The sequence below is a fragment of the Molossus molossus genome, unplaced genomic scaffold (assembly GCF_014108415.1).
Source record: "Molossus molossus isolate mMolMol1 unplaced genomic scaffold, mMolMol1.p scaffold_m16_p_11, whole genome shotgun sequence".
Lineage (NCBI taxonomy): Eukaryota > Metazoa > Chordata > Mammalia > Chiroptera > Molossidae > Molossus > Molossus molossus.
Genome location: NW_023425346.1, coordinates 75,295,641 through 75,439,819, shown reverse-complemented (window position 1 = coordinate 75,439,819; position 144,179 = coordinate 75,295,641). Strand labels below are relative to the sequence as shown.

At 40.8% G+C, this 144,179-nt stretch overlaps 1 protein-coding gene across 1 annotated transcript; it reads right to left on the bottom strand.

The window, feature by feature from the left end:
• Positions 1–75,363: 75,363 nt before the first annotated feature.
• Positions 75,364–134,400, bottom strand: SP3 (Sp3 transcription factor). The gene is made up of 7 exons (XM_036254724.1): positions 133,868–134,400; positions 133,121–133,266; positions 132,506–132,631; positions 121,784–123,140; positions 85,523–85,715; positions 80,106–80,302; positions 75,364–77,102 (listed from the first exon to the last, which is right to left on the bottom strand). The coding sequence occupies exons 1-7, from the start codon at positions 133,872–133,874 to the stop codon at positions 76,786–76,788; spliced, it is 2,343 nt and encodes a 780-aa protein (XP_036110617.1). The 5' UTR covers positions 133,875–134,400; the 3' UTR covers positions 75,364–76,785.
• Between the last annotated feature and the right edge of the window lie 9,779 nt (positions 134,401–144,179).

Genomic DNA, 144,179 nt, shown 5'->3' with positions numbered 1-144,179 from the left:
AAATAAAACTCTTCTGCTTAAAAAACAAACAGTTCCAGGAAGAAGGGAAGGGGAGCCGGAGGGAGGGGAGCGGGGAAAGAGGAGACTGCTTCAGAAATGGGAACGCCTGGAATTAAAATTTCTAAAGACGTTTGCACTTCTTCGATGTAAACCTGCAAATTCTTAGGCCTTCTGCAACGTCTGCTATGTACCCAAAAATGTTTTGTGGGAGTGAGTTTTAGTGGAAATCTAAGTAGAGGGGCTGGAGCGGCACTTCGGGGTTGAGTGGAACCCGGAGGAACACATGCAGAGGACAGGGAGGTGACTCAGACTCGCCGATGTGGGGGCGCAGGCCCCTAGGGACAAGGAAACAAACCTCCCTCCAGGATGCCCAGAGGGGCCTTCCGGGCAGAGGTGACCACTGCATCTGAATGTCGGCTGTCACCTAGATTACAAAGTACTTTGGTATTTTCAGGAAAGATAGGGTCTAAAGCACCTTTAGATTGTTATTTGAGGGAGGTTTTCAGTTTGGAGTTTTATTGGCTGGAGGTGGGGATAAGAAAATAATCAAATACCTCCTGGCTACACTTCCAAAGACCCTTCAAAGCCCTGGGACTTCCTTGCAGGAGAAAGATTAGGCAGATGGCTCTCATGAGCAAGCTAATTCTGGGCACTGCTAGGTGGACAACTGCCCAGAAAACTGGGGACAAATATGTTTGCAAATGCCCATAAGGTTGGAGCCAAAAGACCACTTGTTTCCAAACTTCCTTTAGCAACAGGTCCCTTTGCTCAAACACAATCTTACAAAGACCAGACAGGAAAAATGAGCCTGGAGATATGAAGTCCCTTACCAAACCTGGGAAACACTCCTTAAAACCAATACATTTGAGGGGAAAAACAAATCAATCTTTCTGGAGAAAGCAAATGTTATTTTAATTTTCTGTTACAGCAGACACGATAAATCCTCAAAAAACTGTTTTGATTAATCTATGGTGGAAAAACATGAGACTGGGGTTGGGGGTATTGGTGGCGATTTTCTATATCTATTCCCATAGCTTGGGTTGTTATATAGTAATTTTCTATATCTTAATGGGAGGCTGAGTCACATTTGTCAAATGCAGCAAATGTGTACTTCAGATTTTTATATTTCCTTGATGTGAATGTTATATTCAATGGGTTAAAAAACTATAAACAGATATTAAACTCTAGCTAATGATATGCATGTTGAAGCATTTAAAAGGAAGAGTACAGATGTCTGCAAGTTATTTTGAAATGCATCAAAAACAAAACAAGATGGCTTGATGGACGGAGAGAGCAATAGATGGATGGGTAGATATGTGACAAAGTGAGACGGTAACAGAATCTAGGCAGCTGAACATACAGTTTCAACTTTGCGGGATACTTGAAGTTTTTTCTAACAAAATGTTGGAGAAAAAGAGACCTTATCTTTTAATGAATATATTGAAAACCTTATGGATAAAAGTATGCAATGTCTGATTTGCTTCAAAATCGTATGAAGGAACAAGTAGGAGGAAGAATAGAGGAAGTAAGATTGGCCAAGAGACCTTAACTGCTGTAACTGGAAATGGGTGCACAGCAGTTCAAGCTGCTATAACAGGATACCACAGAGCGGGTGGCCTAAACAACAAACCCTTATTTTTCACAGGTCTGGAGGCTGGAAGTTCAAGGCCAAGGTGCTGGCAGATTGAACGACTAGGGAGAGCCCTCTTCCTGGTTTGCGTGCTCGTCTTATCATTGTGTCCTCACACGGCAGAGAGAAAGAGAGAGCAAGTCTCTTCTCCTCAGGGTGCTAATCCAGTCATGGGCTCCACCTCACGACCTAATCACCTCCCAAAGGCCCCACCTCCAAGTAAGTACCATTGCTGGGGATTGAAGTTTGGGGGTGAAGGACACACAAAAAAACTTCAATCCATAGCAGGAGTTCGTGCTACTATTCTATTTTTGTGCTTATGTTTGACATTTCTATAACAAAACACTTTTAGAAATGAACAAAATAAACCTGCATTACATAATCCTTTTTCTAAAGCTTTCTAATTTTCATTTTGTAAATATGATAAAATATTTTAAAAGCTTTTAAAAAAAAATAAAAAATAAATACACTTTACCCCTGATGTCTGCTATAGTCATGGGTCCCCATCTAAGCGATCAAAGTAGCCATTGTGTTCTCCCATCAAATTCATTTCACTCAAGTTATGCCCAAAATGGAGAGAGCCCAGTTCCCACTCTGAAAGGCTCTCAGAAAGCTTCAGTAAGGAATTCCAGGCTATTTCATTGCACCCGACTCTGGTTCTTGACATAGGTGTTCCTGAAAGAAGATGGTCAGGAGGCTGCTACTTAGGGTTTGGTCGCGGTGCCAGTCTCTGGGGCACATGCCTGGCCTGGGGGTTCCAGGACTTGCCCCCACAGGAACTCAGGTTTCCTGCCTCCAGAATCACTGTTCCTACTTGTTTCCATACTGCCTTTCTAGCAAAATGCTAGAATTCACAAACAAAGCAAAAAAAAATTTTTTTAATCACACTTTAAAATTCATCAAAATGGAATTTCTCCTATATGTTCCCTGCACTACAAAGCTGGATTCAAAGAAATGCCCCCACATTCTGACATTTAGCCAAACCACCTCAGGCTGTCCAATGGGGCCAGAAATACGACAAGGCCTGTTAGGTTCCGAGGTCTTCCATCCTTCCTGCTTGTCATCCGAAGAAAGGATCCCCCTCCCCCACGCCTTCCTCGCGGCCCTCTCTCCAGCGCGGACTTTCTTGTGGTCTTTCAGAACGCTTCCTGTGAACCTGGATAGAAACCGAACGATCAAGGCTATGGAAAACCGGAACGTTGTTTCCTGGACGATTTGAAACCTAACAATAAATGAGTACCTGTGTGTTCTGCTTGAGTTTTGGATGAGAGCCCCAAACGACTGTCTTTTGCACCTGAACTGGTTTGCCCATACCTGTCCAAGGGAACTGCCCTTCCCTTGTTGAAATAGAATCAGTTATTGTTCTATGTGTTTTCAGCATCTTGGTTTTATTAAAGAGCATTCCCCTGAGGGCAAGAGATGTATCTGGATGACGGATCACGGGAACAAAGGAAGTGTGTGGAGGGAGTGATCAGCCAGAAGCGACTGGATGGTTCAGTGGGCACCGGATGTCTAGTGGGCTCTGTCATTAGGGTGAGCTGAACACCAGCCACCCGAGAGCCTGACCAGCATGGTGGTAAAAGAACGTGCAAAAAAGCTGAGGCTGTGTGGGGGCTACCACAGGGGGCTAACGTAGGTCAGGCTCTGGGAGATGATGGCGCTCACTATCGTGGCTACGGGAGAGGGCTCCGGAGCCAGCCCTCCGTGGGTCTGGAACTCAGCTCCTTCACTTCCCAGCTGGGTGACCTTGAGTCAGTAACCTGAATTCTGCAGGTCTCGGGTTCTCCACCTCTAAAGTGGGGATAATCACAGCCAACATTAACCAAGCACCTTCCACAAACCAGGTACTAGTCTGAGAATCTGATATTTAATCTTCTCAAAAATCATACGTGTTGCGATGTTACCTTCCCCACATTAAGGAGCTAATTTTATTTCTAAAAGTGGTGGAGCCCGGTCACAAGCCAGGCAATTGAACTCCAGAGCCTACTGGTTTAACCATTAAGCTCCTTGATCTCTGTTTTGGGGTCACTTTGCAACAGTGATTGTTCGTAAGCCTCTCTGGGCTCCTCCAGGAAATGTTATGAAGCAGTAGCTGAGGGAGCGGGCCGTCTTCACCTGAGATCAGAAAGGCACGAACAACGGGCCAAACGAGAACAGAAGAGGGCCGGGCCAGGAGAGGATGTCCAGAAGCTGGTGCCACAGGGACAGGAGACACCAGCGGAGTCCAGGGAAGATGGCCTGAGGGAGCCAGCAGGAAGAGTCCTCTGCTTGAGCCCTGTTATTGTTAGGAAGTGTCACTGGCAGTCCCAGAAGTGACACCAACCTAAAAGCACCTAAAATCTACGAAGTTCGGTTCAGCACCATCCTGGGGAAGGCTGGACAGAACAGTCACCACAGTAAGCCCAGAGGGTCACCGCATGCTGCCCGGGAGGGTCCAATGGTATCTCAGGGCAAACCTCAAAGCAATATTCAACCTTTCTTCCTTCCATCTGTGTCCCTCTCTGAGTATGTGTTAACTTGTCATCTCCCCAGAAAGACTAACAGTAAAATGCCCTTTAAAAATGAAAAATATTGTGCACGTATTTTAGCGAGAGCATGGAAGTAGGATTGATGGAAAAGATGTAGCTTGCTTTGAAGACAGCTCCAGGTGAAGGGAAATTTGGTAATGAGAGAGAGGCGGGTCATATCCCAAGGGCTGATGGAATAAAAGAAAGACACATGTGGGAGGCTGTTGAGGCTGCAGAGACGGACGCAGGGTAGCTGGGGGGCTTGTGTTCTTGGCTCATTTTGTAACCCCTCGGTAACCTTGCAAAGGCCTGGGAGGGTCAGCAGATAGAGCCCAGCACCAGAAAAAAAAAAAAACAGGAACAGAGGGCTACTGGCTGACCACAGCCCGCAGTGCCCAGGGAAGGGTCTAAATTCACGTTTTATTTTTCCCACCAAATCACTGTGCCATCTACACAGAGTCAACCCCCCATGAGTCTCTACCCTTCCTCTGTCTCTACCCTTCTGAGGGAGACATGCAGGGAGCGGGTGGATCTCTGGGCTCTTCAAGGCTAAGAGGAGAGCAGAACTGGAGCTAAATAGAAGGGGATGGCCTGGGAGCCCGGGGCTGATCCCGGGAAAGCTGCCCATGAAGACCCCACAGATGGGTCACCACGACCACCCTCCAGGCCAGGCCAGAACCTCCCTCTCTGACACACGAGCCCACAGCAGCTCATGCCCCTTTGACACCCAGTGAGCATGCACTTGGCCAGCATCAACCCTCCACTCTGATCCTTCATGAGGAGAGACTCAGAGCCCATCTTCGTGCAGACCCATTGGCCTCCTCCACGCAGACAGGTACCCCGAGTAGCTGTAGGTTAAAGAAAAGGTGGAGAGAAGGACATCTCCACTGAGGGTAGATGAGACGAACCAGTTCAAGACTAGAGGTTGTAGTTAGAAAGCCCGTCTCTACCTGCAGCCTTCGGTAGAAGCAGGCCTAGGACTGTCCTGATCTTCAGAGGGGGACTTCTCTGCTAATGTCAACCACCTCTCCCAGCATGGCGGCAGTGCTGGTAATTAAAAGGCTTTGTTCCCAGCAGGTGAGAAGGATCCTAGTGTAGTGGAGAGGAGGGTGAAGTGGGCATGGGAAGAGGGGAGGGGAGCAGGAGGGGAGGAGGAGGGGAGGGGAGGGGAGGGGAGGGGAGGGGAGGGGAGGGGGAGGGGAGGGGAGGGGGAGGGGAGGAGAGAAAAATTTGTCCTACTGCATCTAAACAATACATCACAGTTAGCCTTTTTTGCCTCGTTTACTTAGCAAATATCAAAAAACATTTTACAGAGAATGACAATTATACCAAAGTTGTACATTCTAATTTCTGAAATGAGGTGTAAAGAAAAAGACTAAATGAAATAAAACAAACAGTGGGCTGTGTCTTGTTTAGCATCTAAAGTGACAGTTTTGGTGTAACAGACACCATTTTTGTTTGTAGATGACTTTATGTGAATTCAGACTTCTAAATGCCCAAGTGCAATAGAAACATTAAAAACCACTGCCTGTTTCTCTCTCCTAACCATGACGTGCTTGCGACCGGTCCCCTGATTAAATATTGGAACCATCTGAAGAAGTGCAGATTTCAATGAGAGGTGGATAAGCCCTCTCAGAACCAACCCAAGATGCGTCTGTAAGACCAAGTGTGCAAACGCCGAGACTCACAAACAGGCAAAGCATAACAGCAAATCGACGAACACGGAGGGTTTACTTCGGGCCAAGCAGAGAGCACCGCTGCCCTGCTGGGGAGAAAGGAAACATGTTCTGTGCTCTCTCCAGAAATGTTCTGTAATGATAAATTGAGTTTTATGTAACTGTCCATATTAATAGTGTAGCTCCAATCGGAGAAATTTTTACACGTTCTATAGGAAATAAATTTTGAGGTTGACTGTATTTCTCCCCTCAGCCACAAGCAAAGCTTACCCTGCCTAGGGGTGGGGGAAGCTTATTGTCTTTCTATGTAAGAACATAGGATATGAGGCTAAGTGGAAAGCAAATGAGGCTCTACTTTAACAGAAGGAGATTTAGCATAAAATCCAAGGGTCTGGTGGTTGGAGTCAGGAAACTGCGGTGGCGCCAGCCCTGCACCCTGGACGGCAGGGTGGACTCGCGTCCCTTCCGCCTCGATGCCTCACCCGTGGAGGGACTGCCGCAGAGAACCTGTGCGGGTCAGCCCTGCACCCTGGACGGCAGGGTGGACTCGCGTCCCTTCCGCCTCGATGCCTCACCCGTGGAGGGACTGCCGCAGAGAACCTGTGTGGGTCAGCCCTGCACCCTGGACGGCCGGCCTGAGGCTCGCGTCCCTTTCCGCCTCGATGCCTCACCCGTGGAGGGACTGCCGCAGAGAACCTGTGTGGGTCAGCCCTGCACCCTGGACGGCAGGCCTGGGGCACGTGTCCCTTTCCGCCTCGATGCCTCACCCGTGGAGGGACTGCCGCAGAGAACCTGTGTGGGTCAGCCCTGCGCCCTGGACGGCAGGCCTGGGGCACGTGTCCCTTTCCGCCTCGATGCCTCACCCGTGGAGGGACTGCCGCAGAGAACCTGTGTGGGTCAGCCCTGCACCCTGGACGGCAGGCCTGGGGCACGTGTCCCTTTCCGCCTCGATGCCTCACCCGTGGAGGGACAGCCGCAGAGAACCTGTGCGGGTCAGCCCTGCGCCCTGGACGGCCGGCCTGGGGCACGCGTCCCCTTCCGCCTCGATGCCTCACCCGTGGAGGGACAGCCGCAGAGAACCTGTGTGGGGAGTGAGATTCCTGGAGCTCACTCTCAGAGAGTCTCAGCGAGATTCTCAGGTGGAACCTACGCATTTATCTCATTTCTTTTCTGAAAGAAATGAAATAGATATAAACTAGTGAGGACAAGGAGTACGAGCAAAGAGACACTAATGGACAGACAAGGTCAACTGATTGGAGGGAGATAGAAGGAGGAGGGGTACGACTGACTCAGCAGAGCCCTTCAGAGCGGGATAACGATGAGAAGCACACTGAACCCCAGAAAGACTTAGCGCTGAGGCCCCAGGGTCCTAGGAAGGTGTGGGTGAGGCATGAGGGGAAACACGGGAGCTGAGTGGAGGGTAGGTGGACCCCTAGATTCCCTCCTGACCCCAAGCGGCAGCCAACTACCATATCCCCATCTCCAGGGGCTATTAAAGCTCTATTTCCTGGAGAAGTTAAGGCAGAGAGACCTGAAGGATGATGGGAGTAAGATATAGGACTCCATGAAAGTCCACCTGATCAATGATGAGACCCCTGGCTCATTCCCCTGGGATGTCAGCTCCCAGATGCTGACATCCAGGCCCATACTTCTCTACCATCCTTCTTCCAAGCCCAATCTCACCTCAACAAAAGATTGAAAGGCTCGTTTTTAAAAAATATATGTTTTTATTGATTTGCCCTGGCCAGTGTGGCTCAGCAGTTAGAGTGTCAGCCCGCGGACCAGAGAGTCCTGGGTTCGGTTCCCGCTAAGGGCATGTACCTCGGTTGCAGTTCGTCCCCAGCCCAGTTGGGGTCGTGTGGGTAGCAATCACTCGATGTGTCTCTCTCATATCGATGTTTCTCTCTCTCTATTCCTCCCTCTCTCCCTCCTGCTCTGTCTGAAGATAATGCAAAAAAAATGTCCTCGGGTGAGGATAAATATATATATGTTTTTATTGATTTGTTAGGGAGAGAGAAACATCAATGTCAGAGAGACACATTTATCAGCTGCCTCCTGCGCACTCCGTATTGGGGATTGAGCCCGCAACCTGGGCATGTGCCCTGACCAGGAATCAAACCAGCACCTCTCAGTCTATAGGACAACGCTCAATCCACTGAGCCACAGCAGCTGGACTGAAAGTATCATTTTTAAGGGAAACTGAACAACTTCAAAAAATAATTCCACATAAGAGTCCCCCAAAAGAAAAGCCAGCTAACCACCCAATCACTCCGCAGCTGTAAAACAATCAAACAAACAAAACCAAATACACTGTCAGGCTGTGGATTCGCTCAGAGTCCCCAGTGCCCTGCGTTTCAGTGGAGAGGCAAGATCACCAGAAACCCAGGAATCTGCAACCTCCAGCAGGAACACGGAGGGAAAAAACGAATGGGGAGAAGGAACTGGAGGGAGAAACAAACCAGGAACCAAAAGATTTTTTTTAAGCCTCAGAAAGATAGAAGATACTGTAGCCCTGGCCGATTTGGCTCAGTGATTGGAGCGTTGGCCTGTGGACCAGTGAGTCCTGGGCTTGGTTCCCGCTAGGGGTGTGTATAAATAAATACATACATACATAAATAAATACATAAATACATAAATTGTAGTAGAATCCATGTGACATCAAGTTTTAAAATAAATTTTAAAAAGATATTGTAGCCATGAAATAATAACAGGGTATTTTTATTTAAAAGAAAACATTAAATCAACAAAAGGAAGACAAAGAACCCAATTAAAAAATGGGCAGAGGACCTAAATAGACACCTCTCCAAACATGACATACAAATGGCCAAGAGACATATGAAAAAATGCTCAACATACTAATCATCAGAGAAATGCAAATTAAAACAACTATGAGGTATCACCTCACACCTGTCAGAATGGCTGCCATCAACAAATCATCAATCAACAAGTGTTGGCAAGGGTGTGGAGAAAAGGGGACTCTAGTACACTGCTGGTGGGAATGCAGACTGGTGCAGCCACTGTGGAAAACAATATAGTGTTACCTCAAAAAGTTAAAAATTGAACTGCCATTTGACCCAGTGATCCCACTTCTAGGAATATACCCTAAGAAGCCTAAAACACCAATCAGAAAGAATATATGTACCTCTATGTTCATAGCAGCACTATTTACAATAGCTAAGATCTGGAAACAGCCCCAGTGTCCATCAATAAATGAGTGGATAAAAAAGCTGTGGTACATGTACACAATGGAGTACTATGCAGCTGTAAGAAAGAAAGATCTCTTATCCTTTGAGATGAGATGACATGGAGGGACCTAGAGAGTAGTAGGCTAAGCAAAACAAGCCAAGCAGAGAAAGACAAATATCACATGATTTCACTTTGTGGAATATAATGAACTAAACAAACTGAAGAACAAAACTGACCCAGAGACACAGAGGCACGATACAGACTGACAAACCTCAGAAGAAGGGGTGTTAGGGGGGAAGAGATAAACCACAGAACTTATATGCATGTATGCATAACCAATGGACATAGACAACAAAGCTGGGGATGGGGTGAGGGGGGGATGGGGAGGAGGGGGTCAATGGGGGAAAAAGAGAAAGATCTGTAACAAAAACAAATTAATAAAAATAATTTTTAAAATAAAATAAATAAATAAATAAGTAGACTAGCCCAGCCAATGTGGCTTGGTGGTTGAGCGTCGACCAAGAGGTCACCTGTTCAATTCCCAGTCAGGGCACATGCCCAGGTTGTGGACCAAATCCCCAGTGCGGGGCATGCAGGAGGCGGCCAATCGAAGTCCTCTCTCATTGATGTTTCTATCTCTCTCTCTCTCTCTCTCCCTTCCTCTCTCTAAAATCAATAGAGGAAAAAAAATTTTTTAAGAAAACATTAGAGAATAAAATAAATGTTCTATCATTGTTATCATTGTTTTTATTACCCGTCGGGCTGCCCCTTATAAAGACACCTTTCTTAAGTCCACTGCCCAGCGACTCCTTCACTCCTTCCCCTGTCTGACCCACTGACTGTGGCTCAAGGAGCAAGTTAGCTTCCAGTCCTTCCTGTTTGCTGTCCCCCTGCCTCAACTACGCATGCTGCCTCCAGTTCATTATCAGATCTAGCCAGAGGCCTTCCCTAACCTCTAGCAGAAACAGCACCTCCTACTGCCATCTCCCGTCACCCTTTCACCCCACTTCCCTTTCCCCAGCATGTGCTCCCGTGGTAGAAATTACGTGATATCTTGGTTGCTGTGTCTCCTCCAGCTCCAAGAAGAATGGCCCCTAGCACTTAACACAGCGGCTTCACCTAGCAGGTTCTCCACAAATATATATTTTTAAATTTAATATGTCCTTAATAAAAAATTAAATGCATTTTAATAATACAATTGATAGATTTGACCCGTAACGGGTCAAAGAGCCAAAGACAGTGAGATTTCAACTTAGGTTGCTGCTTAAAATGTAAATTATAGTTTATATTTCCTTTCATCTGCATTTTGGTGGAATAAAATGGAAGAGCTAGCATGATTTACCATTATGACAACTGGAGACACCAGGGGTAGATATATCTGTAAAATGTGAAAATTGTTTTCTACACTTTTTTAGAAAACCTGATTTTAGGAGAGATGCATATACCCAACAGGTAGTATTCACCTGGGCAAAAACTCGAATTCAGAACCTTCCAATTTTCAAGTTTTTCAGAGGGACAGGCTCACTGGGAACGTCTTGGTGGAGCTTAAGGGAGTGAATCCTCTACTGCGTTTCCTTTGACCCCAGCCACAGGCATAAACCAGCAGTGGAGATGGGGGTTGGACGCCTTCTGGGTGGAGCCAACAGGAATAACTGAAGGAGTAGATGTGGAGGGGAGAGAAAGAGAAGAATCAGTGCTGACCCCCAGGTGTGGATGGTGCGTCATGCCTGCGGGAGAACAGACCTGTCCAGATGGGTTCAGTGTGCGGTGTTTGTTAGCCATGGAGTAATCGTTGAATTTACTTCCACATGCTCATCCCATGCCCCTCTCCCTCCCTCCCTCCCTCACCACACCCAGCCACCCTGGGTTCCTCCGACATGCAAAACTCGTTCCTGCCTCGGCCCTGGCACATGCTGTTCCCTCTACGAGAGCTCACACTTTGCACGACTTCTCTTTCACCGCCTGAATGTCCTCCCTTCAGGAAGGCCCTTGCTAACTGTCATCTAAATTAGGACCCTCCCTATTGGCTGTCACTCTGTTCCCTTCAAGGGGCTTATCATAATTGATACTCATCCATCACTTTACTGTTATCATCTATCTTTTCTCCTGGAATGTAAGGGTTACAGACCCAGCACCGAGCACCATGCAAGGCACATCATCAATGCTCATTGAAAATGTGGTTAAAAGAATGGAGGGAAACACAAAAGATAGAACTTGAGTTGGCAAAAATAAGGGCTTTTCAGGAAGAAGCAGTGTAGGCATGAAAGTGGGCCCGTGAGTGTGTGGAAGTCCGGGCCATTGAGCTCAAACCCTGAACCTTCACTTCTATGTACAACACATGCTGCTCATGCACGAGAGTCTCAGGGATAAAGAAGGTTTGAGGCTTCCTTTCCTGGGCCACTGGCTTCCCTGAGGGCTACCTTCTCCACAGACCTTTCGAAAGGCCACCCAGACAGCCTATGCTATGGCTCAAGGTTAAGAACAAGACTAGAGTTACAATAAACAATATCACGGTGGGTGACATTCCCTGCCCACATTGGACATCTGAAATTCATACTTGAAATATCTTGTTAACTGCCTGGTTGGTGTGACTCAGTGGTTGAGCCCACGCACCAAAAGGTCGCCAGTTCAATTCCCGGTCAGGACACATGCCCAGGTTGTGGGCCCGGTCCCCAGTCGGGGGTGTGCAGGAGGCGGCCAATCGATGTTCTCTCTCATCAATGTTTCTATCTCTCTCCCCTTCTCCCTTCTTCTCTCTCTCTAAAATGCAGTAAAGGAAAAAAAAATTTTTTTAAAGCAAGAAATACCTTGCTAATAAAATACAAGCTGTTTTTTAAAATAAACTACTATTTATATATAACAGTTTCAGATTTAGAGAAAATTGATGAGTACAGTGAGTTTTCATATACCCCGTACCTACTTTTCCCTGTTATTAACCTCTAACATTAATATCATACATTTGCTACAATTAATGAACCAGTATTAATATGTTATTATTCACAAAAGTCCATATTTTACTCCGATTTTCTTATTTTTACCCTGATGGCCTCTTTCTGTTCCAGAATCGCATCCAGGACACATTACATTCAGTCATCATGTCTCCTGAGGCTCCTGTAGGCTCTGCCCGCCTCTTATGTTTTCATTGTGTTCGGTGACTTGCACAGTTTTGAGTTCTGGGCTGTTATTTGTAGAATGCCCTTCTACTGAGATTGTTCTGGTTTGGGGCGAAGCACAGACGTAGAGTATTATTTTCGTCCCATGATATTAAGAGTGCATATTATCTACGGAATATAATGAACATAACAGTCTGAGGAATACAGTAGACCCAGAAACATGGAAGTAGGGCACAGACTGACATCCCTCAGAAGAGGGGATGGGGGATGGGGGGGTGGGAAGAGATAAACCACAGAACTTATATGCATGTATGCATGACCAATGGACATGGACATCTACGCCGGGGACGGGGTGGAGGTGGGGTGGGGTGGGGGGTGCCAATGGGGTAAAAAGGTAAAATATCTGTAACAAAAAAATAAATAAAAATTCATTAAAAAAAAAAGAGTGCATATTATCAACACGACTCATTACTATGGATGCAGACCTTCATTATCTGGCTGAGGTAGTATTTATCAGATTTCTCTACTATAAAGCTACTCTCCCCACCCCCACCCTCCACTTTCCACATTGTGCTCTTTGAAAAGTCACTACGCACTGCCCACATTCAAGGAGTGAAGAGTTCCATAAATTATTTAGAATTCTTCTGAACAAGACATTTGTCTCTTCTCCCCCATTTATGTATTTACGCAATCATTTATTTATGTCACTATAACTCTTGAATATCTATTTCATACTTTGGATTGTAATCCTAAAGGACTTTATTTTGTGGCTCAAATTATTTCAGCGTTTACTGTTGGGAGCTCTTTCCACTGACTCCTGTCTCCCTTTGACATACCCCCAATCAATGCATGGTTTGGTTTGGTTTGGTTTTGCTTCAAGCTCATTCCTACTTTCTGGCACTGTTTCTTAACAATACCCTTAGCAGACCCTGATTTATGGCAGCCCCCGGAGTGGGTAATTAAAAGGATGCCTTTGCCATTTATCCAAGGAAAGGTATATTTCTGGGCTGTTTAGCTCCCTGGTACTCACTTTTATGAAGTGTTTACTTGCTTTGCCTCGTAAACATAGGTCATTTGTCCTTTGTCAAGTGTCAAAGGGCACAGGAAGCCAGGACAGGAGAAGTGCTGAACTGTAGTAGGAGGGGCCCCAAAAACACAGTCAGAAAGACTGGACTTTGCAGTGTTCTCCACACTGGCTGACTTACCTTAGAGCAGGTCACCCCACATCTCTGGTTTCCTCGTGTATTCCTTGCAACTCTTTGAAGAGGAAAGGTAATGCACGTGGAAATCTAGCACAGTGCCAGGCCCTAAACCGCTGCTTAAAAAAAAAGTAGTGAGCCTCCTAGGAGAAAGAAGGAGAGAGAGTCCATTCTGCAGGACCTCAGGGTTGGAAGGGAGCACAGTTGGCTGGCTCCAGCCTCTCCAGCCCGCCAGGCTCCATCAGTTCAAAACCAAATAAATGACTCATGAATTCTAATCCATTCTCCTAGGCTCAGCTTCCCTTCTTCATGCTGGGAGGCCAAATTACAGTATTTTATTATTTTGCTTCTTTACTGTGTATTTTATTTATCTCAGTTGTGCTGCCTAGTTTGGGGCATTTTTTTTTTCCAAAAACCCTACTGGTTCCTCCCTGCTATTTGTATTTGTGATAAAACCACCAATCGCTAGAATGTGCCTCTCCCAACCTTCGGGAAGATTTCTATGTTGTATTCTGGCCACACTGCTAGCTTCATTAACCTGGAACTGAATGCTGAAATACTGACTTTTTGTCTGTGTGTTTATCTGTTCTATTGGTATGTTTGCCATTTTCCACAATCAGAGATCCTGCTCCTGGACCAGTGGCTGCTCATGGTGGCCCCCACCACCAACCACCAACTGAAGAATAGACTAGCTCTCGATAGAATGAGGGCGGGCAGTATCAGACTTCTAAATCAACCTGGCACCAGGAAGGACAACAGCGGTACAGCCAGTGGCCCTCTGTGTGAAGCCCCAGCACGCAGTGTAAGTGTGTCTGGCTTTCCTTCGCTCGGTGCCAAGCGGTCAGGACCACCTGTGTCCTGGTGACTGCTGCATTCCCGCCCTGTAGCACGGTGCCTGACTCACTGTGAGTGCTCAGTATTTATTGAATGAACAAATGAATGGGTTTTCCCAAAAAGTAAGCCCATCAACTTTTCTTTCATTTCCTGGTAGATGCAAAAGAGGTGCTTTCCTCTTAGTTCAAAGGTCAGCCATCTTCTGGGGCCCACCATGATGACAGTCTGCTAAGTGGGCATCTGAGTTAGCGATTGGGAGACAGTGCTTCCCATTCGGGCCATGGAAGGGAAAAGAAAGAAGATAAATTTGAATAAAAATGTTGCTATAGACTGACTGTGTCTCCTCAAAATTCGTATGTTGAAACCTATTCCCCACTGTGTTGGTATTAGGAGGTGAGGCCAGTGGGAAGTGATTGGGTCATGAGGGTGCAGCCCTCGGGAACGGAATTAGTGCCCTATAAAGAGGCCCCAGGGAGCTCCTGACCCCTTCCACCTTGTGAGGACGCAGTGAAAGGACAGTGTCTGTGAGCCAGGAAGCCGGCCCTCACCAGACCTCAAAGCTGCCAGCACCTTGACCTTGGACCTTGCAGCTTTCGGCACCGCGAGAAATAAATGTCTGTTCATGCCCCGTCCATAGTATTCTGTTATAGCAGTCCAAATTCACGGAGACAAATGTCCTCTCACCTTCTTCTCCATGAATTTCCCATCATTCATACCATACATCTCCTTCCAGGTCTGGCCCCGCCCAGCACCAAGAGGCATCTCTTCCATGAAGCCTTCTCAGGCCCACTGATTTCATCTTCCTTTAAACCTAGAGCATCAGTGACCCATGGGGTTCATCCACATGACAGGAAAACTCTTTGAAGATACCTCTTGTACTGTAATCTTCTCTCTTGTAATCTAATTCTTTATGATAATTTCACTTTTCATGTGTTCATATCTTATCTTCCCAACTACATTATAAATTCCTTGAGCAGAGATTGTGTCTCATATTTATTTATAGCTCTCTCTGTCCTGATACTTCCTCTGGCACATGAAAAGTTCTTTCTAAAGTCCTCCACCTTCAAAGCACTAGCCTTAATCACTTGATCATTTCATAAAAAAAAGAAAGTTAGATAAAGGAGGATGAGGCAATAAGGTCAGGAAAAAAGAGAGAGAGGATGGAGTGGGGCAAGGCAAGGGACATGAGATAATCAAAATAAAAAGAATTGAGCCAAGACAAGCCTGGGTAATAGGTTAAATTACATTTCACTGAAATGTTGAGTGGATAAAAAGCCCAGTGCTGCTTAAAAGAGAAAGGGTGAACTGTTGTGCACCAGTTTAACCAGCCCCCTCACTGCCTTTCTTGTGTACATTTTACCACTAAGTAGTGGAAGCACCTCTACACATTCTCCCACAACCTGCCTCCTGCTGCATTGTGTTGAACTAAGTAGGCACATAACCACCTGGAAATCACAGAACCGTCAGTTTTCCAAGCTGGAAACGATATGAGACCAGTCGAGGTGACAATTCTCAACCTAAAATTTCCTTTCAAACTATAGATGACCCTCCGGAAATGGTATGATAAATCTAGTATAAGCCCATGTAAACTTTTTCTGGGAAGAAGATTTACAAATTTCATCAGATTCTCAAAAGGGGTCAGGCTGCAAAAAAGTTACAGATCACTGCACTAGGCTAAGTCCTTGATGTTACAGAAAGTTCTGACCGAGAAAGGTTAGCAAATGTACCCAAGGATGCAGAGCCCGGATGCAGAATTCTGACCCAGTTCTCCTGACGTCTAGCTGCACCTTTTTCTCCTGTGTTTACACTGCTCCCTTTTTTGTTGTAAAGAGATTCTCTTTGTGACACTATTTGCTCTAACAGGATTTGACCTGGGGTGTTCTGGGTGTTTTGCTCCGTTACATTCTAAGCGTCTTCCATTTGCCTGCTTTCCTTCGCCCTAATAGTGCCACAGGGATGTAATTTTCTCACTTCTCTTTTTCTATTATCACCTTCTCTGGCCTTTGCCCACTCTCTTTTCTGCTACACAAGGCATGTCTCTGGGTGCCCTTTTGTCCTCCCATCCTGATTTTATGAGCAGTATTTATTTCCATGTTTTCTGTATTTGCCTGGATGTATTCTAACGGTGCTGATGGGAAAGCTCTTCTGTCTCAGCGGGAAACGATTGCTCACGGCAATTATGCCTGCTGTCTTCCTTTTCATTTTCCCTCGGCTCTTGATGAAACCGTGTTTCCAGAAACCCTGTGAATTCTTTCTCAGACTCTTACGTAACTCGGTGTATTCAGCCACGGCTCTGCAATCCATGCTTGTGTTTGTTTGGTCGGCCATTTGGCTCCTTTTCTCTCCAAATAATCTGCTGGCTGTCTTCTCTCCAGGCTCACACTGTAGGTGATGCCCTGTGTCCGACGCCTGGCTCAGGATTCGCCGCCTTTGGTTGGCATGTCCGGCATTAGCTGCAGGATGAGTCTGTGAACCTGCTGATCGCTGGTTTTTTTGTGAGTTTGTTTTGCTAATTTGTTGTTTTGAGGGGACTATTTATTTACCTTTTGGGGGAAGGGATGTTAATTTTGGGTCCTGTCTTAGGGCTAAAGTTTAAAATGTTTTTCTTTGCCCCAATTTATATTCTTTATACCATGAAAGAACTTGCCCCTTAGGCAAAATTCTGTGTGGGTGTGGGTGTGGGTGTGTGTGTGTGTGTGGGTGTGAGTGTGTGTGTGTGTGTGTGTGTGAGTGTGTGTGTGTGTGTTTTCTGGGAACAATTCCAGAGAATATTTCACTGGGGCTGAAATATGGGTTTCAACATCTTCTCCATAAATAAATCAACACTTGAGGATAAATTCTCAATTCTTCACACCCTCCCCCCCCACAACTCCATCCTATTGCCCTGACTGACCTCCAGGTCAAGATTCTAGCCTTACAGAGTAATGCCAGCAGAATTGAGGTAGAAATCCAGGCCTTACATACCACCTGGGGTTCTGAGGAGGCCAATAGACTCATGGAAAGATTGGGGATGAGGTGGGCAAGGTGTGAGGGAGAAGAGGGTCCAAAAGCAACTCAGACACCTAGGAGTCCTTTCTTTGGGCCATAGTGTTGACTGATAGTGAATGTGCCTTAAGAACAATTGAGACACTGATTGATTGTATCTGAGCCACTGGATCTGGGGACAGCAAGGAGCAAATTAATTCTAAATTCCACTGAATAGGCAGGGTGGGGGGGAGGAGTAGTATTGAACCTTGACTGTGTTTCTTGATTGGTTCAGCAGAGAGGGCAGGACAGATTCCACAAGGAGTTCCCCGTGACCCCTCAGAAATGAGTTGGGGAGGCAGAGGCAGTGAGGCAGGGCTGACGCCCTAGAGCAACGACTTGCATCCCTCTCCCTCCTCTGTGTGCATGGTACCCAGATGAACCTGAGTCCTGCCAGGGGTGCCACCAGAGTCTGACCAACATGCAAATGGTATTCTTGCTGTAATCAAGAGTGCATACTGGCAATGTCTTCAGATAAACTCTTGAGTGGCACGGGTTGCATAATGCAGCCTGCAGACTGGTACAAGTCCGGCCAGCACAGTGTCATGTCTCGCCGGCCTGGAAGAGAGAGCCCACCTTCAACGTAGCTCACTAGATCTCTGACTTTGTGAATTGACAGGACAGTGTCACCCTGCCAGAGTCAGCGAATAATGTGATGACTGTGAAAAACTTTTTCTCAACTTTTAGATATTTTTCCTCTGAAAGTATGTTTGCCAAAATAATTCAAGTATTCAAAAGGTTGCCATGAATACAGAAAGAATCAGTGGAACAGGTGATATGATTTTTGAAACTTAGAAATTAAAAAATCAAAATAATAATTAGACATTCTCTCCCTCTCTCTGAAAATACTCAAAATGTGACCAATGGAACTTTGAGAGACAATATAATGAAGCAAATGTTGGCTTCAGAAAATCAAGGCTTGGACCAAAGTCTGTCCTTGGGCAAGTCGCAGAACTCTGGATCTCAGATGTCTTATCCATACAATGAACATGGTGAACCTGAAATATACATGTCAATGAACATGTCAATGGGCCAAATGGGTTCCTTTGTTCACTCAAAATGCAAATTATTTTATTGATCCCTATGGCAAAAAGTGAATGATTATATCAATTATTTTAAAATAGAAAAATATTAATGATAATATAATCATTGTTTTTACTCTATTAAAATGTTAATATCTGAATATTTTTGAGAAGAGACAATAAGGACACAATTTTCTCATCTTTCAGTCCTTGCACCTGTTTAAATTGCATCTGAGCATTCACAAAATGTATTCATCACCATTCATCACCTCATTTCTTCATCCAAGACACCCTGACAGAAAAGCATAATTCCCACCTCTGGTTTACACAGGAAAAAAACTAGAGGCTAGAAATGCTAGAAATAACTTTTTAGAGACAGTGAATTGAAAGTAGAGTTGAAGCTAGAATTATTTCATTACATACAATGCAGAGTACAAATGCAACATTTTTTATATTGCAAAACAAAATGTGCCAACATTTAGAAGATTTGCATAGCTCAGTGAACCATTTTCCAAATGACCAATGAATAACATAAAATCATGCATGGGTAAGAGATCCATTCAACGTACAAGGTAGATCAATAGATTTTAATGTAATGAAATATGAAAAGTGCATTGATCTGTTTTCAGATTTCATAGCCTAACTAGCTTGTAAGGAACCACCACTGTGAAATTTTAGAGTAGCATCAAAGATGAATATCCATCACTATCTGAAAAGGCTCTGACATTACTGCTTTCTTTCCAACTCCATATCTGTGTCAACCTGGATTTTTTTCATCCACTTCAACCTTAGCCAAAACAACATATCCCAACAGATTAGGTGCAGAAACAGAAATGGGAATCCAGTTATCTTCTAATAAACCAGACATTTAAAAGATTTACAAGAATGCGCTGGCCAGTTTGGTTCAGCAGTTAAAGCTTTGGCCTGTGGCCCAGAGGGCCGTGGGTTTGATTCCCAGTCAAGGGCATGTACCTGGGTTGCAGGTTCCATCCCTGGCCCTGGTTGGAGTCGTGCATGAAGCAACCAATCAATGTGTCTCTCTTACATTGATGTTTCTCTCTTTCTCTCTCTCTCTTCCCCTCCCTCCCTCCCTTCCACTCCATCTAAAAATCAATGGAAAAATATCCTTGGTTGAGGATTAACAAAAAAGAATAAAAGAGAGATTTACAATAATGTAGAGCAATGCTGCTCTTCTCACTAATTTTTTGTTTCAGAAAGTATAATTTTTTAAATTTTTTAAATGTTATTTATGTAACATGTAATAAGTTTACTACTATTATTGTTAATGAATTAATACATACTTTTTTATCTTTCCCTGTTTTAATTTATAACATGGTAAATATGGATAGATATCATCTAACACAAATAAAATATCTTTGGGTTCTCAATAATTTTTGAGAATGCAAAGGCACCCCAAAACCAAAAAATATAGAGAAGGCCACTGTATAAAATAATAAAAGATTCACCTCACCAGGAAAATACAATTCTAAACTTATATATACTTAATAAATATTTTCAAAATATATAAAGCATAGAAATCCACAGTCATAATGGAAGATCCCATCCATCCTTCCCAGTTATTTATTATTAGGTCAAGTAGGCAAAAATGAGTCCAGAGAGTTTATCAGCTGGGTCCTAGAAGAAAGTGATGCCATATTCAGATGAGGAAGAGAGAGAGAGTTTAATTAAACATTCACAAGCTATGGGTAAGGTAAAGGGACCCCAACCAAGAATGGATGGAGAATCACACCCAGGACAGCAACAGAAGCGGACCCCCAGGCCGAAAGGGCCCAGGACAGGGCTTGGTTACCAACACCAGTGAGAACTGTGGCTAACAGGCGGGGTGCCCGACAATCTCTGTGGCCTGTGACAGAGGCTTGCAGTCTGCCAAAATGGTTCAGCAGGAGGGGGCTGCAGGAGTTAGTATTCTGACCTGTCTCTCTGCCTCTTTCCAATCTCTGCCCATAGCTCCCCTTGGCTGATCCCAAAAAAATCAGGGGTGGAGAGGGTTTGATAAAGTCTGTGCAGGTCAGCTTCCTGAAGCACAAAGCAGGGTGAGGAAACAGGTAGTCAATCTGGAGGGGCCAAGGGAGACGATCCAGGAGAGGTGTTGCTTATCCGACAACATCATTTACAGGTTTCATTTGCTGATGAAAACAGAACCTTGGGTCCAACAATGAAAGAGCGTGCATCCTTCCCAAGCATACACAGGACAGTTTCAAAGACGGGCCACAATTCCAGGCCAACCAAGTAAGTCTCGGCAAACTTCAAAAAAACCCATGTCAACTAGAACCTGTCCTCTGACCACAAAAAAATATAGTTATGAGGGATTCGAAGTCAATAACAAAAATGGGGGAGGATCCACATATTTGGAAATTTTAAGAACAAATTTTTAAAAACGCAAAGGAAAAAAATCGTAGAAATTTAGATATTCTCAGAAATAAATGATCATATGAATTACATATTATTACAGATCAAACCTGTGGATGTAGCAAAAATAGAACATAGAGCGAAATGTGTATCCTTAAATACCTATGGTAGATAATACACAAACTGAAAATTAAAGAGCTAAGCATCCAATTTAGGACATTAGGTAAAAACAAAGAGGATGATAAAAATATAAATGCAAAAATGAATGAAATAGAAAACAAAAATAAAATAGAGACAACTATGATTAGATTAAAGTGAACTTTTATCAAATCAATTTTTTGAAGGATGGCCACGGACAAATAAACAAATGTTTCATCTCTGCCTCCTTCTCCATGGCCTCCGTCCCCACGACGCCGACCTCCAGCTGTCATTTTACGAGAGCTGAAAGGGTGTGTCTGGAATTATATCCTGAATGAGCAAACACACAACTGATGAGTGACCGCAGGGAGCCTGTGGAAAGTTTACAGACTCATTGCGTCTCCTGACTCAGCAACAACGTCCCTGGGTTCTGTGCTCCCAGGTGTGTGTAAGGGGGCCAGGCTGTTGGGAGAACAGACTTTACTGTCTAAATGGGAATAAAAAGAGCACAGGGGATGCTGAACCCCTGAGTGGAAGAAGAGAGAAAGTGAAGCTCCTGGAAGGAAAAAATGGTGCCAACTTGGGAGGCTAAACAAGCAAATGACAAATCAGGGACCTGCCTCGCTGTTCTGTCCAGGGCCAGCTCTGCATCGCTGCTCGTGAGGCATGTGAACACCACTGTTGTGTGGGATCTGGGGTGCTGAAGGGTTCTCCGTGGCTACAGAAAATCTTTTTGTTGTGCTGTTTTGGGAATTTTCTTTTGGTTTTGTGGTTTCCGATTTTCTTCTGCTGCTGTGTAATACCTGTACTACAGGGAGCAAGTCCCTCGGGGTCCGGCAGCATCTTTATAAAGCGGAGGCCCATCTACAAGAGCTATCTCAAGATGTGTAGACCAGAAATAAAACACTCACCCAGCCCATCCAAACCCCCAGGTGTTACATCCATGGAAGACTGTGAAAGGTACAAAGAACGGTGGACCAGGTGCAGAGAGTCGTTTCCAGCTTTGTAATTACGAGGAGGCTTGGCATTTCAAAACCATAGGTGGGGAACTGAGGTTGGTAGAGGACAGAGGTGTGAGGACACAGGTGAAATAATTGCCAGCTGCATCAGCCATTATAAATTAGCAACATCAACACTCTAACTTTGAAATCTATGTGTTGTTAATGCAGTATCTCTAACCACAGCTCAATAGTCTCTTAAAATGGAAATACAGGAGCTCATTTTCTCACATCAAAAGCTGGTTCCAGTCCCTTTGACTCTTAAAATGATCAGTCATTAATCTGCTAAAATATTCCATGTAGTTGGAGAGGAATCCCAGCATTTCAATTTATTGGAAACTCAATTCAGAATTCAATTAAAAATATCAATATTCTCCATTCAGAGAAACGTCTTCGAAATAACTCTTTCATTTCCAATTTTAATTAAAAGAACTCTCTAAGAATTGTATGTTCTGTTGCTTTCCACACTCATTAAAAAACAAAAATGGACTAGAAGTGGTTGACACTATCCTTGGGGTAATAACATTAAAATTCTCACCCTGGTCATTTATAATCCCCATAAATAGCCCTGGCCGGTTTGGTTCAGCGGTTAGAGCGTCGGCCTGCGGTCCTGAGAGACCCGGGTTCGGTTCCCGCTAAGGGCACGTACTTCGGTTGCAGTTTGTCCCCGGCCCTGGTCGGTTGTGCGGGTGGCAGCCACTCGATGTGTTCCTTTCATGTCGATGTTTCTCTCTCTCTCTGTTCCTCTCTCTCCCTCCCACTCTACCTGAACAAAAAATGGAAAAATGTCCTCGGGTGAGGATAAAAAAAAAAAAAAAAATTATTATAATCCCCATAAATAAGTGAAATACACGTCTCTATTTACTTAACTTCGAAGGAAAGAGACCTCATTTGCTCCCCAGAAATTTCTTCAACATAACACAACTCTGACTTTAAAAATAATTATCTTCTGTTTTAATATATAGGTATGATGAATCTCTATGGACCATCATAGTCTTTTCTTTTTTTAAAATCTTAAATTTTGATTTATTTCTGTAAATACACAAAGTCACCTTCTATACTTTTTAATTCTGACACAGAAGTCAGAAACAATATTTATAAATAATCTCTGAAACTGCCGAGTTAATATAATACATAATGATTTGACTGCTCCAAGGTTTGTTATATCAGCATTTGTATTCTTACTATGTATTAAATTTAAGACATAAGGTAATAAACCTCTGGGCTAAAGCTTATCACATGAGACTGTAATTCTTATGCATTCTTCTTAAAAATTACCATAAATAAAATATAAATGATTTCTTATTTCAACCTATTTTTCCTTCTTTGAAACCTGAGCATCATCTTGGTTAAAATTTGTAATATAATTCCATGGTAAGTCTCCTACAAACTGTTTAGGGTAGAAGGGACTCGTCTTGTTTAAATAAAACATGGTTCCCATGCAAGAGCGATACTGAATTTTCACCCAAAATTATCTAGCATGTAAATGAGGTGTAAATGAAGTGCTCCCTGAATGGGCATTAAATGAACATTAAGAGGGAAGACTATAACAGTCCATCATTTCAATGGCCCCAGCCCAAAGGTGCTTGAGTCGCTTTGACACAACAGAGTGTGACAGCTTCATAGGCATTGTTTCAGGCAGCTGAGTCCGAACTCTGTGGAAAAGAGGGAATGAAAATAGGACCAAGGGTCACTGATGGCTGTAACCTGGGCCCTCACCCCAGAAGCCAGTCAATCACTTTTCCAGACTGGGCTCACCAACGTGGTCCACAGGAGGGAGGGTTGAATGTGGTTTTACTTTAAATAAATAAAGAGCAACTGATATGGAAGTAAGTCAATAAGTTAACTTTTTGTTTGAATCCAAATCCTGAGCAATGTTCTGGAGATGCTCCCCAAAAGGCTGGAAAGTGCTCCCTGAAACAGCACAGAGTCACAGCTCCCACTTTGCCTCCCACGTAGGAGGTGTGCAGAACGAACGTCTAACGATTGTCTTCTCTGTGGGCGTTTAGAAGAAAAATGTTCTGCCTTTTGCCAACCAAGGACTAACATTTGCACATCGTTCTCCTTAAAAGAAGTCCCCTTACAATAGTCCAACTTCAGTAATAGTGTATCCATCAATATAGGAAAATCGGTCCGAGGCTATTATGGGATCCCCACACATCCCAGCATCTACCTTCAAGCCTTGAACATGGTAGGTACTCAAAATTATGTTATACAAGTCAATCCTGGGTTACTCATTAATTATTAAGAATGGATTTCCATCTGCTTTTATCCAGTCCCCTAGGCCTGCCTCTGCACCACGTCCAGGTGAAGGTGAGAATGAAATCTGTATCACAGAACACAATACCATCACTAAATTTCTGAGAGAATTATCTATAATTTGACCTCATTAATATCATCTCTACTGGTGTCATCAACGCACTAAGTATTCTACGTCTTGGTTATATTGCTAAAAGAATATGTTTTAGATCCATAAGGAAATCAAATATCTAAATGTCAGCATCAAAGAATATATTTCCAGGATACACACACACACACACACACACACACACACACACACATTATACAAGACACACGCACACTATATGTAGTCATCTGACCTCACATGTTACTTTATCTTTCAAATGACTTTTTTCAAAAGCAAATCTGGGTTTTTATTATTTTTGTGACATTTCTTTTTGAATGTGTGAATACAATAACGTAATGTAAATTTCATTTAATATTTAGGGTTAACTTTAGAAACGCAAGTTACTGTTCTCACTTGTAACACAGGGGTGTTCTCAGGGCCTATGAATGTTCATAGAACTCCCTTTTTTAGTTATACTGAAAGGTTTCAGTTTGGAGGAAGGATCTGTTTTGGGTTACTTCTTTGCTTTGGGGGGATTTGTCGCCTCAAAAAAGAGAACAAGACATTACCACTTCTCCTTGCCATCATGGGTCTGCCTCTAACATTCTCTTTCCTCCTCGCCCCCAGCCCTATCACATCACTTGATTTTCTGCTTCTAAAATGCTTGTTGGAGATCTGTCTGGTTACTCAGTTCTTCTTTCTACAAGTATTTAATGAGCCTCTACTATGTGCCAGGCACTGTCTTGGAGATAACATAAACCCATTCTCATGGAACCCACAGCTGGTGGGTGCAGATAGACATTAGGCAGAGGATCGCACAATAAATGCAACATCATCTCTGAGGTATGAGAGGTCACTGGTGCAATAGAGAACCCAGAACTCGTCAGAGAGCCAGAGAAGGCCTCCTTGAGCAAGCGATGGCTGAGCTGATCTCCGGAGGAGTAAGCTCGGTGCACAAGGGCATGGAGAGCATTCCCAGCAGCGGGAAGCACATGTGCAAATGCCCTGTGGTGAAAGAAAGCAAAGAGAATCCACAAGGGACCCCTGAGGCTGGGACCCAGGTCTTTTAGTCTCTGTTTTAAGGGCTAAATGGAAGGCAGTTGAGGTATAAGTACAAGGGGAACAGGTGACAACAGATCTTGCATTTTGAATGTACCATGTTGGCTGCATCGTGGAGGACAGTTTGGACATGGGCAAGCGTGCACATCCAACAGGAGAGTGTGGCAGCAAACCCAGTGAGGAATGATGGTGGTTTGGCTGAAGACAGGAGTTCTGGTCCGGGCTCCACAGAAATCTGTGAACTTGGGTAGGAAAACAAGCACGTCTTTATTCTCCCACTTCTGACTGGAATTTAGTATTTCCTTCCATGATGAATGTAGACAACAAACTACAGTAGCGTCAGCAGCACCTGTGGCTTTGCGACAAGAGGAGTCGCAGGTGTTTTCAGATCCCATTACAGTTGTTGCACATCCATGAGGACATCATTCACGCTCACCACTACTTGAAAATTACTGTAGTTGTGAGACCTGTCACTATATGATGTTACATAATACATTCCTAAAGGAGCACAAATTATTATAACCCAATTTTTAAAATATTTTCATAACTGGATTTTAAGACAATTGGTTTCTTTTGTAATCCTATGTATTTTACTTAATGAATTTAAGTCTGAAAATGAGCCCATAGGTTTCACGAGTAAAGAACCCCTGTGGGTCAAGGGGAGTGGGAAGCTGGAGAGCTCTGTGGAAGGGGGCAGGACCTGGAGGGTGTGCCGGGGAGAAGGGGAGGGTGTCTGGGATACCTCCTGGGCGGATGGTTTATGCAAGTGGATGGACAGTAGAACTCGGGCGTTTTACTCAAGACAGAAAACACTAGAAGGAGATCACAAGAACATTCGTAGATAAAGTGCAAGAGATTTAATTAATCGACTTGGGGGCATCCAGTTCAGCCACTTTTTCTCACTTTTTGGGTCTCAGCCAAGATTCAGATAATTTAAAAATATTAGTAAGTTCTATGTCACCATAAACACACACACACACATATAAATAGGATCATAATCAAGAAAATGACAGGTTTCTATTCACAAAACAACTCCCGGCTACAAATCATTTTAATATTCACAAATGAAACAGTTATCCAAAAGTCTGTTCTTTCTTTTATATGATAGAATTATTTTCCAGAGGATTGAATTTCTTTTTCTGAAGGATTCCAGTTTTCATTTAAACCTTTAGTTAAGTGATAGATGCCTTCCCAGTCTCTTCCCTGGGTCCCGGTTCTATTCTTCTCATGTTTTTTATTCTCTTCATGTAAGACCAAAAAGTTCTACTGCATCTCCTCAAAAAATCAGAACGGGATCTACCCAAACATCCTCGTTATTTCTATTGCTCCACATGAGCAACGTATTGACTTTGCCAAAATAATTAAACAAACTTGAATCGTGAGTCACTAGCCAGAGTTTCTCTGGTGACATCATCCAAGCTCCTGCCAGCTCCCACCTGGCATCTGACCAGAGGAGGACTGCAAACAGGGGAGTTTAAATCCAGTGTGCGTTTCCATTTCTGTTTACCTTCAAAACTGATCAATCTTCTTAGCACTAATGCATTCGGAATAAAGTTTTCAATATGAGAGTATTATGCTAAGTGAAATAAGTCAGACAGAGAGAGACAAATACCGTATGACTTTACTTATATGTGGAATCTAAAAAATAACCAAAGCAAATGAAGAAACGAAACAAAACAGAAACAGACCCAGAGATAAAGAAAATGAGCTGAAGGCTGCCAAGGGGGAGGAGGTTGAGAGTATGGGAATAAAAGATTTTAAAATAAGTAAATAAACAAACAAGAGGATCAGGGTAGCTTAGTACTGGTTTGCCCTTGGCTCTGCGGAACCTGCTAGAAATGTTCTCATTTTCTGCTGTTTTTCCTTTGCTTGTGGAAAGTACTCTTCCGGCATGAATAAATTCAAAAGCTGGTAGGCAGTACTGGAGAGAAAGTGGTTTCCCTTGCCCTTGTCTTTCTCAGATGCCATGCTTCTTGCGCCAGCCCTGAGACTATTGCAATGACTTTTCTCTGTTTGTTTTCTTTCACCCACTCACCAGGCCTGAACTCCTCTTGGAGAAAAATCCCAAAGAAATCATAGCCATGAAGATTTTATTGTTAAGTCTCCCCACATCAAGAACTCTGTGATATATGATATGCTTAGGGAAATTCACTTTAGTTATCCTGCCATCAAATTCCAGAATACGAAATGTAAATATTTTATTTGATGAACGTACCTATTATTACTTTAGATCATGTGCACAAGACAAAAAGTGTTGGGTTTTGTTTGTTTGTTTTAAATTTTATTTTATTTTATTTATTTTTATTATTATTTTTTCTTCAAATCTTTATTTTTGGATGTAAAATGTATTACAGATGTTCCACATTTTTCCCCCATTGACCCCCTCCTCCCCACTCCCACCTCCCTCCCACCTTTTCCCACACTATTGTCTGTGTCCATTGGTTATGCATATAAATTCTTTGGTTTATTCCCCCCCCCCCCCAACCCCTTTCCCTTTGAGGTTTGTCAGTCTAGCAATGAATTTGTGCTTCTTAATCCCTTCACCTTTTTCACCCATTCCCCCAACCCCCCTCCCAACTGGCAACCAACAAAATGTTCTCTGTATCTATGAGAATGTTTCTGTTCTTCCTGTTCATTTTGTTTGTAGATTCCATTGTCGATAGATATGTATTCATTGCCATTTTGTTTGTTCATACATTTTATCTTTTTCTTCAAAAAGACCCTTCATCATTTCATATAATAACGGTTTGGTAGTGATGAACTCCTTCAACTTTTTCTTGTCTGGGAAAGTTTTTATATGTCCATCGATTCTAAATGACAGCTTTGCAGGATAGAGTAATTTTGGTTGTAGGTTCTTGGTTTTCATCACTCTGAATATTTCTTGCCACTCCCTTCTGGCCTGCAAAGTTTCTTTTGAGAAATCAGCTGACAGCCTAATGGGAACTCCCTTGTAGGTCACTAGCTGCCTTTCTCTTGCTGCTTTTAACATTCTCTCTTTGTCTTGAACCTTTTGCATTTTGATGATGATGTGTCTTGGTGTGGGCCTCTTGGGGTTCATCTTGTTTGGGACTCTCTGTGCTTCCTGGACTTGTATGTCTGTTTCCTTCACCAAGTTAGGAAAGTTTTCTGTCATTATTGTTTCAAACAGGTTTTCGATTTCTTGTTCTCTCTCTTCTCCTTTGGGCACCCCCAAGATGCGAATGTTGGCACACTTGAAGTTGTCCCAGAGGCTCCTTACACTATCCTCATTTTTTTGGATTATTTTTTCTTTTTGCTGTTCTGATTGGGGATTTTTTGCTTCCTTATATTCCAAATTAATGGTTTGCTCCTTGGATTTACATACTCTATTATTGAAGCTGTGTAAATTATTCTTTATTTCAGTTAATGCCTCCTTTAATTCTAACTGTGTATCCATGATTTCTAACTGGTCCTTTTTTATGCTCTTGAGGCCCTCCCTAAGTTCACTGAGGTTCTCACTAAGTTCATTGAGCATCCTTATAAGCAGTATTTTGAACTCAGTATCTGTTAGGTTGCTTATCTCCATTTCGCTTAGTTCTTTTCTTGGGGTTTTGTTCTGCTCTTTTATTTGGGACCTGTTTCTTTGCATCCTCATTTTGGCTGCCTCCCTGTGTTTGTTTCTGTGTATTACTTAATGAGAGGTATGGGGCTCGCTGAGACCCGATGCTGCTCGTTTGAAAGAATTTAGGAAAAACCTGAGGCAGGATCCAAGACCGGCCAATCCTATGGTTAAGCAAGTGGCAACAGCTTGGGTGGGCTTGAAAGTTGTGTGGGGCAGGGCGGGGCCTCAGGGAGTCAGCAGGGCGGGGCTACCAGTGTGAGCCAGGTTGCTGGAGTCCCAGATATGGCTTCTGTCTGCCGCCCCCGGGGAAGGGCTCACCAAAGGAACAAAGGCCTCTTACAGCACGTTTGTCCCCGAGGAAGCCCCCTCTTCAGCCCTCGCTCCAGTGCCAAACAGCTCAGTTCTTCCCTGTATGTCTCTGGCGCCCCTCGAGCTGCCTCCCCTCCAAGCTTAGAGGGAGAGAGTCCGATAAGTCCGTGCGCGGGCCCTTTAAGGAGCTGCCTGGGGCTCCAGCCGCCTCAGCTTCCCTGAGCCTCAGTTCCTGCTGGTTTTTCCAGCCAGAATTTATGGGGATTCTCTTCCTGGCACTGGAACCCTGAGCGGGGCACCTGGTGTGGGACGGGGACCCCTCAGTCCTCAGGAAGGACCTTCCCAGCCGCGGGAGCCTCCTGATTTTTATCCACCACGTTTGGGTGTGGGACCAGCCCGTCTCGCCCCCGCGCGCCACCGGTGCTCCGCCACCGCGCCGCCGCCACCCCTCGTACCGCCGCGCGCCACTGTGCCGCCCGTCCTACCGGTCTGGATGTAGCTGCTTTTTTTTTTTTAATTCCGTAGTTGTACGACTTCCATTCAGCTTGATTTCAGGTGGTTTTGAATGATGGTTGTTCTGTAGTTTAGTTGTAACTTTGATGTGGTTGTGGGAGGACGCGATACCGCGTTTACCTACACCGCCATCTTGACCGGAAGTCTTTGTTTTTTTTGTCAAAGCCATGAACTGCTATAAATAGGCAGGTTCTTCTTCATACTATAAAGCATTTTAACAAAAACAGTTTGCATCAAACTGGTTAGTTTTTAAAAAATGTTTCCAGGTTAAAGTCTATCTGGCCAACTGGACTGCCTGGCAGTTGGATGAGCTTAGCCAGGTGGCTAGACACCTTCTCAAACTTCATTGCTTAGATTGTCTATCACACAAATGACATAGAGTAAACGCTAAAGGAGGAGAGAACTTAGAGAACAATAATCTGGTGTGCTTGTGAATACCTGCCTCACAATGTCATCTCCATCCCGAAGAGCATGTTTGCTTAACTTGTGTATCTAACAAAGCAAAACATGATCTGTACGTGTTAGAAGTTTTTGAATAGTCATTTGCAAAGCTTCAAAACACAAACCAGCAAAAAGTTAAAAACTGGCATCATTGTCTGATCCCAGACCAGAGGGAGAGGGGCCTCAGAGCAGCTGAGCCAGGTCCCACGCCCTGCTCCCCCTGGCTGGCTTCGTTCTCAAGGTGACCTTGGCCTATGCTGCTAGAACCAGAGCCACTGAGAGTGCAGACATTTGCTCTTCTCAGCATCAAGGCAAGAAAGTAAAGAACCTCTTCCTCCCTTCTGCTAGCTTCTGTTTTTAAAAATGACAAGGAAAGACTGATTGGCCCTCTTTGGGACACAGGTCCATTCTCAGACTAACCATTGTTGCCAGGGAATATGGTGCTACAATTGGCCCAGGTCATGCCAACTTCCTGCCCAGTGACAAGCACAATGTCAGTGAGCTGAGGTCAACTTTTACAAGTGCAGCTCCCTTTGGAACCATGTATTAGACCATTAGTGGCCCAAAACCCAGTCTCAGAAGGAAAAGGAAATGCTAAGGCAACAAAATAATAAGTGCTCGCCCGTTCATGTGGCCATAATGATGCCACAGCCTTTGCCAGGGAAGATGTTGCCCTGGTTTGACATTTGAGATGCCAGAGATCAATGTTAATTACATTAAATCAAAGGCCTTGGTCCCCAAAAGTAAAATTACAATTATGTGAGTCGTTAATAATGATGCAACATGGAAAGCAACAATTCTAGAGGGTGGGGCATGGGTAGATACTGGTCTATGGGTACAAAGTTTCAATTATGCATTTTTAATTATGAACAAGTGCTGGAAACCTAATGTACAGCATGGTAACTAGTTAATAATACTGTGTTTGGGTATTTAAAATTTGCTAAGACAGTAGACCTTAAATACTCTCACCACAAAAAAAAAAAATTACTGTGTGAGGCGATGGATGTGTTAATTATCTTGATTGTGATAATCATTTCACAGTATATACATGTATCAAAACATCATGTACACCTTCAATGTATACAATTTTTATTTGTTAATTATGCCTCAATAAGTCTGCAAAAAATAAATTGATATAGCTAATTTTTAGGTTTTCACACCAAAAATGAATGATTTTATAGCAACATTAGGTGAACTTGTTTTCTCCCATTTCAACCACTCCCTGATATTCAAGTAGGTGTTCCTGGAAGTAAAACAAAACATTGAAGGATTCTTTTCCTCAGCATGTGTAATAAACTATATTAATAACTTGAGAGTACCACTGGTGATCTTCCTACACAAAAATAAATGCTTGAGAATTATTCCAATTCAGCAATGTCAGCGGTGCCCATGGCATTGAATGAAAGCACCATAAACATGTGCTATTAGTGGAAATGGTGATTTCCTTCATCACACAGACATATCTGGGCAATTCTGGGAGCCAATATAAAGGTGTCTTTTCCACTCAGTTGTGGGCACCACAACCAATGACACACAGGACTCTCAACCAGAGGAGCTGGAGGCTGGTCCTGCAGTCTGGACCATCCATCCTTCCCTTGGCTATAAAAATGATAGGATTGGGTAGATAAACTTAAAGGCGTTTTTCCAAAATGATATAATTCTAACAGAAAATTAGTTTGCATAATTGAGACATAAAAGAACCATTTCTTTTATCACTTTCTTAAAGGAAAGCCAGTTATCAGCCTCTCATTATTAAAGTTGGCACGGCCCCTTCCCACCCTCTGGGCTGGGCGTCAAGGACACAGGAGTATGTTGCAGTCCTTGTCCTCAAGGAGCACACAGGCTGGGTGTGCAGAGGGGAGACGGGTGTGGGAAAAGATCATTAAAACACAATGTTGCACGGGCTCTGGGAGATGAGCAGACAAGGAAGGTGGGGAGGAAGTGACTCACCCAGCTGGGAGATGCCCATCAGAGGAGGGGCGATTCAAGACGAGCCTGGAACGGTGAGTTCAACAGATCATCTGTGCAGATGACCAAGTTTGAGAACAAAATCTGGGCAGGGGAGAAAGCACCTGCCAAAAGAGCCCATGTGTCCCAAGAAAGGGAGTCTGGTGAGGGGGGGCCAGGCGGGAGGACTTTCTCCTGCTGACGGGCAGAACCACTGAAGAGCTTCCTGCAGGAGCTGGGCACGCTCAGACCTGCCTCAGAGAAGCTCCCTGCTAGCAGTGCAGAGGGTGGACCAAGGGAAAGGGCCTGAGGGCAGGGACACTGAGCCGGGCAGGTTCCTGCATTCGTGGTTGAATGAGCTGGTGTGGGTCTGGCTGAAGGTAATGGCAAGGGCACAGGCCAGAGAAGAAAGGAGCTACGGAAGGGCCCGAGAACTGAATTACATTTACCAAGTTGAGGAAGAAAAACTTTTCTTGTACCCTCTTAGATTCGGTTCCTAGGGGTATGTTAATTAAACTAACAAAAGACAGATTAACAGGGAAAAAAGGCACACAACCTTATATTTACATGCACCGCGGTTCACAGAAAAAAGTGAGACTCAAAAAAGCAGTCAGGCCCAGAGACTTACATACCATTTTAACACAGGACAGGGGGTTTGGGCTTCAAGGGAGGATGAATCATGGGGAAGTGACCAGGAAGTATCGAGGGGAACTAACGGAAGATAGGTTAGTTTAGTCAATTCAGTTATGCAAGCTTATCTCAACGTCAACTCTGTCTTGCTCTCCCTGCCTGGGGGTGGGGGGTGGGGTACCCTCACAGAGAGAAATCTATGTCCTCCTTTTAGGCAGATAAAGGGCAGGCAGAGAACTCTTCCTGCATCTGTCGATTCTCAATGGCCTTCAGTTGAGACATCCGTGTGCTAAATTGGCATAGTGTGGGTGGCATGGTCTGATCCCCTCCACCACACGTGTGGTTTGGAGTTCAGCCTCACTGAGCCTCACTTTTCTCACCTCCAAAATGGGAATAAAACTTGGCAGATTTGCAATGAAAATATAATGGTACAACCCATTTAAACTACTCCAAACAATAGTAAGTGTTCAACAAATATGAATCAGCATCCCTTTGGTCAGCGTGCCCGGCTGGCCAGTCCCCGAGGGAACAGGCCCAGCGAGCGCATCAGCCTCCAGGCGGCAGCATGAGGGCAGTGCCCCCTGGGGCTGTTGGGCGAGTGAACCCCGAGTGACCAGGAGCAGAAAGAGCTGGAAGACGAGGGGATAAATGTCCCTTGGGTGTCAAGGGTAAAAGCTCTAAAGCCAGAATCTGCCATCAAAGTTAAGGAACCAGCATGGAGGCTGGAACAGGAAACAAAGACAAGGTCATGAAGAACCGGGGACTAAGTGGGAACCAAGGTCCTGACAGAGGAAACGAGGCGGCAGAACCGTGGCTGCTGTGGACAGAGCTGAAGAGCCCCGGTGGGTGGCCCTGACGGTCAACTTGGTTTAAGACCCAGAATGGACCCGAGTAGACACTGTTGACTGTCCACCTTAGTGACCTTGAAAACAGCTCCCAAGGAAAGACTGAAGAACCCTGTTGTGGAGAATCTCTCCGCTCTCAAGAACGAGAGAACATTCAGCCTCTCCTGAACCTCTGGGTAAAGGGACAGCGTTCACACCTTCCCCTGCTCGTCCCACCCGGGACTGAAGACCTGCGGGAGAGGTCACTAAAGGAAGAGCAAACTTCTCACTCTCTGACCACACCTTATTCTAAACGGTTTTCCCACATGAACCCTTTTATCCTCACAACCCGCGCCGTAGACGCTGTGGTCACCCCCATTTTAGAGATGACTGAGGTGAGGCTGAGTGACAGTGAGTGACCTGGGAGAGGTCATCGGCTGTGAGATCCGGCCCTGATGTCACTGAGCCACTGCCTGGCGCTGGGGCAGGATGCGGACAGCGGGGGGAGAGGACCCGAACACCCAGACTTCTGCCTCTGAGACCAGAGGGAACGGGAAGGAGGTTAAGTAATGTGGACTTGCCATGGGAGGAAGGACGTTGAGGTGGTTGAGACTTAACAGCCTGTAATTTCTCTGAAAAGCCAGGCTTGGTTGATGTGAAAGAGTTGGCAGTGGGTAGTGGCGGGAAAGCCGGAGTCCCAGGGTGTCGGGGACGGGCCAGGACCCTGACAGGCCGAGAGAAGGTGGTGATGGGCGCCGCCCTAATGAATGGGCCCCCTGGGCCCGATGCTGCTCAGGACGCCCCAGGGCTCCGGTCTTCAAACGTTGATTTGGGGAATCCGATACCATATGCGGGGGCCATTCTAACGTTCGCCTGTAGAGAGGGTACGCGCTAGAACTTGGGTACTTAGGCTGCGACCCCGATCCAGCAGCGGCAGCATCACCTGGGAGCTTGTGAGAAACGCAGACTCTGGCCCCACTCAGACTGACTGAGTCAGAATCTGCTGTTTAACCAGGCTCCGGTGATTGGTGTGTGCATGGGGTGAGAAGACCCGCTCGATGTTCCATCCTCAAAGTCACTTCGGGTCTAACAGTCTCAGTACCCCGATTCTCAAGACGGAAACCTCTGGGGAATCAGAAGTGCTCAAGCCTGAGTCAATTCTAACATGGTCGGGATAGCAAGGTGCAGATGAAAGATGGAATGGATGCTTCCGTACTGTTCTCTGAAAGGAGCAGGAGGTGATCCCAGCGTGTAGCCTCGTGCAAGACAGGGTCCCCACCGGCATACTGTGGCCTCGGGGCAGATTCCCCACCGTCCAGTCACTGCTGAGCGCGGGCTATGTGCCAGGCACCCTCCTGCAAACCACAGCAAACAAAACATGCAAAAACCCCTGCCTTCCAAGATGCTTACATTCTAAAGGGGAAAGAAAGGAAAGCACATCAGTCGAAATATACAGTCTGCTAGATGGTCAAAGTACTATGGAGGAACAGACAGCAGGAAGGGGCCTAGACAATGTCAGTGGTAGTTTGCACCTTTACTTTTATTTATTTTTTTAATGAAGTAGTTGAATGTTTTATTGTTAAACTTTCTTGTTTTCCTGCAAGATTGCTGCTTCACTGTATAAAAATAACGCCAGCAAACTCAGTATATTGCAAAAGTAAGACAGTGTTGTTTGTCATCTGACACTGTAACAACAAAAACTTTTCTCCACTGCCAGTTATTTCCAGATGGATGTAAGCAAGTTACAATATTATATAAGGCTTAAGATAACGATGCTATCTTTGAATTACATACTTTTTAAAACTAGACTTTACCACAGATAATTTCCAGAATTCTCAATATTATAACTGTAGCCTAACCTAAGATTCATAGGGTGTTGTGAAAAGGATGTGTATTGTGTTATCTGCAATCATTAGAAAGTTAAGGGGTATTTTCTTCCACTAGTATTGTAGTTTCTTTTTCTATTGATATTACTAAAAGTTGCTATTTTAAATCTTATACCCACCACTAATTTAAGACAACTGTACTTGATCAAGATCTTTCATGCTACTTTATTTAGGAAGTTTCATTTTCACTGCTCAATAGATTTATTTCTCATATGCTTCTTCACTCATTGGTTCACATAGTTCTGAAGGGTTACTCGGTGTCATCTTGATCAGCCAACCATCTTCATAACAAGATTTGTTGACAAGTCCTGGATTTTCTGCACGAGCATCATCAATTGCAGTTCCTTCTCCTGACAGAGGAGAATAGAGTTCACCAGCAGCTTTCATACTTTCCAAAGCACCAAACTCATCTTGTTTATTCAATTCTGTCTCGGTGTCAGGCAGACCGCAGTAAACAACATCTCCCAAAGCTTCCTGGGCAAACTGCTGGTTCCCACTGTTTCAATACCATTTTCTGTTGTTATCCACTCATGTTTCTCTGTGAATTTATGCACAGAGAACAGATTGGGGCAGGTACAGAGCTTTCAGACAGCACCTGCCCTCAGGCCCCAGGGCCAAGCACGGCAGGCTGCCGGCCGGGGCTACGTGTCCTGTGCCACTGGGTGGTAGTGTGCACTCTTCTATAGTGGAGCCCTGTAGGCCTCCCTGAGAAGGTGACATTAAGTCAAGACCCAAAGAAGGCAGCAGAGCAAGCTAGACAGTTATCTGGAGGGAAGAGTGTGGCAGACACAGTAAACAGCCAGTGCAAGAGCCCTGGGGCACAAGTGCGGCTGTCTGGCTTGAAGAACAAGGATTCTTGTAAGACTGAAGAGGAGAACAAGAGGAGCAGGAGAGTTGGTCAGAGAGTCAGTACAAAGCCAGATCCTGTTGGGCCTTACAGAACAGTTAGAATTTTTGCTTTTACCATGAGTGAGTTGGCAAAGCAAAGAGGATTTGGAGCAGAGGCATGATGTGGTCTGACACGTGTAACAGGATTACACTAGCTGGCTGCTGGGTCAAGGATAGGCAGAAGCAGGGAGAGCCGCTCAGAGCTTCTGGAAGAGTCCAGCCAAGGGGCTCGGAGCCACTGACCCAGTGGCTGTGGTGAGGAGAGGCTAGAGTTTGCATCCTGAGTAAAGGTAGAGCCAAGAGGATTTCCTGGCTGGCTGAATGTGGAGTGACTCCAGAGTTTTTGGCCTGAGTCACTGGAAAGATGGAGTTGCCATCATCTGAAATGGGAAAGACCGCAGGCAGATCAAGCCAAACAAAAGAATCTGGAACAACAGGGTGCATAGCGCTTGGGGGAAAAAAACAAAAACAAAAACAAAAACATGTCATGTTTTTATTTCACCTGTTCTGGGAACAAGCCATTTTATTTGGAAAAGGTAAGTTAGGTGTTTCCTCTCCCCTACCTAAAAGCATGAACAAGGGTATCGGACTACCAAGCCCTTGCCAAATGCCAACAGTGAGCTGGCACCAAATGCATCTGAGCTAGTGCATGGCCCAGGCACAAACAGTGACGCTCCAGCTCACCACAAAGAACCCGCGGGCTGGACCCGAGCGGGGAACCAGGTGTGCACTGTCGGGCACACCTCCTGGCCACACCTCGGTCCTCTCAGGACAAACCTTCAGTTAATGCCACTTGGTGCTGGGCTTCTTTAGTCACAACCGAGAAAGGCTTTTCTCTGCCCATGGGTCACCAAAGGGGGCAGGAGAAGACCTGTCCAGGGTACAGTGTGGCCGGGCTGATTGGCAGTTGGAGAACTCTTTTCTCCCCCCAGCTTTACTGAGACAGAACTGACATATAACGTTGTGTAAATTTAAGGTGTACAATATGGTGATTTGATAAATGTATGTATTGTGAGGTGTTTACCATGGAAAGGTTAGTTAACACATCACAGAATTACCATTTTGTTGTAGTTGTTGCTATGGTGAGAACATTAAGCTCTGCTCTCATAGCATCTTTCAGGTGTACAGGACAGTATTGTCACCCTCAGTCGCCACTGCACATTACATTCCTGAAACAAATCCCCTGTAACTGAAAGAGTGCACCCTCTCACTAACATCTCCCATGTCCCCCACCTCCGCCCCTGGCACCCACCATTCTGCCTGTTTCTATGAGTTAAATATTTTTAGATTCTACATATAAGTGACATCATATGATATTTGTCTTTCTCTGTCTTTCACTTAACATAATGCCCTCAAGGTCTGTCCATATTGCTGCAAATGGCACGGTTTCCTTCTTTTCTATGGCTGAGTAATATTCCATTGTATGTGTACGCCGCGTTTTTTTGTCCATTCGTCTTTTGATGGACACTTAGGTTGTTCCCATGTCCTGGCTATTGTGAAGAATGCTGTAATGAATATGGGGAGTGTAGCTGTCTCTTTAAGATAGTGATTTCATCTCCTTTGGATATATACTCAGAAGTGAAACTACTGGATCATACGCTAGTTCTATTTTTAATTTTTTGAGGAACCTCCGTTCTGTCTTCCGTAGTGGCTGCACGAATTTACATCCACCAATGGTGCACAAGGATTTCCTTTTCTCCACATCCTCTCCAGCATTTGAAATCCTTTGTCTTTTTGGTAATAGCCATTCTAGCAGGTGTGAGGTGAAATCTTTCTTGGCTTTGGTGTGCATTTCCCTGATGATTGGTGATGCTGAGCACCTTTTCATGTATGTGTTAGCCATTTGTATGTCTTCTTTAGAAACACATCTATTCATTACTCTGCCCATTTTTTAACTGGATTGTTTGGTATTTTTGCTACTGAATTGTATGAGTGTCTTATATATTTTAGATATTAACCTTATGAGATAGTTTGCAAATATTTTATCCTGTTCCATGGGTTGCCTTTTCATTTTTTGGATTGTGTCTTTTGCTGTGCAGAAGCTTCTTAGCTTGATGTGGTCGTGCTTATTGATTTTTGCTTATGTTGCTTGTGTTTTTGGTGTCATATCAAGAAAATCATTGCTAACACTGCTGTGAAGAAGCTTTTTTCCCTGTGTTGTCTTCTAGTTTTACAGTTTCAGTTCTTATATTTAAGTCTTTAATCCATTTTGAGTTCATTTTCGTTCTTGTGCATGTGGTTACCCAGTTTTCCCAGCACCATTGGGAAAATTGAAGAGACTATCCCTTCCCCATTGAGTGTTCTTGGCAGTTGGAGACTTCTTTATTGAATCTTTTTGAACATCAACAAGAAATATGCCAAGACCACCTGACATTCAAATCTGGTTGCCCTCATTTAAAAAAAAAAAAAAAAATCACTGAACTTGTACACCATCCTCTGAAGAACATTTGGCTTATATTATACAATTTCAGGGATCCTTTTAAAAACAACAACAACAACATCAGTTTAATGAGTTTACAGATGGTGAAAAAGAGCCTGTAGATTAGCCAGTTACACAGTTGGTTAGGGGCACAGCCCAAACTGGAGCCCCTCCTCCCTGACCCCACCACAGCCGGCTGGGGGACCTGGGGCTGAGGTGTGCTGTGGTCGGCCAGGGACGAAGGCCGCCAGTTCTCGCAGGGAGACACCTTCAAGCAGCTAGCTGAAGTGATGTTTGAACAGGACTGGTGTGGCTCTTTCTGCAAACTCTTAAACTGCTGATTATCCCTTTGACCCGTGAGGCTTCGATGCCGCAGCTGCCCCGCAGCAGGACCTGGGGCGCTCACGCCTCCCCAGCGGTGCCTCTCAAATGCTGCGGGGTTTGTGGGTGCCATGGGAGGGGTCAAGAACGTTCCTATAATTTTTTAAATATATTTTATAATAACCTTAAAATAGATCAATGTCGGTGACCTCTACTTTCCAGCTCATCAACCCCTTGACAATATTTCATGTTTCTTAGAAAGTGCGAGGGAGTCATCTCAGACTCCCCCCCCCCCCACTCCAGGACGGTGAGAGGTGCTCTGTGGGCTCGCGTGGGGAGAGCAGGGATGTCCCCTCTCAGGCATCAGCCTCCGGACAACACGACCCCGTCAGTCAGGTGTGCTCAGTCTTCACGAGGAAGGCGGAATCTAACACCTTTAGGCTGTGATTGATTTTCCCGTATTAAATGTTTAAAATTGCTCTAAAGCTCTGAACTATTTGTAGTGTTTCTCAGAGTCTTTATTTCCTCGCTCTAGGTCCATTTTTTAAAGTCTCAATTCATTTATTTTTCATCTTAGGATGAGGTGTGTGGAGGCTGGCATGAAGAATGAGCCCGATAAATGTGTGCTGGAAGAATTACGGTAGTTAAAGTGTGTAAGTCATGCGACAAAATAAGATGTGGTCATGCTCGTTATCAGCTTTAACAGAATGATACAGAGGAGTTTCCTAAGTTGTAAGAAAAATAGTAAATGGGTTCATTCAACAAACAAAACAGCAACTATTTGCTAAATGGTTAACATAAAAAAAAAATTCACTGAGATGAAATTCCGCAGGTACCATCAATGCATTATCATCAGAATGATGCGATGTGATATGTAGAATATTTTCTTAATAATCCACAAAACAACAAAATGGTAGAATGTCTCAATCACTGCTTTATTGTTGTATCCAAGGATGATGTAAACTACATGGAAATTACTGTAACATTTGAAATGCTGGCAAAGCCTTTTGGCCAGAAGTATGCAACTGTAAATCAGATGAGCTTACACACTTTGACCCACTGTGCACTCTCGGGGGATTTCGACTGTATACAACATACTTGGTTTCTTTAAAGAGTTATTTGGTTAAAAGTTCATCTCTGCTCTTATATGTAAGCTCTTCTACTTCCTTTTTGGGGGGTAAAGGGGAACAAAGGGTCCAAGGATTGTCATATGGATATGCAATCAATATTAACCCCAAATAACTTAATATGTTTTTCATAAAAATAAGCCTTTGTTACTCTTTATACTCTGCGTGAGCATGCATTCTCTCTCTCTCCCCTCCTACAAATTAACTATGTGAGTTCTAGGAATATTCACCAAAACAATACCATAGGAATCATTCTAGCCTGGGCTCCTGCCCCTTTAACACACAAACACACACCCAATTTAACACACAAACATAGCAGTTTCATGCCTGTCAGTGAGCTTCTGGGAATACTGTCTGTATTTATGACTACATATTTGTACTGCTTACCCATTCCTCCATTGTCTTCTGTATTGTCAGAGACTATGCTGAACTTTTTTTTTTTAATCCTCATCTGCGGACATTTTTCCATATTTTGTTCAGATGGGGGGAGGGGCGGAGAGAAACATCAACGTGAAGGGGACACATCGAGTGGCTGCCACCCACACAACCCAGCCAGGGCCAGGACAAACTGCAACCGAGGTACATGTCCCTAGGGGGAACCAAACCCGGGTCTCTCTGGACTGCAGGCCAATGTTCTAACCGCTGAGCCAAACCGGCCAGGGCTATGCTGAACTTTTAACATGTCACCCTGCAGTGCTGACCAGTGGTCGACGCTGCATGTGAAACCTCACCGTTCCTTGATGGGAGCACACAGAAGAGTTCTCCAGTCACAGGCCCTTGCAGCTGGGCATGGCCACGTGACCAATGGGCTTGACAAGAAGGGAGTATCATTTCTGAGACGCAGCACTGAAAAGCCCAGGTGGGATCCTCCAGGGTGATGAGGAGGCAACATACTCCAGACAGTGCAGCTACACGATGGCGGAGCCTCTGTTATTGTGGGTTTCCAAGTGACTGTGTGGAGCAGAGCCTCCTGCCAGTTTGGGTGGAACATATGACTGGAGCTAGAAATGAAGTGACTGTGTGAAACCACTGAGCTCTGGGGTTGCTTGTTTCTACAGTATTCTAAGGAATCCAATGACCGTGGCTGGCACTGTTTCGAAGCCGCTTGGACCAGGTATTCCCCCTATAAATGTTCTTTCTGCACACTCTCCAGCAAGCCCCACTTTGCAGCCCTGGGGAGGGACACACAGATTCAGTTGCACAGACCCACAACTCCTCCAGGAGGTGCCTTCTACCTCAAGAAACACCACCTTCTCCTGGCCCGCCCCACACACCTCTCCTGCTCTCCCCAAACACACTCATGGGCATTCGGGGAAAACAATTGCTGGTAATCCCAGTGCAGCCGGGACCTGCTTCCAGGACCCTCCTCCCAGGAAGCTCCTGCCCAGACACCGGCTCCCTCAGGAAAGAACCTGTCCTTCGCTGGCCCCCTGGCTCCTCTCCAGCCCACTCGAGGAATGCCATTCACAGCCAGTTTTTCTAAACAGCAGACTCACCTCATTGCCTGTGAGAGGTGCTATTTTCTCCCTCTCTTCGTAAGGAAACACTCATACTCCTGCATTTCTCTCTCTTCTCCCATAAAGGAATCAGCCAGTTGCCTGTGAGAGCCAAAGCTGAAGTCTGAAATGCAGTCCTGAGGTCACCAGGATGAGCTCATAGATTGTATCACCCCGCCCAGAGCAGGCCATTCCCATGCCGACGCTTCCAACTGAACCACCTCCAGGGTTCCACTTCTGATTTTCCAGGGTTTCCTTGTCACTTGAAGCCTGCCCCCTCCTGTTATTTTTAGATTTGATTTCACTTCAAGAATATAAAGGGCCAGGGGAGGATTTTTTTTTTTTTTCTTTTTAATTAAAAGCAGAGGACAAAGACAACTCAGTCATGGAAAACAATAGGAGTCACAACATCTCGCTGACTCCCGTTTGTGTATTTCCTGCATGGGCCGTGACTGAGCAGAGAAGCGGCAATGCTCACCGAGGCCCCTGTCCTGGAGGACACACACTGTCTGAGCACATGTCTCCCGGGGCTCCATTAGAACACCGCCCTGCTGTTCTGCCCTTTCCAGTCCCGCTCAGAGCCGCTGTGCGCCGGAGCTGGAAGGAAGCTTGGCTGTTCTGTGACGACAGGGTGGAGCCCAAGGCCAGGGAAGGTCAAGGGCGATGACAGGGAAGGTCCAGCCTGTTGGGGTCTCTCCATCCCCACCCGCCCATCACTGAGCCTGTTTGTTGAATCCATGTTTCTGAGCCGCCCCAGTAGTCAAACTAGACTGAGAGCTCCTTCCAGGGAGGCCCCTGCCTTGGACGTTCTGCTCCTCAAGCTGTCCGGAACCTGCAGGGCAGGTAAATGTCGTGGGGCACTGGCTCTCCGTCAGTCTTCCACACTCTCGCTGTAGTTGGTCTCCTTTCCGACGTCTGCTTGCCTCTCTCGGGCAGGTTTAGCCTGTGCACACTCTATGCACGTTGATGGTTGTGTGCTCGCCTGTTTGTGAACTCAAAGTCAGTTTAATTCCAAATTTTCTTCCTACGCTATTTAAATTTGGTCTCCAAAGTCACGTTATTCAGCGTGTTTACAGTGAAGATGTTCTATTATTGTATATAATACTTTCCAAAGTCCTGCTGTCTGTGCTCAGGGAACTCACATGGGACAGAACACAGCCTATGGCCGTAGCGTGAAACCTGGTTTTGTGTTGTCAAACTCTTGTCTGTCTTTCTTGCTTCTGAAACGTAAGAAGGCCACGGGGTGGGAGTGACCGGATGAAATCACTCACAGGTCATCCATGAGACACAGCCAGGAATGGCCTGGCGAAGACGACCTCGGTCAAGTCGTGTGGCCCAGAAAAAGCAAGTGCTCTGGGATCTCGGTCCTGCTCACTAGGAAACGAGGGCTCTTGGGTGTCAAAGACAGAAACGCAAACCAGCTTGAGCAAAAAGGAAAACATTATTAAAAGATGAATATCTTCATCTGGGAAGAGCAGAGATGCCACTGGACATCAGAGATGACTGCGACCAGGCTGGAACCAGGGACCACAGGCCCCCAGAATGCTCTTTACTCTGCAGCGCTCTCTGAGTCAGCATTATTTCTCCCAGGCTGGCTCTGTCCACACAGCAAAACCGTGAGCTCTCCCTCATCTCCGGCTTAACTATCAAAGCGAAATTAGCTTCCTCTTCCCAATTCCAGTCGCACAAGCCCCAAAGAATGACTCAGTTGGCTTGATGAGGGCCATGTGCCTAGTCCTACCTGGGTATTGAAGACCTTTCTCAGAAGAGGGGGAAATGATCGAGTCCCCAGTCACCTTAATTCATGTCTACCCTCCTGTGTGGCATGGGCAGCCTCCTTAACTTCTCTGAGCCTCATAAAGTGAAAAAGTTGAAAGGGGCAAAAAATAACACCTTCTTCAAAGAACTGTTGATCATTTTACATACATAGCCAATCTCAAAAGCTGGTGCAGTGTCTGATATATACGAAGCATCGATAAATGTTCATTTTTCTTTCAAGGTGAGTCTTAAAGTCAAGGAAGAGGCCAGCATGTCCAAGTAGAGAGGAAAATTATTTGGAGCACAGGGAACTGAACGGGAAATGCTGTACAATTCAGAGTAAGAGGCACTGCAGGAGTTGTTAAAAGGAGGGTAATTGAGCCTTAAATCATTCCCACTCATAAATCATTCCACGAGATCCATATTCTAGGAAAAGGGGAGCCAGAGTTAGCTATTGGGAACCTAGAATGTCAAGTTGACCAATTAATCTGCAGCTTGTGAGACATTCTTTGCTATCGAGGGGAAAATTATCTCAGTCCAGTAACATTTTAAGGCCCACATAAAAGGAATTGTAAAAGGTTTGGATTTTGATGAACTCTGAGGAGCAAAAGCTGCATTTGCTCATATTGCCTTTATAATTTTTTGGAGCCAGGCCAACGAACATACCCAGCTGTGCAAGGATAACTTGAATTTACTACTAGTTCTGCAAAAAATATTCCCTGTGTTGTCTTCCCTCATACATCTCATCCTTAAGTTTTATGAGAGGAAAAATAGACTTCATATTACACATTTCTTAGGGAACACCGCCGTGCCAAGGAGCGCCGAAATCAAGAGATCGTAAAATGTCCAGTTTCCCCAAAGCTTACGCGTTCAGTACATCTAACATTCGGCATTTTTTTGTATTTGAATCAATTCGACTCACACCAACATCTGTTCTTGATAAAAATAATATGAAATGTAATATCTTCATGGTGGCGCAGAATCAAATTCCACCCCCTCCTTGCTCCTCATCCCTTTTTTTCCGAGGTCCCATGTTGTCTGCCCCTGCAGTTTGTAAATGACAACGACGCCTGGCAACTCACTAGAACTCACCTGCCCGGGTCCCCGCTTCCCTGGATGGCAGCGACGGCAGCCCCGAGCCGGCGACACTGTAAAGGGGCAGCTGCCCAGGCAGCGCCCGCATGGAGCTCCTCGGCCCGTCCCAGCGTCCGGGGAGCCAGACACCCGCACTGGGTGAAGGTGCTCAGGTGATCTGAAGCAGGCTGTTAGCCAGGACAGGTGGAATAGGGAAACCGAGATGCACAGTAAATGGCAAGCAGTTTACAGCCATCTAGTAAATCGCAAAAGCCTCTCTTCCCCAACCAAGGACACTCAAGAGTAAGTGGTTACACTTCTCCTCCCCAGCCAGAGGGTAAAGAGCCTAAAGCACCCTACTCAGGGAGACAGACAGCAGTCCAATTAGTGCCGTTGTGCCAACCACAGCCGAGGGCGGATGAAGACAGGGGAACAAATCTTGGTGCATCAGCATAAAGCTGATGAATATTCTGTTGCGATCCTCCCCTGAGACCTGCCTTAAACTCCAGCCTTTAAAACCCTCAAGACGAAGGCCCCAGCGCCCGCTCTCCCTCTGGAGACACCGGTGCCTTTCCGGTTCCCCCTCTTCGTCCTCCGGGCCGTGACCTTTGCCTTTCCCTCCCTAAGCTCCAGGGCCCTTCTTCTGCCTCTATAACTAGTTTCCTTAGCCCATTTCTTCTACGGCACTTTTACTGCCTCTGTACTTTTAAACAGACGTTCTCTTACCGTTTGAGTTCATGGCTCTGAATTCTTTCTTTGCCAAACTCACGAACCGAGGTCCAACTTCGCTGGTAACAATTCCCGTGTGCAGAGAAGTTTAGGAGCCACAGCAAGATCACCCGACAGTGCCCCTGAGAGCGACTTGCCAGGAAAGATAAGGACTACAAAATACTGCCCTGGGTAGCACAGGGCAGGCCCAGCAGGACAACGATCCTGTCTGGGTGAAATGACTAGAAGCCGCTTCCCAGAGGTCCCCGGAGAATGGGGACCACACACTCATTGCCTCGGATGCTCCTCAAGAGTCAGCAAGAAGTGGATAGGGCAAAACCAGAAGGATGAAGGTCCTCCCCACGCCCCAGGCCCTTTCTGAACACACGTGAGCACTGTTGGCATTTTAATTATCATCTGTCTCCCCAGTGGAGTTTGGTAAATAGCTGCTGAGCAGACAGGGTCTCTGGGTGCAGAATGATGATGGTGATGGTGAGGAAGAGAAGGGGAAGGGAAGGCAGAGGGGGAGGGGGAGGGGGAGGTACTTTGAGAGGTTCCCCTATACTCAGGGCCAGTGATTTTCTCATCCAACCTCACACACCACCGTTGCACAGGGGGCAGTGGGCAATTTGAGGCCAGGAAAGTTAGGAACTTGCCCCTGCTCACATCCGTGAGTGGCAGAAGCACTCACCCATCCAGATATGAAGGCTACCCAGGGAGCAAGGACTCCAGGAGGCAAGAAAGAGATTCTGAGCGAGCAGATGGAGGGGTGCAGAGGCACACTTGGGCCAATCTGTAGCATGAGGAGGCACTTCGACACCCAACCTCATCACCTGCTCCAATCCAGGCATGATGTTCTGGATCATGGGGACACAATGGGGGTTCCTGAGGGTTCCAGCGCAGCCAGGGTGAGGGCGGGGGCATGGCTCAAAGGCTTGGGGCAGGGGCAATCTACTAATGGGCACGGATTTCCAGCTTCAGACAACCAATACGCTCATCAGAGTGTACCAGCAAAACCCGAGTCCCAGTTCCACGTGGTGCAGATACAGAGCAGAAGGTTTTTGTGGTTTAGGAGATTTAAATTTTTAAAAAGCCCTTTGGCGCCCTCCTTAACCCATCTTTAATGAGGTCCCTGGTGTGTCAACTGGGCCACCACCAGAAGTGTATCTCACTGCATCCGGAGGACTGGCTCCCCTCCCCGCAGCCCCAGGCCTCCTGGGCTCTGTTCGGAAGCTGAGGCCAACCATTGTTGCATATGAAGAACCTGGCAGGTGAGGGGTAGGGAGAGAGGGGAAGAGGTTCCTAAACCATTACCCAAATGTATCTCAAACTTCACATTTGAGTTGGAAAAACACACCCCATATATAACCAACAGGAGCAGCTCATTGTTTCGGTGGTGCAAGTTTTCAGCCACAGTTCTGGCAACTTCTGAGAAAATCACAACCAGTGGGGAGGGGAGGGAAGACGGTGGGGGAGGGACAGGCTGGGGAGAGGAAGGAGGGAGAGGGGGGAGAGGGAGGAGGGGGGAAGCCCACAGGAAGGTCAGAAGATTTGGATAGAGCTGGGTGTCTCAGGAGGATACAGTGAAAACAAATCAAGAGTTTGCTGTTTCAGGGATGTTAGCCAAATTCTGGAATAAAAATTAGTAAAGCAAAATGTGAGCTGATATAGCTAGTTTAGGCAATGCTCTGGCGATCACTTTGCACAGATTGAAGGAACTCAGAGCACAAGAAAAGGGGGCATCCGATGCCAGTGCCAGTCAGGCAAACGGGTGAGGGACCCTGGTTTGAATTCAAGCCAAACACCAACCTATCAGTCAATAGTTAGAGGGTAACAGTAAAAACTGAGCTCTTTGATGTAAAATCCCCTAAAAGTTGAAGGTTGGTACTGCAAGGATCCCAGTTACTGACACAGCATTTACAGTAGTAACAGCCAACACTCACTGCGCGCTGACCGGTACGGCACCTCTCCTGACCCTGTTCTAGACACCATCTCCTGTAACCTGCACAGGGACCCACATGCAAGGGGCCAACCCTAGTCCCACGTTACAAAGAAGGAAGCAAGAAGACCACACAGTGGTGTGTGGCACAGCCAAGGTCTGGCTCAGACAGCCGATTCCAGAGCCCATCATGTGCTTATATTTATGTGCCCTTCTGCTAATAATATTAATTGCAAACATTTACTGGACATTTACTATGTTCCAGACATGGTCCTAAGTGGTTTACAGGAATTAACTCATGTAATACTATGAGAGAACATTCTCATTCTTTATTTATTCATTTGTTTATTTTATTTATTTATTTTTGACAAATGGGAAAACTAAGGCACAGAGAAGAGAGGTAAATTTCCCAAGATATGTAGACTTTAAGAAGATGTCAAGTATCAAATCAGGATAGGTTTGCCGGTAGTTCTGGTGACAGAAAACTGACTTTAACCCACTAGATTTTATTCTCTTGTTTCAAAAGAAGTCCAGAGGCAGGTTCCTTGGGCTCGAGCTGGCAGCTCCAGGAAATGATCTGGGACCCAGCCCCCTCCAGGCACATCTAGGATGTGGTCTGCACCCCTGGAATGTAAGATGGCAGCGGGAGCTCCAACCACCATATCCCTTTCCCAGGCTGGAAGCAAGAGAAAGGAGGGGGAGGGGCGCCTCTGAAGGACACACTGCAGGGAACACACCTGTCCCTGTGTCCCAGACCACAGTGAGGCTGCCTGAGGCTGCCGGAGACATAGGCACTGGAAGTCAGGGAGAGTGGATACTGGGGCAATGGGAGCAGTCTCAGCCACATCTGCTTTAAAATTTGAGATTTCCATGAGCTAAGTATGGGTCCTAATAGTGGAATTCCGTAGAATTATAATTCCAGATCATCAATTTATCATTGATTCTGATCTTTTTTTTTTTCCCCCCCATTTTAGGCCCATTATCTATTACCACCCAGGAGTATTTAAAATAAGAATCAGCCCTGGCCAGTTTGGCTCAGCAGTTAGAGTGTCAGCCCACGGACCAGAGAGTCCTGGGTTCGGTTCCCGCTAAGGGCACGTACCTCGGTTGCAGTTCGTCCCCAGCCCCGGCTGGGGTTGTGCGGGTGGCAACCAGTCCATATGTCTCTCTCACATCGGTGTTTCCCTCTCTCTCTTTCTCCCTCTCTCCCTCCTGATTTATCTGAGGATAAATGCAAAAGTGTTCTCGGGTGAGGATAAAAATAATAATAATAATAAATAAATAAAATAAGAATCATCCCAGAAATACATTGTACATTGTAGGAGCCCTTAAAGTGTCTCTGTGAATGCAGACATTCCCAAAGACGTCCTCTGCCTCATAGAAACCAGAATAGGTGTCTTCAAAAGACCTTGTTGTCCACCAGATTTTGCAAACCTGATCCCCATCAGTTACATTAGGAAAGTTAGCTATTTCATGAAACCCATCTTATCATGTGAATAATCACACTCTAACACATCTGTATCCGAATTTGAAATGTCAGCTGATCAGACTTTCCTAAATTGGTGCAATCTCACCGATGGCTGTAGCAAGAACGCCAACACACAAATCTCATAATGGGCCATCATTTCCCTTTTGAAGCCTCATCTCAGACACTGCTGTGTGTCTCGTGGAGATCCCTCTGGGGAGATGGTCATGGGGTTTTTGTTCTTTCCCATAAACTGACTTCAACAGCTGGAGATGTGGGCAGATGTTGAGTGACAGTCTTCTGTTGTTGAACATGAGTCAGGAAGAGAATTCTTTATGCAACAACACACATTTCTCATCTTTCAGATGCCAAATGTTCAAAGCATAAAAATACCTCAGCTGGTCACTCACCAAGATAAAATTGGCAGTGTTCCATTCATGAGCTCACACCACAGGGGTGACATCACACGCCAACCAGGAGGGCCTGTGCCGTTTATAACCAGTCAACCAGGAAGCTTAAAAGAGGCAGCTTCTCCTTTGCTGGGCCTCACCTCCCCCACCCAATCTGCAGGGCTGGCTTGCCGGAGTTTATAGGAACAGCCCAGGAATCTGGAGAGTTCCATGGAGCTGAAAAGTAAAACATGTTGGGCACAGGGGTTGAATCTAACTATGTACCTTGTGAGTAATGAAACTGCCATAATAGCAAGGGGTGTGGCTTCCAGAAAGCTGACACCATATGTCACTCACCCATCGACATTCACCTCCAACCCAGAAGGAGCAAAGGAAATCTCTTCCTCTGTTTTATATTTTTCCCCCTCTGAGTTTTCAGGAAAAGGGGAAAATTATAAAATCAGGAGCCTACATATCCCCTGAGACATTTAAATTTAAGCTGGACCAAGCATTACCCGTGTATCACAGGCAACAATTTCACCCTGGCAGGGAAGTGGACTAAGTGACTTAATGGGTATTTTCCATCTCTAATTTCCATGATTAAAAGAAAGAGGTTGAGAGGGGTACATGTGGAGCCTATTGTGAGTTTGCCAATGAATCCTAATTTAGATCAAAGAGAGTCTATGTGACACTGAACCATAAACACCCTAGTGTGCGTTACTTCAAGGAAGTTGTTAGTGTGTCCCCGATGGCTATTATGTGATATAGTTGCGCTCTAGAGCCTGCATCCTTTAATTACTAATATAGAAGAAAATCCCATATAAGAAGGAGGAATGTAAATGAGACCTCTGCTCTTTTGAACATTTTATGCATTTGCCAAATTAAAATTTGCTGTGGACTTTGGTTTTTCCTGATCTCTGTTGGTAGTGATCATTTGGCTCGTGGGATTAAATCCGACTTTCCAAAAACTATTTCCGATCAGTGTGCGGATTTCAGATCTTTATGTATGCTTTGCACTGAGACTTGGATCATCAGAACCAGATTGGGAACAATTCTTTGAAGTTTTCAAAGGTAGGGAAGAAATCCTCTTTTATTCTCATCTTTCCTCGTGCGGAGCGTGGCTCGGGGCAAGTGGAGGAGCCACAGCTGGGCGAGGGGCCCGTGGGGACCAGAGGCTCTGCGTCATCCCGCACACGTGCGCCGTCCCCAGCACACGCGTGCAGCTTCTGTGAAGAGAGGACGGCGCTGTAAGGACACGGGTCTGGATCCGTGAGCACGACCACCCTCGCTGATGTGGGGTTCGTCCACGCTGAGTTTTAAAGCACAATTTCAAGATGAGGACAACCACAAATGTCAATTCAAACAGCACGATTTTAATGGTATTTCCTTCTCTGGGATCCTTCTGCGCTCAGCTCATGTGTACAAAAAGAGGATGGATAACTTCGCACTTAAATTAAAAGCTGCGTGTAGGACCAGGCCCTGTACAAAAGTAAAGATAGTTATTAGACAGAATGATTACTGAAGGTATTAACCATTCAGGGAGATCTGCTGTGCTGGAGACTGCATCTTGTTCAATAAAGCAAGCCCCTTGTTTGCCATCTGTCTCATACTACAAAGAGATAATAATAATAAAATCATTGCTTAATGAGTAAACTAAGTAGAGGATAATTCCCTGGTAGATCATATTGATGTTCTTCTCCAAAGGATGCCATATTCTCAATGAGGCAGAGAACACAGGGGAGAGTGCGTGATCATGCACAAATGGGAATGCCTAAAATCAAAAACCAATGCAGCATATGTCAGTATTTAAATCCCCATCAAAGAAACATCCAACTTTTCAGCTGTAACCCAAATATAAATTTTCCTTACCCTGTCAATTAGTAGATTACAAAACTTCTGTAGCAGGAAGACCATTCTGCCAGCAAAGCCGGAGTGTTTGGACTGGGTCCAGGTCAGACAGATGGTGTGGAAAAAGGGTGCAATGAGACGTTCCCTATGGGCAGAGTCAACTGTTCTTCCATGCAGCAAATGTAACCTTTGAAGGGCGGGGCCGCAAGGTGAAGTGCGTCTCCCACACAGCTGGAGAAGCATGCACACGTCTGGAATCACCGAAGCAGTCAGTGACAAGCACAACGATGGGCTGGCGTAAGGGAGGCATTCAGAGAAGGAAAATATGCAAAACATTAAATAATTGGATACCTTGTTCTTTGGCACTTAAAAGCGCCCCCCCAACCCTAAGCCGATGGGCATGAAAAGCATATCTTCTCCAAGTAAAACATGATTGTTGAATTAGTAGAATAGGAAATGTTTGCTGTCTTTGGAATGCTGGCTATCTTATAAACAGTCAAAGGATGTAGCCACAAGGGGAAGACAAAGGATATTCGCTGGACTATTATTAACCACCACCGGTTCGCGCACGGGGCTCACTGACAAACGGCTCCGACGGAGCTGCACAGAGAAGCCTGATTCAGAAGTTGATAATTAATGAAGTTATTATACATAGTAATAATTATAGCCCACTGAATTTAATTTATTTTATTTTAATATGTTTTATTGTTGTTGTTTTTAAAGAGAGAGAGGAAGGGAGAGAGATAGAAACATTGACGTGAGAGAGAAACATCAATCGGCTGTCTCCTGCATGCCCCCCACGGGGACCAGGCCTGCAATCCAGGCATGTGCCCTGACCGGGAATCAAACCCGGACATTTCAGTCCATGGGGCGACGCTCAATCCACTGAGCCACACCAGCTGAGCATAGCCCACTGAGTCTTAAAAGTGAGTTTTAAAATGTAAATACTAAGGTGGGCAAAGTGGGAGGAAATGAAGACATCTGTAATAGTATAAACAATAAAAATTAAGTTAAAAATAAATAAAATGTAAATACTGATGACTTTTTAAATTTTTTTAAAGAATTTAAATTTCCTGCCCTGGTTGGTTTGACTCAGCGGTTAGAGCATCAGCCCATGAACCAAAGAGTCTCGGGTTCAATTCCAGTCAAGGGCATGTACCTCCGATGTGGTTCGGTCCCTGATCCTGATTGGGGTCGAGAGGGAGGCAACCAATCGATGCATCTCTTTCGCATCAATGTTTTTTTCTCTCTCTCTCCCTCCCATTCTGTCTGAAAATAAATGAAAAAATATCCTCGGAGAGGATTTAAAAATAAAAGCAAATCTACTTCATTAACTTAAGTGTTTTTAGGTAAAAGTATCTTTGTTGCTATCTCTTTAAATTGATAGTAACCAGCCACCAATAATGCATCTCATACTTTACATGTGCCAACTCACTTAATACTCTAAATAACCCTGAAAAATTGAATTGTTCTCATCACTTAGAAGTAAGAAATTAAAGATCCAAGAAAGCACCTGGCCAAGTGGCTCAGCTGATTGGAGCATCATTTATACACTGAAAGGTTTCAAGTTCAATTCCCGGTCAATGCACATACCTAGGTAGGAGGATCGATCCCTGGTCAGGACATGTGCAAGAGGCAAAAGATTGATGTTTCTCTCTCACATTGATGTTTCTCTCTCTAACAATCAACAACAAAAAAACATATCTTCAGGTGAGGATTAAAAAAACAAAAAAGATCCAAGAAAGAAACCTAGCCAACTCCGGCAGTGACAAAGCGTTATGTTCTGATCCCCAGGGGGTTTTCTCTGCACTCCATCCATTGCAAGGGCTTGGCTCGGGGAGCATTATCGTGCACCATGAAGGGACTGTGCCCAGGTACAAGCTGGAGTCTCGGCTTCAGGCCGTTCTTCCAGGTGTTCCTGCATGACCAGGAAATCCTCCCCCTTGATGCCTATCTTCTGCCAAGGGAGAGACAGGTACTGAGCAAGGTGGTCATGGCACTTTTGATTTTCTTGGTGCCCTTCCTCCACCTAATCGGATTCTTTCCCTTCTTTTAGTTTTGCACACTCACAGAAGTTTCAGGAAGATGTAGGGGTGCTCTATTTTGAAACCGTGTGGAGAGGAAGACATTCGAGGCTATTATCCTGATGATGCCGGACTAAATTATTTTCAGCTGCTTTAGCAAAAATGGACTTTGCCTTTATACAGAGGCTGGGTTTTCTTTGACTTGTTCTTGATGGAACAAAATAGAATAGAATTCTCCAGTGTCCTGTCTACAATGCCCCCTATTAAAGAGACTATATCCCTGGCTGGTTGGGCTCAGTGGTTAGAGTGTCGGCCCATGGACCAGAGAGGCCTGGGTTCGGTTTCCGCTAAGGGCATGTACCTCGGTTGCAGTTTGTCCCCGGCCCCGGTTGGGGTCGTGTGGGTGGCAGCCAGTCGATGTGTCTCTCTCACATCGATGTTTCTCTCTCTCTTCCTCCCTGTCTCCCTCCCACTGTATCTGAAGATAAATGCAAAAAAATGTCCTCGGGTGAGGATTTAAAAAAGAGAGAGAGAGGGAATAAAGACCTGGCAACACTTTTGATGCTACAGAGACTTCAGAGCCAAAGCGCAGCTGACCCGCCAAGCCCGCAGTGAAGTTGTATGGCTAGCACCGCTGTTTTCACTTCCGAACGACCCGCAAGAAAGACGATCCAGTGATTAAAACAACAATGAACATGGTCATCAGTTTAAACGTCAATCCAAGCCCCTGCCCTATATTTAAGCCCTGTGAAGAGAGGGGGGGGGGGGGAGCACAAAGCCTCATAGAAGTAACAATTGCCTATTTTAATGTTGGCAACGTATAAGTGACAATTATGTTGTTAATTGATAGTTATTTCAATGAGTTGTCATCCATGTAGATTGTTCAGATTAGCAATGTTGTTTTTGCATGGTGATTAACCACTGAGTAGCTGCATAAAAACTGTTGTGTGCTATGGTAGATACATTCTAACTACTCAGAGGAGAGGAGAGACAATCCCTTTAAAGATACAGGTGACTTTTAAAACAGGCTAGGAGATGCAAAGTCTTGTTAAAATGTGATTTTTAGCAGAATGCTAGATTAATGGGATGCAATGTTTAACTAAAGAAGTTTCTTTTTGTGTAAGTAAATTAATTAGACAGAAGGAGGTAAAGAGGGAGAGAGAGCACATGGTTACCGAGCAAACCAAGGAAAAGGTTAGTCCTGCCTAAATGAGGCTAACAGAGCCCACGTTTGTCCCTGGAACTCTCAAACGCAGAGCTGGTTTCCTCTCAGGACTAGAGAACAGAGCAAGTACAACCCCAAAGAAGTCTGTCCTAAAGATTTACAATAAATTCACAGCCCAAGACTAAATAGTAATTGTCAACTCTACATCTAAGAAAACAAAAACAAATAAAATCTTCTAACTCTTACTTAAGTTTTCTGTGGCTTTCCAATCTTGCAAGGACAGATCGATTTAGAAGTTTCTCTACTGTATAGAAGCTTTAAGCTATAGCCATTTTATTAGTAACATTAAAATGTGATCTCAAAATCTGCGGGCAGCCGCTCAGAGCCCAAGGGGCCCCTCCAATCTCCCGGGGCAGTCCTGGCCACAAGGTGGCAGCTGCCAAATCTTGGGTAGAGTGACCTGCTGAAACTAATCATATTATAGTTTCTGCATGAAATTGGACAAAAAGCATTCAAGTTATCAAACTTCTCTTTATTTCCTCTTAACTTAGGTCAAGTTACAAGCCTGGGAATAATTCTTGTTAAATCAGAGCAATATTCTTTTCCCTATCAACTATATGTACACTTCTTAAAACTCACCTTTTTGTGGTCATTTGCATCTATGTGGTATACATACACTTCTCCCCTCCAACCCAGTGCCTCTCAATATGGGCACTAGCGCCCCATTTGATGGCACAGGTGGATCCAACTGAGTTTAACAGGACAGAACTAGTTCCCTTTCTTCTGATAACTGAACTCTGATTTTTTTTTTTGAGAACCCCCCCTCCCCCCCCTGTATATACACTATTCCCTGTGGACTGAGTATGACAGTTGCCAACTCCCAGGCTCAGGGTGGGCATGTATCTCGGGCCCGACCAGCCAAGTTTTTCCATGGATCAGAGATGATCACTGAACCCAATCAGTCTGGTAAGAACTGGGAAAAGTTCCCATCTTGGAACTTTTTCGGAACTCCTAAAAAAAAGAAAAGAAAGGAAGCACTCTTTCTTTAAGGGTTATTAGGAGAATGCAAGCTCAGAGATGCCGGGGTCCACCACAGGAAGAGGGCCTGACTGAGAGGCTTACACCGAGCAGAGTGGAGATAGATAGAAGGGGGAGTCTTACGGGGCATAGGTTAGCACTTGGTGACTATATGTTATTAGTAGGATTGAGCAAAAAAGTATATATATTGTAGAGAAAGAAAGGAAATTTTCTCACGCTCATAAAAAGTCAAAAATAAGGAAAAAGGGAAGGCTATTTGAACAATCCTGAGATTTTGGATTAGAATTGGAGGTACTAGTATGAATTCATGTTTTTAATTTATATATCCAGATAGACAGACATAAATATAGACGCATGTGCATGCACGGGTCTTAGCCTTGTCTCCTGAGGAGGTCGAGACGCAACAACACCCCAGTAGTAATGAGCACACCTACCACCCAGACCTTGGGTTCTAAATATCATTCTCCAATAAAATGAACCAGGGCTCCTTGGAGAAATGATTGGTTTCATGGCTGGGGTAGAGAAAACATGAGTCTGTAGTATCTCATAGTGCTAAAAAGTAGGGAAGGGCCCCACAAGGATGGAGGCAAGTCAAAGGGCACAAAAGAACTCCCACTGGCTAGAGCTGCAATAATATGAGCAAAAATAAATAAATGATAAGAGTACTGGATTATAATCCTAGAATAAAAGTTTATAAATCTATAATAATAGCAATAAATAACTGAATAAATAAATGGAGAAGGGACAGCTCTTTTTACAGAAAAATGTCCACCAACAATGTAGATGGAATAAGGAAAATAGAAAATTTCTATTAGAATAATATAGTAATAATTTTTACAGACAATATTCACCAACGGTTTCTCAAATTAGTGGGCAAAAGTTTGAGAAAAAATAAAATATTTGCATAGTCTCAAAGCATCTCCCCCAATATATTTATTAATTATAAAGGGAGATGCAATAACTTTTCTTTGGAGAAAGTCAGTAGACGCCCTTCAGATCAACATCACCAGAACATGGCATCCTGACTCCATACAGTGAACTGAGAGGAGTATATCATTTTTGAGGTATTCTTATCACAAATGCATGACTTCAGCCTAATCATGAGAAAACATCAAACCCAAATTGAAGGATGTTCTATAAAATAACTGACCAATACTCTTTAAAGGGGTCAAAGTCACGAGAGACTAAAAAGATTAAGAAATGTCACAGAATCAAGAAGATGTGGCATCTAAATAAGAAGTGAGATCCTCGATTGGATGCTGGAATAGACTTTATTGGAAAACCCGGTGAAATTCAAATAAAGTCCTCAGTTTATTTGCATTGTTCCAGTGTTAATTTCTTAGTTTTAATCATTGTACTATTGTCATGCAAAGTATTCATGTTAGTGGAGGCTGGGTGAAGGGACATGCTTAATTATTTTTGTAGCTTCTCTATAAATTTAAAATAATCTCAAAACAAATTTTTAAAAACTATAGAGGGTTACAACAGAGGGTCATTGAAGATGAAAAGGCAAGGGGGTCAGTGAGCAGAGACCAGGGCCTAATAACATCATATGCGCTCCTGGACCAAGTTATGACTGAGAAGAAACTCCAGGACTTTGGGGTTGTTAAGGACAATAGTACAAATAAATGTACTATGCCTAACAATATATTAAATTTATTTATTTACTATTTATTTATTTATTTATTTATTTTTTATCCTTACCCAAGGACATTTTTCCAACTTTTGTTCAGATAGAGTGGAAGGGAGAGAGAAAGAGAGAGAAACATCGATGTGAAAGGGACACATCGAGTGGCTGCCACCCGCACGACCCAACCAGGGCCGGGGACAAACCACAACCGAGGTACATGCCCTTAGCGGGAACCGAACCCGGGTCTCTCCGGACCGCAGGCCGACGCTCTAACCGCTGAGCCAAACTGGCCAGGGCTATTTATTTTTTAAATATTTTTTAGCCCAGCTGGTGTGGCTCAGTGGTTGCCCAAGAGGTCACTGATTCGATTCTCAGTCAGGGCACATTGCCTGGGTTTCAGGCTCAATCCCTGGTGGGGGGTGTGCAGAAGGCAGCTGATCAATGTTGATGCTTCTCTCATTGATGTTTCTCTCTCTCTCCCTCTAAAAAAAAAACCAATAAAACATTTTTTTTTATTTTTTTATTGATTTTTAGAGAGAGAAACATAGGATTGAGCCCGCACCCCAGGCTAGTACCCTGACCTGGAATCTAACTGGCAATCTTTTGGTGAACAGGATGACACAACCAACTGAACCACACCAGCCAGGGCACAATATACTACATTTAAATAAATAGAGCAAATGCACAGGCCATTGAGTAAAAAGGAAAAGGGTATAGTAAGGAGAGCAGATAAGATTTACATTTTACAGAATGTTAGAATAGTATCACAAGTATTTAAAAAACAAAACCAAACCTTAAAATGTTTGTAAGTATGCCTCTCCAATTTGCTCAACACTTCTGAAGACCATGCTGGGTTACCAGCTGAATTCACTCCTTGCATAGGAATAGTACCTACCTAAACAGTGTGCCCGAGGCATGCAAGAACACTCAGCCTAAAATATCTTTCTGTTGGCCCTGCCACAGAACGTGAAGGTCACAGCATCCATCTCTTTTTGGGTTAAAGACTTGAAAGCCTCCACTAAAAGGTAAATGCTGCAGCCCAATCTGTAAATACTCATCCAGGTTCTATTGGAAGAGTTAATATTATCAACCACGAGCAACTTAGCACCAATCTATTAACCAGATTAATTTTGCCACCCGGGAGGGTTTTGGAGCAATGGGACAAGAAATATTTAATGAATGTCTAGGAGGAACGAAGAAGTTGAAGTCTAAAAAGAGAGATCTGGACAGTGTGCTGACTTTTGAGGTCCAACTCAAAGGCACCAGGTAGAGAGAAGTGAGAAGAACAGAGAAAAGAAGTAGGGGAAGAAGAAAGCCACCATACCAAGAACAAATGTAGCCCACATTCCCGCCTGCAGCCACCATCTGAATGACAACATCAGCATGATGTAGGGGCACATCGGGTGAGGGCCACCGTGCGTGGGTATGCAGGCTGCTCCTGCACCGGGCCCAGCGGGGACTGAAACCCAGCCCAAGCTCCCCGGCCAGCCCTGCGTCCCGAGGGAGCTGCCTCGGCCCAGAGCAATGCCTTTCCCGAGTCGTTGCCAATGTCTGCAGTGCCAGCCCTTCATCAAAATAATTTTCAAGCCTGTTTCACCCAGAGGGACAAGAGCATGTTGATACTTCCTGGTGGCATAATCTTCTTCCACTTTGGGGATGTGACAAGGGACCTTGTTGCCTTCCACAGCTGTGCACCCAGGCCACTGTTCCTGTCACCCTCTGACACCCAGGCTTGTCGCAGAGGAGGCTGTAGCTCAGGAAAGAACTTCGCAGCACTTCCCAGTCCTTTCCGGTGACAGGGCTGCGGGAGCCACGTCTCTACTGGAAACTGTGCGGGTGCTGGTCTGTTGTTCGGGGTGGTTACAAGAGGGGGCAATGGAGGAAGCTTCCATTCTATCAGAATCCTGTTCAACAAAAATCGAAAATAAAACATCTGCATCCTATTTTCTGCTCCATTTATTTACTGCAAAAAATACGAGAGTCAAAGTTAGGGAAATCGCTGTGCCCTGTGAATTATTTCTCCCTACTGCTTTCAGAACCGTGGCACTTTGCAGGACGGCTTCTAACATACTTTGACAAGAGAAAGTGACAAACCAGTACATCACCTCTCTTTAGAGCAGTATGGAGGGGCTCAGAGAAAATCCCAGCCGGCCTTAGAGCGGCGGTTCTCAACCTGTGGGTCGCGGCCCCTTTGGGGGTCGAAGGACCCTTTCACAGGGGTCGCCTAAGACATAACAATAGCAAAATTAGTTATGAAGTAGCAACAAAAATAATGTTATGGTTGGGGGGGTCACCACAACATGAGGAACTGTATTAAAGGGTCACGGCATTAGGAAGGTTGAGAACCACTGCCTTAGAGTTTCTTACCTGAGGAAGATCGTGAGCAAATGCTCACTTGGGTTTTGCCCAAACTCCTTTCTGCAGCTTTTTCTCTGGCCATCGGCTGAAGCTCAGGCTCACTCCGGACCAGGGAGCTGCCCAAATCTCTTCCGCCTCCACAGAGTACTGAGCGCCCTCGGTGAGCCCAGACGAGAGTCCAATTCCCCTCGTAACAGGAAGGTGGGAAACTGTCACGAGCATTATGTCCTTGGGTTTTCTCTCTGTATTCCCAACCAATGACATGATGCAGGTGCTGAATATAAAGGAGGCAGCACCTAGGAGCTTTTAATTCGAGGCACCATCTGCCCTTAAGCTTTCCCTCCCAAAAGTCTGCTCCTGCCCCAAATATTTGCATAGGGTTAAGGTATCCTTTCTCCAAATGGCCCTGCTAAATGCAAGCAAGCTACTTTGGAAGGAGAGCACATTAGGACCCCCCTCCTTGGTCATGCAACAAATTCTTAGTGACTGCCCACGACACTTAACCAGGTCTCTACTGAGCCCCGAGGGAATTTGCTAACCAGAATAGACTGTGGAGTCTCCTGACTCATGGGCCTTTACCTATCCAACTTGTTTTCATCTTCAGCTTTTGTCACTCCTGCAGGAAGCCTTCCCTGAGCCTCATCTCTGGTTGAAATGACCCTCTTCTCTTGTCCTGTAATGTTCTGTGTGTACCCCTTTGCCACCGCACTCTAAAAGGGGACTCCCAGTTCCCAGGATCTCAATTAGGGACAAAGGTTAGTTTACATCTCAACATCTCCTTTCATTTTCATTTCAGTTGTAAAGGATCACTTAAAAATAACTTCAGACGTTGTTCTTAAGCACTGCTCCAGGGAGGGAAAAACTGATATTCATTGCACAAAATCTTGAAAAAATCAAGTCTACATTGCTCATAATGGCAAATGTGGTTGTGGGTCATGAATCTGGTCTAAATCACTGAAATCCATGAAAATAGTTACAGCTTGTTCATAAAACACCTCTTGCGAGACTTTGCATAAGAAACTGTAGAAGGCAATGAAACATCTGATAATGGGGAGAGCTAATTAAGTCTGGCAAAGACAGGATAGGCTCCGCTTTATCATCTAAATCGGGGGTGGCTCAGACGCTGCACCCCTCCACACTCGCCATCTTCACCCCCGTTTCCAGTACTGACGAGCAGAAGGACCAGGCCTGCTGCCACCAGACTGATTGCCCAGGTTGTATTTTTTGAGCTTCACAGTGTAGTTTCTCAGGTCTTCCCGCACATTTTGGGGTTACCAAATAGAATGATTTCGATAAAGAGCTTATAACAGAGAATCAAGACTCTTGAAGGGCTCAAGTCCCGTGTTCAAAATTTGAAATTAAAACCAGACCCAGAAATCGTAGCGAGAGAGGTAAAATGAAAGTGAAACGAAAGTGGAGGGGAGAAAAATGATCAAACAGGCTAAGAAAACCCTTTTATGTCTAGTTTATCTCATAAAATATGGAGTCTTGAGGAAATTCACAGTATCTGGGATTCAGAAAGCCCTTTTTATTCTTTCCCCTCCTTGAATTTTTTTTTTTTTTTTAAACTGTGACAGCCTTGTCCTGTGTTCTCAGGTTTCCCAGACCCACTAGCCATTTGTACTACCATGGTATTTAGTATCAGCCTGAGCTCTGCACAAAACACAGGCAGTTTTGCAGCGTGGAGAAACACTTGCTAAGTTCTGACAAACACCATGCGCACATCTCCAAACCGAGCTAATGCTGAGGTGATAAAGTGAAATGAGATTACTGAGTATCGAGGCTTCATACCAACCCATCTGATTTCACCAATTACTGTGAAACACACACGAAGAAGCATCATGGCAAACGTGAAGTCATTAGGTTCATCTACGGAAACTTCGCTTCCTCTGGGTTTCCCCACCCGTCTTCTGCTCAACGTTTTCTCTGTAGAAAGTACCCATAAATGCCTAAGATCATCTTGAAGCAGAAAAAATAATTAGCATATATTTGTAACAAAAGGTGTATAGACATTGATGCTGCAATTATATATCGTAACAAAGGATATAACTTTATGTCCTAAAAGACATCTTGCCTAAAAACATGTAGGAGATGATTTGGGAATGCGTTCAAGGACATAGCAATTTGGTAGTTGGAAAATAATTTAGGCAGCAAGCAATGTGGTCTACTTACCCAAACCACAGAGCAAATGTAATTAAAAGGGGGAATGGAAAATATTGTGGGTTTGACGACAAAAACTGGGTAGGGACTTTTCCTGACCGACTATAACCTTCTCTTGTTACAAATGTCAGCTGAAAGAATATACTGATGCAAAGAACATGAAATGATGGCAGATCAAATTTTACCCGAGACTTTCCAGTGAATACAAGATGACAATCCCCGGGTCTTGAAAAAATAATTATGTCAGCATAACTAGGTCACATCTTACTAGTGCCTATCGCCAATGCTATACTCGATTAGAGGGGTCGGTTAGTTTTCCTTTGTTAAGGTCAGGTTCCCCAGGGGGAGTTAGCTGAGGTGGGGTGAGCGCACGAGACCAGGAGGACCCTGGCGCCTGCTGGGGACATGGGCTAGGACAGCCAAAGCATGGGTTGATTATGTAGATGGATAGAGCAGTTCTTTTCTGTGAGCTCGGACTCAATATTGCCAACAGTTCATATTCCTTTCTGAGGGGGAATTGAGAATAAATTCTACTCAGTGGGCCCCACCTGCTCCACGAGGCACAGTAGTCGTCCCAACGGACATTTTGCTGGCTGGGGCTGCCCCTCCTGGTGCAGAGAGAGGTAGAAGCACCTCGGACAGAGGAATAGAATGCAGGGTCCACTGGTCCTCAGGCACCGTGCCTAGGCTCGCAACAGGGCTAGGGGTTCATGAAAATGCTTTTAATTTCTCTAAAAAGCAGCAGAATAATCCAGCAAGTCCACTCCTAGGTATATACCCAAGATAACGGCAACAGCATTCAAATAAATATGTGTACACAAGCATGTATAGCAGCACTCTTGACAATATGCCCATTAGTAGATGAATGTATAAACAAAATGTGCTCTATCCATATACTGCAATATTATTCAGCCATAAAAAGGAAGGAAGTGCTGTCCTAGCTGGGTGGCTCAGCTGGTTGGAGCATCAACCTGTACACCAAAAGGCTGTGGGTTTAATCCCCAATTAGGGCATGTAAGGAAGGCATCCAAACAATATTCCTCTCTCACATCAATGTTTCTCTTTCTCTCCCTCCCTTCCTCTCTCTCTAAAAAAGAAAAAAAAAAAAATCAATAAACATATCCTCGGGTGGGGACTAAAAAAAACAAATGGCATAAAATACTGATACATGCTACAGTGTGGATTAATCTCCAGACATTATGCTAAATGAAAGAAGCCAGACCCCAAAGACCATAAGTCATGATTCTCCTTACCCGGAATGTCTAGAATGAGTAGATTTAGACACAAAGCATGTTCAGAGACTGGGTCTCGGAGAACAGCTGCTCCACTAGGTTTCCTTTTCCGGTCGTGTTTTGTAACTAGATACAGTGACTGTATTAACGCCACTGAATTACATACATTTTTAAATGGTCAATTTTATGTTACGCAAATTTTTATCTTGATAGAAAAAAGAAAAAAAATGAACCCAACCTGGATAATATTAATCTTTGTACCAAGACAGTCATAAAATATAATTTTTTAAAGATTTACTTATTATTGATTTTTACAGAGAGAGAAACATTCATTTTGCTGTCCCACTTATTAATTCACTCATTGGTCGAGTCCTGTATGTGCCCTGACCAGGGATCAAACCTGCAACCTTGGTGCAGCAGGACGATGCTCCAACCAACTGAGCTACCGGGCAAGCTCCATAGAATAGGATTTTTAAAAACATTAAGGAAGGGGCCATGAGGCAAAAGCCCAGAGCCCATAAAAGTCACACGCAGCCCTGATGGAACACGCGAAGCCAGAGGCGAGCGGCAGGAACGTGGGCTGTCTGGGGTGTGAGACGAGGCCGCTGGCCGGGGAACAGTGCGTGAAGGACAGCTCATCCCAGGGGCTGTAACATCAGCTGAGGCCAACCAGACCCGGCAAAGACTCGGGGTGCTCTCTGAAGTACCGGTAGAGTTTTAAGAAGATTAAGATTTTTAAAAGATCACTCTGGGCTGCTATGCAGAGAGTGGACTGTAGAGGGTCCGAAAGAGAGAGATTATGGCAGCCCACGTGAGAGGACATTGCTCACCAGGTTGCCGGCAGAGATGTAGAGAGATCCATGGCCTTCGAGATGCTGGGAATATCAACAGAAGCACTATGGGGACGAGAAAGACAGGGCCACCAAGGTTAATGTTCGTTTTTCTGGCAGTGAGCATTTAGATCATATAATGAGGCTATTCATTAAGGTAAATACTGGGTTAGGGCCAGAGATTCAGAAATTGGACTTTGAACACATAAAGTTTGAGGTACCTGTGAAACACCGAACAAAAAGACCAAACAGGTAGTTCACTCTCTTGGCTGCAACTCAAGTGAGGAGTGGGGTGACATAGAAAACTTGGCGGCTTTCCACGTCTGCAATAAAAGGAAATTCCCCCAATGAATGAGATCATCCAGTGGGGGAAAAAAAGTGTCAAGTGAGAAATCAGCTCAGGGTCAAGCCTCGAGAAAACCTGACATTTAAGTTTCGGGTACGAGAAGAAAAGCTGGCAAAGGAGAGAGAGGGGAAGTGGAAAGAGGCAGAGGAAAGTCAGGGGGTCGTGAACGTCATGGAGACTGCTTCTAGAAGGGGAGAGCAGCCAGCTGACCCGAGCACGCGTGAGGTCAAGCAGGAGGTGAATGTTTAGATGTTATAAGGTTTAGTGACAGGGAGGTCATCTTTGACCTTTTCAAGAGCATTTCAGTGGAGCGATGGGGCAGATACCGGGTGAGAGTAAACTGAAGAAAGTGGAATGAGTGTGGACAATGCTTCCCAGGAGCTAATTGTGAAGGTGAGGAGCAGGTGACGGTGAGGCAAGCCAAACCCGACCTCACACAGCCTAGCTGCCTGCCCATCTCACAAGAGGGAAACTAAGGCAGAAAGACTTGGCCAAAAACAAAGGAGTTAGCCACCTACTGCTGCTAATCCTTAGAGCAGTGACGAGCACCACCTGACCTTTCTGCAGCAGGAGGCCTGTTGAGCAATTTGATAGAAGCCACACTGGGATCCTGCTCATTTTATGATTGTTTGCAAAGGGATTTTTTTTTTTTCCCGCCCTTGCAGAGCAAAACCAAGGAAGAATTTTAAGTTTGCAGCTTGCTCCCAGCAGCTCTCAAGTTTTAGGGCAAAGCCTCAAGAATGGGGAAGGTGTGATCACACTGGTCGGAGTCCAAATAGCCATCTTCAAATAATGTGGACTCAAGAAGCAAGACATTGCCTCCCATGAACCCCAGCGGTGCTGTGTACAGGTTAAGAGCACACCCAGCACTCGAGGCTACAGGGGAGCCTGCCCCTGCTTCTGCGTGTTCCTCCTCCCAGCTGCTCCTCCCTGCTCACTTCCTTCCTCCAAGCCTCTCCTCCCTGTGTCCTGAGTTTAAAGTCTGGACACAAGAATACAGCAAAAACTGTCCCTGTGTCCTTTGCCTGTTGAAAAGGGAACCAGCCCAGTAAAGGAGCCCAGATAATCCTGGGTGTGGGTGGTATTGACACCCACTTCCCCTTATGCTGTGCACCATCATCAGTCAGTACGACTTTACAGGGCAACACTGGACGTTTTCCTTCTTCATCAAGTGAGACGAGAGAGTTGGTTGAACGTGTATGTTACTGCCTTGCAGTCTCTAGTTTGCATTTCAGGGTGGACTCACTGTTTCCAGTATTAGAGTAGATTTGAGAAGGCTTTGGCCAGAAAGCCAGACTCCATAAGCAACTTTTCTTACTTTGGTTTTTTCCTACCCGGAACTTGGCCTATCAAGTTATCCTTGAGCTTAACACTAGAGCCTGAGCAAGTAAGCCCCTATGTTCTTTCTTTGAATGTCATGAAGGGTTTCTCGGTGCCTCGTGTACATGACTGTGCCAAGCAGACAGGGCCTTCGCTCAGGCTCCCACCTACCGGAGTACACGGTTCACGGTGCATGTGTGGGCACAGGGTGCGCTGCAGCTCTTAGAGGACCACATTTAAGAAAAGACAGAATAGGCTACTCTTCCCCAAACTTTGAAACAAAAGGGAATATGTTGTTCCAGTAGAAAGAGTACAGGAAACTACATAAACCAGGTCATTTTATTTTGAAAAGTCAAAAAGGTAATTGTAGTGATATGTCCTCAGCCTCTCTGGTTATATCCTTCAGAATAGGAACTATGAAGTGATCATCACTGTATCCCAAATGTTGATTGAAGGAAGGGAATAAGTGCCATTAATCCTATAAATTCTATGAAGACAGATGCGGTCCTTTGATAATCACACAGGGTCTGAAGCCAGAAGATGTGGGTCGGAGTCCACACTCTCGAGCATTTGCTATGACTGTGTGATTCTCTACCTAAGCCTGAACCATAAAGGGAGATAAGGCCTATTCTGCCTTTCTCACAACATCAGAAAGATCAAATGAGGTTATCTGTGGGAAAGAAAAGTGGTAGTCAGAAAGCGGACAGAGAGGTCTGTTACCACCACTTCTATTTAACATTGAGCTGCAAATGCAATATTTTTCAAGAGGTTATTAGAATTGGAAATGAAGAGGCAAACCTTTTCTTATTTGAGAATATAACTGTCGCCCTGGCCGGTTTGGCTCAGCGGTTAGAGCGTCGGCCTGTGGTCCTGAGAGACCCGGGTTCGGTTCCCGCTAAGGGCGCGTACCTCGGTTGCAGTTTGTCCCCGACCCTGGTCGGTTGTGCGGGTGGCATCCACTCGATGTGTTCCTTTCACATCGATGTTTCTCTCTCTCTCTCTCTGTTCCTCTCTCTCCCTCCCACTCTACCTGAACAAAAAATAGAAAAATGTCCTCGGGTGAGGATAAAAAAATTTTTTTTAACATGAGAATATAACTGTCTCCATAGGAAACTTTATAGAACCTATAGGCAAACTATTAGAACTAGCAAAAGATGTAGAATTGCTAGACAAAATCAATTTACAATAATCATTAGCATTTATATAGACCAGTATTGATCAATTTACACATTTAACTTAAAAAAGCCTATTCCGGCTGGCCAGTGTGGCTCAGTGGACTGAGCGTCGTCCCATGGACTGAGAGGTTCTGGTTTGATTCCTGGTCAGGGTACATGTCCAGGTTGTGGGTTAGATCCCCAGTGGTGGGTGTGCAGGAGGCAGCCGATCTATGTATCTATCTCACATAGATGTTTCTATCTCTCTCTAAATAAAATCAATAAAAACATATTTAAAAATTTTTTTAAATTTTTTTAAAAACCTATTCTCCAAAGCAACATTTTTTTGTTAAGAAAAGCTACATAGAAATAAATGTAAGAAAAGGCATGTAAGACTTTTGAATGAGAAAATAATATTAACCCTGGCCAATCTGGCTCAGTGGTTAGAGCGTCAGCCTGCAGACCAGAGAGGGTTCGGTTCCCTCCAAGGACACGTACCTCGGTTGCAGTTTGTCCCCGGCCTCAGTCGGGGTCGTGTGGGTGGCAACCACTTGATGTGTCTCTCTCACATCAATGTTTCTCTCTCTTCCTCCTTCTCTCCCTTCCTGCTCTATCTGAAGATGAATGCAAAAATGGCCTTGGGTGAGGATAACACAAAAAAAGTCCTAGCATGACTTTTCAGTGGTTACTGACAATTTAATCCTAAAACTCATAGCAAGAGCCGGAGCTCAAGAACAACCAAAACTAGTTTTGAAGGACAGGTTAAGGGGTGGGCAGAGATTTGCCCTACCAAATGTCGAAACATGACAGACATGGTATTGATCTGTGGCCTCAGCACAGGGAAGACGAGGGGGGGGGGGATAAAGGAAGAGATCGACACACAAATGGGAACTTGATAAATGACAGAAGTAGCCTTACAACAAGTAGGGGAAGTTGGGCCATTCAGTAAACTTTGCTAAGACAACTGGAAAGCAAACACTTTACACCACAAGCAAAAATTATTTCAAAGTGGATTAACAAGCTAAATTGAAAAGGCAAAAAAAACTATACAATTTTAGAGGAAACTATTTTTTGACACTAGGCAGAGAATTTCTTCAAAAGACAGAACGTTCCAATTCAAAGAAATAAAACATCTGTAAAATAACAGACACACAAAACACCATGAACAAAGTTAAAGGGTAATGCTCAGACTAGGAAAAGATATCATCTTCCTATATATCTCTAAAACCCGTACCCAAAATTTATTTAAAATGTTTAAAAACCAATACAAAAGTGTAAATAACCCCAAAAAGCAAGAGGGCAAAGGATTCACATAGGCAATTCCCTTTGGAGGAAACATCAATGGATTATACACTTAATGAAAATATGCTCAACCTCACCAGCATACAGGGAAATGAGAATCAAAATCAGGAGTTATTTCACATCCATCATGTGGAGATACACACACACACACACACACACACACACACACACACACTATATATAAGTGGCAATACTGGGGGTCTCTGCAAGAAAGTATTTCTCGTTTGAAGTCGGTGTATGCAGCTGACTGGCTGATCAATGACTACCTGAGTTGGGATGGGTGGGGATAGAGGGAGAACGAAGGAGAACAGGGCAGAGACAAGAGGCCACACAGAGCAGTAGCCTGTGTTTCCAGCCCCTGGATGAGGTGACCGTGGAAGGCAGTGAGCTGGCTTGAGCCTCTTTACAACTGTCCACTCAAGAGGGCTGAGAGGCTGGGGGAGCACCATCGTAAGGGAGGAGCTGAATAAGAATTTTAAAAAATGGAACCAGTAGGAAAAACATGCATTGTTTCTGCTACAGTTAACAAATGTTTGGTTACGCCTACTGGTATCAATCTCTTTATACACATGCTTAGTTTTTCTGATTCCTCTTTAATATCTTAGTTACAATGGCTTTTCTCCCAGATGAATTTTAAATCATTTTTTCAAATTCTAAAATAAAATTGTATTATTTTTCACTGGAAGGCCAAGGAATGGGGAAGGTCTAGGAAAGTGAACTCCTATGCACTGCTGGTACGAGTGTAATTTGGTATGTACACTGTGCAGATAAATTTGACAACATCTGATAAATCAGAAGAATATTCTATCGGCCAGTTCTAAATACATACCTCAGAGAAATACGTGCACAAGGAAACACGTCAAATACTCCACTGCAGCACCGTTTATAATAGTTAAAAATTGGAAATAACCTAAATGTGCATCAAGAAAATGGATAAATTGTGATACACTGATTCAGTGAACTACAGCATTTAAAATGAGTAATTTAGAGAAATGTGTTAACACATGAACACATCTCAAAAATGACTAAAAAAAAGCCCTGGCCAATTTGGCTCAGTGGTTAGAGCATAGGTCTGCGGTCCAGAGAGACCAGGGTTCGGTTACCGCTAAGGGCACGTACCTTGGTTGCAGTTTGTCCCCGGCCCTGGTTGGGTCGTGTGGGTAGCAACCACTCAATGTGTCCCTTTCACGTCGATGTTTTTCTCTCTCCCTCCAACTCTATCTGAACAAAATATGGAAAAATGTCCTCGGTGAGGATAAAAAAATGACTGAAAAAAACAAGTCCCAAAATGTTACATGCAGTATACCATCCATATAGTTTCAAAAACACGAAAAAAATCTTATATATGCACACATATAATAAGCACATAAATCTACTCATGGTATCATTTTGATAAAAATCAAATTCAGAGCAGCAATAACCTCAGTGGGGAAAGGGAGAAAAATGGAATGGACAAGGCTACATAGATTTCAACAATAGCTAGAATCTTTTCTTTTTAAAAGAAAACAAGCAAATAGTTATAAAATAACTGCAAACGCTGGATGGTAGATGCACAGGTATTTGTTATATTTTCTATATTTTCTGTACAAATTTGAAAAGCTTCATAATAAAAAAAAAAGGCACAATACAAATGCTAGCAATTTTGTTAATAGGTGTTTGCTGACAACTGGATGGATCTACGTTAATGAAGACATTAATACAGAAGGGAGATCATTATTTCCAAGTACAGGAGGAGCACTGATTTCTCCAAGGCTGATTTACTAATACTTAACTATGTGCCAGGCACTATGGGAAGTAGTTTACATGCACGAACTTATTTAATCTCCCCTATGAGCCTAAGAAGATGATTCTATTTTACAGATCAGAAAACTAAGTCTCAGAGTGGAAAGGCAGTCAAGATCATATAGCTGGTAAGCAGTAGAGCCAGGATATAAACCCAAATGGGCTAAGTCTAAAACCTACGCACATTATACTATGAAAGTTACTAAATGATTCAAGATGAAAAAGCTACAAAAGTTACCAAGAGTAAAAATAAGAAAGATCCAAATAACTAAGAATTTTTCAAAAATTTTTTTTCTTTCTTTATTGTTGAGAGGGAGGGAGATGGGAACATTGATGAGAGAGAATATCGATTGGCTGCCTCCTGCATGCCCCTACGAGGGATCAGGCCCACAACCTGGGCATGTGCCCTGACCAGGAATCCAACCAGCGAACTCTTGGTGCATGGGTCAACGCTCAACCACTGAGCCACACCAGTTGGGACAATTAACTAAGAATTTTCAAAGGGTGTGAGAAAGACTAAGTAAGTGGGTTTACACAATTACAAGTGAGGCCCAAACCAAACCTGAGTCCCAATACCTAATAAAAATATAAAGGAAAGACCATGTGGTGTTAGACATAAACTCTAAAGCTAATGTTGGCAGAAAGTCATTCCTTAAGACCAAACACAGACACAAACAGCCACAGCCCTTTGATAAGAGAGTGCTCAGACTGCAGATGGACTTCTAAGCCTTTTAATCAGGTCTCTTGTGCACATTTCACTGGCTCTACAAGGTCCACCCTGACTCACTCAGGATCTTTACTAAATTCCCCTTCATCCTAATCTGACTCTCCCGCCCTAACCATGACTCTTTGTTGGTATTTTCTACAGGACAAGCCATCAATTTCAAACCACTGTACTTCAAGTGAGAAAGAACTGTATTTCAGATGGTTTAGTTGGCATTATGTGGTATAAAATAACAGCCTCCCAAACTTAAGATAAAAAAACTAAAGATAGAAGTGGGGCAGTCTCTGTAAGGTTTTAAAGTATCTTAAGGAACCCAGGAGCAGAAAATGCAGAGGCACAGAACACTGGAACAAAAACTAGTTCTCAGGAATTCAGGCAGTTTTCTTCATCTTTTCTTCTGGGGTTGTGTATCTCTCACCTTTGCTTTATTCCTTCTGCTTCACATGAGTGTTCCAAATGTAACCTCTGATTCCAAATTCTCAGGAGAAGTCATCTAATTGGCTCAGATTTGACCAGATGTCCACTCCTTGTCCAATCACCTAAACAGCTTGTCCCTGAAGGTGGCAGGAAGTAATATTCAAAGAATGGGACATAAGTTAGGCAGATACCTTATCTACTCTAACACTTCCTGTATTTCCCTGTTGTCTAGTCATTGGAGGCTTAGACATTTTTTGAAAAAATAACCTGCATTTATTTGATGACCTTTTCCAATTTGAGGCTGGAACCACTAGATACTAAATTTTACCTTTCAAGTTGAAATGAGCCTGAAGATTCTTTGGCTGGCTCCAAGGAACGTTAAAATAGGCTAGAATTCTACATCAGGGTATAATTTCAAGACATTTTATGCTTCATTCTTTTCTTTGTATTCCATCCTTTCTATGAAGCAGTCACTTCAGACACTGTCCACTATCAATTTAGATTCTACAGTTCACTTTCCACATTTTTGCATTAGAAACAAAATTACCCCCTATATTGAAAATCAATGCAGGAATGATAGTCCAACAATGCAAACTCCAAAACACTGGTCTTTCACAGAAAAATGAAATCTCCAGAGTTAATAGGTGTGAAAAAAATATATGCCATTTATTGGGTCTCTACTATAAGCCTGACACTAGGCTACATGCTTACATTTTAATCTTCACAACAATCCTGATACTTTTGTTAGTTATCCTTTTTATAATGATGAAAATTAGGTTTCAAGGCAAGAAATCTACCTAGTTATCACACATCTAGTATAGTTTAATGTGGATTTAGAAGAGAACCAAGGAAGTTAAAACCTGGGAGAGGGAAAAGAAAGGCTGAAGGAAACAGAGGCCACTTTTCAGCACATCATTATTATTATTATTTTTATTTTTTTATTTTTTGGTATGTGTCCCTAACAGGAACCAAACCCAGGACTCTCTGGTCCGCAGGTCGACACTCCAACCACTGAGCCAAACCGGTCATGGCGTCAGCACATCATTTTTTAACACTAAAAAATTGTCTTGAACATATAATAATGAAATGGTATGAATCAAGTTACATGACAGCATATGCATATTTTAAAACTTCAACTCCGGTTTTCTTAGGCATTTATCTCTGGGTAGTTTAGCGGTCATTTAAATTCTTTTCTTAATATTCATCAATGTGTCACTTTTACAGAGAGACATTTCCAACACTTTTCTCAATCCTCACTCAGCCACTCATCTGCCCATCTTTCATTTTAATGTTTTTATTGACTTTTAGAGAGAGAAATTGAGTGGGAGTGATAGAAACATCGATGAGAAACATCGATCAGCTGCCTCCTGCACACTCAAGCCCAAAACCCGGGCGTGTCCTGACTGAGAATCAATCCAGTGACCTCTTTGTGCATGGGTCGGCACGCAACCACTAGGCCACACCAGCCAGGCTGCCCATCTTTCATCTCTTCAAAACCAAACTTAATATTGCACGCTTGCTGTCTCCAGAGCCTCTTGTCCTATGCCCTCAATCAACTACTCTTACTAAAATACTCTCAACAACTGCTTACAAAAATCAGTAGGCAACTCATTATTGCCAAAATCAACAGCCATTTCCTGCATTTTATCCAATTTAACCTCTATACTGCACTTGGTGTCTGTCACCATCTTGATGCTTTCTATGAGTCTTCTTAATGACTTCTCTTCCTCCACCAGTTCCTTCAAGTGTGGCTGTTTTCCAGGACTCAGATTTTAGCTCAAACACGCACAGGTAGTTATTTTAACACCTTGAACTTGAATTTCAGGTGCATTCTTCTAAGATCTGTGGTCCCAAAAAGATTAGGAATCACTGGTAAAGATTAAATTCTGAACTCCTTTGCAATTTGACAGCCCCTCCTCCAAAATTTTGACACTCCATCTCTCACAAAATCCCTAGTACCTCTATTCTTCTCTTTTTAAATAATAAACCACACCAACTTTGCTAATGCCATTTCCTCTCCCTGAGTTTCCAAAACTTCTCCATGCAGAATTCTCCCAGTTTCTAGAGCACTTTGTATCAGCCACAAAATTTACCACAATACATTGATGATACACAAATCCATCTGAACAAGGGGCCAAATCAATATATCTTTGTCTCCACCACTAAATAAAGGTGATTTCACTAAAATAGCAAATCTTGTTCTCAATAATCAATCAATTTGTTTTGTGTTCATAGTCAGACAACAAAAGAACTACTACTCATCCATGGCAAAAAGTTTTAAACATACTATTTAGTGAAACAAAGTTTTTACATTGAAAACAAATTTTACTGATTTAACATTAAAATTGAAAACCAAATGACCTAATAGGTAGCATGAACATGTCAACTTATGTATTTTAAAACCAAATGTTATTAGTTAATACCCCAAATTGCAAACATTGATTACAATAAAAAATTTTTAAAGTATTTTTTATTTATTTTAGAGAGAGGAAGGGAGGAGATAGAAACATCTATGAGAGAGAACATTGACTGGCTGCCTCCTGCATGCCCCCTGCTGGGAATGTGCTCTGGAGGGGAATCAAACCAGTGTGACCTCTTGGTGCATGGGTTGAAGCTCAACCACTGAGCCACACTTCCAGGATACAATAAAATTCTTAATAAAACAAAAACTTTGGGATCATGAGCAGTCAGTATTAGGATCTGAACTACAAGAAAGATGCTAAGGGGATACTTGCTCTATTTAAATGATTCTAATCCAGGTGTGTTTATCAATCACTTGAGAAGCTATTATACAATACATATATACTCCCCATCCCGAGATGTAGAATTAGTAGGTAAAGGATGAAAGTAGGCCTGTGGACATTTTGAAATGTTCCCAGCATTTTTTGAAGAATACTGGCTAAGAACTATTTTCCATGGAATATGTTTGACATACCTTCAGTTTATATGCAAATGTTTAATATTTAAACAATTTCACTATTTGAAATATCTTAAGCATTTTTGCTATTTTACCTAGTTACTTACAGGGAACCGGACTTTTTGCCATAACTTTACTCCATTAAAGCTGTAAATGCTTCTGGTTAATTGGATTATTTTCAGGATCCTTAACTTTCAAATATACAGAAAATAACATTTTCTTAAGTGGTATTTTCTTTAAGGTGTAACGTACAGACACCTAGTCCACTAGATAAGTATGTTCTGATAAATAGGAATGACTTCTATGTAAATATATTAAATATGCTTTAACTTCTAGCTTTTACAAAAATAAAGCAATTAACAAAAATAACTATTAAAGAATACACAGGGGTGGGCAAAAGTAGGTTTACATTTGTGAGTACATGAGTTTATTATTGTATTAGTATTGGTACTATTTACCATATGAACCATTAACCTACTTTTTGCCCACCTCTATATCTATATTACACTAACACACAAGAAATTTTACAACTAGAAAAAAATGACTTCAGGGTAATTCTTCAAATATTATGCTTCCAGAGTATATTCAACATGTAATACAAAAATAGAAATATTTAAAAATCACCTGTGCTGAGGTTGAAACTAACTTTGATTTGTTGTAAAGACCCAAAGTTCAATGGTATATTTTTAGTAAGCACTCAGAAAAAAAAATTTTCAAAAACTTATTTAAGTAATTTTCAAAATTATTTACTTTCTCCATTGCATTCATGCTCTAAGAACTGATAAAATATGCTTGAAAACTCATGGATCAAAAACACTCTATAACTTCCATTTGACCCAGTGATCCTACTTCTAGGAATATACCCTAAGAAGCCTGAAACACCAATCAGAAAGAATATATGTACCCCCATGTTTGTAGCAGCACTATTTACAATGGCTAAGATCTGGAAACAGCTCAAATGTCCATCAGTAGACGAATGGATAAAAAAGCAGTGTGGTACATATACACAATGGAGTACTATGCAGCTATAAGAAAGATCTATCCTTTGAGACGACATGGAGGGACCTGGAAAGTATCATCCTAAGTGAAACAAGCTAAACAGAGAAAGACAAGTATCATATGATCTCACTTATTTGTGGAATATAATGAACATAACAGTCTGAAGAATGGGGTAGTCCCAGAGACATGGAAGTGGGGTACAGACTGACAATCCCCAGAAGAGGGGATGGTGGGGAGAGATAAACCACACACAGAACTTATATGCATGTATGCATGAACAATGGACATGGACAACAGGGTTGGGGACAGGGCAGGGAGGGGGAAATCGGTGGGAGAAAAAGGAGAAACATTTGTAACAAAAATAATTAATTTAAAAAAAATACTCTATAAACTTACTATAAAATTTCAGTATTATTTAAAAACATCTTTACTATCACTAAAGTTTTTTAGTCTCCTGACTTAATGGGTATTTTGCTTAGTGAGAAACTTCCTAACATAATCCTCTTCACACATCCTAAATAAAAATTTTAATTATCTAAAGGAGTTTGAAGACTCAAATTCTAATCCTTATAACTTCGAAGTAATTGTACATTCCATTAATTTCTGTAATTCCAAGTCTATTTCACATCACAAACTTAAGTTTCATTCAAAAAAACTTTATTTGTGTTTATATATATATCTAGAGTTCTCCTATGCATTCAAAGATATTACTGACAGTTGTCAGATTGAGCCTGGAAAACAATGGAAATCTCTACCCCCCACTATATACATGTGGAGAATTAGATTTTTAATTTAAAAATATCTAAAATACAGTCATGTTCATATTAATTTTTTCTTTCCTCCTACCCTGCCTTTATCATAATTAGACATACACAAATTCAAAACATAACCTTTTCAAATAACTCTTGCTATTTTGTTACCAAAGGTTGGCTTGTTATCTTTTACAAGAATCTTCATGTAAAATTCAAGATTTTGATAAATTAAAATATTCTGAACAGGAAGAAAAAACAAACAAGGTTTGCAAAATGGCATTGGTAAACTTAATATTACTCAATATGGACAAAAAGTTCAAAGATTTTTTTTCCAGAAGTTTTACTTAAACTTATTCTTAGTAAAATATTAGTAATCTGCTGGTACCTCTATTCTTCTAAGTAAACATACCTGTTTAAGATCATTTTGGTGTCTAAAATCAACAACAGGCAAATAGGCAAATAAAAGGCCAAGTTGAAGAAAAACCACACAAATTTTCTTTCCCCATACCACCGCAATATTTTAAATGCATAGGAATACAACAAACTCAAAAGAAAAAAAAAAATAGTGTTTTATTAACTACCACACTGTTATAATACACTTTAAACGTACAATAAGGTAGCCTTTAAATTTGAGGTGGTCTTAAGAATAACAAATGAACAGAATTCCAAATTTTTGAAATAGGTGAACTGCTGCAGTTATAGGTATACATTTAGGAAAATTGTATAGCTCTTACAAGACCAGCAATGAAACTTTATTTTGTACATTTTTAATAATTGAAAATATAAACAATAATTAAAAATAAAAAGAAAATACAGCATAATAAAAAACATACGTTTCTCAATTAAATGTACTGAATACATATAAATTTTAAGGGAAGAAGCAAAAAAAGAAAATGGTTGATATTTAAGTGCAGACTGACTATCTAGACAAAAAAAAAAAAAAAAAAAAGACTTAAAAAAATATCATAAAACTGCTAGTTTTCTATGACTAATATCCATATGGTTGGAGTATCGTCACTATGGAAGTGATTTTGTTATGTTTGCATATGTTATACTTTACTGGTAATTTACATGATGGCTTTTAAGGCCCTGGCAGACATATGGTTTTTGGAAACAAGATTGGATAAAAAAGTCACTGCTAAGACGCAATACACCTTATTTTTTGGTCCTCCAATATGCAAGAAAGGGGATATCTCACTATAACATTTTCTTACCACCCAAATGCCTCAACCTATACATTTTAAACTTTTTTAAACATTGGTTATATTGCCCAACTTCGTTATTGAAAGAATATTAACAAGACATTATTTTGGCAAATTAAATCTTAAACATGGCTTTTCAACAGGATTTAAAAGGTGACTAACCCTAGAGTTCCATGTTAAAATGTAGTTTTCAAAATCTTACAAGAGTAATGCTTAAAATATTGTACAGTTAACCTAATTAAAATAATTAGCTTCAAAATGACAAATTGATAAGCTAAGTAAAGCCTACACTATGTAACATTTGCTTGGAAACTTGATTTGTCAGTTATGCATAATAAAAATTCCAGTCATCAAGAAAATTACAAAAATTTTTTTTATCATAACATGATTTCTTTCACCCACCAACTTTTTTTTATCTTACAATAGATAAATACCAACATGTTCTCATTTTTACACTAAACCACACAGGATTGATGCATTTGGTTAGACTACCATTCGCATTGTTAAATTCAATTTTCTTTATATAACTTGGTAAAATTTCATTTCTTCTAGATTCCAAAAGTACCTACAAAACCCATGCAATTTTACCATTTTTAATATACTATGGAATATCATACAAAGTAAGGCATTTCAGTGTCATGTATAACCAAGTTACTGTCAATCCAAAAATTTTTGCACATCAATAAAAAGATATCTAAGAACTTAGGAACAATATTCTTCTCACTACTGTATAAAAATAACCACAATGAATAAGTATTTGTGTAATATTTACTCCATTGTCTCGTTTCCAGAAACTGTGACAAGCTGTAAAGGTATTTCAGTGTTGGTAAGGATATCTTGATTGCTGGTGGTGGAAGTATTAACAGTTCCTATCCCTGAAACAGAACCTTGTTGAATATTTGCCAGGATAAGTGTTGTTCCTCCTGCAGTAATCAAAGTATCATCTCGTGCAGCTTCCACAGATGCCAGCACTGTACTGCTAGAGTGAATACCTTTTTTATTCTGATGTGTTTTAATATGTTTGGCAAGGTGATCACTTCTCATAAAGCGTTTTGAACATTCTGGACAAACAAATTTCTTCTCACCTGTTAGAAATAAAATTAAATTACTTAGTTTTCAAAACTCAACAATAGACTGATAATTCCCTGAGAAAGAAATTAAGCCAACACTGAGAAGGACAGGAAACAGGGTTCAACTAAAATTGTATTAGTTTCATGAGCTGCCTCTACAAATTTCTCTCATAGAATATTTCTCCTCAAAATAAATGCCATCTTTACTTTTTAATGAAAAGTATCTTCAAACTTACTACCATTCAGATAATATTTTAATACCTCAACTATACTAATAGTTTGCTCTGAAACATATTAGAAGATATAAGCTAAAAATAACCATCTATAACATACAGGAAGGTCCTCGAATAAAACTGTTTTTGTTCAAACATTGTTTTTTTATAACAACGAGAAGAAAAATAACTGACTTCTAGCAGAGCCACTCTCTGTGTGGAGTTTGAAAATTCTTCCCACATCTGTATGGATTTTCTCCAGGTACTCTGGTTTCCTCCCACATCCCAAAAATGTGCACATGAGGTGAACTGGCATGTCTGCATTGTCCCAGTCTGAGTGAGTGGGGGGTGGATGATGCAAGGGGGTCTTGCCCAGGGCTGGTTCCCACCTTGCACCCAGAGCTGTTGAGAGAGGCTCTAGCCACCCGCAACCCTAAACCTGGGATAAAATATTTCAATACAAATATTTCAATAAGATCTTTGTTTTTATTCATCATAGATAGATAGATAGATAGATAGATCTCAATATATATATATATATATCTCATATGTTTTTCTATGTTTAATATTAGAAGTGTTTTGGGTCTTTATTTAGAAATGCAGTAATGTTTTCGTGACTAGAAATATGCCATCAGAATTCTTTTTTATATCAATTAGCCTATGGTAAAATTGTTCTTGTTATACATCATTTCACTTACACGGTTTTCAAGAACCTACTGACAACACTGAGGAGTCACTGTATTCCTTTAAAGAAAAGTATAGTTTTAAAAGCTATATTTAAGGTATTAACATGTTGTATCCATATTAAACCCCCAACTATTATATCTGAATTCAAGTAACTACACAGAGGACTTCTAGGTTAAAGCAAAGATGCAAGCTTGAGGTCCACTAAGACTGAGTAATCCCAAGAGATGGCTAGCTGACTTGATGTCAGCTGAAGTAATTCAGAGCAAGCCTAATATATCATAATGTTAAAGTTAGTAAGACCTTAATACCTAAATATATCTTCCAACATGAATAAAATATTTCAATACAAAAGACAGACCAAATTCTATTATACTAAAGACCTACTATGTGAGAGGATTAAAAGGCAAAAGGCCAGCCTAAAAGGAATCCAGAGAGAAATCCATCAATCAATCTAGTATTTTCTTAATTTACTTTCTTCAACATGCCTTATCTATCTCCTGTTCCAGCATCTCTACTCTAGGTAGGTCCTCATCAGACCTCATGTCTGAATTATACTGCAATGATGACACCCTTGTCTTTCCCTCTCTAATCCAACAAATCAATGCCAGACAAACCTTCCTTAAATACCAAATTTTAACACTGTACAAAACTTCACCACTGTAATAAGTGGTATGGGAATGCAAGACTAACTTGCAGTTAACTAGGATTATGGTGTAATCCCACATAACAGAAATGTTTTATATAAAATCTCATCTTCACTCATGTCAAATGGTCTCTCACCTCTTATATCCACATACTGTTCTGAAAGATATTTCCAAAGTTTCTCTTGGAACACTAGTCCTGAGAGATGTTCCATGGCAAATGGCACAATGATCAAAGACAGTTGGGAAATGCTACACATACAACCACCCTCCCACACAGAGATACATGGTACTCGTTAACATTCAATTAAAGGTTCTAACAGGTGCTGCCTTGAAGGTACGTGTAGTAATCCTCTTTAACCCAGTGTTTTCCACTCATGATCATAGACGTTTTCCCCCTTTTACACTGCTTTTTCTATTCTGATCAAATTTCACTAAGGAAGGGTCTGTTATAGGGTCATCTTAAGTTCTACCATCCCAGCCGACTGCCCAACAATGCCTTACTATCCCAAGCAATAATGATTTCTGCCTCTGAGCATACTTAATTTACTTTCCTGTATTGTTTGTTATAGTTACAAACAGCTCATCTGTCTACCTACCTACCTGATGAGAGAGGCAGAAACTAAAACAAGTAGAGCACCTAATATGTATACTACTAAACACTTCACAGGTTATTTTATATAATATTTAAAGCAATACAAGAGGTATAAAAACAAAGTCAGGGACAGCTTATTTGCTTGATCTAACAGAGTTCATGGATTTGAATCCAGCTCTAGGAGACTTCAGAATCCATAGTGTCCTCCATTCCCCCATGCTTCTTCCTTCTAAGCTCTCTAGGGACTATAAATATATTATGTATTTTTCAATTCTTAAGTGTTGAGCACAGATTGATGAACACCTTGATCATTACATGGTAGCAGGAAAAAACTATCTCTAAGTTATAGTAAATTAGGATTCATTTTGTGTCATTCCTAGGTCCATTCCATGTAACAACTACACACTATACAAAAACAATTAAATGAAAGAATCTTGACATCAACAGTGCCTTGGTTATTCCTCAATGAAATGTCTTTTGCTTACCTCAGACATTAAAACAAGAAAAAAGAAATTATTCTTTATTAAAGTGTTGACGAGGATGAGAGAATAAGACAGATCAAGAGTAAAAGCAAACAACTAATTTAAAACATTTAACAGAAACAATAATTGCATAAATGTCGCTTAAGATATTCAATAATTTCAAAACAACAAAAACTTAGAAAAAAAAAAGCTAACCAAAGTCTGTATAAAATAAAATGTTATGTCACACTGTTTTTTTTAGAATTAGTGTTTTTAAATTGGTTTTAATGAAGATAAAATTTGATGTGATTGGTCACATTTTTAAAATTCAGCTCAGTAAGGTATGCTTAAAAAAAAAAACTTTCAAGGTAGCAGGTGGCCCTATAATTCATTTTTGTCTGTTAAAAGTAAATATTAGTAACCTGTATGTGTTCTTCTGTGCCTCTGTAATTCATCACTTCGAGTAAATCTTTTACCACAGAACATCCAGTTACAAACAAAAGGGCGCTCCCCAGAATGCCAACGCAGATGAGCTCTCAGATGTGAGGTCTTCCCATAGACTTTACCACATCCTGGTATGTGACAAATGTGTTGCTTCTTTTTCCCAAGATTGGTACCTCTAAAAAACACACACAGAATAATATATACTTATGTGAAAATATTCAAATGGACATTACCACTTATATCATATATCCCCATGTTGAATTTCAAATAGAAGACATAATCACTGTGAGATCAATCAGAAACTAAGACCAATTAAAATCAATTTAAATAAAAACTTTTTATGTCTCAAACATGTAAGTTTTACATATTAATTTTACTTAAAAGTTAACACAATTGCTGTCCAAGTGTAAATATGTTCAAGTATTATATAATTAAAAGGACTTTTTACATATAGAAAAATGTGTCATAAAGCTATTTATTATTCTATCAGAACCATTCACAAATTCAATGCAGAGGCCCAATCCCAATTTAATTGTATGGGAAACTAAGTCATCTACTCAAAGTCATGCTGTCAGCTCATTTAAAAAGGAAATAAACCAAGCATGAGTGAATAACTAATCACAGGTACAATTAAAAAGTAGATAGGCACCTTAAGCAGACTTTAATTAACATGATTCAAGCATATTTATTCATGTATTTGTATGGCCACACCCTCAATATACACTGGAGAAAGTAAAAAAAAAAATCTGAACAAAGCTTTCTCTTAGCTCCCTTAGCACTACGTGAAATAAGCATAAATAAAAATTATCTTTACGGTTAAATTCCCTTCGTATTAACCATGCAAAGATACCCAAAATTATACATCAGTGATATAATAAAATATAGTTTCTCCACATCGCAAAATTTGACATTTGCTAAATTTCAGTATTAATACCAAGAACAGGGTTTGGTAGATATATGCTTATATGGGTGAACAGAGGTATCTTAGCCTAAGCAAGAAGAAAAATGTTTCAATTCCAGAACTGATATTCAAATAATATTAAACACTACTGAAAACATTACTACTACTCAAGCTTTAAAAAACATCAGGCTATTTACTGAATAAAAATGAGTTTATAAAAAACATAACATTTTAGACTCATAAATTTTGCAATGTTTCTCTGAGATTAACAAAGGTACAGTTAAGAACCATCCCCAAACTTCCCCTCCTCCCCCATTCTCAGACTAAGCTATATAGCCTGTAAAACTTCCATAAGCCTGAGAATCCTCCTGTATATAATATACCTATTTTTCAAATTTTACTGGAAAATGCGTATTTCCCCACATTTATATTTTAATGTACTCACACTCAGTAGCATGTGAAATTGCCATAGGACAAACAGTGCTAAACGGTGCAGTGCTGGCTGTTAGATGCCATAGGTGTTCTGAACAGGGAGACATCAATGTGGGCTCCAGTAGTTAGAGAAGGCTTCGTGGAGGAGGTGGGTAGGATTTAGATAGAAAGGAGGGAAGGCATTCCAGGCAGAGGAATAGCATAAGTAAAGACAAGGAGGAGTCATGCTGTTGTCTCAAGGGCAAGGATGTCATAATCTAACACAATTCTAGTTTCTGCTCCAGTCCACCCCCAATTTCTACAACTCTCTTCAGAGCTGAGTTGAGTGAAACAGGTTTTTCTGGCTCACCTGTAATGCCAAAATCTTAACCAAAGCAATATGGTTTCCATTTAATTTAGCTTTTAAAATTTAGTTTATTCTTAAATAGTCCTAAGAAAAAGAGCAATACTTGTGGCTACTGGTGCACAAACCAATTTTACATATTGTGTTCACCATAGCAATTTCACAGAGAACCTAATTCAGTTCACTGTTGTACTCATAATTTCTTGCCTCTCTTCTAAGCCTACCACTCAGGTGAGTCAATGTGCTTTTATAAACTCAAAAGTGCTATTTTATTAAACTTAGCAAATTTTAACTTGAGAACACTAACAAAGCAAAAGATTATAACATATTACACAAAACAAATCTGGGTTCTCAAAGAACCAAGAAGCCAGGCAAAGATAAAAATATTCCTCATTATTAAAGGTATTATAGGTATTCCTCATTATAAGGAAATAAGAAGTATTCACTGTTTGGAAGTGGGGCAGGCATCTAAGAAAGAAAATAAAAATAGAGATGGATGCACACAAATATATAATTTAAGGGAAAAGCTCAAAACTCAGGTCCAAGTTTCCATTTAGAAAGGAAATTTTATTCCAGATAAGATCGAAATATGCTAGATATGGATTTATGGCATGTGATATAAAGAAAGGAAAAGAACTGAAGCAAATTTCTCAACAAATTTCAGGTAACAAGATTTAGCCTTAAGCTTTCTTCATAAGCATTCCTCTACCATACTTATCACATAACCTGAAAAGCGAACAACTTCAAGTTTCTACTATTCTTCAGTGCCTAAGCGTGCTCCAAATAATTTAATAATGCCAAAGACAGAGTGACAGACTAAATAAACTAAAGGTAGAGGGATTAAGAAAAGCTAAATAAATCAAGTCTTTTCTTTTGCTTGGGATGGGAGAAACAGGACACAAACTGAAATGCTGACAAAGAAAAGAGAATTTGCAAAATAACTTATTTTAAAAATATGGACTGATGTGTAATTTACACAAAACCTACATAACAATAATGTCTTTAGAATGTATTTCACTTCATTAAAATTATTTGTTTCTAGAGTAAAGAATTTCTGAAGGTTGGACCTGCTTAACAAATATTGGCCAAATGAATACTATTTTTTATATTTAATATTTTAGGCCTTGCTCAAAAGGGTAAACAAATAAAATTTAGTTCTTTAAATTAATGTCAACTTACACATTTTTTAAAAAGAATATGACTGAGAAAAAAAGGCTAATATTTTAAATTTTTTAAAAGTATCACATATCTCACTTTTGCAGAACGCTTTGGAATATTTTGGATTTACTATATATGTTATGCTTTTATTAATTAGATGCAGCAGTGGTCAACGATACAATTGTGCCTACCATATATATATGTATGTGTGTGTGTGTGTGTGTGTGTATATATATATACTGAATTTTCTTCAAATGAGCTCTAAGAAACAATACAATGCTTGTCTTAAGAATGTCAATTTTGATTCCTTCGAATAAGTTATTTTAAAATGAATTAACAAAACTTCTAGAATTTAAGTACTTTTATAATCCTCATGATTGAAAATATTTTAAAAAGTGTGGTAATAAGATAGCTCATAAAGACTGATCAACTAAAATTTTGGGCTTAAACAAGTTTGCAACCTTTAAGTAATGGAACTCATTCGTTACCTGCATAACAATGCATTTTGCAAACCACTGACATAAAGCTGAAAAGCAATGTAAAACCAGAAAAAAAATACCTGTGTATGACAGACTTAAACACAAATTAACAGATTCACAAAAGACATAAACAATTCACAAAATAAATTTTTAAATGGTAAAAAAACATACAAAAAATGTTCTATCTCACAAATAACAAATATATTAAATAAAACAATATTGAGGTATTACTATTCATCTGTCAGACTTTAAAAAGTTTGAAAAAAATGATAAAATCCATTATTGGCAAGGGTGTGGAAAAGCAGATATTCTCTCATATACCACTGGTGGAAGTAATCAATTGATACTTCTAGCAGCCAATCCCTTTGATCCAAGAATTCCACTTCTGCCAACTTACACTGATGAAATAATCAGACAAACGTGCAAAGATGTGTGAGAATTAGAATGACAATAAACTCCCCAAAAAAGATGTTCTATTTTTATGCATTCATACCATAAACTACTATACAGCCATAAAAAAATTGATGCAAACTATGTAGACTTGGAAATATGGTCACAATTTTCAAAATAAGAACAGACATGTAAAGCAGTGAGAATAAAATGATTGTACTTTAAAATATATGTAAAGTCTGGAAGGACATATATAAAAATGTCGCAGTGGTTATCTTGAAGTGAGGTAGGACTTTGGTATTTTTAATTCTTCTATACTTCTGAATTTTTATGTGTATGCATTAGTTTAATATACATATATTTTAAAGATTTTCATTTTAAAGAATAAGTAAAACAGGCCAGACCTTGATCCTCAATTAGATCTGACTTTCATAAAAAATTGTCTTGAAAGTTCCTCTAAAAATGAGTCAATTTCAGAAGTTACTGCCCAATTAGAATTCCATTTAGTTATTTAAATTGACCAAACTATTTCAAAAATATAAAATTTCAAACAACCGAATTATTACCAGTAAACACAAATATCTAAGCATCAGATGCAGCAACAAATCCACTTAGGAGGCAGTACAATACAGTGGTAAATTTCTGGAGTATCTGGGACCAGATATCTGTTGTCTGTGCTCATACAAGTCACTCACCTCTCTATGCCTCACTTATAAGATTATTTAGGAACACAGTAAACTCTCAATGTTATTAAGTTATTATCATTACTATAATTTTAACTGGCTGACAAATGTTGATCTTTCAAATCAAAGGTAGATAAAGTCTCTGTTATATTAAACTCATTAACTGTATCAATAGCAGTTTTGTCTATTTCTGAGAGAAGTACATTAAGGCCTTTCACAATGACTGGGGATTTGGTTGGTATGTCTTTATAGTTCTCAGTTTTTGCTCTATATATTTCAAAGATGTAGGGGAAAGATACCATTAACTGCTAAATCTTCTTGGTGAAAACTTCGTATTATTTAGAAATATACCCCTATCTATCCATTTGATTTTCTTTTTGTTAACATTTGCCTAATCAAAATAAAGTTGGATTTGATGTCTTTAAATATGATGAGTCTCCACCCCTTAATTACTAAGCTTAATCCATCCACATTTAATATAATTACTGATCTGTGTTGAATTTATTCCTGTCATGTTATTCTGTCTTGTTTACTTTTTAAAATACTAAACAGAAATATTACAGTTTTAATTTTTTAAAAATTCCATCATTAAGGCTTATTATTCATTTCTGTTGAAAATGAAAATGCTTATAGTTATTAACTATTTCTGAACTTCTTATGCTATACAATTTCTATTCTCAAGCTAAGAATCAACTTTCTATCTGTATTTAGGCAAATCCCACTGCCGATTTGCAAACAGGCTGATACCTGATATGGGCCTGTTACACTGCTTACAAAAAAATACAGTCAACCAAGTAATTTTAGTTTTAAAAACAGTGTTTGAACGGAAAGTTTTAATTTCACATATTTTGTTCTCTTAACTTTTTCTGCCACACTCATACATATATACACACAAAATGATCATGTAATAAATAATATCCTACAATTAAGTGACACGGCATGCAGTATTTCAAAAATTAGGGTGATGATATAAGCAGTCTTTTAAAAAATATGTTTCATATGTGCATACCTCCCACCACCTTCTTTACAGTTGGGACAGGTGCAAGCTACCCTCCGAAGTCTTTTTCCTTCTTGATGTTGTTGGTCCCCTTCTTCATCTACCACCTGTACTCTTAAGTGTGTAAGATCATTGGTATTCAATGTAGAATCACCACTGAGCTGCCACTCTTCAGGATCAGGTTCTTCTTCCTTGATCCTAATATCTAAAGAAAAAAACAAAACAGATGAGAAGCAGCCCACTGGCCCAAGAGATAGCATGAGATCTGAGCCACACTAAGGTAAAGTGAATACTATGTGAAAGTTAAAAATCATCTGTTTACGGAGCAAAATTATCACTCCTTGTTGTGGCTTAGTCTTTCAAAACAATCTCTTTTATTCTAAATATCAAAGATTAATCCAAAAGAGGAATAAAGCCAGAATGAGCTTGCTGTTTTAAAAGATTCATTAAGAAAAACAAGTGCTTTTTTGAGCAAGGTCAGTTATAAACAATCTGAAACTTCAATTATAATTGTTTGATTAGGGAAAAAAATCCAATTGTTAATTCAGATTGGAACAAACTCTAAACCTTAAACCTCTTTTTCACAACCTGTATTAATTATGCCTTAGTCTGTAGGTACTATGTGAATGCAAAAAAAAAAAGGTAACATTCACTTGAAACTCACATACTTGAGCTTTAAAGTAAATCATTATTAAAATATTAGAATGGCCACAATATCACTGTGGAAAGAGGCATAGAAGTATGAGAGGCAGTTTCTATTTTCAAGGACTTTTATTATAAACCAGACTGGGAAATAAAATGAGCAACAGTGAGGAAGAATGAATATAGCAGGAAGTTATGTCATTTTCTCAGCAGAGCTAAACACCTTTATTTATATTGATAATGGATACAACATAATTTTCTACTAGAAACTAAGAGATTTTCTTTAATCTTAGAAAACTGAATCTTTTTTAAAGAAACAACACATACTTAAACACTGACTATAACCATTTGCAGTAGAACAAATTGCTACAAATTTTTATTTTGATTTATGCAAGCTAAAAAAAATTTTTATTTTATTTTAGAGAGAAAGGGAGGGAGAGGAAGAGATGAAAACATTGATGAGAGAGAACATCAATTGGCTGCCTCTCCAATGCCCCCCAACTGGGGATCCGGCCCACAACCTGGGCTTGTGCCCTGACCAGGAATCAAACCAGCAACCTCTTGGTACTTGGGTCAACGCTCAACCACTGATCCACACCGGCCAGGCGCAAACTAAAAATCTTAATGAAAATTTATTATTTCAGATCTATGTTAGTCACTAATAACTGGGCAAAAATAGCCTAAAAATACCAAATATACCTAAAAACACTTAAATTTATACCAATGAAAACTAAAGTGTATTACCAACAATCAAGAAAAATGGCTCAAACTGTTTATAACTAGTTTATTTTATCAGAATAATCACAACCAAGAATCAGAGGGAAATATGGGAAAAGAGGGGACTATGGCCTGGGCAACAAAGCAGAGAGACTATCCATAGTGGTGATCACTGACATAGGAAACAATGGAGAAGGTTTAGGTAGAGGTGAAGAAGAACAGTTAACGAGCTCAAGGTTGAAGGTCATGGAGTCTAAACTGTCTATGACACATACTAGAAAAGAAGCTAGACCTACAGGCCTGACACCCAGAATGAGGTGTGTGCTAGAGATATAGAACTTATCAAATATATACATAGTAATGGAGTTCATCCAAGGAAGTGGGTTAAATGCTTATGAGAAAGATTCATTACAGAGAATGGAAACACTGAAGTCCTTAATAAGTCAGAAGAGAATGATAATCCAGAGCACTTAAAGGTTTAAGTTGATGGAACAAAACCACCTCTTCCTCTATTACATGAAGGAAGAAAATATACTGGCACATTCATTCATCCAATAAATAATTAGCTACCACAAACTATGTTAGACCGCAGATGCAGAGAGAATGTGAAGGCTGGAAATTAAGGGGAAATCGGTTTCTATTTCCTCAGTGAAATGATGACTAAGAGTTAGATACATGTAAGCCCTCGCTGGGAGGCTCAGTTGGCTGGAGCCAGTTCCTTACATCAAAAGGTGGCAGGTTCTATTCCCCATCAGGGCACATATTTAGGTTGCAGGTTTGATTCCCAGCAATCAATTGATGTGTCTCTCGCACATTGTTGTTTCTCTCCGCCCCCCTCCCTCCATATGTAAAGGTCAATGGAAAAAATACCCTCAGGTGAGGATTAACAACAACAAAATGCCTTCATAGCAACATCCAGACTAATGTTTGACCAAAAAACTCGACACCATACTCTAGTCAGGTTCACACAGAAAATTAACCATCACAATTGGTAACATGTCAATTCTCTTTAAACTGATCTATAGGTTCACTGTAATCCCAATTTAAAATCCAAGGAGGCTTGCCCAGCCGGTGTGACTGAGTGGTTGAGCGTTGACCAAGAGGTCACCAGTTCGATTCCTGGTCAGGGCACATGCCCAGGTTGCGGGCCAGGTCCACAGTGGGGGGCATGTAGGAGGCAGTCAATAGATGTTCCCTCTCACCACTATTTCTCTCTCTCTCTCTCTTCCTCTCTCTCTAAAAAGCAATAAAGAAAAAAATTAATAAAATCAAACCCAAGGAGGCTTTTTAAAAAAAAAATTGACAGCCTGACTTCAAACTTTACATGGGCCCTGGCCAGTTTGGCTCAGTGGTTAGAGTGTTGGCCTGCAGTCTGGAAAGACCTGGGTTCAGTTCCCGGTAGGGGCACATGCCCCGATTGCAGTTTGTCCCCGGCCCTGGTTGGCCGTCGTGCGGGTGGCGGCCACTTGGTGTGTCCCTTTCACATTGATGTTTCTCTCTCTCTCTCTCTCTCTCTCTCTCTCTCTCCCTCCCTCCCTCCCTCCCTCCCACTCTATCTGAACAAAATATCGAAAAATGTCCTCGGGTGAGGATGATAAAAAAAAAAAACTTTACATGGAAGCTATGGTGATCAAGACAGTATGGTATTAGTGAAAGGATAGACACATAGATCAATGGAACAGAATGTAGTCTAGAAATCTATTCACACACCTTAGTCAACTGATGTTCAAAAAACGGTGCAAAAGCAATTCAGTGGAGAAAGGATAGTCTTTTCAACAAATGGTGCTGGAATAACTAGATATCCACGGGTAAAAATCTAAATTTGTCCCATGTTTTGCAACATACTTCTTAAAATAGCACAAAAGGAATCATAGATCTAATATAAAGCCTAACCCCAATACAGTCAATTAAAAAGTTTGTGTGTGTGTGTGTGTGTGTGTAAAACCTAAAACTATTATACTTTTAAAAGAAAACAGGAAGAAATCTTGTGACCTTGGGTTAGGAAAATAATTCTTAGGTATTACAGAAGCATAATCCATAAAAGAACAAATTGATACATTGGAAGTGATAAAAATTAAGAACTTTTGCTCTTTGAATAACACTTAAGTGAATGAAAAGACAAGCCCCAAACTGGGAGAAAATATGTACAAAGATATAGCTGAATAAGGGCTGTGTCCAGTATATATAAAGAACTCTCAAAACTCAGTGAAAGAAAACCCATAAAAAATGGGCAAAAGCTTTCAACAGGCATGTCATCAAAGACTCACCAAAGATGTCGATGACAAATACGAACATGGAAACATTAGTCAATAGGCAAATGCAAACTAAAACTATAATAAGATATCACTACACACCTATAAGAATGACTAAAATTTAAAAGACTGACCATACCAAGCGTTGGAAAGAATGTCGAGGAACTGGTGGTGGGACCATAAAATGGTACAATCATCTTCGAAAAATGGTACAATCATCTTCGAAAAATGTTAAACAGTTACCCATGCTGCGACCCAACCATTCCACTCCTAGTTATCTACCCAAGAGAAACGAAGGCATATAAATAATACATTTAATTGTATATGAATGTTTATAGCAGCCAACTGGTAATAGCCAAAACTTGGAATGTCTATCAACAGATTAACCGATAACAAATTGTGGTACAGAGTAAGTCCTCATTTAACATCATCAGTAGGTTCTGTGACTTTAAGCAAAACAATATAGCAAAACCAGTTGTAACAGGCTAACTGATATAAACAAGAGTTAAGTTTCTATGGCATCTTATTATTAAGGAAATGACACGTTGAACATTAAACGAAAGAACATTATTCCAGGACCTGCTGTATATCCACACAATAGAATACTACTCAGAATAAAAAGGAATGAACTATATTGATACATGCTACAAGAATAAAGCTCAAAATAACTATGCCAAGTGAAAGAAGCCAGATAAATATATATGGGCACGATTCCATTTATATAAAATTCAGGAAATGCAAATTAATGTGTAAGTAAGTACTTGCACAAATACTGCCAATATTAGCTTTTAAAAATTAAATAAAAGATACAGCATATAGGTACCACATATCCAGATTTAATTTTAAGCTCACAAAATGAAGAGATTTTATCAAGTATTTTTAAAGCTGCTCGTGTCTTACATTATTTGTGATAAGACAGCAGGAAAAAGTACAAAATACTAATATCAAGAATAAATATGCCCTGGCCAGTTTGGCTCAGCAGTTAGAGTCGGCCTGCGGACCAATGAGTCTCGGGTTCGATTCCGATCAAGAGCACATACCTCAGTTGCAGTTCATCCCAGGCCCTGGTCGGGTCGTGAGGGAGGCAACCAGTCAATGTGGCTCTATCACATTGATGTTTCTCTCTGTCTCTCTCTCCCTTCCTCCCACTCTATCTGATGATAAATAGAAAAGTATCCTCAGGTGAGGAATTTAAAAAAAAAGAATAAAAAAGTCTAGAGAACAGAAGAAAGATTTAAAGATAACATAGAGAACCAAAAAAAAAAAGACAAACTGATGAGAGAGGGCAACCTTACTGAGGGGATGAAGATACTATATAGGACATTCCTATTCTTATTGCTAATTATCTTACTGGAACCACAAAATATGTTTAAATAATGTGTCATGAACATATATACTTATAGTTTTCTTTCTTATTGAATCTGAATACAACATAGGCACATAAAATTTAACATGTCCAAATTGAACACATCGTCTATAACCACCAAAACATCTCCTTGCATTCCCCATAGTGTGACAGCATTATATGTCACCTAATAGTTCCTATTATGAAGTTCAGGTGAGTCCTATCAGTCCATTCCCAGCCTCTCCTCTCTCTTTTGCCAATCCATCTTTTAACAGCCCCCAAAATAATAATTCAGCCCTGGCCAGTTTAGCTCAGCAGTTAGAGTGTCGACTGGTGGACTAAAGAGTTGTAGGTTCGATTCCAGTCAAGGGCACATACCTCGGTTGCGGTTTGGTCCCCAGCCCTGATCCATCTCGTGCGGGAGGCAACCAACAAATATGTCTTTCACATCAATGTTTCTTTCTCTATCTCTCCCACCCACTCACCCCTACCCTCCTCTATCTGAAGATAAATAGAAAAATATCCTTGGGTGAGGGTTTAAAAAAAATAAAAATAAAAATTCAATGGCATCACTCTCCTGATTCAATACTTGCACTAATTTCCTGATTTCTACAGTGTAAAATCCAAACTAACTCATTATAACTTGGTATTCAAGAATGTTCTCAATCTGGCCCCAATCTGCTCTTCCAACCTGAGTATTAAAACACTGAAATTCTCATCCTTTTCAGAACACATTTCCTTTCTCTCTCTCTCTCTTTTTTAAAATATTTTTTCTTTATTGATTCTAGAGAGAGAGGAAGGGAAAGGGAGAGAGATAGAAACACCGATGAGTGAGAACATTTGACTGGCTGCCTCCTGCATGCCCCCCACTGTAGACTGGGCCCACAACCTGGGCATGTGCTCTGACTAGGAATCGAACCGGTGACCTCCTGGTGCATGGGTCAACGCTCAACCAGTAAGCCACACCGGCCGGGCACACATATCGTTTTTCAGTGTCATGCCCCTGTATGTGCCTTTTGCCTGGACTGTTTTCTAGATCTTTCCTTTTTCATCTAACTAATCTCTACTTATCCTTTAAGACTAGTTCAAATGTTATCTCCTTTATATGTGCTTCTGGTAGATTATATTTTATTGGCTCATATATCCCTTTAGATAATGAATGTTTTATTCAAAAGTGCTCAGAAAATACAATCTAAATGAACAAACCTTCCCAAAGGCTGGGGCCAGACTTTTCTATGCTATATGCGAATAATACATTAAGAGAAAATTTTTATAATTAAGAGTCAATTCATACGCACAGGACCACAAAGTGCTCACTAAAGACAAGTGTTACACCCAATTTTTAAAATTATTCCACTTGTTCATATACATCTGGGATATTTTAGAACCTTAATCATTAAATTCATCTAGTAAGTCCTAAGTAATTTGCCTTTGCCAACTGCATACATATTTAATACAGACACCTTAAAAATAAGTCTTCAGTACTAGGCTGTCAAGTTTACTTCCTCCTCAATATCTTAGTAGAGATGATAGAAAAAAAATTGTTGTGTGTGCTGAATTGTTATCCAGTGTGGTCCCTAGTTATTCTTAGAAAATTACTATTTATAAGACTCAGGAGAATGAGACATAATCCATCAAAATGACTCATAAAAGTATTAAAAGATACTCAATATTATTAGGTATCAGAAAACCAAAAAATTAAAAACACAATGAGACATCCTATACACCCATCAAAATAGCTAAAAATTTTAAAACAGACCAGGCCAATTGTTGGCAAAATAATGGAACAACTTGAACTCTACCACATTGTGGGTAGGTGTGTAAACCGATGTAACAACTTTGGAAAATCTTGTGACCGTATCTTCTAAAGCTGAACCTACGTATACGCTATAACCCAAGCAATTTCACTCCAAGACAAATGCATAATAAACATGACACTAAAATACAAAAATTCACCCTAAATTGGAAACAACTCATGTCTACTAGTATCGAAATGGAAAATAAATCATGATATATTCAATCATACAATGGACTATGAAAATAAGCTTATAGGCAACAACAGGAATGAATGTCACAATTTTAAATGAAAGGGCACATTATGTTGATAGATAGATAGATAGATAGATAGATAGATAGATAGATAGATAAAAATTCCATTGATATAAAGCTCAAAGTGGGCAAAACTACTTTATGGTAACTGCCTACCATTAACAGGGGTAATGACTGGGTACAGGGAGATTTCTGGGTTACTACTGGTAATACACCATTTCTTTATCTGGGTGGTAATTTTTCCTATATGGTCATTTTATAAAAATTTATCATTATACACATATGATTTGTACATTTTTCTGAATGTATAGTATACTAAAATATAAAGATTATTCTAAATAAAAAAATTTAAGTAATATATAAGACATTACTTAGGAATTCTGTTAAAGACAGTCAATCAGAATCTTTTGTTGTGGCTTCATTTCTAGTTCCTACATGATCAACTAGCCCCTACCCCACCATAGGAAATTTTCTTAAAAAAGAAAAGAAAAAAACTTAAGATGAGTGTGCTCCAAACTTAAGTTCATAATTTGAAATTTAGAATAAAATTTTGCTCAAAAAATATGCAATTGACTACAGTGTGCTGGTCACCGTTCTAAGTTCTAAAGATAAAACAGTTAAGAGTTAAGTTTATGCCTTTATCAAAGGTTACTTTTTAATTGGGAGAAAACAAAACAAATAAACAAATAAATACACAGTATTTTAGGTGGTGGTTAAGTGTTACAGTATAAAAAGTAGGGTAAGAAGAGGTAGTAAATGAGAAGAGGAAAGAACTTGTTATTTTAAATAGAGTGGTCAAAGAAAGCTTTGCAGATTTGGTGACATTTGACTCTTAAAGCAAAGGAGCAAGCAAAGGGGAAGGTATTACAGGCAGAAAAAAAAGCAAATCGGACGTGTGTGTGGTGGGTTCAAGGAAAAGCAAGGAGGCCTGTGTGGCTAGAATGGAATGAATGTGAAGGAAAAGAAATAGTAAGATCACAGGAGGGGTGGGGGTGAGATCAGATCATATATGGCATTATACATTGTATATTACCTCATAAACCACTGTAAGGGCTCTACACTTTATTCAGAGGGAAGTCGCTGAAAAATTAAGAATAGAGGGGTAATATAATTTAAATTAAAATTTGTTCAAATAAATCCAGAATCACTCCGGATGCTGTATTAAAGAGACTGTTGGGAGGCAAGGGCAAAGTAGGGTGACTAATTAAATTAGGTGGCTACTATAATTACACCAAAGCAAAAGAGAATAGTGACCTAAAACTAGGGTGTTGATGAGGAAGTGATAAGCAATGGTCCATGTCAGGAAATATTTTGTAAGTAGAGTCAAAGACATTGGCTGCAAGATTTGATAATAGGGTTATATGAGGTGACAGAACAAGAAAAGAGTTAAGACAATTCTAAGGTTTTTGTCCTGAGCAACTAAGAAAGATGAAGTTGCCATTAATGTAAATAGAATAGGCTGGAGGTAGAAAAGATTGTGGGAGAGAAATGCCAATTAGGGGCCCATTTTTGGATATGAAAAGGTTTTGAGGTGCTAAGGAAATATCCAAATGATGATGTTAATCAGGCAGTTGATGGGTCTGGAGCTAAATAGAAGTATGGCCTGCAGACATAAATTTGGGCATCATCAGCATATATAGTTGGTTACTGAGAGACACCTGGAATAGAGTGTAGATAAAAAGAAATGCTGGGGCACTTCAAAGTTAACAAGTAGAGAAGCTTAAAAAGAACCAGTTCATTTCAAGAATGTAATTATAGGTATCAAATGCATGATTAAATCAAGTAAAATGAGGACTGAGAAATGACTTTGGATGTAACACTGTGGTAATCAGTGGTTATCTTGACAAGAGCTGTTTCAGGAGAGAAGTGAGGACACAACCCTGCCTAGAATAGATTCAAGAGACTGGAAACAAGTATATACAATTCTTGCCAAGAGTTTTGCTGGGAAAGTATTATAAAAATGGCATTGAAGTTCCTAACCTAGACCACAAAGGTAAATTTAACACAAAAGAATAACTGAAACTGTGTAAATTAACCTTTATATTCAGTAGCTATACCTGTATAATATAGACTAGCAATATAAAAAATTAGTATGTTTATTTAAACTTGACTTTTGGTACTTAAGAAAAAACAGATTAAATGCACAAAATGTAAGCAATGGAAATAGGAGATTGGCATATACATTTAAGAATTTTATAGACAAACAGCCCTGGCCGGTTTGGCTCAGCGGTTAGAGCGTCGGCCTGCGGTCCTGAGGGACCCGGGTTCGGTTCCCGCTAAGGGCACGTACCTTGGTTGCAATTTGTCCCCGGCCCTGGTCGGTTGTGCGGGTGGCAGCCACTCGATGTGTTCCTTTCACATCGATGTTTCTCTCTCTTTCTCTGTTCCTCTCTCTCCCTCCCACTCTACCTGAACAAAAAATGAAAAAATGTCCTTGGGTGTGTAAAAAAAAAAAAAAAAAAAAAAAAAAAAGAATTTTATAGACAAACAGCACTAATTTTTTATTATGTGAACTCTCCACCTCAAAATGTTTAAATTTCCTTTTCTTCTGGCCTGGTATATAACTGACAATATTTTTCTCCCAAGATTACAGTTGCTTTTTTTCAAGGCCTACCCCCCAATAAAACAAGTTTGCAAACGGGATGTACAAATGAAAAAAAATTCCTACATGCCTGGGCAAGAGTTGAAGGATAAGAGAAACAAAGTTTCAATGATTAAAAAAAATACATACACTCGATATGGTTATGAAGACTAATTTTCTTGTATAGCCAATGGACAAACACAAAAGTACAGAAAGATATTACTAGTACACTTTTACGTAGAGAAATACCAAATAAGGAGGGTGTGATAGAAGCACGATTTCTTAAGGTACATGTGTGGAACCAACTTTCCATAGCCACCACTAAATAGCACCGTCAAGAATTTGGCTACTTTGTGTATTACAAAGAGAATGAAGCCACTGATCTCCATTATCTTCCTAACTGAGGTCGGGTCCCATAAATGCGTTTATTAATTAAGCATATATATATATATATATATATATATATATATATTCTAATTGATAATGAAATATTTAAAAACACAAATAGATATATAAGAGAAACTATTTTAATTGTATTATTAATTGCGATAACTCAGTATTAGCTATGTCACAACAAAATATTTAGGCTGAGTTTCAATGTTATCAATAGCAAATGGAAAGAATCTACCATTTTCTTGTCTTAGTGGTACTTGCATTGTTTTTTCTATTCAATCCATGGTTTATTTTTTTAAGTATGTTTTTACTGATTTTTTTAGAGAGAGAGGAAGGGAGAGATAGAAACCTTGATGTGAGAGAAACATTAGCTGCCTCCTGCACACACCTACTGGGGTTGAAGCCTGTAACCCAGGCATGTGCCCTGACTGGAAATCAAACTAGGACCTCTCTCAGTCCATGGGACATCACTCAATCCACTGAGTCACACCAGCCGGGCCATAGTTTCTTTACATAAATATTAAAGCACTTGTCTACTCTGAAGCTAAAAACCAGAAAATACAAATCCACTTAATCCAAGCATATACAAATAGCAATATGCATTGCAGCAGCATACTAAAAGCACAGCAAAAAGTATAGGAGTGAATGGCTTTATAATTTGTAATACAAACAGAGCTGACATGGGCTTAATGAAGGCACCAATGGTAATCTGTATAATAATTTATAATAAGCAATGGTAATTCTGGGCATGCCTAGATTTCTATTAAAAATATTACCAGAAGAGCCCTGGCTGGTTTGGCTCAGCGGTCAGAGCGTCGGCCGGCCTGCGGTCCAGAGAGACGTGGGTTCGCTTCCCGCTAAGGGTTGCCATTTGTCCCCCGCCCTGGTTGGGTTGTGCGGGTGGCAACCACTCAATGTGTCCCTTTCACGTCGATGTTTCTCTCTCTCCCTCCCACTCTATCTGAACAAAAAATGGAAAAATGTCCTCAGGTGATAATTATTTATAAATAGCTCTCTAATAGAATATTTAAGATAAATTCATAACTTATTTAAGTCTAGAACATATATATTTAATTTAAATAACACTAGATAAATATGAATTACGGTGCTGTCAATAAAATGAGACATTCTCCTTTATCAATAGCTTTCATTAGGATTTTGTTGTTCTTATCAAAGGTTTTCATAGTCTCTGCCTGCCTTCAATTTTAAGCACTTATAAAATTACTTCATTTGATTCTAAAAGTTTATTTTATTTACATGTCTCCTTTAATCAGTTTCACCTGCCGTAAAAACTACCCAAACACAGAATTACAGGATAACCCTACAAGATCTCATATATTATTTTAATTAGATTTTTCACATTCATAACTATTCTGATTCCACTGAATATTTCAGAGCTCCCAAAAGTCTTTATTTCCAATTTTTATTTCAAGGGGATAGTTCTAAATTGTAGACATGGATTCCTAAAAATGTAACTTTGCTAGTCTAATCAAAGTAAGTTAACACTTGAGGGGAAGATTTTAAAACCAAATTTTATTTCTTTTTCAAAATGATCTATCTATCTATCTATCTATCTATCTATCTATCTATCTATCTATCTATCTATCACCATCTCTGCTTTAACATTAAGCAATCTCTTTTCCACAAACCCTATCTCCTTAGATTTGGATCATTCCTCTTCTGTGACTGCCACTTCCCCCACTTAAAAATCAAAATCAATCTTTATCTCTACTAATCTTTTTCAAATCAACCCTCATATTTTTTTTTAAATACATGTTTTTATTGATTTTAGAGAGAGAAGAAGGGAGAGGGAGAGAGATGGAGAGAAATGGAAATAGAGAGAAAGTGAGAGAGAGAGAAACATTATCAATGTGAAAGAGAAACATTGATGTGCTGCCTCCTGCAGGCCCCACATAGGGGGATCAAGCCCAAAACCCAGACATGTGTCCTGAAAGAATAGAGCTGACAACCTTTGATGTTCAACCAACTGAGCCACACCAACCAGGGCTTCCTCTTCTACTTATTTTTTTACATAAGTTTTCCAAATTGTCTTCAAAGCTTTCTACCCAATTGGAGATTACACATTAATAGGATTATTCTTCTCATTAAATCTAGAAATACAAACTTTTATAGGATATACACACAAACATAACTGGAAATAACAGATTTTCTAATATGGCTTATAGAAGGCCTCATTTTAGTCATACCACAAATATATGAGAAAAAGAAAATGAGACTTACAATTAATACAATGTAAATAGTGAAATATTAACTTCACTTTATTAATCTGAAGTACTAGGTAAGTCCTTTTTACTCTTAAATCCTCACCCAAGGACATTTTTTTCCATTTATCTTCAAATAGACTGGGGGGGGAGGGGCGAACATTGATGTGAGAGAGACACATCGACTGGCTGCCTCCACATGACCCCAACCACGGCCAGGACAGAACCTTAACCAAGGTACATGCCCTTGACCGGAAATTGAACCCGTGACTCTTCAGTTTGCAGGCCGATGCCCCAACCACTGAGCCAAATCGGCCACGGCTAGATAAGTCCTTTTTAAGGGAACTGTGTTCTACTCTATCAGATAATGGTGATAACTTACACATAAGATTTACTACTTGTGAGACATGATTGTAAGAACTTACCATTATGTTAACTTATTTCATGCTCCCAAGTACCCGGATGTTAGTATAGTAATATTCCCTTCTCCCCTTCCTAGATTAAGAAACAAAGAGGTTAAGTATTTTGCCTGAAGTCACACAGTTGAAAATGGATAGAGCCAGGACATAAGACAAAGAATAATGTGAAACCATACTGCAAGGATTGCTGTAGGTCATCAGTTCCCTACCAGGACTAGTTTCCAGAAATAGAATATTTAAATTAACCTCCCTACATATGAATATGTGATTTTAATAGTTTGATCAAATCAGGTTAATGTAACTTTAAAAATCTGGGGAGGACAAAGAAAATGCTGTATATACATATAATGGAATATTGTATGGCTTTAAAAAAGGAAATCCTGTCCCATGCTGCAACATGCAAGAACCTTGAAAACATTATGATAAGTGAAATAAGTTAATCATAAAAAGACAAATGTGCCCAGCATGGACTAAGAGGTCCTCGTTCAATTCCCGGTCAGGGCACATGCCCGGGTTATGGGCTCAATCCCTAGTAGGGGGTGTGCAGGAGGCAGCCAATCGATGTAGCTCTCTCACATCAATATTTCTCTCTCTTTCCCTTCCTCTCACTCAAAAAATATCAATAAAAACATTTAAAAAAAGAAAAAAAAATTGTTTTCCTCCATCACTCACCTAAGTTAAAATACCAAAAAGGGTGATAGTTCCCAATAGTCTCTGAATGCTATCTAAGAAACAGAAAAGTATGATGTTACCAACCGCTATCACAACTGTCACTATTCAAATTCTAACAGTACCAAACATTCACCCTAAGAGTACATTCAATTTTTAGAGACAACCTGAAGTCACATAAAGTATTTAAACTGGAAAATAAAATATTGCTGGCTCTTGATTTAAACTATGACCATAATATATATTGGATCCTACAGTAGTTTACCTCCCCATTACCTTATCTAAACATTCTATCACTTAATTCAAGCACTAGAGAACAAAGTACGCTGTTGTTTTTTTAAAGTCTTCTTTAGTCTAGGAAGACCAAGAGAGAGAAATAAACAATAACAGCAATAAGTTATATACAATTTTAACTTCACCTCTCACAATCCAATTACAGTCAAACCTCACTTCTTGAACAAATCCCATCTCAAACAATTCAGTTCTAGACTAAGTTGTTCACTAAAACAATGTCCTGGTTGTTGAACAAGCTTCACTACTCAACCTGACAACCCTTCATGCTGATACATCAGCATGACAAAAAGCGTTGCTCAGGCCACAAAGGAGAATGTGAGTTAGTTTACACCTCAGGAAATTGTGCTGTGCATAGTTTTTGCAGTGTGTGTGTGTGTGTGTGTGTGTGTGTGTGTGTGTGATGATTTAAAACATAAAGAGGCCATCAAGTGTTAATGTGGCCCTGGCCAGTTTGGCTCAGCAGTTAGAGTGGCGGCCCGCTGACCAGAGAGGCCGGGGTTCAGTTCCCGGCTAAGGGCATGTACCTTGGTTGCAGTTTGTCCCCGGCCCCAGCTGGGGTTGTGTGGGTGGCAGCTGGTCGATGTGTCTCTCTCACGTAGATGTTTCTCTCTCTCTCTTCCTCCTTCTCTCCCTTCCTGCTCTAATTGAAGATAAATGCAAAAATATCCTCGAGTGAGGATTAAAAAAAAAAAGTGTTAATGTGCTAAAGGTATGAAAGAAATAATGATTCACAGGCAATTGAAGAGAGAAAAACTGTTGTTGATTCTGATAAATAAAAAGCAGTTAGCCCGTGATACGAAGGCAATGATATGTGAAAAAGTGAAGATGCTGAGTGCTGACTCTCTGAAAGACATTCCTGGAATGAGTGCTGAAAGTGATTCGTTTTTAAGGCTAATAAGGGGTGGTGCAATAAATTTAAGAAAAGTGTTTGTTTATAGATTAAAGAGTACACTAGACATGTACTGTATATAAGAAGGGTTAAGCCCTGGCCGGTTTGGCTCAGCGGTTAGAGCGTCGGCCTGCAGTACAGAGAGACCCGGGTTCGGTTCCCGCTAAGGGCACGTACCTCGGTTGCAGTTTGTCCCTGGCCCTGGTTGGTCGTGCGGGTGGCAACCACTCGATGTGTCCCTTCACATCAATGTTTCTCTCTCTCTCTCTTCCTCTCCCTCCCTCCCGCTCTGTCTGAACAAAAAATGCAAAAATGTCCTCGGGTGAGGATAAAAAAAAAAAAAAAAAAAGAAGGGTTAAAACAGGGAATCATTTGGGGGCCTGGAACAAACTAATTCAATTTATATTATTTCTAATGGGATAAAATGATTCCGTTTTCGAACAAATCTGTAAGTCTCCCAGAACGAATCAAGTTGGAGAACTGAGGTTCCACCATATCAGTTTTCATACCATCTGCCCTGTGGATAAACGTATCTTCTAGATGTATGTGTATGTAACAGCCAGGATTGCTAAAATTGCATATAAATGGTAGATAAATTAGGCCTACAGAAAGAATTCAAATCCTCTCCTAAGAAATCTAAACATCAAAAAATGAAGATGGCCACAGTGCTTCCAGAACAGACACTTTCCAATTGTTTACTTAAAGGACACCTTAAGTGTCAGCAGAGAAGATAAAATATATGGGAGTCCAAGGTCCTCACATAAGTCAGAGAAGCCCCACAAGATCAGTTTTATACACTGGGATTCTAAGGCTTCATTTGAGGAATGGGTTCTACTCTAGCACTAGTCTAAAACTGCCACCACTGCTATGGCTAGAAAAAATAGTGGTTTGGGATTTCCCCCTACCGCTTCATTAGAAAAAGTACTCCCTTAACCCCTGGCCAGGAGCTCACATGGTTAGAGTATTGTCCCAGTACACCAAGGTTATGGGTTCAATCCCTGGTCAAGGCACATAAAAGAAATCACCAATGAATGTATAAACAAGTGGAACAACAAATCGATGTTTCCCACTTCCTAAAATCATTTTTTTTAAAAATACTCCCTTTAAATAGATTCTTTCTCATCCTGTGTTAGAAATAAATCCATTATTATACTTTCTAAGGATTATTCACAACTCTTTTTGTGAATTCTCAACAATCTTAATTTGAGTTTCTAACACCAGAAACAAAAAACAATGCTTTAAATGATCCAGTAAACCACACCTATGTATAGCTTTAAACAGTTATTTCTAGTTATAAGGTTACAAGTTTTATTGTGTTCTAATTTTTCCTATGTCCTCTACCTACATCATCTTTTTGCCATAGTCATTTTATGAGCTGGCTATTATATTAAGGGCACCTCATCATTTTATGAGCTGGCTATTATATTAAGGAATATAAGCCAAAAAGCTGTATCTTGACAGTTTCAAAATTTATATATGTTCTTTTGTCCTCAAAATTCAACTTGAACATTTATTGAGCACCTACTGTGACTAAAATTATAACTATAACATGCCAATCAGGACTAGTGAAGCTGTGCTACAGTAACGAACAATCCCAAAATCTCAATGGCTTGACACAACAAGATTTTTTCTCACTAATTATTTTTGCCACTTAATCATTTTTTATTTTTCAATTACACTTGACTTTTTCTCACTAATTTTATATGTCCAATTTGGATTGGCAGGAAAGATCTGCTCATCAGTCCCTCAGAAACCTGGGCTCCACTTGACACACGCTTTCAAGACTGCCTCTCCCAGAACAGTAAAAGGAAATGTGGTAAATCACATCCTGCTCTAAACTTCCTTTTACATTCTACTGGCCACCGTAAGTCACATGGGCATTCCTGACTTCAAAAAGACAGGAAAGGACAATTCTATCACATGCTTAGAAAAAAAAGGAGACTATTTAAGACTCATGATTCTCAATAGTATAGTGAATGCCAAAGGGGGAAAGGGGGGACAGAAGAGGCTAAAGAGGGGATTTCGGTGATGGAAGGAGACTTCACTTGGGATGGTAAACACACAAGACAAATCGTATAAATGAATACCTGAAACCTATAATTTTATTAACCAATGTGACCCCAATAAATTCAATAAAAAAATTAAAATTTTAAAAATAATAAAATGAGTATAAACAAATACTTAGTTGACTCTTCTTCCTAGAAGAAGAATATACCTGTTCCCTCCCCACAGAAGATAACCAGAAAATCCCATCTAGTTACAGCAAGCTCAAAGGCGAGATCTGTGGATGATGTGGAAAAAACCTATCAGGTCCAGATATGGCCCCTCTTCACAGAGACCTATTTACTAAAACATTAAGTTATCTACTACTCTTTACACACACAATCCTCAATGACAAACACAGTAGGTGTAACCATCAAAACAACTCCCTTTCAAGAGAGGAGGAACAGGAGACACAACAGTCAGTGGTTCATATCAATTCATAAACCCAGATGAACAGATAATGAATGCAAGGGCTCTCTGCTCTGGACACAGGGGGTGCTGGGAGGAGTTTCTCAGTCCAGTGTTCTCTGTACCTCTTGGCTCTATCCTCCAGGAGGATTCTCCTTGTCTGTTATTCTCTCTCTCCACTACAAGTGAGCCTACTTGGCTAAGCTCAATTCTCAGCCTGCTGGTAGAAGGTTAAGGGGTAGAGACTAAGAAAATTAAATCTCCAGCCCAGCTGGTGTGGCTCAGTGGTTGAGCATCAATCCATGTACCAAGAGATCACCAGTTCAATTCCCCGGTCAGGGCACATGCCCAGGTTGTGAGCCAAAACCCCAGTAGGGGGCATGCAGGAGGTGGCCATTGGATGTTCTCTCTCATCAATATTTCTGCCTCTCTAAAATCAATAAAGGAAAAAAAATTTAAAAAAACAACAACAAAAAACCTTAGGTTTCTTATCTGTTTAATTCTAGTCAGTTCCAAGTGCCAATATTTAAAACCACAGCTTTTTCCCCCCTAAATATGTCTCTCACACTTACTACATTTGTTTTCTTGCCTCGTTTTATTGATGCTACTAGGACAGTCCCCATCCCAAAAAATCTTCCAAAACACCTTTCTTTTTTATAATTCTCTTGTTCAGTTTATCTACTCTCATGACTTCAATTATGTTATCACCTGTAAGAATTTCAGTCCTTTACCTTGAGATCAGTCCCCTACCTCTACTACCAAGTCATTTCAACCTAGCTCCACAAATTCAATCCACTAAAACTAAAACTCTTTGCCTCCTCCAGATAAGTTACCTTCCCAACTCTGCCAATGATATGACCTTTTTTATTTATTTTTTATTTAATTTTATTTTTGTTACAGATGTTTCTCCATTTTTACCCCATTGACACCCTCCTCCCCATCTCCCCCCTGCCCCATCCCTGGCTTTGTTGTCCATGTCCACTGGTTATGCATACATGCATATAAGTTCTGTGGTTTATCTCTTCCCACGCCCCCCCTCTTCTGAGGGTTGTCAGTCTGTACCCTACTTCCGTGTTTCTGGGTCTACCCTATTCCTCAGACTGTTATATTAATTATATTCCATATATAAGTGAGATCATGTGGTATTTGTCTTTTTCTGCTTGGTTTGTTTCACTTAGTATAATACTTTTTCCAGGTCCCTCCATGTCGGATATGACCTTTTTTAAAACAAAGGACTCATCTTATATACCCAACGGCTAATCACCCTTTATTATTTATTTATTTATTTATTTATTTATTTATTGGATAATCCTTGCCCGAGTGTATTTTTTCCTTTAAGATAGAATGGAAGGGAGGAAGGGAGAAACATCCATGTGAGAGACATCAATTGGTTGCCTCTCACATGACCCCGACTAGGACTGAGGATTGAACCTGCAATCCAGGTATGTGCCCGACCAGGACTCAAACCCTACACCCTTCGATCTGCAGGCCAATACTTTTTTTTTTTTTTTTTTTTTTTTATCCTCACCCGAGGACATTTTTCCATTTTTTGTTCAGGTGGAGTGGGAGGGAGAGAGAGGAACAGAGAGAGAGAGAGAAACATCGATGTGAAAGGAACACATCGAGTGGCTGCCACCCGCACAACCGACCAGGGCCGGGGACAAACTGCAACCGAGGTACGCGCCCTTAGCGGGAACCGAACCCGGGTCTCTCAGGACTGCATGCAGGCCAACACTCTTAACTGCTGAGCCAAACTGGTAAGGGTCGCTAATCACCAGTTCTTAAATATATTCCTCTTTTGAAATGTCTAGCATTCTTTCTTACTTCCTTTATCCCCATTTAACTGAAATAGCCTCTGCTTCAGTGCTGGTTTCTTCCCATTCCAATCTATTCCTGGAATATACCTTCCAAGCACTGATTTATTCCTGTAATTCATCTACTCAAAAATCTTTAAGAGTTCTTTAAATTAAAAATATTAAAATCCTCATTAGTAGTAGTATTCAGTGCTTTCCGCTCTCTTACAAAATGTGTCCTATCAGCCACTACTCCCCAAACAACATCCCAGCCCTCTCTCTACTCATGCTAATGCATCATTTCCCAAAGTGTTCCTCACAACTAACCCAATGAAATACTAATCTCTGGAGATATATAATCTAAAAATGAAAAAGGATGCTGCTTCCCTTCCTTAATCAGTCAGAGGTTTCTCATAGAATTTTTATAACTTATTTAATTATGCCTATTAATATCACAACTACTTTTTGGGAAATCCTGTCTCCTGGATAGGCTGCCTCTATTCTCACTTATATTGCTTTTTGCCTTATTAGTAAACATCTTCCCCTCATCTCTCAACCTATACAAATCTGAATTCCTCCACTGAAGTTCTTTCTCCCTTTTCTCTATATAGTCTTCCCTGATAACTAGAGCCCACTTCAGTTTTCCACTTCTCTAAATTTCTACACAATTATCTGTATCATGAAATTAATAACATTACATTGACTTATACTGTCAATTACACATTGATTGATATTGTTGACTACTGCTCCATGAGTCTGCTTTAAATAAGCATGTCTCTAGGGAATATGAACGTGTACATACTTCTCTTACAGACCACACAGTATCAAAAAAAAGTGATAATTATTTTATTTATTTCATTAAATACAGTTCCACGCTAAAAAACTTGTTCAACTCCTCCCTTCTCTCAAGTTCTTGGGCTTTTACTATCCCTTTCTCCCAAGCAGATGGCCAAAATTTAAGCACTAAGGACATTTATAAAAATGTTTCTGGCTTTCCCTTCATATGCAAGAAAAAACAAAAATGCTTCACTGCAGTTTAATGTGACTGGTTAGTCTCTGAAATTTATCAACTATCCCATTACATATTAATTATAGGTGATAAAACAGGAAAATAGTCTAAACAATCAAAATCCATCTTCAAGGGTCTCATAGAACCATAAAATGCTTTTGACACTTGTAAAACAAGCAAGTATTCACACCCCAACTAAGCTGTTACTATAAATAAGGCTCACTAACCCAAACATCACAAAAGATTCTGACACCAAAATTAAAGTCCAATCTTACTTGCATATTAACTTTTTTTTTAAAAAATTACAATCCAAATTGTCCACTAATCAAAACGAGGAAATAATAAAATCTTTTTATTATAGGTTTTTATTACAGAAAAGCTCAAATAAATACAAAAGTAGAATATAACAAATCCCTGCATATCATCACCCAGTTTCAACTCTGCAACATTGTTTCAGCTATGTCCCATACTGTTATTTTGAAACAAATACTACACAAAACATTTTATCCAAAAATACTTCAGTATGTACTACTCAAAGATAAAGAACCTACATTTTAAAATCTCTCACTATGTTATTCTTAGAATAAACACATGAAACTTATAGTTTGACCAAAGTCTTTTAAGTCTTCTAAATTATTTTATATGCAGGCAACACTAAATATAAAATTCCTTTTTCTTCTTTTGGTATTTTCCCTCAACAGGTTTATGGGATGATTTCTGAAACAATTCTAAATGTCAGGAATCTTTAGAAAGCTAGAAATTAAAAACAATTATACAATTGGTAGTGGTATGAAATAAACAGGTACCATGCATCTCACACATCTGAACAATGCTAATTATTTCAAAAGCGAACAGGCAAAATTTACATTATATTATCACACAAATCTGTTTATTCTGTACCTATTACTGATATGTCTTCATTCTTAAAAAAAAAAGAATAAAGATGAATAAGAAATTATTGCTGAATCCCAAAAGGAAACAAACATGTTAAGTAAAACAAAAAACAAAGAATATGGATGCTATTAAAGAAGCAGTAATTTAAAGCAGGCAGGAGTCAGTAAAGGCTAAGAGACAAGACAGTATCTGAGCTAAGTCTTAAAAGATATCAACTAGGCCCTGGCCGGTTTGGCTCAGCAGTTGGAGCATCAGCTCTCAGTCTGGAGAGACCCGGGTTCGGTTCCCGCTAAGGGCACGTACCTCGGTTCCAGTTTGTCCCCAGCCCCAGCAGTTAGGGTTGTGTTGGTGGCGACCACTCGATGTGTCTCTCACATCGATGTTTCTCTCTCTCTCTTCCTCCCTCTCCCTCTTACTCTATAAATGCAAAAAGTGTTCTCAGGTGAGGATTAAAAAAAAAAAGACGTCAATTAGAAGATCAATCTTCTACTCTTCTCTGTTCCTAAAGTTCAACATTAGCATTCCAGTTACCACATTATATTACAATCTTCTACAAGTCTGTCTAACCCAATGGTTCTCAAAGGGAAGAGGAGATTTTGCCATCCAGGAGACATTTGGCAATATCTGAAGCCATTTTTTATTGTCATGACTGGAAGTTAGGAGGTGTTACTGACATTTAATGGGTAGAAGTGAGAGATGCTGCTAAACATCCTATGTTAGATTATGAACAACTAACTTTACTGAAAGTATTATATTTATCTCTGTCACCCCAGCATCTGGCACAGCAGGAACTGTATACATATTTGTAAACTCATTAGACCACAATTTAAAGGCAATGGAATACAATTTCTTATTTCAATTAAGACCTCAAAAAAGCTAAAATAAAGGCGATGTAAGAGCCAATTAAAATTTTAAAGAAGGCAATAACAAGGGTTTAACAAAGATAACTATGTAAAGAATAAATATGAACAACTTCCAATGTCTTCCAAAACTAAAAATGTATATAATCTCTAACCCAGAAAATTTGCTTCTAGATATATACATCCTTCAGGTACATATACTTTCTCGAAGGGGGAAAAAAACAATACTATGCAGTATTATTTGATGTAAGACTGAAAATAAATACCCATCAATAAGAATCTTATTAAATAAATGACAAGATGTTTGTTTAAGAGTACTATTATTCAGGCCAGGCTAGTTTGGCTCAGTGGTTATTGAGTGTCAGCCCTTGTACCAAAGAGTTTTGAGGTTTCTCTCTCCTTCCTTCCCTCCCTCCCACTCTATCTAAAAAGCAATGGAAAAATATCCTGGGGTGAGAATTAAAACACACACACACACACACACACACACACACAGTTATTAAAAAATAAACTGATGAACAAAATAGGTCTAGAGGCATGGATGCACGGAACAGAATGACAGGTCTCAGTGGGGAGGGGTATGAAGTGGATGGGAAGAGACTAACCAAAGAACATATATGCATATATGCTTAACCCATGGACACAAGACTAAATAGTGTGGAGAAAGCCTGGGGTGGGGCAGGGACCTGGGTGGAGAGAAGCAAAGGTAGGAGTAAATGTGGGACATCTGTAATACTGTCAACAATAAAAAATAATTTTTTTAAAGTCCTTTAAGCTGAAGAAAATTATTCCAGATATAAACCTGGATTTCAGAAATTATAAATGCTTGAATAAACAGTTATTGCCATTGCTAAGAATGAAATAGCTCTGTATTTGTAATACTAAGAGGTCCAACACAAAAAAATTAATGCAGAAGCAGCAGTATGGTATGGTACAATTTCAGGAAATGGCAGAGAATATATATTTATGGTAATGTTAGTAAGTGTATCCTTCCACCAGACATTCCACACATTAGAAAAAAAAACATTAGCAGCCTAGCCAGTGTAGCTTAGTGGTTGAGCATTGACCCATGCACTAAGAGGTAGCCAATTAGATTCCCGGTCATGGCACATGCCTAGGTTGTGGGACAAATCCCCGGGGGGATGAGGGCACATGCAGGAGGCGGCCAACTGATTTTCTCTCTCATCCACATTTCTCTCTCTCCCTCTCCCTCCCTTTCTCTCTAAAAATGAATAAAGAAAACAAAATTTTCTTTTAGTTGTAATAAAAGTTACCTTTAGGGAGGGGAACCAGGGATTACGATAAGGAGGAAAAGAGACTTTTTTTTGAGAGAGAGAGAGAGAAACATCGATGTGAGACATGTCAATTGGTTGCCTCCCGCACAACCCCAACCAGGGTGAAGGACAAATCACAACCAAGGCATGTGCTCCTGGCCGGAATTAAACCCAAGACTCACTGATCTGTGGGCCTGACACCCCAACCGCTGAGCCAAACCGGCCAGGGAGGAAAAAAGACTTTTTAATGACCATCCTTTTTTAAACTTTCTCTGAATTTGTGCCTTGTGCAGGTATTGTTTATTCAAGAAATACAGTCGTCCCCCATCTGAGAAAGTCTCACTTCCCAGGTTTCAGTAGTAACCCTGAGGTCAATGCAGTCTGATAATTACTGTCAATACTTCCTCTCGTCCCTTAACCTCTTTTCCTATTCAGATTTTATTCCCCAGCATGCCACTGAAACCACTTGTCACCAACAACCAGAATCCTGTTCTCTACTATCTTACATACCTTCCACAATATCTAAAAAGTTAAGAACTCTCTCCTACTTTCTTAAGTAGTTTATTCACTTGGCTTCCAGGGTATCACTCTCTCCTGGGAACTCCTTCTCCACTTCTCACCCTCTAAGTGCTGAAGTTGTTCTAGGATTCGAGCCCTAAGGATTTCCCTCAACTTGGTTAAGTTTCAGTTCCTGAATTTCTATTCAGTTCTTTTATAAATATGCTATGTAATTTTTGTTACAGTTTCCCACATCTCAAATTTTTTCAAGTTTGGCTTTATCACCTAGACCGGCAATTTTCAACCTTTTTCATCTCATGGCACACATAAACTAATCACTAACATTCTGCAGCACATCAAATATATATATTTATTTATTTATTTTTTTATCCTCACCCGAAGACATTTTCCCATTTTTTGTACAGATAGAGTGGGAGGGAGAGAGAGGAAGAGAGAGAGAGAGAAACATCGATGTGAAAGGTACACATCAAGTGGCTGCCACCACACGACCAACCAGGGCCGGGGACAAACTGCAACCGAAGTGCGTGCCCTTAGCGGGAACCGAACCCAGGTCTCTCCGGACCGCAGGCCGACGCTCTAACCGCTGAGCCAAACCGGCCAGGGCTATATATTTAATTTTTAGCCGATCTGACCAAAAAAATGGGTATAATTTTGATCCATTCACACTGAATGGCTATTGTTGTGTTAGCCATTGTCATTTTTTTATTTTTTAATTTGACAATCTAAGGGAAAAGAGATAAGTGCCCCTGACTAAATCGTCTGGTACGTATGGCATGTTTTAAACATTCTTGCAACACACCAGTTGAAAACTGCTGACCTAGACCATCGTAAACATTCTAGTGTCTGGAGTTACTATAAGTCTTATTTCCGTTGTCTGTTGTGTCTCCTGGTTCTCATTCATGGTGTCTCATTGCCTCAAATGCCTGGTATCCTTTGATTCTGTGCTGGACAGTACATTTGGAAAATCTAAAAAAATAATAGTATCAGAATGATACTATTTTCTAACCTCTTCTCTATATTCTTTCCCTACTAAATTATTAATTTTAAAACCAGCTTCAATTCAAAATCACTTGTAGACTTTTAAAATATAGTCTTTCCCAAGCCTCATACACGGTCATTAAATTAGAATAGGGAGGAAGGCAAACACAAACTTGGCACTTTTTAAAAGTTCCCTGTGAGATTCTATCATGCAGCCAAATATTACAAAGCTATTATCCAAATTATTTTATCTGGCCACATCTATCTACATTATTAATTCCACAAAAAATTCTACCTCTAGCCCAACCTGAGAGCTCCATATTCTGATATCCAACTGAGTTCTTCATCTACTTGGATATCTAACAGGCATCTCAAATTTATGAAAGCCAAAACAGAAGTCTTAATTTTCCCTATACCTTATCCTTCCCAGACTTCCCTTATTACCAGCTTAGCCAATTTCACTATCCTCTTTTGCCAGGATTACTGCATTAGTCTTTCCAACTCATGCCATTCCAAACACTATCCCTTTACCCCTATCTGCCATAGGGGTCTTTTTTTTCCTCACCCGAGGAAATTTTTCCATTTTTTTGTTCAGGTAGAGTGGAAAGGAGAGAGAGGAACAGAGAGAGAGAAACATCGACGTGAAAGGGACACATCGAGTGGCTGCCACCCGCACAACCGACCAGGGCCGGGGACAAACTGCAACCGAGGTACATGCCCTTAGCGGGAACCGAACCCAGGTCTCTCCGGACCGCAGGCCGACGCTCCAACCGCTGAGCCAAACCGGCCAGGGCCATAGGGGTCTTTTTTAAACACAATCAACAAACAAGTGCTGGTGGAAATGTGGAGAAAGAGGAACCCTAGTGCACTGCTGATGGGAATGCAGAATGATGCAGGCACTGTAGAAAACAGTATGGAGTTTCCTCAGAAAATTAAAAATGGACCTGCCATTTGACCCAGTGCTCCCACTTTTGGTAATATATATCCTAAGAATCCTGAAACAGCCCTGGCCAGTGTGACTCAGTGGTTAGAGAGTCAGCTGGCACGCCAAAGGGCTGCAGGTACCACCCTGGCCCTGGTCAGGGAGCATGCAGGAGGCAACCAATCAATCTCTCTCTCTTACATCAAGGTTTCTTTCTCTCTCTCTCTCCCTAAAAGTCAATGGAAAAAAAAATATCCTCGGATAAGGATTACCAAAAAACAAACAAAAAAGAATCCTGAAACACCAATCAGAAAGAATACGTGTACTCCTATGTTCATAACAGCTTTACTTATAGTAGGCAAGATCTGGAAACAGCCCAAGAGCCCATCAGTAGATGAGTGGATAAAAAAGCTATGGTACCATACACAAGAATAAACTCAAAATGGATAAAGGACTTAAATGTGACTCATGAATCCATAAAAGTCCTAGAAGAAAACGTAGGCAACAAAATTTCAGACATCATATGCAGCAGAATTTTCACTGATACACAACCTAAGGCAACAGAAACAAAGGAAAAAATGAACACATGGGACTACATCAAACTCAAAAGCTTCTGCACAGCAAAAGAAACCACCACCAAAATTGAAAGGCAACCCACTCTATGGGAAAGCATAACTGCCAACGATACATCAGATAAGGGGTTAATTTCCAAAATATTTAAAGTGCTCATACAACTCAACAAAAGGAAGACAAAGAACCCAATTAACAAATGGGGAGAGGAACTAAATAGACACCTCTCCAAACAGGACATACAAATGGCCAAAAGACATGAAGAAATGCTCAAAATCACTAATCATCAGAGAGATGCAAATTAAAACAACAATGAGATATCACCTCACACCTGTCAGAATGGCCGCCATCAAGAAATCATCAATCAACAAGTGTTGGCGAGGGTGTGGAGAAAAAGGGCCCCTAGTACACTGCTGGTGGGAATGCAGACTGGTGCAGCCACTATGGAAAACAATATGGTGTTATCTCAAAAAATTAAAAACCGAACTGCCATTTGACCCAGTGATCCCACTTCTAGGAATATACCCTAAGAAACCTGAAACACCAATCAGAAAGAATACATGTACCCCCATGTTCATAGCAGTACTATTTACAAAAGCTAAGATCTGGAAACAGCCCAAGTGTCCATCAGTAGACGAATGGATAAAAAAGCTGTGATACATATACACAATGGAGTACTATGAAGCTGTAAGAAAGAAAGATCTCTTATCCTTTGAGACAACATGGAGGGACCTGGAAAGTATTATCCAAAGCGAAACAAGCCAAAGAAAGACAAGTATCATATGATCTCACTTATTTGTGGAATATAATGAACATAAGTCTGAGGAATGGGGTAGTCCCAGAGCCGTGGAAGTGGGGTACAGACTGACAATCCCCAGAAGAGGGGATGGTGGGGGAGAGATAAACCACAGAACTTATATGCATGTATGCATGAACAATGGACATGGACAACAAAGCTGGGGACGGGGGTGGGGGGGTGGGGGGGTGAGGGACCAGAGGGGGAAAAAGGAGAAACATATGTAACAAAATAAATTTTTTAAAAAATAGTAAAAAAAAAAAAAGCTATGGTACATATATATAATGGAATACTAGGAGGCTATAAAAAAGAAGGAACTCTTACCCTTTGCAACAACATGGACGGACCTGGAGATTATTATGTTAAGCAAAATAAGCCAAAGAAAGACATTTGTTTTGATTACCATATGGTCTTACTAATATGTGAAATCTAATGAACAAAATAAAATGACAAACAAAATAGAACTAGCGGCACAGTTACATGGAACAGACTAAGATATCAGGGGGACTAGATAAAAGAAGGTGAAGAGATTAGCCAAAGAAAATATATGCACAGCCCTGGCCAGTTTGGTTCAGCGGTTAGAGCGTCGGCCTGCGGTCCAGAGAGACCCGGGTTCGGTTCCCGCTAAGGGCACGTACTTCGGTTGCAGTTTGTCCCCGGCCCTGGTTGGTCATGCGGGTGGCAGCCACTCGATGTGTCCCTTCACGTCGATGTTTCTCTCTTTCCCTTCTCTCTCTCCCTCCCACTCTATCTGTACAAAAGATGGAAAAATATCCTCAGGTGAGGATAAAAAAAAAAAAAAGAAAATATATGCACAACCCATAGACACAGACAACAGTGTTGTGAGGCAAGAGGTGGGGGGTGGGGGTGTGTACACACATGCGCAAAGGCTGGTCAGAGGTGGAGAGAGATAAAGGGCATCTGTAATAGTGTTAATAATAATTTTTTCGTAAGTACTACATAATGTTTAATTAATTAAAAATAGTAATAATAAAAAAACGATATAATTTCCCTACTCCAAACCCTCCAATGTTTTCCTATTAAAAAGTAAAATCTAAATTCCTTACCATGGCCTATATTATGACCCCTTTCAATCTCAACTTCTTTCAATCTCATCTTCTAACACCACCAAGCTCCAGCCACCTTGATTCATTCTCTTCTTGGAATACTCTTTTGTCCAGATCTCAATATGATAGGCTTCCATTCTCAATGTTCAAACCTGTACTTTAATTTCATCTCTTTATAAAGAGGTATATTTTTTAACCATCCTACTTAAAATAACCACCCTCCCCTTCATGGTTTTTCCATATTCCCTACTATTCCATAGCCCAACTTTATTTTCTTCATTAACACTAAAATTACTGTTTGCTTATTTGTCTTCATTCACTAAAACACAAAATTCATGAGTAGTTACTTTGTCTCTTTCACTGTTGCTAGGATCATTTAAAAAAAAAAAAAAAAAACATCGGAAGTACTATGGTATACCCTCAAACATTTGTTGAGTGGATGAATGACTGACTTCTCCAATCCACACTGTTGGGAGGATGGCACTATTCATCAGAGGAAAACTTAATGAGATTTATGAAAAGTGTACATGTCAAGTACTGTCATAAACTAAAGTTGGATACAAAAATTATCCTCATGGACCACTAAAATGACCAAGTAATTTAGAGACTAGCTTTAATTAAGTTATTCTTTTAAATTAAAAGTAATATCGCACAACAAAACAATGTATCAAACAAGAAAGCATTCTAATGAAAATCACCCATTAGGTGATTTCCATTCTGTTGCGTCCATCCTGAATTCTAATTTGCATTATTACTAACTACATTATGTAAATTTGTTTAATCACAAATTGAATGTACTAATTCAAAAAATTAGCAAATTCAGCAAAAGGTGAGGGGGAATAAAAAAAAGAAGAAAAATTAAAAAGTACTTATAAAAGCAGACACTAAGCAGCCATTTGAAGATACGTCTAAAGAGTTTAAATGGTTTAAATCTAATCTCTAAGATTCCATGCTTTGAATATTTCTACATCAGAATAAAAATTTTATTTACCAATGATAAATTAAATATATATTTGAGACTGCTATAAGTATTATCCCTCAAAGAATTATTCAGGGTTCTGTGAGCACTATTTTTGTTTTACATTTTTTTTATATGTTTTTATTGATTTTTCAGCGAGACAGAAGGGAGGGAAAGAGAAACATCAATGTGAGAGAGAAACATCTATCAGCTGCCTCCTGCATGCCTCCTGCTGGGGATCAAACCCACAACCTGGGCATCTGCCCTAATCAGGAATCAAACTGGGACCTCTCAAACCATGGGATGATGTTCAATCCACTGAGCCACCCCGGCTGAGCATATTTTCCCACAGAATACTAAGAATAAAAAACAAGTATGATCAATAACACACAGTTAAAATTATTTTATTTTACAGCACATATTAGTCTAGGTATTTTTTTTCAGTCATAGGAATAATTTAAAATTCCCAATTTGTTTCACAAACTGTTGAATTGCATCAGATGATTTGTAAATCAGACACACTAAACTCAAAAACTATGCTTCCAAGTTCCTAAATTCAGCTCTGCTATTTTAAAAAGAGGCTGGTAAGGACTTACATGTACTAAAACTTACCAGGATCAAATTTAAAGGCAAATAAATGGAAGAATATATTTATGGTGTATAATAAAATGGTAACTAATGACCTTAACATAAAAAGATGTTATTTTTGTCTTACAAATTACTTGTGGAGGAAAAAATAAGCAAAAACCATAAAAGGCAATAGGCCAAAGAAACACAAACAGCTAATAACATGTTCGAGTTCCTTAATAATAAATAAATGCATTAGCTTCTTGTTTTTAACCCCCAAAACATTGCCCATTTGATGCCCTATACTTTCATACAATGCTGGTTAAAGAGCATTTTTGCAATATATATAAAAGCCTTAAATAGTAACATTCATTATTCAACGATTCCATTTTTAGTACTACTGCATAAAGAAAGAATTAAAATTGTGAGCAAAGATTTCTATGTAACAGGAAAAATGAGAAATAACCTAAACTCAATTAAACCATGGAACATCCATACAAAAATACTTAGTAATAAAACAAAAAAAAATCATATTGTAGAAAACTAATGGTATAGAAAAATACACACAATGTATAGTTTGAGAAAAATGTTATAAAATTACCGTGTACATGACCCCCAACTTTATAAAGACACACTATATATATGCACAGAAAAAAGATGAAAGATTATATAGCTGAATACCAACAAATAAATTACCTATTTTCCTGGCTATGGTAATACTAATTTTTTCCCACCATTTCCTTTTTAGGGCTGTCCTGAATCTCTACATCTGCTATTACTCTTTTTCTTTGGTGCATTTCTTTTCCTTTCCTATTTTTTTGTTGGATTGATCATTTTCTATGTCCTGCCCCAGTTTATAAGTTAATAATTACACTTTAATTCTCTTGATAGTTCTTATATTATAAATTTCAGTATAAAAACTAAAACTATTCTCTATAAAGATTATCTTCCTAAAAATTACAAGAACCTTTATCCACAGACCAACACCCCCCCCTACACACACATCTTTTTGTTTGAATGATTAGCATTCCATTTCTTCTTCAACAATATCATTAATTACCAAGAATGACTGCCATTAATTAAAACACAACAGATAAAAAATGACTTCATGATGATACTCCAAAAATGAAAGACAATCTCTGATAACAGCTCAGACACCAACTCATTGTAAAAATAAATAAAAGGATAAATTTAATAGTTTATTCTGCCTCTCTCGTACAAACTGTATTTCAGAATACTAAATTCAAATAGTGAATGAGCTCAAGTTCTTTATAGAGAAATCACAGCTATAAATACAAAGGAAATGAAAAAAATTAGAAAAGTCCCCATTTTGTAAACCTTAATGAAGTAAATGAATCCAAATAACAATGAAAAGTTGCTAAAACCATTAGTTAAAAATCTAATACTGGGAGGTACATCAACCAATTACATATACAGTCCTTGTTTGAATTTTAATTTCAACAAATCAATTCTAAAAGACACTTTTTAATCAAGTGAGGGAAACTGAACATTGCAAGGATATTAGGGATATTAAGGGATTACTACAAATTTAGGGTGTTGTAAATAATGGTAGTGTGTGTATGCTCTTAAAAATCCATTATTCGACCCTGGCCAGTTTGGCTCAGCGGTTAGAGCGTCGGCCTGCGGTCCGGAGAGACCCGGGTTCGGTTCCCGCTAAGGGCACGTACTTCGGTTGCAGTTTGTCCCCGGCCCTGGTTGGTCGTGCGGGTGGCAGCCACTCGATGTGTCCCTTCACGTCGATGTTTCTCTCTCTCTCTCCCTTCCTCTCTCTCCCTCCCACTCTATCTGTACAAAAAATGGAAAAATATCCTCGAGTGAGGATTAAAAAAAAAAAAAAAAAAAACAAATCAATTCTAAAAGACACTTTTTAATCAAGTGAGGGAAACTGAACATTGCAAGGATATTAGGGATATTAAGGGATTACTACAAATTTAGGGTATTGTAAATAATGGTAGTGTGTGTATGCTCTTAAAAATCCATTATTCGACCCTGGCCAGTTTGGCTCAGCGGTTAGAGCATCGGCCTGCGGTCCACAGAGACCCGGGTTCGGTTCCCGCTAAGGGCATGTACTTCGGTTGCAGTTTGTTCCCGGCCCTGGTTGGGTCGTGCTCCATGTGTCCCTTTTACATCGATGTTTCTCCCTCTCTCTCCCTCCCACTCTATCTGAATAAAAAATGAAAAAATGTCCTTGGGTGAAGATAAAAAAAAAAAAATCCTTTATTCGTTAGAGCAACAATTCTAAACCCTTATTTCATACCGGGATCACTTTATATGTTACAAATTACTGAGGATTTCAAGGAGGTTTCGTTTATGTGAGTTATACCTATTTGCCGGAGAATGGGCATGAGCAAGAATGACTAAAGTGGTAAATGGTAACGAAGGGGGTACTAATGATAGTAAGGGCCTTTGAATAATAAACTCTTAGTCTTTGACTATTTTAAATATCTTCATTATATCCTAATTCTTCAGTAGGGGTTTAACTGTATACAGATTCTTGCCTCCTGGTTATTTTCTCTCAGTACTATGAAAATACTACTATGCAATCTTCTGGCATCTGCATGGCTGACAGAAGTTTATAGATTTGGCCCCAGCCGGTTTGGCTCAGCAGCTGAAGAGTAGGCCCTGGGGATTAGAGGCTCTCAACACAACCCTTTTCATGAGGAGGGTCCCAGAGTCAGATTCACAGCTTAAAACAGGCCGGAGTAAGAGGTTATTTTTATTAAAAGGGAGCTCAGAAGTCTCATGTATGTGGAAAATTGTTACATTAATTCCATACTTACCAAAAATAAAAATGCAAACCAATAATGTCAAAGTTTTCAGCATTTCATCTGGGCACATACTATGCTGTAACAGATTAAATTTTACTCTGATTTGCAGGTGGGGGGAAAAAAACACATCCTAAAATAATTTATCTTTCTTCGTGCCAATTAAAAAGACAGTATACCAAGGAATGGTTTTCCTATTACCAAATATTTCCAAAATTAAAATTTCCTGGTTTCTATTACTAAATATGCTGCTGTGTACATTGCAGAATTTTAACTTTTACTTTTATCAAAGTCTTTCTTAATTCCTTAAAATTGGGACAAAATTCATATTTAATGGCCTTCTGAAATGCTTCTTTATTTTACCTTTCCTTGCCACATTCAATAAACTAAATTACCACTTTTTAAATTCCTTTTTGTATTTAATTCATACAGAATTTCTATTTTGATAGTATTTTAGAAATAAATTACTGCACTGAAACACTTAGTGCTTTATACCACTCTCATTTCATGACCTACATAAATCCACAAAAATCACAAATAATTTATCTAGAGATGTTTTTCTAACATATATAGGACTCTACAACCTTAACTTTGTAGAAGCTTTAAAAACTAGTTTTCTAAAAACCATCTGCTATGTCTTCAGAAGTCTGTCATTCTACCAGTAGTTCTCAAACTCAGGACTCCTTCTAAACTCTTTAAATATTACCAAGGTCCCCAAAAAGCTTTTGTTCATGTAGGCTGTATTATTTTGATATTTGCTGTATTAGAAATTGGAAGAGAAATTTACATTTTAATTCATTTAAAAATAGCATATCTGTTAGATGTTAATACAAATTAACACTTTATGAATAACAACTATTTTCCAAAAACACAAATAAAAGTGTGATGAGAAGAGAGGCCATGTTTTACATTTTTGTAAATCTCTTTAATGTCTAGGTTAAAAGAAGACAAGTAGAGTCTCACATTTGCTTTTACATTCAATCTGTTACAATATGTGGTTTGGGCTGAAGCATATGAAGAATATCCAGTCTCACAAAGATATGTGGCTGGAAAAGGAACAAGTAATTTGATAGCCTTTCAGCCAATTGTGGGTATTCTTTGATACTACACCAAACTTCACAAGTAGCAGTTTCTTAAAGGTCTGTTGCAATGCGATCTGACACCATATTGGTAAACTTTCCATATGTTTTGTTACTGGTCTACTCTTAATTTTAAACGGATCTTTACCCTTGCATGATTTTGTATCACGAGCTGATCATTTAAATACTACTTGTTTACTGAGTAATCATACAGATCTTTCAAATGTCAGCACATTGTATTATAATGTACTATCCAAAAAATCCTATTTATTAATATCACTATCCATCTCATAAGAAAAGTATGTAATTTTTGTTGTTGTTAATCCCACCTGAGTATATTTTTTCCAATGATTTTTTAGGGTGGAAGGGAAAGAGGGAGAGAAAAAGAGAGAAAGAGAGACATCGATGTGAGAGCAACACATCAATTGGAATGCCTCCCATACACTCCCTGACCAGGGCTGGGTATCTAATCTGCAATCCAGACGTGCCTTTGGCCAGGAATTGAACCCAAGACCCTTCAAGGTGTGCAGGCCAACACTAACCACTAAGTCAAACTGGCCAGGGAAATTATTTAATTATTAAGAAGCTATCAAGTTCATAGTAGTAGATTCAAGTTTTCCAAAATTCTAATTTTCACTATAAAACCCAGATTTTACCATTGACAACAAATACTGTCAGGTTTTCATCCTTTGTGTAATGTTCACTTAATTCATTTTCTTAGTGAAAATATCTCACTTAAATTCATGAGTCTCCACATAACCACAGTTTGTCAGTCACTCTTTCAAGTAAAAAGTGTTTCATGAAAATAGTATCTAGTTCAGCTTGCAACTCAGCTACACAATTAAAAAAACTATTTTTTTTCTAATATAATCATCTTAAGGTGTTTTATTTAAGCATACTTTTTGTCACACAAAAAACATTACAAAGACATGCAGCAGAAACTGCAAATCAAAAACACAAGATGGCACTTAATACTCATTAGGATGGCTATAATCAAAAAGGACAATGATTAGTGTTGGTAAGGATGTAGAGAAACAAACCCTCCTACACTGCTGCTAAGAATGTACAAGGTGCAGTCACTTTGGAAAACCATTCTGGAAGTTCCTCAAAATGTTAAAAATAGACTTATCATACAATCTAGCAATTCCACTACTAAGTACATACCCAAAAGAAATGAAAACATGTCCACACAAAATAAATGTACACAGAATGTTTATATAGCAGTAGCATTATTCTTAATACCCAAAACATAGAAACCTTGTCCATCAACAGACGAATAAAATGTGGTATATTCACACAAAGGAGTATTATTCAACCACAAAAAAATCTTGAAAATATGCTATATGAAAGAAGTGGGACATAAAAAACCACTTATTATATGATCTATTAACATGAAATGAAATTCCACTGATATGAAAGGCAAATCCAGAGACAGAAGATAGATTAGTGACTGCCAAGGGATAGGTAGGGGGGTGGGGGCTAAGGAGTGACGGCTAATATGTATGGGGTTTGGGAGGGGGGTGATGAAAATGCTCTAAAATTAGATAGTGGTAATGGTTGAACAATTCAGACTATATTAAAAATCACTGACTAATATACTTTAAAGGTAAATTTTATGGTATAGGACATTTCAATAAAAGCTACTGGTTTTATTTTTAAAAATGCACTCAAATTTCAAGATTTAGTAAAAATAACTATTTTGACTGGTTTAACAAGGTCCTTCTTCAGTGAAATGCATTTTTCTTTAACTGCAAGTGCGATGTCATAAAGAATGTAACTAGTATAGTTTTGTGCCACTGCTTTGATTTGTGCTAAGACACAGAAGTTTTAGCCACCATCAGTGAAAATGCCAACACAATGAAAAAGGAAAATAACTTGAGTATTATTGTTAGTATTATTTTGAAAAGTAGTTTGACACCAAAGACCTCTAAGAGAATCAGAGATCCCCCAGGGGTCCACAGACCATACACTTTGAGAACTGTGGCTCTAAACCACAAAGCTTCAGACAACTCAAATGCAATGGAAGGCTTTCCAAGGACAGACATGAGGCTTCCAGACAATTCCAAATTTCTAAGCATATATCACAAATTTCTCAAAAGAAAAAAGGTAGTCTTTATTGTGATGAAAATTATTTCAATAAATTAAATTCAAGCATCCCAATTTAAGAGTTTATTTTAAATCACTGACTTAAAAGAAGGTTAAAATTTCCACAAAAATCCATCCTGCCAGAGTGGCTCAGTTGGTTGAGCATAGTTGTCCTGTGCACTGAAAGACTGCTGATTCGTCATGGGCACATACCCAGGTTTCAGGTTCAGGCATACAGAAGGCAACCAATTGATATTTCTTCCTCTTTCTTTCTTTCTCTCTCTCCCCCTTCCTTTTCCTCTCCCTCAAGAATCAATTAAAAACATATTCTCAGGTGAGGATTTAAAAAAATTTTTTAAATAAAAATCTCCACAAAAACCCAAATTAAATTAGAAGAGTAAAGGTAAAGATTTACCACAGAACAACACATTCAGTAAACTGTTATCTAAATAACATAAGGTAATGATGATATTATTTCTTTTAAAACTATACTATTTAATTCTTACACAACATTCAAAGAGCAGACTTCTGAAATTTCTACCCATACTATCAATAACATATCTAGCACATCTAAGTTCAATGCCCACTACACGCTTATAAGAATAAATTAGCACAGAATTAGAGAATCTTAGGTTTGAAAGTTACCCTAAATATAGTTACCTAGTCCAACAACCCGATTTTACATGATGAAGAAACTGAGTTTGCAAGAGAAAAAGTGACTTGGCCAAAACCACACACCTAGCTAGCCACTGGCTAAGACAGCATAAATAATAGTCTTTACTCCCAGTACCATGTTTTGACTATGCCAACCAGATTCCCCAACCAAATATAGTGCAGAAAACACTTTACTTACATCACACCAAGGACGACCAAGACACTTTACCTGCCAAATAAAAATTGTGTAATATCTGACACCACCAATTAGATGTGATAACAAACACAGAACTGAGTAATGAAAAACTACAAATATGTTAGCATAATGGAGAAATAAATCCTTGACATCAAAAACTACAAACTTTCAATGAAGAACAATTTGAAGACACTCTGATGTCTACTTTTTCATACAACCTTAGGGCAACGTATCATCAACTTTAAAGATAAAAGATATTGATAAACACCTGAAGCAAAAAAATGTCCCTATGTATTAACAAATCACTGAACCCATCTATGATATGACATGACTTAAGACTTACCTGCAGGACTGTCAGCATTCTCTCCTGGGTGTAGCTGTATACCAGTAGAATCTATAGAGTTTACTGTAACTGTCTGTAGATTTGGCAACTGACCAGTGCTTAGACTAACTGGAGTTGAAGTCAAGGCTCCACCTGCTGCAACTTGACCAAGTGTGAGTGTCTGAACAGGTGTCAAAGTTATTTGTTGGGCAGCAGTATTCTGTATTTGCAAATTCTGCAAGTTCTGGACCCCTTGTACTTGAAATGTTTGCCAAGTTATCTGTCCAGAAGGGGTCACTGTCTGTGCCTGAATTAAAAAGGTTCCAGGATTCAGCTGCAACTGAAGATTTTGCAAAGCCTGTTGTGATATATTTTGACCACTGGCTTGCACACCATGGATTGTCTGTGGTGTAATACCTTGCACAATTTGGGCTTGACTGGTTGGCTGCTGCGACTCTTGAAGTTGTAGATGTTGTACAACAGGCTGTGCTGTAGAAACCTGAATATTCTGAGCCTGTGTCTCTTCAGAAACAGGCGACTGGATATAATTTCCCTGAAGATCTGAAGAATGGACTTGCCCACTAGAAGTAGTCAAGCTATTTGTGTTTTGTTGCAATATACCTGTACTATCTATAGTAACAGGCAACTGTGATGAAGAGGATGTTGGCACAAATAAATCTGTATCAGTATTAGTTTCATTAATATCAGGAGAAACCCGCTCACCAGTCCTTTCTGAATTGTCTGAACTATCCATAGCTTGTCCTGTGTTTATCAAATGTCCATCGGCATTAATGCCTGCAGTCATTGTCTGAGAACTGCTCGAGAGTCCCAAAGAATCTAGGTCAACACTATTGATTGGTACAAAGGTAATATTTCCTGGTAGACCAAGAGGCACATTAGCAACTACTTGGGTTTGGCCAGGAAAAGATGAACCAATTGCAACTCCCTGAACCTGGACTTGACCAGTCTGTGGTATGAGATTCTGGATATTAGCAGGAGGTGTTCCAGAGGCAAGCAAGGTCTGATTAGAGCCAGGAATGATCTGAATTTGACCACTTTCTTGATTTATACCTCCATTATCTGAAGTGCCTGTGAAACCAATCTGAACTTGCTGACCATCTGTTGACTGAATCTGTGGTATTACTTGATATTGAACATTGGACACTGTACCATTCGATGACTCTGATCCTGGTGCAACTGAAAATATTTGTTGATTCTGCAAATTCTGAAGGGGAAGAACATACTGCCCACTCGAAGTAGCAGCACTTGGAATCTGTACTAGATTACCCGCTTCATCTTTTATAGTTGTAGGTGTGGCTGACAAAACCTCCCATCGGTTTGGTGCTCCTCCTAACTGTGCAGCAGCCAAATCACCTGTCTGGATAAAGAAAACAAAAAATGTAAATGTTTTGTGATATATATTTGTGGTATATATAACCACAAAACTCTAAAAAATGATATAAATCCTACTCCCTAAAAATAGAAGTTCTCCTAATAACACAATAAACTTCAAATACAGAAGCAATACTATATAAAATATGGCCCTGTCTGGGTAGCTCAATTGGTTAGAGCATTGTCCCAATATGCCATGGTTGCTGGTTCAATCCCCAGTCAAAGCACATACAAGAATCAACAATGAATGCGTGAATAAATGGAACATCAAATCGATCTTGATCTCCCCCCACCCCTTTCATTCTTTAAAAAAATTTAAAATGAAAAAAAAAAACAAAAAACTACAATTATCATTTCCAATTTTGTTAGTTATTGTAAAGATAACCCATGCTACTAGAGCAAAAAAAAAACTTCAATAGGAGTAATTATTGTGCTCTGGTTGGTGTGTCTCAATGGTTACAGCATCAGCCTGCACACAGAAGGGTTGCAGATTCGATCCCTGTCCTTGGCTTGGGCGAGCGTGATAGGTAACCAATCGATATCGCTCTCTCACATTAAGTTTCTCTTTCTCCTCCTTCCCTCTCTTTTAAAAAAAACATCAATGGAAAAAAGATCCTCACGTGAGGATTAACAAAAAAAAACAAAATTAGTCTTTGCTTTATGACCACAAACTGATCTTTTAATCCTTCATCTATGATCTCTAATGCTATATGGTTAAAAATAAACAGAATTGGCTAGAAAAAAACAGCTCAAACCAGACATATCTCAAACACTGAAAAAAGAGTTAAAAAATATACAATGTGCCCTGGCCAGTTTGGCTCAGCGGTTAGAGCGTTGGCCTGCGGTCCAGAGAGACCCGGGTTCGGTTCCCACTAAGGGCATGTACCTCAGTTGCAATTTGTCCCTGGCCCTGGTTGGGTCATGTGGGTGGCAGCCACTCGATGTGTTCCTTTCACGTTGATGTTTCTCTCTCTTTCTCTCTTCCTCTCTCTCCCTCCTGCTCCGTCTGAGCAAAGAATGAAAAATGTCCTCGGGTGAGGATTAACAACAAAAACAAAAAGATACCTTTAAAAATTTAATGAACGAGTTTATTGCTCTGTGACCACATGGTAAAGTCATCCCATCTAAAAAGTTTTTCTAGAATCCAAGAGCTGGAGGATATAGACTGTGTTGTTACCTACTACTCTATCTAAGTTTGCAGTAAAGTGCCTGGCATACACATTTTACATTCTGTGACCTGTTGGAATCTCAGGTACTTGAGATTCCATACTTGACAGAATAAGCAAGACTGGAAAAACACCAATGTAGGAAAACAAAATGCAATAAAATCCTACATGCCAATGCCAAAGGACAATTTTTTAAGGGTGTAATAACAGTAATGCCTAGCATTTGAGTTGTACTTTTACATACCAAGTACTATAATCAGGATTTATAAGATTTTATCATTTACTCCGTACAATAATCCTATGAGGTAGAATGTTACCGTTTCACAGATGAGAAAACTGAGGGACAAATCACAGCTACCAAGACAAGATATAAATCTAGCCCAAGTCTAATTCCAGAACCCAGGCCTTTAGATACTATACCATACTGCCTCCCACTAAGACCAGGGGAAAAGACATGGGAAACGAGACCCTATATTACTCACCATCAAAATTAAACGATCCCTATCCCATTTCCTTCTAGATCTGCATGTGATTTCCTAAAACTCCACATTGTCAGTAGACAATGCATAAGCCTATATAACCCAGCATTCTCAACCTGGGATCCATGCCTGAGTTTCAAAGGATCTCTGAATCCTCTAAAAGAGCGTACCAACTTTTGGAGAAAATGCAAAGTACAATGGCAGAAGGAATAATCTAGAGTGTCATCATTCTCAAAGGGGGTCTGTGACCATAAAAAAAGGTTAAGACAAATACTGTTCTCTCAACATAAGCCATTCCACACTTTTAATACAATTATAGAACCAGAAGATCTTAAGAGTTTACTGAAAAAACTCACTACCTAATTTTCATGTAGAAGCACAGTAAAAAGTATGTATTTCAATGGATACACCACAGTATTAATGACTCAATTCAAGATATTTGTACTTATCTCTCCAGATGAAATAAGCATACGAGTAATCCCATGAGATACACAATCTTTCTCATCAAATGGTTCAGTCTAACCAAGCATACACACACATACATGCTACTATATGTAAATAGTGGTGTGCACTAGCCATATGATCAAAACACTATTTGGGAACATAGAAAATGTGGGGGGGAGAATTTCACATAAGAGATATTTAAAGTAATCTTAGGGACCTGGACTGCATGCTCAGTGGTTAGAGCATCGGCCCACGTGCCAAAGGGTCACGGGTTCGACTCCCAGTCAAGGAAGGGCATGTACTTAGGTTGCAGGTTTGACAACCCTGGCCCAGTCAGAGTGAGTGCAGGAGGCAACAAATCGACATGTCTCTCTCTTACATCTATGTTTCTCTCTCTCTCCTCCTCCCTCCCTTTCCAGTCTATCTAAAAAAATTAATGGAAAAACAGTCTCTGTTGAGGATTAACAAAACAAAACAAAAAAAGAGTAATCTTAGAATAAAATTTAACAATTCAGCCCTAGGTGGTTTGGCTCAGCAGTTAGAGCGTTGGCCTGTGGACCCAAAGAGTCACGGGTTCAAGTCCTGGTCAAGGGCACGTACCTCAGTTGCAGGTTCAATCCCGAGCCCTGGTGGGAGTCATGTGGGAGGCAACCATTCCACATGTCTCTTACATCAATGTTTCTCTCTCTCTCTCTCTCTCTCTCTCTCTCTCTCTCTCTCTCGTCTCCCTTCCTCCCCCCCCATTCTATCTAAATATCAATGGAAAAAATATCCTCAGGTGACGATTTAAAAAAGAATTCATTCTGGGCAGTTAGGAAACAGAGATAAGGAATTAATAAAGGTATAGGTCACAGACAAAAAGAAACATGTAGTTTAGTGTAAAAGAGAGGATCCAGAAATGGCTCAAATTCAGAGAAATGTAATGGAGAACAGGACTAGACCTTTTAATCAGGACTTTGTAAATCCTGCTAAGGAGTTTGGACTTTATCCTGCAGACAGTGAATGACAGCTATAAAAGGTTTTTAAGCAAGTGAGTGGTGCAATTAAATCTGTTTTATAAAGATAAACTAAGGCCCAGTGAAGGAGATTGAAAGGCAGAAGAGAGTAAAGACCGAGAAACTGTGGAACCCAGTACAAACATCTAAGTCTGCACGAAAATAATGATCATTTAAATACAATCTTTTAAAGTTGTCAAACTTAAGTTATTAAAAAGAAGCGCCAGACATTAAAGTCACATGTCATTCTTCAAGTTCTACCTGGTACAGAAATTAGAAGCTTAAGTCATCTTTCTTTGTATTAGAGTAACAATTCAAATTTCATTTCAGTCTCTTGGCATATTTTAAATAAACTAAAGATATTTAAATCTATACTTTATACTGAAATCTGCAGTTAAGTATAATGTCTAAAATCCAATCCTTATCTTAAGGTTAATGATCACCTTTAAAGAATTAACTGTTGAATATTTTTCTGACCAGCATTAAATTTACATTTCACTTATATCAAAGAATATAGTGTCTCAGATACAAATTAATTTTATACTGGCATTTAGACCCCTTTTCATCTTTAAAAAAAGTTTATTTATGACATCTAAAGCATTCTTTTTATAAAAAAGTAAAAGAGCAGACATTAAACCATCAGTGAATAGCTTTCTAGTCAAGAAATTCTTTGAAAACAAATACAACTATTCAAATGACAATTTTGAGCAAATACCACCCAAGCACCCCACTCCCTCTCCAAAAGCTAAATAGAAATAAACTGTAGTACCACTTTATTCCAACAATGCAGGTCATTAATTGAAGGGAAATCCACACCCCCACAACCTCCCCACAAAAGAAAGTAAAAAAAAGCAAATCTCAAAACCTAAGACAAAACGATTTATTTGAACTTTTTAAAATAAATCTAAGGTACAAAACATACATAAAAAATATTTATGCCCTCGCCGGTGTTGCTAAGTGGTTAGAGCGTCATCTCAAGCACTGAAAGGTCTTGGATTCACAGTCAGGACACACCCAGGTTTCTATCCTAGTTGGGGTACATGGGTGAGGCAACTGATTGATGCTTCTCTCACCTTCTCCCTCTCCTCCTTTCTCAGGAATCAGTGAAAAAAAGTGTCCTAGGGTAAGGATTGAAAAATGTGTGTGTGTGTGTGTGTGTGTGTGTACATATACATACATATATGAAGCACAAGCCTGGAGGGAGGAGCTGGAAACAGCAAGAGATAGTTCAAAAAAAACAAACAAACAGCAATATAAAAAGCTTTTTCTTTATTGAAATAATTTTAAAAGATTTACTAAGTATTAAGATATTTTTTAATCCTCATCCAAGGATATATTTTTAACTGATTTTTAGAGTGGGAAAGGGAGAGAGAAACATTAATCAGTTGCCTCCCTATTCCCATCACCCCAAGCCCCAAACCTAGGTATGTGCCCTGACCGGGAATCAGACCCTCAACCTTTTGGTATACAAGAGGATGCTCCAACTAACTGAATCACCAGGCTAAGGCAAAGGTGTTCATTTCTTTTAATGGAATGGGGGGAAACACCGAATCAGAAAACTATTATACTTTCACAATTTAAGCTAAGACTATGCTTGGGAAAGGGGAGTATATTGCACTAGAGAGAAAAGAAATCAGAACCGAGTTCTGATCCTAGCTAGAACTATAGAATTGTGTGTGATTTAGAGCAGAACTCAATTTCCTTATGTTAAAAATGGGGAAAATATTACTTAGTAAGGTTGTAAGAACCAAAAGTGCTAGGTTTTATAAACTATAAAGCGCTATACAACCCCTAAGGTATCATTATGATCACGAAGATTTTAAGGACAGATTTGAAAAACATCCTAGCACAATTCCTGTCACAAAGATCAGTAAGTATTTGTTGAATGAATAAAGATATTTTACTTTAAAATCATTACAAAGAAAATAATAGAAAGAATGGATCAATAAAAAACTGACCTTGGGATTATAGTCTTCTATGAAAAACTCTATCAATTATAACCCTATTTATTTCCATATTTTCACAATGAATGAGTCCCAATATTTCAAACTATGAAGCCTATAAAGACCATTCATTTGCAAGAGAAATTTCATCAACAGCATACCACTAAAAGAGATAAAGTACACTAAATACCAAATGGGATAAGTCAGAAAATCATCTGAGATCAAAAAGAGCTGTAAAAAAGTTTGCTGTTAGGAAGGGAGTGGCAAGAAATATTCAGAGTGATAAAAAGCAAGAACCTACAACCAAGATTACTCTATCCTGCAAAGCTGTCATTTAGAAACGATGGCCATATAGAGAGTTTCCCAGACAAGAAACTCTTTGGAGTTCTTCACCACCAAACCATTATTATATGAAATGATGAAGGGTCTTTTTGAAGAAAAAGATAAAATATATGAACAAACAAAATGGCAATGAATACATATCTATCAACAATGGAATCTACAAACAAAATGAACAGGTAGAACAGAAACATTCTCATAGATACAGAGAACATTTTGTTGGTTGCCAGATGGGAGGGGGTTGGGGGAAATGGGTGAAAAAGGTGAAGGGTTAAAAAGTACAAATACATTGCTAGACTGACAAACCTCAAAGGGAAAGGGGTTAGGGGGGTGGGAAGAAATAAACCAAAGAACTTATATGCATAACCAATGGACACAGACAATAGTGTGGGAAAAGGCAGGGGGGGGGTCAATGGGGAAAAAATGAGGAACATCTGTAATACATTCTACATTCAACAATAAAGATTTAAAAAAAAAAAAAGTTTGCTGTTAGGCTATTTGAAACACTATACAAAGGAAGAGAAACATAAAATCATATAACCCAGGCAAGAACTAGTATTTGGTATAGGTTCAATACAACCCTCTACATAAGTTTCACATTAAAAGAAAAATCCACCAGTGTCTCTCTCAGTAACTCTAATATTTTCATTGGACAACTAAAAAACAAAATACCATCTAACATGAAAGTTGGCTTTACTGTAAAAAGTTATAACTGAAGGTACTCTAAGGCTCCTTCTGCACATAAACACAACCACACAGTGAAAGGACCACAACCAAGAGTGGCCCCGGAACGCTGCTATAGCAATTCATTACCAGGGCATTCTCCAGTACAACCAGGCATAAAAAGGGGGGGGGGGTGCTGGGGGGGTGAGAGAAAAGGTAAAAAAGAGGTTATCTTCTCAGATAATACCTACAGATAGGAAAAAAGAAAAAATTCATACCACTTATTGCAGAGCATTTGAAAAATTGAAATATGTGTATATATTTCACTTGATTTTTAAACACAATAATACTATGTGCAGTGTGGTATCCTGGACTGGATCCAGGAATAGAAAATGGGCATTAGTGGAGAAACTAGTATAATCAGAAATAAAGTCTATAGTTGACCATGTAGATCTTATTTTAAGTAATGGTAAAAATAACATTATTTTTTAAATAACCTATTATTCATTTTTTAGCTCACCAACATTTATATACTAAATTAATGAACCCTAAATTTATGACCTAAACTGAAGATCAGGCAACAACTTTCATAATATTTACTTATGCAGTTTATTACACTACAGTACAAATGAAATAAATTAAAAATCCACAAGCACACACAAATGCAATATGGACAAGTTAAGAGTGCATAAATGTTGTTATTCAATTTCTACTTTATTCAATTTCCTGATTTGTTACAAAAATTAACTACACAATTTTTAATAATGAAGTACAAAGGAGAGCCACCATCAAACGAACTTTGGGAGCCCATGTTGTATGGCAACACAGGTGAGAATGCTTTGCGATTAGACCTATTCAATACTGTACTGAGGGTATCCATTCTTGGCCAGGATCCAGGATGAACCCTTTTCATGTTATAACAAATTATAAATTCAAAATATTTAAAGCAAATCTCCAATGCAGGTGATTGGCTTTTCAGTGACCTCTTAATCCTAAAATACCAAACTAAACTGGCATAAAATTGAAGTATATGTATATATTTCACTTGATTTTAAACACAGTAATACTATGTGCAGTGTGGTATCCTGGACTGGATCCAGGAATAGAAAATGGGCATTAGTGGAGAAACTAGTATAATCAGAAATAAAGTCTATAGTTAATGATACTGAATCACTGTTATTCCTAGTTTTGACAAACATACTATGGTAATATTAACATTAGGGGAAGCTGGATGAAGAGTATAAGGTAAACCCTCAGTTCTATCTGCAACTTTTCTGTAAATTTTAAATTCTTCCAAATTAAAAAATGTTTAAAACATGGTTACAAAAACTGCTCTCCACAGACCTCTCAAGATTCCTAATAATTTAAGTAATTAAAGATTATCTAAGCGCATTTTCAAATGAGAAAAAAATGCCCATGAAATCACTTAAATTCCCTCTCATTTTCTGAGATGTACATGTCTGCAATTTATTTGAACAGGAAAAATAATTTTCCCATTTGCTAAGGCAAACATATAAGCCAGTCTTACCAATCTTACTCAGTGAAAAATTTTATTCACAGGTACCAAAGAAAAATAATGCTCCAACTGATATTAGTTCCTGTTCATCTGGAGGGAAATGTGTATCAGTAGAGATCTGGTAGTTCAGAGGAGGAGGAGCTGAAGAGGCACGGAAACAACTTTTTACAAGTGATACATGGCTACCGTAGGCTAAAGCTGGAGATAATATTCCATTCCCGGGGCTGAGATTCAAAAATACATACACATATTTTCATCTTCACTTCCTCCTTTACTTTACCCCTCCCCCATCAGTTAGCTGATACCTAAACTTAAGCTGTAACTACAATACGTTTTTTTGTTCTGATTGAAAATATTAAAAGGTGGAAACCATCTGATTTGCAATTTTACTTATGCAGTCATTTCAATTTGTCTTGGCACTATAGGGTTAAAGGAATATAGTTCAAAAAAATGTTTTATCAACCCATAAATTGTCTAACAGTAACAATGGCTCACACAAACATAATTTTGTGCTTTTACATTTTAATCTGCTTACAAAAAAAACCACAAAACCTAAAATCATACTTTTAAGACACCAATACCATTCACATCCCTACAATATAACTTGGAAGCACTAAAATTGCAAATGCAACATTTAACAATATAGCTTAACTTTAGCTTCACTTTTAATACCTAGAAATATTAAAAATTTCCTTCAGACTACATCAAATACCAAACGTTTTTGTCTACAGTGACTACTTCAAAATGTTACTACACACAAATCAATTCCTATAATCCACCTCAGAAAGATTGGGAAAGATTTCAATTATTTTAATAAGTAAACACATCTACTTGTTACATTAAGGCAACTGCAATGACTCAAACAAATATAAAATTCACAAGCAACAGTCTTAAAAACTTTTCTAGATCATTTGAATTAAGCCCTCATAGAACATTGGTCAGCTCCTCCCCCTGCCCCAAACATACTAAAAACACTACAAAAAGGATCCACCACATCCCATCAGACTAGCAACCATAATAAAATGAAAATATAGCTTTGCCAACCAGATTCAACTGTTTAAGTATGGTGTGCATCAGCATGCAAGGAAACAACTTCTTACATGTACTTTTGTTTCTAAACTGATATTCACATTCAATTTCAAAAGCCAAAGTTATTACCTAAGTAACTTCACCGCTTCAACAGTCGCTTATTAAAATTTTCACTTATTCCACTTATGAAAAATTACTGCAAAGTAAGAGTCTAAATAACAATTTAGAATGATCACTGAAAAAGCACTTGAAGTGTCCACTCCTGCATACAAAAGCATAATTCAAACAGTAAACCTTCCTTGTTTTTTGTTTAACGATTTATGGTTCAAATCAGTGAGAGCCAGTAACTTCCAGCAGAAAAAGCTCCGGGTTCAAAAACACCAAAAGCTAAAAAACACTGCTGCCTCTGTAGCTGATACTATCTATGGCCGATAGGCTGTGCTTGAAAATTTTGTAGTGTTCAGGGAAGGAGTTTTCAACAGTGATATGAATTGCTCAAACATCCATTTTGGACTCCTCCACCCCCGCCCTCTCAGACTTCATTTTGTAGTGAATTTGGATCGAGGTTCCGCAGTGACAATTTGGAGAAAGCCTGGGCTGGCTTCTGAGCCCAACAAGTATGCGAAAGAGCAGGAAAGGGGCCCCTGGCTGCGCGATCGTCCGTCTCCGGGAAGGCGCGGGCGCCCAGGAGGCCTCTGGGGCGGCGGGAGCGCCGCAGGCCCGGGATGGCGGGCGCTGGGCCTCTGCGGGGGCGGATCGCGCGCGCGCGCGACTTACCGCTCCAGCAACGGCGGTGGGGCCCCCGGCTGCGGCGGCCGCCTCCTCCTCGTCGTCGCCCGGCGATGGCGGCCCAATCTTGCTGCAGGTAGCGGCCAGCAGAGCGAGCGGTGACGGCTGAGTGTCCTACCCCCGATGGGCGGGTTCAGAGAGAGAGACAGGGGGAGGGGGTGGCGGTTAGGGCCGGGCCGCAGCTCACACAGGAAGTGCGGCTCGATCCTCGCAGGCTGCGCCCAGGAGCGCCAGCCCGCGCTCTGCTCTCCTCGCTCTCCTCCTCCTCCTCCTCCTCCTCGACTCCGGCTCGTGTCCTCCCGCTCGCACGCACACCCGCTCCACCGTCCGCGGGAAGGCGGGCGGCGGGCCGCGCGCCGGGCCTCCACCTTCAGCCCCGAACCCACCTCCGGCAGGGCGCGCGCACTCACACGCGCACACACACAGACACACACAAAAAGGCGGCGGGAGGGGGAGAGCGGGAGGGGTCGGAGCGTTGGCGCCTCGGGCGGGCAGCTCCCGGGGCGGGGGGAGGGGAGGAGAGAGGCGCGGAGGGAGGGGAGAGCGAGGGGAGGAGAAAGCGGCGCGAGGGGGGAGCCGGGCCGGGGCTCTGCCGCTCCTCACCTGGGCCGCCGCCGCCGCCGCCACCGCGCCGTTTCCGTGCTGCTGCTGTTGCTGCAGATACTCGCCGTGGCCGCCGCCGCTACCGCCGCCGCCGCTGTCCACGTCTAAGGCAGCCATTTCCTCTTGTTTCACGGGCTTTTCAGGAGCTGCAGGCACAGCGCGGGGGGGTGGGGGTGGGGAGGAAGGCGGGTGGAGGAGAGGGAGGGGGCCCGCGGGCCGAGTCGAAATTATTCCGAAAGCCCGGACCGACTCCCCTTCCCCTCCCCCACCCGCCCCGCGGCGGCGGCGGCGGCGGCTCCCTCCTCCCCTCCTGCTGCTGCCCCCGCCCGCCGCTGCCTGTAACCCTCCTCCTCCTCCTCTTTCCCTCCTCCTCCTCCCCGCGCTGCCCCTGCCCCCTCTCCTCTCCTCTCCTCCCCTTTCCCTTCGCGCCGCTCGCTCTCACTCGCGCTCGCTCCTCTCGCACCGTCAGTCACTCACACGCCCGCCCGCCGCCCGCGCCCGCACACAGGGGGATGCGCTCCCGGCGGACCCGGCCGCCCGCCCCGGGGCCCGGAGGGGACACGGCGCTGCTGGGGCTTGAGGGGTGGACGATGGCTGGCGGGGAGGGGAGTGCGGCTTTCTGCCTCTCACAGACACTCGGTCGCACACACGGGGCCGGGAGCCGGCGGCAGCGGCCCGGAGCTGGCTGTGGTCGGCGGCAGCGGCGGCGGCGGCAGCAGCAAGGGTTGCTCTCTCGGCTTTACGTACCGGTCATAGTGTGTTTAGGGCACCTCAGGCGGGGCTCCCCGCCGCCTTACACATGGTGAGGAGCGAAGGCGGCGGCGGCGGGAGAGGATGCGGGAAGCGGCGGCGGACACGGCCGGAGCGGTCCGGGGATTTTTTTTCCTATTTTGATTGACTGTGCGGGAAACACAAAAGGTGGAGCCTCCAGCCCAAAAGGGGGGAAGAGGGTGACAGCCCGCCCGGAAGTCCCGCCCCTCTTCTCCGCCTTCATTCGTCGCCACGCTCTCCGTCGACGGTGCTCATTGGTCTGGACGCCTGTCCGTCTCTCGGCCTGGCGGCGCGCTTCCTGTTTGCCCCCCGGGTGGAAGGGGAGAGACAATGAGCGGCCTTGGCGGCGTAGGTTCCCGAAAGCGGCTTCGGCTCGCCTGTTACCCCGCTGTGCCCGCCTCGCTCGCCGGCTGCCGCTGCCAGGCCCAAGGCGCAGGCCTCTTCCACCTCGCAGGCGCTCGAGACAGGCCTCGCCAAGCAGTAGGGGAGCTGAGCTGGGGAGAAAATCTGTCCCCGGTGGCTCAGCTCCACTCGACGCTTCCTCCATCCCGGTGGCAGCGTCGGCCGGATCTCCCCAGGGCCTCGCGCTCTCGGAATCGCCGCTTCCCTGCACTGCCTGGAGGCCGCAGCCGCTCAGCCTCGGGGCTGCTGCTGCGGCCGCTGCTGCTACTGTGCAAACCAGACCCGCCCCGCGAGACCGGGGGGAGGGAGCTGGTATTGGGGGAGACACCCCCTCCGAGGCTGGAGGAGGATTTTCTCTCACTTTCAGCTCATAGATTCACAGTCCCAGCCATCTCAGTCCCATCCCCCTTAGCCCCAGGTTTCCTTCCAATTCATCTCCCACATTTGCGTACCCTGGAGGCAGGCATTTAAAAACAAAAAAGAAATAATTCATCTCGCATTGAACCGAGCTTTCCTTCTTGCCAGTGGCACCAGAACAGGCACTTTTAGGTGTATTTCATTTAGTACATGGCATGTATGTATATTTAAAAGTATAGAATCCTTTTTATTAAAAAACCCAGTCACGTAATCTTGCTTCTTAATCGTTTTGGTAACGAGTCAAACGTCAAAAAACCCATCACTTGCCAGCATTTTTAAAATAGTGAATCTCAGCAAATATTTTTTTTCTTGGAACATTTTAGTTATACTTTAAAATCTCGTTTCACTTATTAGTTTAGGTTAACACTCCTTTTCTCTTTGGCATCCTTGATCTCTTGCTGTCATCCTGAGGAGGAAAATGCTCATGTTTTTTTGTGTTTTGCCAACTAAGAGACGTCTATCTTTGCCTATTACTATTAGATCTAATCGCCAAGAAAGTTTAAATTAAAGAGATGGAAACGCTATCCACAATAGCCTCTTACAGACATCTGACTCAAGAATCAGTGTTCCAATTATTGTTGTTATTATATTTTGTGTGACAAAGTTGGGGGGGTGTAAAATCCAGCACTTGAACTACATTTGTGTGCACCAAATAAAAGGAATTTGTAATCCATTTGTGAGTTTTGGTCTCAGTTCTAAAGCACATATGCTTTCGACCTATACTCCTAGATTAAGAAAAACGGTTACTTGGCACTTAACTGTACAAAAGATAGAACTTCCAGGGTAGTGACCTAAAAATCACAGGCAAAAATAAGACTTGATATTATGAATCCAAGAATGGGGTTGATCTCTTCCAAAAGAACTTTTAGTCTCATATTTAAGTAGAAGAATCACTTTAAAAGGTAAGTAGTATAAACACTGTACTATTTTACACTTTAATGTTAAAAGAAAACGAAAATGTAGAATAAGCTAATTTGGAGTTGGGGAATAGAAAAAGAGGGATGGACCCTGGCCAGTTTGGCTCAGCGGTTAGAGCAGCGGCCTGCGGTCCAGAGAGACCCGGGTTCGGTTCCCGCTAAGGGCATGTACCTCAGTTGCAGTTTGTCCCTGGCCCTGGTTGGTCATGTGGGTGGCGACCACTTGATGTGTCCCTTTCACATCTCTCTCTCTCTCTCTCTCTCTCTCTCTCTCTCTCTCTCCCCTCCTCCTCCTCCTCCTCCTCCTCCTCTCTCCCTCCCACTCTATCTGAACAAAAAATGGAAAAAATGTCCTCAGGTGAGGATAAAAAAAAAAATAGAAAAAGAGGGATGGAGTGCTGAAGAGAAGTTGGAGAAAGGGAGGGAAGTCACAGTATTGTCACTCTTCTTGGCCAGTGGATATATTGGATAGAGGATAGCCCCGTGAAAAGAGTTTTTCAGAATTTGTTTGTTTGTTTCCGGGAATGGGGACATATGTTAAGAATCTAAGCATACTACCTTCATGCCCCTTAGCAATGTCTTAGTCCAGCCACCCATAGAGAGCAAAGTATCTGGTCACAAGAATTCAGTTCATTTCCTCATTGATGCCACTTGACAAATGAAGTCATTTTCAAACTTTTTTGGTCTATAGAACATTCTGACAAAATGCAAAAACACTTCATCTAATCTTCCTGAAAAGAGAAAATAACCTACCAGAGCCAACAATTCTGCTTTTAATGCAATGGTTTCAAGAGATCCATGTGTCGAAGTATCACAATCAGATTCAGAGGACCCTCTCGGACCACACTTAAAAGAGTGATTTCCATGGAATATTCAGAAGGCTGGAAGTAGTCTCTGGAAAGAATACCTTTTCTTAACTATTCCAGTACTACAGTCAAATCTTCAAATACAGTTTATGTTAATTAAAGCTCCCTGTTCTCTCAACAGAAGTCAGCCTCTCAGTCGCACTTACATTACACAGGAATCCAGATTTCAGTTGGTTATCAGGAAAGCACTGTGCTGGAAGTTACACTTTTTTCTTTCCAAAGATGACTTGAGGAAGCTCTGTGTTGGCCACTGTTTATATCACAGGAGAAGATCTGGGTTTCACTTTATTTTCCCTCATCCTCAATTTCCTCACTTTTTATTTTATCTTATTTTTTTATCCTCACCTGAGGATATTTTTCCATTGATTTTTAGATAGAGTGGGAGGGAGGAAGGGAGAGAGAGAGAAAAACATAGATGTGAGAGAGACTCGACTCCTTGATTGGTTGCCTCCCACAGGACCCCAACAGGGTCTGGGGATCGAAATTGCAACGGAGGTACAGGCCCATGACCAGGAATCAAACCTTCAACTCTTGGGTCCACAGGCTGATGCTCTACTGCTGAGCCAAACTGGCCAGGGATCCTCACTTTTTTTTTTTTTTAAATATTTTATGTTTTAATAAATTTTCTTAAATCCTCTGGAAACTCTGATGAATATCAAAGGCCATAAAGACTTCTATAAAACAACATGAACACTTTCACTGATCTTCAACCCCCTTTTTCTCTACAAAGAGAAAAGGCCACTAAGTGATGCTTGGTTCACACAAGAGCCTAGCCATTCTGTGTTGAAAGCAGCCAAAGCCCTGGTTAACTGCACCACACCTGAAGGACTGTCTTTCCTTCCCAGTCCCTACTGCTTTCCTTGCCTCCTGAGCATCTATTACATGAACCACATGAAATCGCCAATATTCAACCATTTTGCATCTAAAAAGGTGGCAGTTTGCACAGTTCTACCTAACTCAATATCTCTTTAACTTAACCTGTTTCTATGATTGGAACCCTCCTTTTTGACCTGCCCCCGGGGATCTCTAACCTGCTCACACTGAATTTCAGGAATCTTCAAAGTTTGTTCTGTTTACATAATCACCACCGTATTTCAGAAGCATTCTAGCTGATATTGACTAGGTATACTTAACCTCCTATATATTTCATAGCTTCCCTACTTTCTCAAAAATATACATTATAAGCCATATCTCTTGTCTTATTTTTTCTTGATCTACCAAAAGGGAGAGGTAAAATTTTTTAGCTTTTACTTTATGCCAGCTCTTTCACATCTTTACTCTGTACAGCCCTAGGAGTTAAATATCAGAGATTTATCATTTTATAGATGAGGAGAGTGAGGCTCGGCAAGATTATGGGACTTGTTCAGTGTTATTATCAAATAAGTGGCAGATTGAAACCCTTATGTGTCAGTCTCACCGATCAATTTATCTTCTTAAGTGATCTGCTTAAGAAATTCACTTACCTACTATGTAAAAAATAAAGTAGATAAAATAGGTACATATTTATAAGGAAGGTCATTTTTAAAGCAAGTCTTTTTAGAATGTAAACTCCTTGTGTTAGGAATCATATATTTTGAATGTTCTAATCAATATCTAACACATTGAGGATATTTAATATTAAGCAGAAAGATTGTCAACACAGTTATCTTGTGGGAAAATGAAGGATGAATAGAAAATTACAATTAACCAATAACTACTGTATGATAAAATTTCTTCGACCTTATAAGAGTTCACCTCTCTCAAGATCACATTTCCCAAATGAGTTAGACCCTCATTTTCACTCAAGCTCCACACCAACAATATCATCATGGTACAAAAGGACTAATGTTTTTATAATTCAAGAAATCCCATTCTCTTTATCCAGGCTATTAACACCCCTGGGTATTCTAAATTTTCTAATTATCCATAACACTTCTGAAGTCCTCTTCATGTCAGTCCAGGAAGCTTAGTCTGCTAACAGATTTCTGAGTCAGTGCAATTTTCTGAGAAAAGATGGCTTAAATATTTCTACCTTGTTAATAATCTGTCTTAGAAGGATATAGAATGCTAGAAAGTGTCTTATTAATTACCTTTCTCAGAATGATACAGAATGCTAGAAATTATCTTGGTTGTAAATTAGCAAATGTACTAAGGAGCTTTACTTAACAATACTAATAAACGATCTAAGGTTATTTAATAAACAACCTTAGATGCCACTAAGGTGTGGCGTCCTTAAATGATGAGCAGCAACCTTCAGCATGAAGTATATTCATACGTCATGATTCAGTCTCTCTTATAATAGTATGTTTTTCTATCTTTTAATCCTGTATATTAGACACATCCATCAATTAGTCCCCAAAGAGCCAACCATACCCAAGGCCTAGTTAGAGGATGTAAGAGGAAGGGGGGAAAAATAAATAATGAGGTGGCAGGGAGAAAGTTGAGTAGAGCTGCAGAAAATATTGAAAACTGTTTTTACCTGCCTTGAAGGAACAGAATTTTCCAATTACCCTTAAAATGGCGGAAACGCTACACCATGTCATCACTCCATTTCAACCCAAGAGGTGGAGCAAAAAGTAAATGCCCCTCGCTGGGTAGCTCAGTTGGTTAGAGATTGTCCACATACATCAAGGTTGCAGGTTTCATTCCCAGTCAGGGCATATACCAGAATCAACCAATGTATGCATAAATAAATGGAACAACAAATTGATGTTTCTCTCTCTCTCTCTCTCTCTCTCTCTCTCTCTAATCAATTGATACATATAATTTTTAAAAAATAAATAAATGCAATTATACATACATATATATGTATAATATATAGTATAATCATATATGGTTTAACATATAGTGTAATCCACAATGATTCATATATTTATTAAACAACATTTAAAATAAATGAAAAGAGATAATTCATCATGGATATATCTCAGAAATAATGAGTGAAAAAAGCTATTATAGCAGGGTAAACAGGATAATACTATTTATATAAAGTTTTAAAACATACAAATTTATATTCTATATTATATGTGGATACATGTGGAGTAAAATGATAAAATCTTGCATGGGAATGCTAAATACTAAATGTTAAATGGTGATTACCCTTGATATGGAGAGGAGAATAAGACTTTATTTTTTAGAGAGAGAAACATTGATGTGAGAGAGAAACATCGATCAGCTGCCTCCTGCACACCCCTTACTGGGGATCAAGCCTGAAACCCGGGCTTGTGCCCTGACCGGAATCAAGCCGGAACCTCTCAGTCCATGGGACAACGCTCAGTCTAGAGTCACACCAGCTGGGCGAGAATGAGATTGGACTGGGTATCTCAGGGGACTTTGTATCTGCAAAGTTTCCTTAAACTAAGTTAAGTATATTATTACTATGATATTGTTCTCTATTACTACTCTGTTTGCCTGAAATACTTCATAATTGTTATTTTAAACAAACAAGAAGAATAACTGAATAAATGAGTCCATGGCAGAAGTAGTGAAATAAGCATGCTCAGGCAGCTGACTGACCGAAGGAGTGGAGGGGAGGAAGAGAATGATTCACATATGACTAAGTTTTCCAGCTTTAGCAACTGGAAAGACGAGCTGGAATAAGGAATGTACAAATGGAAATGGGTATGGGATGGACAAGCATGAGTTCGGTTTTAGATGTGTTGAGTCTCTGCCCCTGGTTTCTAGCACAAACCTTATCATTTACTGCCTAAGAGATAAGAGCACTAAGTGAGTTTTTGTTCAAATATTTGGTCTTTGACCCAGGATCTTTACACAAAGCTCCTAAATCCCTTGGAATTTCCTGGGTGATAGGCGCATCTTTTTTTTTAATGAGATACTTTGGGTGGGCCCCTGGGTGGGGGCTGGTCACTAGAAAGACAGAGCCATGATTAGAAACTTGGAACATTCAGTCCCACCCCTACCCTCCAGAGAGGGGCTGGAAAATGAGCTAATAATCAGTTATGCCTACATGACGGACTCTCCATAAAAGTCCCTAGAGTACGAAGTTTGGACAGCTTCCAGGTTACTGAGCACGTGAAAGTGCTCGGAAGGTGGCATACATACCTAGAGAGGGCACGGAAGCTCTGCTTTGCTTCCCAGACTCGCCCTGTGAATCTCTTCATCTGCTGTTCTTCTATATCCTTTATGGAGCATTGGTGAACGAGTTTCCCTGGGTTCTGTGAGCCATTCTAGCAATTATCCAACCCGAGGAGGGGGTTGTGGGAACCCCAGTTTATAGCTGATCGGCCAAAAGTACTGGTGACAACCTAGGACTTGCGATTGGTGTCTGAGGTAAAGACAGTCTTCTGGGACTGAGCCCTTAACCTGTGAGAGCTAACGCTAATTCCAGCTAGATAGTGTCAGAACTGAATGGAATTGTAGGACCCCAGCTGGTGTCAGAATTGTTTAGTGTAGGAGTAAACACACACAGTTGTTGACCAGAACAGAAATGTTTTGATTATTGTGAGTGTGCAAGTACAGAGAGAAATGGAGTTTTTCCTAGACAGAGCCCTTCACAGGCCTCTGTCCATTTCTCTTCAAACAGCAACAAGTCTCCATCTTTTTTTTTTTTTTTCCTTTATTGATTTTAAAGAGGAAAGGAGAGGGAGATAGAGATAAAAACATCAATGAGAGAGACCATCAATTGGCCACCTCCTGCATGTCCCCCAGTGGGGATTTGGTCCACAAGCTGGGCATTTGCCCTGACTGGGAATTGAACTGTCGACCTCTTGGTGCATGGGTCGACGCTTAACCACTCAGCCACACAGGCCAGGCAAGTCTCTCCATTTTTAAAAACCTTCCATGTGACTAAGTTTTCTCTATAGTCTCCTTTCTTTCCTTTCTTTGTCCAAGGTCTTAATAACTTGCTACTTATTGCCTTCCTAATTTAATGCTACACCCAGTTTCTGTCCTACCAAGCTACTCAAAATTACTGTCTTAATGGTCTCTACAATGTCTTGCTTATTGTCAAATCCATGGATCCCCCACCCTGATTTTTCATTCTTTTTCAGTTTTTTCCTCAGCATTTGACACTGTAAACATTTCCTTTAAGAACTCTATCTTCTCTTGAAAGGTCATCTGCTCTCTGTTTCTTTTTTCCAAATGAGCATTTCTCTGTATCTTTGCAATGCTGTCCAATAAAACTACGTGTGATGATGGAAATATTTTGTTTGCACTGTCCATTACAGTAGCCACTAACCACGTGTGGCTCTTGAGCACTTGAAATGTGGCTAGTGTGACCAAGGAAATGAATTTTCAATTACTTAATTTTAATTAGTTTAAATATAAATGACCACAGGTAGTTAGTGACTACCTTATTGGACAGTGCAGCTTTAAGGTTTCTTTTCCTCCTTCCAGCCCCTAAATATGAACATTACTCCAGAATCAGTTTTCTTTTCCTTACAAGTTCATCCCCTAGACAGGGGTGGGGAATGTCTGGCCCGAGGGCTGCATAAGGCCCTTGAAATCAGTACCAGCTAACATCACTTGCTTCACCAAATTAGCCTGACCAAATATAGCAGGTTAATTTTTAAGTTGATAATTTTGCATGGCTGTTGATTGATGTTATAAATATCCAAATGGACCTTGGCAGAAAAAAGGTTCCCCACCCCTGCGCAACTTCAGCCCTGTTTCTAAACTCAGTCCCAAATCTTATCTTTAGTTATCAACTGAGGTCCGGTTCCATATCCTCAAGCACTCTAAATTCCTTCTGAATGTCTCACTTTTACTTCTAACTCAAAATGTTCAAAGCTGAACACATAACTTTTTCTACAGAACCAGCTCCCCTCTCCCTTAGGACATTCTTGACTCTGACAACAATGCCCTCATTGTTTTCTCAGACACCCAGACATGAAATTACCTTTCACACATTTCTCTCTCTCTTCCCTCATTGGCGGCCAGTCACCAGGTGCTAACAAGTTTTCCTGCAGAATCTCACTCAGCTACCTGTTCACTGAAACTACAGAATAACCCCACTCTTCAAGATACTGCACGGCCCCTACTCGCACGAAGCAGATAATTCAATTAAGAGGCAGAATAGAAGCATACACAAATTCAGATAATATAGAAGAGAAATAACAAAGTCTAAAGTACACCGGACGCGTTAAAAAGTGCCCTGGAATTCAGAAACCACTGAGGATCAGTCAGCTCCTTCTGAAAGAGATCAAAACAAGCTTTTCCCTGACTTCTGCAGCTCTGGGGTACTCCAGACTTTCCTGCTCCTTTCTGTCCTGCGTCTGCCACCAAATTAATCTTTGTCTACCTTGCTCTAAAAACGTTAGTGATTCCCATCATCTACCACATACAAGGGTCTCTCTCACAACCTCTCACTACCCTATATTTAATTACTCTTACCTCTGAGCAGTTAACTCACCCTGCCACCAGGCTGTCCTTCCCTCTCTCCCCACCCCCACACCCCCAGGGCTCATGCAAATTCTAACAAGCCTTTAAGCTTTAATTCGAGTCTTAACCTCTTTCCATAAAGCCACTGCTTCCAACAATTAATAACTCCCTGGCCTTTAGCTTTCCGTTACACTTACAGTATGTACCCTTATAATTCATGACAGTATTGTCACCACTGTTTCAATCATTGGCATTTTGTGTACAAGCACGTCTCCCCTTCTGTGGCTCAGAGGCAGTGATTCTCAAGGAAGGAGAGCGGTGTTTGCAAACAAAACATCTCTTCATTTGAACCACTGGGACTTTTTTTTTAAAGCTATGACATTAACTTACTTGAATTTCAAGTATTAAAGGAAAATGTTGGATTTCTATGCTTTATCAAAGGAGACATATTGTTTAACAAGGGTTCAAGAAACAATTCTATAGTGTCGAGCAAATAGAAGATAATCAACAAATATTTATTGAGTAATTCATTGATTTCAATAAGCCACGAATTTGGGTTCTATTAAGATTGAAGTTTCAGGCTTCTTATTTTAATGGAGAAACTGCTGGTAATGCGATCTGTTAATTGTAAAGGGGCCAAAAAACTAGTATTCATCAGCTGAACAAATTATCAAAAATTTATGAGAAAATCTCTAAATGTTTTTATTATAAGCCATTTGATATATAAAATATATATAACGTATATGTAAATTATAAAGCCAAATAAATAATAAATTAGGTGACCCTATCGCCTAATTTAAAATATTTCTATTATCCTTGACAGTGTCGTTATGTTTGCTCTAATTATATATACTCCAGTGAGTTGTTTTCTTAGTCTACTAATTAAAAATGTACTTAAATTTTAATGTAAATGTAAATATTTAAGTTAATATTTAAATTCTATGGTCAATATTCCTATCTTACTCATATCATTTGCATTATTTTAACTTATTTCTAGTATGCTTATTTACTCATCTCATGAGTTGTTTTTTGTTTTTTGGTTTTTTTTTTATCCTCACCCGAGGACATTTTTCCATTTTTTTGTTCAGGTAGAGTGGGAGGGAGAGAGAGTAACAGAGAGAGAGAAAAACATCGACGTGAAAGGAACACATCGAGTGGCTGCCACCCGCATGACCGACCAGGGCCAGGGACAAACTGCAACCGAGGAAACGTGCCCTGAGCGGGAACCGAACCCGGGTCTCTCTGGACCGTAGGCCAACGCTCTAACTGCTGAGCCAAACCGGCCAGGGCCATCTCATGAGTTTTTATGCTATTCCTCTCTTTTGAACATTCTGATTTCACACTACTTGGGGTAATCTTTCTACTTCA

Coding starts and splice junctions, on each gene's coding strand:
- SP3 (XM_036254724.1), bottom strand. Junction 132,632..133,120: donor CGGCGGCGGCGGCGGCCCAG/GTGAGGAGCGGC, acceptor CATCGGGGGTAG/GACACTCAGCCGTCACCGCT. Junction 80,303..85,522: donor TGTAAAGAAGGTGGTGGGAG/GTATGCACATAT, acceptor TGTGTTTTTTAG/AGGTACCAATCTTGGGAAAA.